This window comes from Lontra canadensis, unplaced genomic scaffold, assembly GCF_010015895.1.
Source record: "Lontra canadensis isolate GAN:19392208 unplaced genomic scaffold, GSC_riverotter_1.0 scaffold9, whole genome shotgun sequence".
NCBI classification, from domain to species: domain Eukaryota; kingdom Metazoa; phylum Chordata; class Mammalia; order Carnivora; family Mustelidae; genus Lontra; species Lontra canadensis.
In genome coordinates this window covers 21,682,107-21,826,285 of record NW_022631003.1, presented here as the reverse complement: position 1 = coordinate 21,826,285, position 144,179 = coordinate 21,682,107, and the positions used below count along the sequence as shown (strand labels likewise).

The following is a 144,179-nucleotide window of genomic DNA, read 5'->3' as shown; positions in this document are numbered from 1 at the left end:
TGTCACCTAGCAAATATATCAGTTCTCCCCAAATTTATCTGTTTATCAAAATGCTACTAAAAATTTTAATTTCATGTAGACATAGACACATTTATTCTAAAATTTATATGGGAAGGGAAAAAGTTCTAGGCCTTTATTTTTCAAAATAATTTTGAAAATTAAAAATAAAGTAGAGGAATCATTTTTCCTAATGTTCAGGCTTTCTACATAGCTGAAATAATTAAGAGAGTATAGTACCAACAGAAGGATACAAAGATCACTAGAATAGAATAGAGAGCCCAGAAACTGACCTACACAAATATGTCCAATTAAATTTTGACAAATGAACAAAAACAATTCAATGCAGGAAAGACTGCTTTTTTAATAAACAGTGCTGGAACAATTGAGTATTCATTGACAAACAAACAAACAAAAAACCTTGACCTCTATCTCACACATTATACAAAAATTAACTTATATAAAATTTAACTTATACATGGATGGGTTATGGACTTAATGTAAAATTATAAAATTTTTAGAAAAGAACATAGGATAAAACATTTGGGACTTAGGACTACTCAAAGTGTTCTTAGACTGGACACCAAAACACAATTCATAAGAGGAAAAAAATTGTTAAGTTGGATCTAATCAAAAGAAAGAAATTTGACCTGCAAAATATCCTGTTAGAAGACCAAAAAAAAAAAAAAATTATAGACTGGAAATATATTTGTTAAATCCCATACTTGACAAAGGCCCTATATTCAGAAGCATATGAAAATATGCTCTACATCACTAGCAAGCAGTGAAATAAACATTAAAACCACAATGAGCTATCACCAGACACCTATTGGAATGGCTACAGTGAAAAATGGTGACAACACCAAATGTTGGTGAAGATGCAAAGAAACTGGATCCCTTAAATTTTGCTGATGTGGCTAGGCAGTGATAAAGCCACTCTGGAAAACCATCTGGCAATTGAGGGGGGGTGGGATTGAACATGAAACTGCCAAAAAGCTCAACAGTTGTCTCCGAGGCATTTATTTCAGAGAAGTTAAAACTTATGTTCACATATAAACCTATGCACAAATTGGTCATAGCAGCTTTATGCATAATAGGAGGAACTAGCAAAATTCCAGTGTCTTCCAACAGCTGAATGGTTAAACAAACTGCATTGCATTTATACCAAACTACTTAGAAATGAAAAGGAATGAACTATACATATATGCAATTTGAATAAATTTCCAGAGAATTATGCTGATTAAAAAAGATCCAATTCCAAAAGGTTCATACTATATGATTACATTTGTATAACATTCTTAAAATGGCCAAACTGTAGAGATAGAAAACAGATCAGTGGTTGCCAGGGGTTAAGAAAGAGGGAGGAGGGAGGTTAATTTCAACAAACCTTTCAACAAAGGTTAATTAAATTTTTAAAAAGAGGTCTTCTGATATGACCTCTGATGCTGAGAAAACGCAACCAATTACCACACTAGGCTTCTCCATCCAAGAATAAGAATTTTCTAAGCCTACTCTTTGAGTACTTCTCTCCCACTCTTGACCTTTGCTGGAGATACTGTGATGCAGACTGTCAGCACTCACCCACGCCCCGTATGATTGTATCACTGGAGTGAAAACCAACTAATTTCCAACTGGCTCTGGGTTTTCTCTACGGGCTGGAACCTGCATGAACCTGGCCTGAAGTGCTGAGGAATCAGTTTCCCCTTTGCACAATCTCTGCAGCCTCCCCAACCCTCATCCCTTGGAGGAGCTAACTATAAAGGACATTTTCTTCATCAACTCCCAGGGAGTTCCCCACTAGAATTAAGATCCAGTAGCAAACAGTGGTAACTGGCTTTGATCATGCATCCTTTATTGGCTGGCTTCCCTTCCTTTTCTTGGTTTCCCACCTTCTGTTTTCTTCTTGAAAACACCACCTCCCAATCAAACTTCTTGCACTTAAATCCTTCTGTTTGGGTCTGTTTCGGAAAAACCCCAAAACCAGGCGCTTCCCTTCACAATTCTAGGAGTGAATATTGGTGGGCTTGAGATGGTCTCCTTTCTCCTCTGGTTTCTGCACTTCTCACTTCTGCACTTACCTGGACCCTGAACGTGTGTGAGATCTGAGGTCCCACTCTTTTCTTCTACTTGCTTTGGATTATGAGCCATGAGTACCATAGCTGTCCAAGCATTCCCGGTCCCAGTACCGTTCTCACTCCTGGATTATTAGCTCCCTGAATTTAGCCAAGACAAAGAACTTCGCTGAGTCTTGTTTTTCTTTTTTTCTTGGATAAATAAGGATAACAGTACTTGCCTTAATGCTGTCACAAATTTGTCATGAGGATAAAATGTGAAAGTAGCTGGGAAAGAATAGAGATAATGAAATGCGAAGTCAGAACATTTGCACCTTTGTTTTTACAGGGAGACTACTCTTTGAAATCCCACTGCCCTGGTGTGACTGCTGGGAAGGAGAGAGGCTCTGAGTCATCCATTTAACCTTCTCCTTCAAGGCTTTCTCTGCCTGCCACCAGCACCAAATGCTTTTGTTAGCATTGTCAGTCTGGTTGAGTTCTATCTTGTTAGGAACATCAAGATATCCAATTCCCTTTTTCACAAATCCTGGTCCAACGTCCTTTCAGGTTCGGCCTGAGCCGGCAAAGGAGTTTCGGTTCTGTAAAAAGCACTTGTCTGTTCAGTTCGTTGTTTTGTGTGAATCTCTAACAAAGCCGTCTGAGTTTTATGCTTTTTTCCCTCCCCACAGTCATAACAAGGATATGTTCTTTTCCCTCTTTTTTTAAATGCAGAGAGATGGGGTTGCCCAAGGCAGAGAATACTTACCAGATACCCATTTTTTTCATGTAGCTTTCCTCCTGCTGTGGCTTTAATGTAGATATGAGGAAGCTAAAGCTCTCATATAATCTGGGTTTTAAATAACTGCAACAGAAGTCTCTCTCACACTCCTTGGCTAATCTAATGTGCTGCAGAGCTTCTGAAATGAAGGAAAACTTAAGGGTCAAGAAATGAGATATGTTTGGTGGGTTCGGTTCTAAGAAGTGAGGCCTTCAAAGCTTTTTCCCAATTCCAAATCCTCTGTTTCTACATTCTCTTAGAATCAGTAGTACCTATAATACCAAGGAGGCTTTTACATTATACTCTTCTTTTATAGTTGCGAGCCTTCAACAAGAGATTTAACCGTGCGAGCCTTCCTCTGAAAAATGGGGCCAGTAATGATGGTACCTACCTCTTTGGCCAAATATTTAGTTCCTAGCTCCTAGTGGGCTTCCGGCAAATGTTCACTGCTCTTATCATTATCAGCATCATCGGTAATATTAATACTCTTTTTTTTCAAAAGTAGCTCTATGATCATTTAGGATTTTTTTTCTTAGAAGATGTGTAGCTGGTGACTAATACTTTTTCTTTCTTTAAATGGCAGATTACCCATTTGCTTCCAATGACATAGAAGTACTGGCTTGCTTGAGACTCTATCCCACTCCATAGAAAGAAAAAATTTTCACTGGTATCCTGAGAATCACCAGTTCTTCCCCTGTAATGCTTGGCATGAACAGTCAATGACCAGGGAAGGTGTCTGCCTGGGTTGCACTAATACCATGTTTACTTTAGTTTCTTAAGGTTTTCGTGCTCACTACCATCAGGTGTGTGAAAAAGCAGACATAGATGGTAAATAAGATCATTACTTGTCTGTTTTCAAGCAACTACTTTTTAAATCTATAACTGACTTTATTTCTTTCGTTAGAGGTAGTTTTAGGTTAATGGAAAAATTGAGCAGAAAGTAAAGAGTTCCCACATACTTGTGTACCATTAAAATAATGAAATAATAAAACAATAGTTATGAGCTACCTACAACTAAGACTCCATATAGCTAAGAAAAGTACATTCTTGGGCACCTGGGTGGCTCAGTTGGTTAAGCAGCTGCCTTCGGCTAGGGTCATGATCCCAAAGTTTCTGGATGGAGTCCCACATCAGGTTCCCAGCTCCACAGGAAGTCTGCTTCTCCCTTTGACCTTCTCCCCTCTCATGTTCTCTCTCTCACTCAAATAAGTAAAGTCTTTAAAAGAAAAAAGGAAAAAAGAAAAGTACATTCTCTTATTAAAAAGTTTTTAAGGGCTTATTCCAGCCAAAGGAAATAGTAAGCAATGGCACAGAAGTGAAAGCAAGGATGATAGAGTCTCAAATTAAAGAGCAAGTTTGCTAAAGGATAGAAACAAAGATACTATAAATAAGAGAAGGTGCTTGAGAAGAGGACCAGGAGAGAACCCAAAAGACCCTGAGAAAGTCCTAAGAATCTAACAACACACGTAAGTCATAAGATTTCCAGTGAAGTAGGGATCATGGAAGTTTGTCCATCCATTTTGTGGATATCCTTAACACAGAAGAAAGCATTCTTCTTATCAGGAATCATTCAGTGATAGGGAATCCACTAATTCTGAGGGTGCCCACGGAACTTTTCTATACATCTCTCCATCAAAAGCTACAATACTCTACTCTCTATACTAATCTGGCGATAGATACATTTATTAAAATCCTAGAATTTGACAGACATCTAGGAAATATCTAATGCCAGTATAGAGCACTTTTTTTTTTTTCCCCTTAAAACCTTGTAACATTCTCCAAGTCACCTTTGCCTTTGTGGTAACTAGCCATTCTATTCCTTGTATCATTAAACCATGGTTTCTTATTAACCACCCTCCAGGAGATGGCTACAGTAATAATGCTCACATAGGTTAAGCTTCCTGGTTTGGGAAAATGAGAAGAGGGAGAAGTATAAAAGAGGAGGGTTAGAATCTGTCCCCACAGACCAAAAACAAAGGAAAAGCAGTCTGGCATCTCAGCTGCTACCTCCTACACTACTAGATTTTACTATAATTAAGCTCTCAGCTTCCAACTCAGTATGACTGTAGTTTCCAGCGGCATTTCAGATATAGGAAGCTTAAAACACATTTCCACATATTTTTATTTATAGCTTGGTTGACAGAAAGTTTGAAAATGAAAATGAAAATTTGAAATGGTGTCTAACTTTCTACATAAAGAGAAGGTGGGGATAATCCCATCACTGTGCATGTATCTATACTTCTCAATTCGGCCACACGTGGTATATTCCAGTAAGAACTGGGTTAATCTCAGCTGACGTTGTTTTTCCTTTTGGCTTGGTACAAAAGTCTAGACTGCCGAGGGCAAACATGTTTAGTTATTTTTACTAGAGTTGAGCAAATAAACACTAAGTATTGCTTAAAACTTGAGCTGATCCTTAATAGAACCTTTTAGGAAGTTCCAAAAGGTGTTGTTTTTTGACCTGGTGTTTGCACTTGTTCTCCTGTCTACTAGCCAATCCTAGTCTTTAAAAAAAAAAAAAAATATATATATATATATATATATATATACACATATATATATACACACACACACACATACATACACACACATATACACATATATATGTATAAATATACATACACACATATATATGTATGTATGTATATATAAATTTTTTTAAGAAAGATTTTACCTGCTCCCCATATAAATGGGATATAAGTGAGGAAAAAGAAATCCATGTTTGTTCTGTGTACAGAGTTACTGAAAATATCTATCTAAATTTTTGCCAGCAAGTATTCCTTCCACTATGGAATACAAAGAGTATGGATGTAGCATGATCTTATTACAAGATTTAAGATTTCCTTTTTGGGAAGACTTATACATGTACATCGAGATTAATAGAAATTCCTTTATATGGTAGATGCTAACAGTTGAATTTTACTCTCCAATCTACTCAGATTTAACTGTCACTCTTGGATGCCCTCCGTAACTGCTCCCGAGCCAGGAGTCTGGGCCTAGGTTATGAAGCATGACCTTGGTTTTTACGAAACTACATGATTCTCCCATCGGATGGATTTGACTCCCTCTACCCCCAGGTCCTCCACAGTTTTGAGTTACATGCTCTCAGCCTCCCAACTTATAGGTGAAGCACAGCTATGCAAAAATAATAATTCTTGACACTTTTGTAGGAAGCACAGTTACAAGACATGTTCTCATGTATTACCTTAACACAACACTGTGAGATAATCAGATCCAGAAACAGAGACACGTTTCAAAGATGAGGAAACTAAGCTTAAAGCCGTGATCTAAAGACTAACAGGTGAGCAGAGTGGAGACCAGATTCTAGGTTTTCTGACTCTCCATTGTGGTTTTTCCCTTCTGGTTATCTGCATAAGCCCCACAGGAGAAGGCATATTGCTCTCAATATTCTGTCCTCCTTTCAGTTGTCTTTCTTTCTGCCCCTCATCCTTGTCTTCTCCTCCTCCAGTCTGCTGTGGTTCTCTGGAAGTTTCCTCTGCCTCATAATAGCCAGTTCACTTTAACTCTGTGTAGCTACTTCCTACAGCTGCCTGAGCTGCTGGTTTCCTGAGCTCCAGAACATCTCATTCTCTCAGTTCTCTGCTAGGCTCTTGGAGTCAAGTCCCATGGAATGAATGAGAGATGAGAGTCCAGTGCAGTGGTTCTCAATCAGGATGATTTTGCCCCACAGGGGAGCTTTAGCAGTGTCTGGAGATATTCTTGTGCCACTGGCTTCTAACTGGTAGACACCAAGTGCTGCTAAACACCCTGCAATACACAGGCCAGCCCCCAAGACAAGGAATTACCTAGCCAAATGTTAATAGTGCCCCAAACACCAAGGTTGCAAAGCCTTGGCTTATAGTGATAACACATCCCATCCCACCATGTCTATTACAAGCATTTACCCAGAAGAACTAGCCAATGCCAAGTCTTTTTATCACCATGGTAGTGGGAGAAGATAACAGGCTTCAGCAGAGGAGGTGGGGTGGTGGAAGGGGACAGTGGTGTTTTCAGTAAGGTCACAGAACTAATAACCTACTTGGGCTGTGTTTACTGATAACTCTTGACACCATAAGGCCAGCTTAAGTTTGCAGGTTTGCTCTGTGACAACATAACAGAAACTTGCCGTGAAGGGAAAGAAGAAAAGCCAATGACCCCGGAGGTCTCTGTCTCAGAGACAATGAAGGTTTGTTATGAGTATGCCCCACACTGAGCCTCCTGCTTCTGAAGGTGGGCTCTTGGCAAATGAGTCCCCAGGAACCATGTGAGATGAGTATGTGATGGGCAATGCCTTGAGCCTTGAGGATTAAAGGACAAAAAAATATCTTTAATGTAGGATCCCATGGTGAGGAACACATTACAGACCAATTACAGAGTTTGAGTGTGAGATCCACATTCTGCCCTTACTGGATCTATCAGAGCCATTGGTCATCTAATTCCATTCCATCTGTAGAATAAGACATTAAAAAAATACATTCATTCTGGGACCCGTGCCATGCACGTTTCTAACCAACAGTGCAAAATTCCATTTCATCTCAAGGACAAAGAACAATTCGCTCTCAGCTACAGCTTCCTTTCGTCCTCCTCTGACGTCAACTTTATTCTTGGTGCCTCCTCTCTAGCCTCACATGGAACTAGCTTAAAGGACAGAGATGTCCTTTGACCCCACTGCCCCTCCACTTTCATGTTCATGACATACATTTACAATATTTGAGTGTGTGATCATCATTTAATTCTAACACATGTTTTGAAAGAACATTTTATTTAAACATTTTACTTTCCAAGTCCGACTCTCTCAATCTCAAGAATTTCTCCCTTCCCATTGAGCCCCTCTTTGTTATCCACTTTCAGGATCCCAGTCTGAAATTTGACACTTTTCTGTGCTCTCTGCTTGACCACTTTCCAGCCTCAGCTGCTGACGTCCTTGATTTGTATCTAATTGCTTCTTTCTGTTTCTTATTGTTTCTTTCTGTATGTAACATTACAGATACCTCTTTTCTTTTCCTTCCATTTGTGCTATAGGATTAGAGCTAGATGATAAAGTAAGTTCTAGTTGCCACTACATGTGGATAACTGCATTTATTTTGAACCTTTCCTCCTAATTAATGGTAACCCTCTAGTTACAGGCTAATTCGTCTACTGAGATAAATGCGCTTGAGCTCTATTAACGTTCCTACTTTCCACAATCAGTTTTGAGAAAAACTACATGCAGGGTGTGTGCTTGTATGTGTGTCACAAAAGAGAAAGTAGGAAATTATTTTTAGACATTTAAAGGTGATAGAAGTTCTTTTTCTTAAATAAGATTCTGTCTGTGGGGCACCTGGGTGGCTCAGCTGGGTAAGGGTCTGACTCTTAATTTTGGCTCATGTCATGACCTCAGGGTCATGAGATCAGTCCCCACATCCAGCTCCACATTCAATGCAAAGTCTGCTTGAGATTCTTTCTCCCTCTGTCCCCCTATCTTAAAAATTAATAAAATAAAAATAAAAATAAATAAGATTCTGTCTGTGACATTGGCTAGTGTAGTGCATAACACATAACATAATTTCCCCTAATTCTTCCATTCAAGATCCAAAGTTCAAGGAGCATGCAAAGAAAAGAGGGAAATTTAGGACTGCATTAGTTTCAGTTCTCTATAGGAGTCTCTTCCGATGGGTGACACTTATTTTTCCTCTGGCAAGGACAAATTTTTGTTTTGCTTAGAAAATCCTTTGCTGTCGGTAGTGGTAGGTATTTCAAAGAAGGAAGAAATGAAGGAAATGGAAAGAACTGTGTGATAGAACATTTTCCTTGAGTTTTTCCCCTCCAGGTAGAAGAATGGGGGGGTCATTTAGGATGAGAAAAATATGTGTTTTTACCTCTTTGAAATAAACACCATGTTATTTTGTCTTCCCACAGAGCCTTGTTAAATTTCTATAACCACTGAGTGTCAGGAAAGTATACTATCTAGCTGTTTTTGTCTTAGAAATCTAATAAAAACACTCTGGGGGTGCCTGGGTGGCTCAGTGGGTTAAAGCCTCTGCCTTCGGCTCAGGTCATGATCCCAGGGTTCTGGGATCCAGCCCCACATCAGGCATTCTGCTCAGCAGGGAGCATGCTTCCCTTCCTCTCTCTGCCTGCCTCTCTGCCTACTTGTGAACTCTGTCAAATAAATAAATAAAATCTTTTTAAAAATACTCTGATAAGAATTTCATGTCACAATACATATTTTTCCCTTTATAATAAATAACTGTTCAGAGAATTAAATGAATCCACTCCATGAAAGACTACATGTGGCTTTAAACCTTTCAATGTGCTGCCCCCTAGTGAGCATTTGTTAAAAAGACAGCTCAGCCTGAACCCTGTCGAGGGCACAAGCAGGGAGACCCCCTGTCAGGGGCCAGATAGCGGGTGGCAGTGGCCAAGGTGGTGGCCTTGTACAGCGGAGATCAGGAGACACCAGAAATCCACCAAGGAGCCTGAGACAGAAGATCAGAGACATGAAATCCAAGGAGCAAAACTGGGTGTTCAATAGCTACTCATCAGAGGCATCTCTGCACTGACATTTTGCCGACTAAGTTAGGCCCAGGCCTCAGCCAGAGAGAGTCCAGTGATGACGTAGGTACTCTCTTGTGCAAACCAGGGACTGATGGGAGAAACTGAGAGGCAAAGAGCAAGAAGTTGGAATCCAGTTGGCGGTAAAATAAACAAACAATCCCCCTGAGATTCACATATGCAGTCATAATCCTGTCTGAAAAAGCTACCTGAGTACTCAAATACTCCAACTGCCCCACCTTACCATTTCCTTGTGAGTGGAATCTTCTCACCTACTTCTAGTCTTCAGACTTGCCCCACCTACACAAAAGAATTATGCAGTAAAGATGGAATTTGTGTCATGTTGAGGAAAGGGTTGGATTTGGGTCCCGGCAGTTAGCCGACCCAACATTGGCATTCTGCCAAACATGAGTGTGGGTAAACTGAACCACAGCTTACAAAGGATGAGGAGTATGGAGGTTTGACCACCCCAATAAATACGAAATCTTTTGTTTCAGCATTCTGTGGTAGACTACAGTCCCTTTCTTGAGTGTAGAATATAGGATTAACTTCTTTAAAAATATACAAAGGTAAAGTACATTTTAGAAGGCATCTTCTTATATATCAGCGCCTTTCCCTTTGACATTATTGTTATTATTATTCAAAACATATGAGCTATTATTTTTGAATAACTACTATGCTTTTTTTTAAAGTTTATTTATTTTTTTAGTAATCTCTAACACCCAACATGTGGCTCAAACTCACGACTCCATCATCAAGAGTCTCCTGCTCTTCCAACTGAGCCAGCCAGGCGCCCCTACTGTGTCTTCCTTTGATCTTAATAATAACTAATCCTGGATGCACATTTAATTGTCCAAGAGATTGCTGCTAAGAGAGTTGCCCATGATTAGGAAACTGGTACATGGCAGTACTGAGAATTAAATGTTTTGTCGGACACTAAAGACATTATGCTCTAGTTGCTTGCTTGCTTACTTTCCAACAATCATTTCCTTCTGAGACATACTTAATTCTGTTGCTCTTTGGAAAAAAATTAGTAAAGTGGATGAATTAATCTGACCAAAACTAAGCCTCCTCTTCTCCTGAGTAACATGGGCACTTGTTACAATGGCTTTGGAGATGACATACGGATGCAACAAGGCCGTTGGACATTTCCAATCGACCATAAAGGGAAACTGAAACTATGATAAAATAGTAGAAGCAGTAATTCTGGGCAGATAAAAACCTTACAATTCCTCTGAAAATAAACCAATATTTATATGGATGAGTAGACCTTCCCTCCTTCCTTCTTTTATTGAACCCATTGTACTGGATTGAATAATGTCCCCCACAATTCACGTCTATCGGGGGCCTCAGAATGTGCCCTTATTTGGAAATAGGGCAATAAAGAGGCATAATTAGTTAAGAGGAGGTCATCCTGGATTAGACTGACCCTTAGATCCAGTGACTGGCGTCTCTGTAAGAGAAGGAGAACAGGCACCTGGGTGGCACAGTTGTTTAAGCATCCATCCCACTCTTGATTCCAGCAGTTCAAGGTCTCAGGGTTGTGAGCTTGAGCCCCTTGGAGCCCTGCACTGTCTCCACTCTGAGTGTGAAGCCTGCTTAAGATTCTCTCTCTCCCTCTCCCTCTGCCCTTCTCCACCAGCTCACACATGCTTGTGCATGCATGCTCTCCGTCTCTCTCTCTCCCTAAAAAAAAAAAAAAAGAGAGAGAGAGAGAGAGAAAGAAAGAAAGCGAGAAGGGAGAAGGAGAGGGAGATTCAGACACGGAGACGTAGAGGAGACATAAGGAACAGAGGCTGGAGAGAGGCAGCTACCCACCAGAAGCTCAGAAGAAAGAAGAAAGTTTTCCTCCCTCGCATCCTTCAGAAGGAGTGTAACCCTGCCAACACCTTGACTTTGGACTTCTGGCTTCCAGGATGAGAGAGAATAAATTTCCCATTTTGTGGCACTTTGCTATGACAGCCTGAGGAAACGAATCCACCCATGGTCACAAATTGGTTTATCCAGGCAGTTATCTCCTTGAACACTTGAAAAAAAAGCATAAAATCTGAAAGAATGAAATAGAAAATAAGGATGTTTCAGTGGCTGTCAAAAGCACAGGAGTGAGACATCCCAAGTGGCTCAAGGACCAATATGGCGACCTAGGAGCTGAAGAGACAGCAGACAAGATGGAGATGATGGGTCAAAAGTATGATATGGAGGTGGGACCACCTGCTGTTCACTTTCACCTAAGAGTTCAGGATGATGACAGTCAGCCCTGCCCATGTCCTAAAAATCATTTAGGAAAATTAGCTTGCTTATTTTATGTAAATAAAGCCAAGTTTCCCAACAAAAACATTGAATGAACTTTGATTGTGGTATGCTCAGCCAAAACATACATTTTTAGATAAATGAGTGATTTTTCAAAATAAATAAACTTCAAAAACTGATATTCACATGAAGGCCTTCCTTAAGTCAACAGGCAATGTACGTTTATATTAGTTCTAGCCAGAAAACTCTTTCAAAACGGTATTTGTACAAACAGTTCTTTGCTTAAGAGTTCATAAAACCCTTAGTGAATACTTTTCAAGGCTCTTTAGAAAAACAAAGTTGGAGTTAAAGTTGATTGCTTTCTCAGAATAAGCAAGCGGGAGTCTTGGATGGAGTGTGGAAATCCCTTCTAGTCCCATTCATTACTAAGGAAAAAACAAAGACTTCATAGTTTAATAAAAGGAGCTTTGTGCCGAGAGTCAGGAGACTCCATTTGAACTACAGCCCAGGCTCTGACATTCATTTACTGTATGACTTGAAGGTAAATATGTCATCTCCTGATATCCCAAGTTCCAACTTAACTTTTTTGCTGTGTAACATTGGACAAGTTATAACAATGCTCCACCTCGGTTTTCTCATCTATTAAATAAGGCTGACATATTCTGGTGGAGTTACATTGAGAATAAAATGAGTTCATATGTGTAAAGCACTAAGAACAATGCCTGACACTGAGTACCTAATATTAGCAACCACAGTATTACACGGCTTCTCGCCCTTCTAAGCCCTAAGCTTCTTGAGACTGGGACTCCCATCTTATTCATCTTGGTACCTCTCAAAATACCTAGGAATATATCTCGCACACAGTAGCTGCTCAATAAATATTTGCTATTTAAACTTCAAGGACAAAGACTATACATTATCTAGCTCATTGGGGTTGAATTCATTAATTCTTTTTTTAACCCAGTTGTCTGGGAAAAGAAAAGAGAGCATCTTTTGGGAAAACATCTGCGAGCAAAGCATTCCTGTGAGAAAATTCCTATCAGGTTGGAAAAATACTTGAACAAATCTTCTTCTGGTGACGGCAGAAGACTTTAGCTCTTCTAGGCACCAGTCTCTGCTCTCTTAGAACAGCCTGGAACATACTCACTGTCTGGAAGAGCCTAGTTTTTCTCTAGATCCCTTTCTCTTCTTTTTACTTTCCCCTTCCCAGCCCATGCCTCAACCCAGCCTCTGTCCCATTCTGCTGGTGACCTCCTACTCCCAGGAGAACTAATAGTAAATTCTTTATTGCTTTGGCTTGTTGCTTTTAGCTCTGGAAATTGCGTGCGTTCGGGCAGTAATTATATTTCATGTGTAAATATTATCTCTAAGAGAAGAGCTAATAGCTTTTTTGTAATGCTATCTGTAATTCTGTAGCTGTTAAATTTATGTGTCAACCAGAATCTTGAAGTAAACAAAGTTTATAAATTGATTCCTGCAGAATGATGTAAGATCTTGCTAGACTCCGCTACGGCTCAGATAAGAACAACTGAATTCGTCAGCTAAGCCAGCAGTGAAATTAAAGTACAACTGAATGTTCTCAGCAGTCTGAGAATTGTTAACAAATTAAAATAAAACCAAACAAGTGAATGTCAGTTGCTTTGTAAAGAAGTCAGGTTACAAGTAAGTTACGCAGCCTGGGAAACAGCCTTTAACCTTCACAGCAAAGAGTTCAAGAAGAATATCAATTACAGGGAGTACTACTGACCTCTGTATAGGGTCAGTAGATGGAAATCCTTCTGGAGAAGAGGTTAATATCCACTCTGGTGTCTTGGCTGTCAGGACAGTGTCATGGTGAGGACAGGATGGTAGCAGGATCCCGTCCTCACACAGTGGGGCTCCTAAGGAAAACTGTGCAGTGGTCTTCTCGACACTAAGAAGTATTAAATGTTAGCAGACATCTGCATACTTTGATAAAATTCACTTTCTCTGGAGAGGTAGCATTATGTAATGATAAATTTGCGTAAGATCTGAGAACAGAACTTGATGGGTTTATATAAAAAACTGAGTTGGGGGACCCCTGAGTGTCTCAGTCAGTTGAATATCTGCCTTGGGCTCAGGTCATAATCTCAGGGTCCTGAGATAGAGTCCTTGTGAGCCAGGGGACCCCAAGAGCACCACCCTCCACGCCCACAGGCCTCCACGCACACCAAGGAGTTGGCTTGCCCCTCTGTCCCTGCCCCCACTCAGGCACACAGGCACCCGCTCTCTCTCTCCCCCTGTCTCTCTCAAATAAATAAATAAATTCTTAAAAAAAAAAAAAAACTGAGTTGGGCAAGCTGTATCAGGTTTTTTGTTTTTTGTTTTTTGTTTTCCATTTGTAAAATGGGTCATTGCTGGGAACATTAACTGAGTTAATACAACTAAAGGACCTGGCGGGCCTTAAAAGACCAAAAAGTGTTTGCCATCACATATTACTATTGTTACTATTTAGAACTATTTTATTTACACTAATGATTAGGATTATTCAATTTTGAATTGTTACATTATTTAGAATTATTATTTAGCTCTCTCTTCACTCTTGCTATCTTAATTTTAGCTCAGGAACTGCCGAGCGGCCGCCACCGATTTTACTGACCCGAAGAGGCATTCTGACAACCTTCTTTCTATGACAGCCCCAGACAAGATGATTCTAAGTAGCCCTGTCAGGAGGGAAAATCTCTTAAAAAAAAAAAAAAAAAAAAAAAAGTAAAGGACCAAAGGAGAGTAAAAACAATTATAGTCCAAACAGAAAGATCATATAGTCGTTGCTCCTTATCCATGATTTTGCTTTCCAGAATTTCAGTTAACTGCGGTCAGTCATGGTGCAGGAAGCAGATGAGCCTCCTTCTGAAGGTCAAGAGTAGCCCAAGGCTGCTCCCACCGCCTCTGTCACTCACCTCACTTCATCTCATCACAGCAGCCCTGGTGTCAGCTCACTGCATCACAAGAATGGTGAGTACAGTAAGACATTTCGAAAGAGGCAGTACCCACATTCACATAATTTTTATCAGTATATTGTTAGACTTGTTCTATTTATTTGTTATTGTTGTTAATTTCTTACTGTGCCTCAGTTATACATGAAGCTCTATCACAGTTGTGTATGTCTAGGAAAAAACCTCGTGTTTCTAAGGTTCCGTACTCTCCACGGTTTTAGGCACCCAGTGGGGGTCTTGGCATGAATTCCCTGAAGATAAGGGGGGCCAAGAGCACAGAACACAGCATTTCAAAGTGGCCTCTTACTACTTCTAAGGGAACCGAGGTCCCTGGGAACCCTCTGTAGTCCTTGGGGGCCCTCTACTGTTGGAAGCAGAATGAATTTAGGTAGTTTTCCTCTCCTCCTCTGAGCTGGGGCTTCTGTTTTCATCTAGATGGATGCTTTTTCCTCAAGACTGGTTTGAGAGGGAATCATAATTCTCCCTGCCCTTTTCCACTTTGTGCTATCTCCCCAAATTAACAAACAACACTTTTTTATCCAATGATTTTATTACTAATTACCGTACAGTTAAAGAACGGTGCTAAGTTTTTTTTTAACAAAAAATAAAATCAGAAGCTACAGAGTTCCCAAAGTTCTTATGGATGTCTGGGATTTTGACTCTGAATGCTTTTCTTGGGTGGAGCACAGACCCCACTGTCCTCCAGTTCTTTCCTAAGTCTTAAAGATGGAATTTACCGAAATATCATCCATTAATAAGAGTTCACCAAATCCTTCTCTTTTTGAAAACTCTTCCAAATAGGAACAAAGAGGTAAGTAAGTTGGATTAATTAAGCTCTTCTCAAGTGAGTGACTTATACTGCAGATGAATCCCAGGCATACATTTCTTCTTTGGGGCTATCTCCATGTTCCTCCACTTCGTACATGGAAAGGTCACTGGGTGGAGCTTATTTATTTCATGAGTCAGTTTCCAGCCTTTACTCCAGTGGTTCTCAAATTTTAGTGTGTATCACAATGGCTTGGAGGGCTTGTTAAAGCCCAGATTACTGATCCCTGTTCTCAGAGTTTCATAGTCAACAGGACTTGGGATAGGGCCTGAGAAGTTGCATTTCCAACCAGCTTCCGGGTGACACTGATTCTTCTGGAAGAACACTAAGAACTTTTGACTTACGGTCCTTCTCTCCTGGTTTTCCTCTTTGGCCGAATGTGGAGTGTTTTTTCATAGAATGAAGTCAGAATCAGAGACATGCCCTGATTATTAAAAAATTATTATATATGTAAACGTATTAAATAATATTATATATAAAAATTTGTTAAATAAATAAATCATGGTAATAAATAAATAAATAAATAAAGAGAAAGGAAGGGCGACTGGGGAGAAATCTGAACAAGACTGTATAGCTCTGTGGTCCATCGGGGTCTGAAGCCAACTTCGACACTCCATTTCCCAGCAATACATTAAAAGTTAAAAATATGCTCTTTGCTAAGCTAGTGTCACTTGGGTTTATGCCACTTGCCACAAAAAACGACACAGCCAATATAATCTCAGTAAAATGCAGTGTCATAGAAATGTCCACTCGAAAACATTTCTCATTGTTCCTGTAGATAATCAGAGAAGTAATTTCTCCCCATCCCCTTAATCAGCTTTGTCACCAACAAATATCCATTAGCAACTTGACGAAGACTCCGTGTTTATTTATGGAGATCCGATGGTGGCTGAAGCAGATGGAAATTCTCCCAGGTGGATACAGGCGCGGAAGGCGAAGTCGAGCATATGTTTGGCAAGCCTAGCATCATCCATCCATTTATTTAATAAATATTTGTTAAACCCCAGTTCCGTGCTCCTCGCAATGCCAAGTGCTGGAATGAAAACAGTGAAAAAGACGTCTTCAGGCCCGTCACTCCTCAAGTTGGGGTGACAGAAACAGTCAGCCACAACAGAGCTGGATCATTGTTCTATGGGCATCCCACGGTACCCTCGGCTCCGGAGTGAACTAACAGGGCCACGGGGCATCACGCATGCGCTCTGTCAGCCACTGCTCTGACTCAAGTTTTGGGCAGTGGTATGATGCCGCGGACACTGTGGAGGCTCATAGATTTTAGTGCTTCAGGGAACAGGCTTTGGGCTTTGGGTAGATTTGCATTTGAGGAACTGCCCCACCATCTAGTAGTCTAGTTGGTGACATTGAACAATTATCTTCTAAGCTTTAGTGTCTCTTATTTATAAATTGGGCTATTCAGTATTGCCTATTTTAGGTCATTTTGCGGTAAGAATTGCACTGCAGCATCAAACATATACCAAATATTCGCTCAATGTTTGCTAAAGAAAATACCCCCAAATTACATAATTTTAGAAGAACAGTAAAGGAGGCTGCCATCTTCTGCTGGAAAACTATTCACAGAGCAAATGTGAAACCTCAAGTTCTAAGGACCGTGATGTTAAAATTAAAGAAGGAATTTTTGAGTGATCAATAGCTTCAGATCTGAAACTCTGAGGGACATCCTTAGACCAATACAGATGCCATACAATTTATTGAAAAATGTAAGAAATGGCATAATATCTGCTTTTGAAATGGAAAAATAATGCAACTAAAAAAAGAAGTCGTGAGAGACGTAAGTCCTCTGTGGTTTTCATTAATAAAACCTAGGGGAAAAGCCCCCATGAGATGACATGCAAAGGCACACTATCTGTGATAGTGAAAGGAGGGAAAATAAAAAGGCACAAAGGCAGATTTTAGACTTAGACTTGACCGAGGACTAGCTCCACCACTTTCTAGTTGTTGGGAATTAAATTCTGGGCTCAAGAATTGTGATAAATTCTGTCATTATAACATTTACAACACAGGTTTGTGGAGAACCAAGAGAGAAAATGTATGAAAAGTGCCTACAGTTACGCTTTGTATCTAAGAGGCACTCGGCAGAGGGAAGCCATAGAAATTGGAGAGAGAGAGAGAGGAATGCTTTATGCCCTCTCCACAGGTCAAGCCATTCTCTCTACTGATGGCTGGAACCTTCCCACTGCAAAAAAAGGTAAACATTTTGCAGAATACAAGGAAGTGCTGTTATTAGCCAAGTCAAGGGGTTGCTGGACCTTAGGTGACAATTCTGAGGCACAGGCCTACTGTGGTTGTAACTGTGAGATGACACAGAATTTCAGCCTCTGTAGAAGGCATTTTCTGTCCCTATGCTGGCCGCCATCCAGGGGTCCTATTGAGCTGTTCGGGAGCTGCTGTGACTCTGACCCAGCAGGAAAGGATGGTTTCCTAGAACTGGCTTCTCAAATTCTATGTACCTGCATCCTTCTAGCCATGAGCTGGCTCTAGCAGGAATGAGCAAGAGGTCTGTGGTGATTAGGCCCTTCTGAAAATCACTCCAATTATTCAATCTGAAAAAAAAAAAAAAAAAAAAAAGAAAAAAGAAAAATTTTTTTCACCGGTCTGGGGTTAGGATTATGAACCCATAGGAATTTCTTCTCCCCTCCTATATCGTGGAAAGATATGATGATGTCAGAATTTATGGACCATTCGTAATTTTTTTAATGGTGTACTTTTTTAAAAAGTTGCTCTTAAGAGTAAAATATATGTTGATCCAACTGAAATATGTTAAAATGGATAAATAGAATGATGGCATTTATATTGTGTACATGCTTCCATGTATTTTATGTAGTTAAATAACCATCATCAGAAAAATATTTTTGAATTTAAACAAATCCTGCAATTATAATTAAATTAAATTTTTTAAAGTTCTGCAAGTTTGTGGTTAATTGTTAGAGCTTTAAAATACAGAGTTTGTCAGGGCACCTGGGTGGCTTGGTTGGTGGTCGACTCCTGATTTGGGCTTGGGTTATGATCTCAGGGTCCTGGGACCAGTTGTGTCAGGCTCTGCACTCAGTGAGGAGTCTGCTGGTCACTCTCCTCCCCTCTCTGTGCCTCAACCACCCTCCCTTTCTCTCAAACAAAGAAAGTCTTTTAAAAAATAAACAAAATATAGAATTTGTAGAAACACATGTAGCTTTAGGATAAATAACATAATCAAGCTCTTTTTTGTCCATTAAAGTCCAGTGTAGGAAACTGGAAAACATACTAATTATTTAACAGACAGAAATAGTATAAAGTAATTATAATCAATTAAGGAATTTCCTAAATAAATGTTAGAGGGTGGAAAGTGCAGAAAGGAGATATTGAGGTAGGGGATACAGAGAAAACTTCCAGAAGTTAGAACCACCGTAGGGAAAGTGCAGTAGAGGGAAGAACACAAGGATAGAGAAGGGGCCCTTGGAGCTCACCAGGCCTCTGCAGAGAAGGCACTGCTGGGCTGGTACTCACAGCTTTGCAGAGGTAGGGGGAGTGTAGAGCGACCTGGAGGAGGGAATGCAGCAGTGACTGCGGCCGAGAGAGCAGCTGCTGCTGGGTGTGCGGTCCACAGGAACAGGAACTTCTCTCCTTCTCTCTCCTTCTGTCTGCCCCAGGGCCTCCTTCTCCAGGCAGCCCAAACCGTGTTTCCTAGACTCTCAGCCCGGCATCACAAAGCTGAGGATAGAAAGCTGGGTTTGGGATAGAGCCTAGCTTCATGAATCAACACAGTATCTTCTTAGCAACCTTTTCATGTAAACCGAGGCAGTGGCAAATCACACCAAGGGCTTCAACGGGCACCTGAAGTTTGCAAACAAAGAACAGCATTGAGGGATGCCTGGTGGCTCAGGCGGTTAAGCGTCTGCCTTCCCCTCAGGTCATGATCTGGGGGTCCTGGGATCAGGTACCGCATTGGGCTCCTTGCTCAGTGGGGACCCTGCTTCTCCCTTTGGCTGCTGCTCCCCGTGCTTGTGCTCTTTCTCCCTCACTAACAAATAAATAAATCAAATCTGTAAAACAACAACAACAACAACAACAAAATAAAAAACATTGCTGTGTCTAGAGTAGGGAAGCCCTTGCTCACGCCATGTTGATCTTTCCGGCCATCCATACACACAAATAATCATCCCATTCACTTCTTCATGTATTTATTCAACAAGAAGTATTTATTTGATGTCCATTTCTAGGCACTTTTCAAGGTTCTGGGATGGTTGTAACAGTGAGTAAGACAGACAGATTCCCTGTCCTGGGGGAGCTCAAGTTCTAACAGGGTAGACGGACAGCAAACAAACACATAACCAGTGGCCATAGTGCTAGGACCATGGGGGAAAGGGGTCTTCAATCCACTTCCTTTTTGTTATGTGAGGAACACATGAAATATTTTATAAAAATAACTCATCACTCCAGTGCCCCTGGATTGGCATGTTACATTAACTTTCTCTCTCTCATAAGCAATCATACCTGCTGTCAGTAGCTCATATGAAGCATTCTGGCTGACAACACTCTCTGATCAAACAACAAGACCTAAGATTTGCTGCCTCCCGGAAGAAGCCAAAGACGCACACGCCAACTCAAGCCCGCACAGTGCGATGGGTGGACGCAGGGACACTCTCTTGGAGGATGTTTTAGTGCCCCACAAATACCCCCCAATGCCTGTCATGATCCTTTCCAAGAGATTTAGTGAAGAGCTCTGGGCACAGCTTATGCAGGAGAATTAACACCCAGAGATGTTTCAGGAACTTTCTTTAAAGCTTTGGTGGCAAATCACCTGTTGGTAGCTTAGTGTACAGTGAGTTGCCTACCTAAAAGTACTGTAAAATGGTTATTCTAGCTCAGTTATATTTTTACTCTGGGCAAAATATTACAGATGCTTTGTTTTGCTTCCTCTAGGCACCATGACTATGAAAATATGGAGAATATTACTCAAATCTGTGTGTACATGTGTATGTGTGTGTGTGTGTGTGTGTGTGTGTGTGTGTGTGTTATGGTAGCTTATGTGAGGAAAAGTAAGATTCCAGTATACAGTTACTGGTCCTTAATTAATTTAAACTCTATAAAACATCTGCTGGTTATATATTCTGTTTATTTTTAAGAATTTTAAGTTTATTTTTGTGAGAGAGAAAGAGAGAGAGCACAAACAAGAGGGAGAGGGAGTGGGAGAAGCAGGCTCCCCATGGAGCAGGGAGCCCAGGGACCTGGGATCATGACCTGAGCTGAAGGCAGACATCTAACTGATTGAGCCACCCAAATGCCCCATATACTAACTATTTAAAATGCTATAAACATGAATTTTATTTCCAGAAGGATTAAAAAACTCTTCTCACCTTATTCCTTCTCACAGCTGACACTAACACCTATATTCTGACTCCTCTTCTGAGAATCTGGTAACACTAGCGCTCGATTTCCTGTGGCCGTTCTTGAAGACAACCTCCAATGCAAGTACTCTGTCCTGGGACACAACCTCATGACCTCTAGTCCCGCTCAACCTGCTGCACCCACTTCCATCACCTACTGGCCTCTGAAGACATTGAGTTTTACAGACTCTATACTCTACTGAATACCTCAGAAGAGATATTAAACATCTTTAAGAACCAAAAAGGTATGGGTAATAAAATGAGGTCCTACAGGCCTCACGCAGTGTTAGGTATTAACCCATTGCTTTCTGACTGTGTAGAGAAGAGGCTAAGGAGCAGGGGTGTGGGGGTCATGTGAGGAGCTCAGGACAGGAGTTACGTACCTGCGTTATGGAAATATCCATGTCTGGAGAAGCCATCCGGTCATACTGACTGAATACCAGATTGAGGTGTACATTCTTTAGCTGAAGGTTCATGAAACTCCTTCATGAGTTTAAGGCAACTATTGAGAGAAGGAAGATACAAAAGGGAAAGAAGACATGGAGTGAAGAAAGAGGTTGAGAGGTCTTTAGGTCATAGAACGGGAAGAAAGGTAGAGAAAAGTATGTGTGTGCGTGTACGTGTATGTTTACCAGAAAACCTGCGGCAAGCCCGTAGAGCTTAGACAGAATATTGTTTCTAAGGGCCTAAGCATCGGGTGTACAAGATGTTAGATCTTCAGAACGTCTGAGATCCTATTTTAAAATGGATAAGGTAGCTTGGTCATTTAAGAGTCAACTCTTGATTTTGCCCAGGTCATGATCTCAGGGTCGTGGGATCGAGCCGTGTGTCACCCTCCAGGCCGGGCATGGAGCCTGCTTGAGATTCTCTCTGTCCCTGCCCCTCTGCCCCTCCCCCACCCAACTCGTTTTCTCTCTCACTCTCTCGAACAAGTAAAAATAATGGAATAAAATAAAATAAACAAAATAAAATAAAATGGATAAGAAAGCCAATGATTCCTTTGTCCCATAGGCCTAAATAATGGAAGAACTAAGGTGACAGGAGCCTCTATCTGATCTCTTTTCCCACTTATCTCTTTCTTTCCAGTGGACTGAGAGGTTTTTTTCTTTTTGTCTTTGTGTGTCCCAGACTTAAGACAGTGGCTGGCACACAACGCCTCCTCCCGGTGCCTTCCAACTTCAAGCTGATTTAGGTGTTCTCTCTTCAGTTCTAGTTTATCTGTCTCATCTGGAAGATCCCCGAGGGAAGACGCTGTGTGTTATTTACTGAACATTGTGCCTAGCGCCTGACTCAGAGTAATACATTTGTTGAATAGAGAAACAGACGAATATCAATCAATAGGTGATCTTGGCAAACAGCTGTGGGGAAAATCTGTAATAGGAAGCATTTATTTGTTCAGAGTATGATGCTGATTTTATGACGTAATCGGGCAGACCTCGATGACCAACTCCCCAAAAGCCATTCCCCGCCCCCTTCATCGTTATGGTCTCTTTGTACAAACCTGGGACTCCTTCTGGCCTCCTTTGCTTAGAGGTAACCATGTCATACAGTTCTGATCTCAAAGCAGGGGTGTGCTGGGGTGGGGACCAGAATAGGTGTTGTACTCTCTGGCTATTTTAGCCTCTTCTCCTATCTCCTTCATCTTCACTTGAACAGGGATGTGATGACTGGTGCTAAAACATCTTGTAGTATGAAAAAAAAAAAGGACCTGGAAACCCAGAGGTACCTTCTATGACATGTTTTAGCAACCGTGACACCTTTGAGCAATTGAATTGTCTCTAGCACCTACACACTTTTGATCTCCTTTCTCATAATTAAAAAAAAAGTGAAGGTTTTTTAAAAAAAGGTTTAAACCAACAGATTTCCTGTTACTTGCAGCTAATCAATAAATCTCAGGTGTTCAAGTTACCCAATTCCAGAATATAGTTTCTCTGATAAGCATGTTGTGGGGATGGGGACTGTAAATGTATTCAGAGTAACTTGGATCTTAAAGAGTAAAGTGTTAGAAACCAACGTATATTTTTCCAGTGTTCTCTACAGTCTTCAGGCGATTTCCCTCCTGGGCACACACTAAGAATTAATCTATCCTGCTGGAAAATTTAAAAAAAAATAGATTTAGACATGTACTTCTCTGTTTTTCTGGAATAGATGCTGAAGTCCCTTATTAAGCTCCTTCCCACTGTAGAGAACGGTGGTTAAACTAGGTGTGATTTCCTTCCCTTTCCTGTTTCCCAGTGGCCTTTGCATCTGTTTGATCAGCAAACAGTAAGTTTCACCCTTTCCAAAATCCACAGTCCCTCTGTATTTTCACGGTAAGAGTGTCTTAGTAGGAAGTGCTTTAATACCTTGTTACAATGTTACAAAACCAATTACAGTGGTGAAAACTTCAATCATTATATTTCTATCCACTAATATCTGTCTTTCAAAAACTAACGAATATTGATCATCTGTTCTTGCCACGCAGCCGCAGCAATCTGAGAGCTCCTAGATCTGAAATAGAATAAGTCAACCACTTTAAGCACGTCTCACTGTGATTCTTGAATAACAAGTTATAATCGTTGAAAGGAGGCTTAGAGAGTCTAACATCTTTGTTTTACAAATGAGGAGACTGAAAGACCTAAAATGAAAGACCTAAAAACCTGTTTCTACGTCTGTGTTCATGCTTCTATTAACTGCATCTATTTATATAAACAGAAAGGGGAAAGGATTGCTTTCCCTGCTGTACCCATCCAGCGCCCAACACAATACCTCGCTTGGACACAAGGAGATGCTTAATTAGTGTTTACTGACTAAAGAAGTGATTCCACACATTCGATTAGGTTTTGCCTCATTCATTAGACCAGAACAGTGTGACCTTCGCTGGGTCCTCCGACTGTGCCTTGATCATTCCCATCTGCCCACCTTCCCTCCGACTGTGGTCCCACTCATGCCTGCTCATCTCCTCGCTCCTCTAGGGAGACGTCCATGCTGTCTCCAGTCTTCACAGCTCTCACTCTGGCTGAAAGAGCGTAAGACAATTGGCTTATTTCATACAATTTGGGACTTAATTATATAATCTCTTTTTTTTTTTGATTCTTGTTTTCCTGGAAAGTTTTGTCCCTGCCATTACCACTTATATTCCTAGAAGGCAGCAACAAACTGCTATATTTTTATGTACCAAAGTGCATATCATGTTTCAGAACACACAGAGGCTCTCAGCCTGTCCTTGGTTTATTAATTGGAAAGAACAGAGACTATTTCCCAATGTTTCTCTGGAAATCCTTACTCAACAAAATAGAGGTGAAATAATTCCTCTGTCATGAAACCAATATCATAAACAAATGCAGGGAAGAGCATTTTATTTTATTGATTTTATTAAAAATCAGAAAGGCACACACTAGCACTAGTGAAATAGAACATTTTAACAGGGGGAATCAGGGACACCTGGATGACTCAGTCAGTTAAACATCTGCCTCCAGCTCAGGTCCGGATCCCAGGGTCCTGGTATCGAGTCCTGCATCAAGATCCCTGCTCAATGGGGAGCCTGCTTCTCCCTCTGCCTGTGCTCCCCCTGCTTATTCTCTTTCTCTCTGATAGATAGATAGATAATAAGAATCAAAGGGAATCAAACTGTTCAAGAACACATGCCTTTATCTCCCGTATCTCCAGAACAGACTGAAATATTTTAGAAACACACACACACACATGAAGTCAAGAAAGCAGCAGGGATAGAAGCAAGAATGACCAATAGATGAGAGCTTTCAAGAAATCCCTAGAAAACAGAACACAGGTGGGAGTTTGCGGAGGGACTAGAGCAAAAAGAAGTCAGACCCTGGAATGAACCTGGGTTGGGGGATACCCTCTGCCACCCTCTGCCAACCAGAATCTCAGTGGGGCTCAGGTTGAGGGATTGGTCAGGAACCTGGAAACAGACAGGTTTACTGAAAATATGAACAGAGAAGCGGTTTGCCGGTTAAATTCTTTTCTCTCCATCTCCCTCACTGCTGACGTCTGCAAGCTGTCTGGGAAGCTAAGACTTCTAGTGTGAAGTCAGCACCCACAGTAAAGTCTCCTTGCTCTGACTTTTGGAGAAAGTGCACCTGAGAGCCCCCTCCACAGCTTCTGGAAAACCCAGGGTCCGCCTTTGTAAACAGAACTCCCTCTCAGAATTTCCACTCAGTGGAGCCGCTGTCTGAGAGCCAATATTGGAAACCAATGTAATGGTAGATGCTTTTACCAATTCCCGTCCTTCATTCTTATATATGAAGAAACAAACTTTAGGTGACCCGATATGTGAGGGGGGAAAAAAGCCCAGCAGCCTAAAGAAAAAAAAGATCAACAACAACAACAACAAAATCACAAAGGGGATAAAACGGAATTCTGGTGTACAAAAAGATTTGAACAGGATGGGAAGAAAAGATTTGAACAGGATGGGAAGAAAAAGGAAGCAGAGACCAGTAAAGAGGTTGAAAATAGGAGAGAAAAACAAACAAAAAACAAAACAACAGCAACAAAACACAATAAAATGATAGGAAAAATGAAAGACAAAACTATCAAAAAATGTAAGCAAAACAATAAGCAGAAATACAATGTGAGAGAGAACAGAAGAGAAATAGAGAAACCGTCTTTTGACTTTGAATCTCAGAGAGAAAGAGAGCAGAGGAAATGGGGGGAAGAAGATTATCAAAGGAACAGCAGGGGACAGAAAATCCTCCAAATTGAGAAAAAACATTTTCAACAGAGAAAGAGTTCTTTCCTGATTGTTGAGTAGACTAAACGAAAAATCCTTGTAAATTTAAGAGCATCAATGATTTAAAAAAAAAAAATCACAAATGTTTCCAGGAAGGAAAACACAAGTCTGATCTGGAATTTGATCTGTTTTCTGGGACAACACAGCTATGCTACAAGCTTGGAAAACAGCCAGTCCAGATGAGCCCAGTAGGTCAGCCATCTGGTAAGGAAGTAGTCAGAGGACTTGGTCCATTATACAAAATAATCATTAAGCTAGTTAAGCTATGAAAGTATGACAAAGACATACAATTTTTTGTCAAAAAAACAAGCAAACAAAAAAGATAATTGGAAAAACAAGAGAGAAATAAACAAAGACTTTACAAGACTTTGAGTAATGCGTGACATTTAGGGGAGAGAGTCCTCTTTCTTTTCCTTTTTCTTTCTTCCTTCCTTTTTTTTTTTTCCCCCTGTGGGCTCCGCACAGAGGGCTGAGCCCAGTGTGGGGCTTGAACTCAGGACTCTGAGATCAAGAGACACCTAACCAGGGGCACATGTGTGGCTCAGTGGGTTAAGCCTCTGCCTTCGGCTTAGGTCTTGATCCCAGGGTCCTGGGATTGAGCCCCACATGGAGCCCCACATGGAGCCCCGCATCAGGCTCTCTGCTCAGCGGGGAGCCTGCTTCCTCCTCTCTCTCTGCCTGCCTCTCGGCATACTTGTAATCTCTGTCTGTCAAATAAATAAATAAAATCTTAAAAAAAAAAAAAAAAGACACCTAACCAGCCAAGCCACCCAGGTGCCCCAAGACTTCTTTTTTGTTGTTGGAAAGATGTTCCACTGAGCAGTCCGGAAACATAGATACTGAACGAATAGAGAAGAAATGTTTATTAAGCATACTACTTGGCCTTACTTTGGGGGAGAAAAAACTATATAGTCATAATTATGCGACTGCTATTGATTAGTCTTGTTTTTAGGGTCAATTAACAGGAAAATATAGAAGGTTTGCGTAGGGCTAGTGAACGGAATGTTCATACTAAAAGTCCTGAGAATGTAAAAGAAAAGTTGTAGCCGACAGAATGTGGAAAAGAGGAAAGAAAGTTGGAGAAAGGGGTGAAGGCACTCATCGTCTCATCTTAAATAAGTAAAGATTCAAGATAATGATGAAAGCTGATAGAAGACATGTCACTCGAACTGTATTGACGAAAGTATAGTGATAATGAACTGAAGATCTAAAAATGTAAGTATTGAACTGAGGGAATGAGACTGCATAGGGAAGTAACCAATGATATAAGTTAGTGTCTCATCTTTTATAGCAAGGACTCTGCAAATATTGTTTAAATAAAGGTATTAGCTTATAATTTAAAGTTTTACTGTTAACCATGAGAAGATAAAAATAATAGAAGCAGGTGAAGAATTACCCTTAGAAAGTGGAGAACAGGGCATGTGGGTGGCTCAGTGTCTTCAGCTCGGGTCATGATTTCAAGGTCCTGGGATTGAGCCCCACATCGGGCTCTCTGCTCAGCGGGGAGCCTGCTTCCCCCTGCCCCTCTGTCTGCCTCTCTGCCTACCTGTGATCTCTCTCTCTCAAATGTCAAATAAATGGATAAATTCTCTTTAAAAAGGCAGGGAGAACAGAAAGGGTATGATGGGCATTTTGCTATTGATAACAAGTTTTTAATTTTATTGACTATGTATTTTCACACAGATCTTATAACAGTAATTTTATAATAAAATAATGTGCAAAGAACCATCCCTCAGCCTCATCCATTTCTGAACCTCATCCTATCTTTATTTACACCCCAGATTTCATCTCTGTCCAACCTGTGCCTTTAACCCGCTCTTACCTCCTCCTGAGCTTGGGCTGAGCACATCGCTGATGTATCAAAATGACTCACCAAAAAATAAGGGTGACCCGTCATTTCATGCTCTGTGCCTCAAGTTGTCCTTTTGTAAGATGAGGGCATGCAGTGAATAATGTAAAGTCTGTTGCACTTTTAACATTTCCTAAGAATATTTGTGCCCATTTATGCATTTGCCGACACTAGACTATGAAGCTAAATATCCACTAGATGGCAGTCTAAGTCCAGTTCTAGAAAGAGTGTGCTTTCTTTTTTAATTCTCTTGCTGGTAGAATTTCCAAAGCACAAACAACTAAGAGCAAGATTTTGAGGAAAGGCTCAATCAGGCCATAAATACCATTCAGAGACAGGCACACTCCCCGCATCACTTCCAGCATCACTAAACCTCTCCCATAGTGTGGAGCTACATTAGGGCAGGTCTTTGACAGCCTGAACGTTAACGTAGTTTTCAAAATAACAATCCCCAAACTGTGTACATCTGGTTTGGACTTCCACTCCCACTGCGGGAAATTCAATCTGCTGCTCACTACTGTAACCTCTCCAGTTACTTCTGAGATCTCTGGCAGGAGTTTCATCAGCCAAACCTCTCAGCACCTTCCCTTCTGCACCCGTCAGCCTTTTCTGCCAGAGAAACAGAATGAGTAGGTTAGAAACATAAGACATTTTTATTAAGAAATTGTTGTATGTGGTTGTGGTGGCTGGCTAGGCAAGCCTGAAATCTTAAGGCGGTCTGGGAACTCTGAAGCAGAAATTGGTGCTGTCGTCCACAGGCCAAACTCTCCTACAGGGAAACATCAGTTCTGCTCTCAAGGCTTGCAACTGACTAGATCAGGCTCACCCAGGTCCTGGTGGATAATCTCCTTTATTTTAATGGATCAAGTGTAGACCTTAATCACAATTACAGAGTTATCTGCCTAGCCTATTAGCTCACGTTTGATTGAATAACTAGGCACGATAGCCTTGCTCGGTCAATACATAAAATGGGCCATCATGCTTTCTTCGCTATTTTCTCTTTCTTTTGCTCAGGCTTTTTGGGGGCAATGCTGACTCCCAAAGATGCAGATGCTGCTGGTGTTGCTCTTGCATAGTGTTTCTAGAACACTCTGAACCACTGAAGGGACAGCCACCGAGGCTTTGAATATCCTCCTGCTCCGTTGTGTTCTCAGTGCTTCTCCCAGATTTCAGGGACACAGTCCCTGACTACAGCCTCTCTTGCCTGGGTTCCAGGACACTGAGTAACCTGGGTGGGAAGAACCCAGGACATAATCTGCTACAAGCACACCACCAGCCACTAGCTCTTTTCTTTGGAGTAAACTTGAACCCCTTGGCTTTCTCTAACATTCTCTTAGGATGGGTGAATAAAGGTCTAATTCTTGGCATGGCATACAAGGCACATGGTCTGACTTCCGCTGTCTCTCCAGTGTCCTGTAGTGTGTTTCTCCTGCATCCTCCCTATACTCCTCTTTTCAACCTCTTTGCTCAATTCCTTGAACTTCCAGACTCACTCCTCCCTGGGCCTTGGAATGTGCTCTACCCTCTGCCTGGTATCTTTCCCCACATCTTTATACCCCATCATCTAGATGATGAGATGTTTCCTTCATATCTCACTTCAGTTGTCATTTCTTCGAGAATGTCTACCCTGCCTGCCTTACCCGGCTATTTCTCCATTAAATACACTTGCAGTTTTACGCAGCACAGATGATCATAAACCTAGCCACAGTTGAAATTGTGTTTTTCTGTATGTCATTTTGTTTATTATATTTCTCCCCAACTAGTGTGTACATGTCACAAAGGCAAGGATCATGTCTGGTTTTGTTCTTTATTATGTCTGCAACACAGATTATACCTGTGCAAGAGTACTTGGCACAAATCGGTGCTCAAAATATTTGAGAAATGATGGGGTGCCTGGATGGCACCGTTGGTTAGACGTCTGACTCTTGATTTTGGCTTAGGTCAGGATCACGGGGTCTTGGGACCAAGCCATGCATCGGGCTCTGTGATCAATGTGGAGTCTGCTTGAGATTCCCTCTCTCCCTCTCTCTCTGTCCCTCCCCTCGCTCAGGCAGGCAGTCTCTCTAAAATAAATAAATAAGTAAATCTTTAAATGAATGGTTAATGAATAAATCATTAGCTTTTGTATCCCTTTCAAGACCTAACAGAGTGTATTAATTTCCTACTGTAAAACTATAACAAGGCAATCAGGGTGGCCATAGCAAAGTACCACAAACAGGATAACTTATTGGGAATCTTTTCTTTCACCATTCTGAAGTCTCACATCTGAAATGAAGGTGCTGGCTAGGCCGTTCTCCCTGCAAAGTCTCCAGGGAAGGATCTTTCCTTGTCTAATCCAGCTTCTGATAGTACCAGGTGTCTCTTGGTTTATGGCAGCCTACCTTCAATCTCCATCTTCGTCTCCACATGGCCATCCTCCCTGTGTGTCAGTGTCTGTGACCAAAATTCCCTTTTCTTATAAGGACAATGGTCATGTTGGGCTATGGACCCACTTTACTTCAATATTATCTCATCTTATTTTGATTACATCTACAAAGACCCTATTTTCAAGTAAGGTCACATTCAGAGATACTGGGAATTAGGACTCTCACTTATCTTTTGGGGGGAATAAAATTCAACCCATAACACACAGTTTTAAAAAATAGTTGATAATGAAAATGTTCATTAAACTTAAGTAAATTTCTCCAGATTTCAAGCAGAAATGTCATCACATCATTGAATATGTTCTTTTTTTTTTAAGGTTTATTTATTTGTTTTAGAGAGAGCAAGAGCACAAGGGGAGGAGAGGTAAAGGGAGAGAACCTCAAGTCAACTCCCCGCTGAGCCCAGAGCCCGTTGTGGGCCTCGATCCCTCAACTCTGAGATCAACACCTGAACTGAAATCAGCAGTCGGTTGCTCAGGCACCTGAGCCACCCAGGTTCCCCACATAACTGAGTATGTTCTAACTGAGGCCATATATAGCTTATTCCCAGAATACCTCCAAACTACCAGGAAACTGGTCATTTATACTTGAATGTTCAATGTAGTTTAAGTCTCTTTTCATCCTGTACAAATAGTAGGTGTAATGAAAAGAACTTTTCAATTTGTCTTTTAACTCCAGCATCTCAATCACAGTTCTGCTATTTTAACCGTGCTAGATTTACTCTCCTAGTGTCATGTGCTACTAACAACGCACGTATTGTGTTGTTATTCTCAGGACTAAAAGGTGGTAATCTAAGTCATCAGATACATAGGAAATGTTATATAAATATCCATTTCTTCTTTCATGTGTATGGCAATTTTCTATTGCCTCATCTGAACACACACACACACACACACACACACACGGGTATTATAGGTACAGTATATGTACATGTGCTTATACAGAGTGTATATAAATATATACATTTGCTCTGTCCATGTTTGCTATGAAGAACATGGGAAAATCCATAATAGGAACTAACCCATCAAGCTAGGAGTTATCAGCTCCCAGGTCTTCACTCAAAACCCACCCTTAGCTTTTCTGTGATTCTAGTGGACGTTATTCACTGTCTCTGGACATCATATGTAAGATGAGACATCCCACTTCAAAGGGCAGATCTGTAGGACTACATAATTAAAAATGAGAATAATTGAGCATCAAGGCAATTGGCCATATCAGACACTTAAGTGGGAGACAAAATTGGCCACCACAATGTTTTCTTAAGAATGTTTGAGAGTATTAGTAAAAATGTTGAGCAATAGATACATAAAGGCCAAAACCAGAAATGTGGTGAATTAACTCCACAATTAATTATACCCAATGCCCTTCTCTCTACCTCAGATGGAATATTAAATAGAGCTAATAATAGAGCCAAAAACAAAAGCTAATGTGCTCTAAAACATTGTGGTCCTTAATAGAAAACAAAATGTTAATTTACTCTACGGAGGTGTTTAAAAAGCATAGATCAATAGAATTCTGCTAAGCCAGTGAAGGATATGCAAGCAAGGTGCTAGTAGATATGCCTTTAATTGAAATTTCTCAAGAAGTTTCTTGATTTTTAGGAAGAGAGAAAGTATATGTAGAAGTTTCAGCTGAATTTACAACATTGATCCTACAGACATCTAGGTCAGCATAGTATTTTGCCATTTTTGCCAAGTGCCCTCTCATTGATACAAGGTGAACGTGAAAGAGACTGCCTTTAGGCTAAGATAGGAATGTTAGGGCCAGAGTATTTTAGTTCATTATTTATTCATTAATTCAACAAATATCTATCGAATGCTTACTGTCTGTCTGACTTCATGCCAGTCACTGAGAACACCGCTGAGAATAATACTTCAAGGTCACTGTTCTCACAGAGTTTACGTGCTAAATTCTGGGGGAAAAGACACTATAGCTGTGGTCTAAAGGATGAGCTGGGGGCAGGGGTGAGAACCAAAGGATTATTTGAAGGTTGTTGTAATAATTCATCCAGAAGATGATGGAAATGAAGAGCTATGGCATATTCACCCAAATTACTACTCTTCCTAACTTCACTTCTCACCCCCTCCATACACATAACATCTCCCAGTACTCGTATAGCTGATGACTCCCTTCGGTGTGATCTCCTATCTTTGTCCCTGTGCTAAGCGATAAGCACCTTAAGAGCAAGAGATTCATAATAATAATAACAAAGACAATAACAATCATACTGTGATCACTGAACATTTACTATGAGCTCGATGCTACACTCTTATCTCTTATGATCTTCAAAAAAACACTCCCATCAAATATCAAATATCCCATCAAAAAAACACTCCCATCAAATGCAATTTTCTCTGCTTTAGAGATGAGAAAATGCATTTGGAGAAGCAACCCATTTATCTCTGTGGTTCCAGAGCTTTGGGTCTGACCCATAATAAGTCTCTAAAATTGTCAAGAAACAGGTTTATTGAATTGATAGAACCAAAGCATACTATTTGCTTCTGTTTCCAGTTCTGATTCCTACCGTCCTTGCTTGCATCTTACAACCTTCCACCATGACATCATTGAGGTCAAAAACATTATCTCAAGTTGAGAGAATTGGAAAATAAAAAGATATATACATATATAGAGAGATATAGATATATAGATATATAGATACAGATATATTCTTTTGGCAAATGTCATCTCATTTTCAAAAAATAACTTAGTCTACTCAAGTTTAGCACTTTTTTTGGTCCAACATTTTGTAAACAGACATAATACCTTTCAAGAAATAATAAAGGAAGTCCTTCATGTGAGAACAAAAAGACACTAAACAACCACACAAAAGCATAAGAAAATATAAAGCTTATTGGTAATATAAATATATAGACAAAGAATATTGTAATATTGTAATGGTGGTATGCTAATCACTTTTTAAAAAAGACTTTATTTAGTTGAGGAGAGAGAGATCACAAGCAGGAGGAGAAGGGTAGAGGGAAAAGCAGACTCCTCACTGAGCCGGGAGCTCCATGTGGACTCGATCCCGGGACCCTGGCATCATGAGGATCATGACCTGAGCCAAAGGCAGATGCTTACTGCTTACGCAACTGAGCCACCCAGGTGCCCTATGTTAACCACCTTCATTCTAGTTTAGAAGTTAAAAGACAAAAGCAGAAAGAAACTATAACTATAAAAATATATTCAAGGATCCATAATATAAAAAGATGTAATTTGTGACATCAATAACATAGAAAAGAAGAGCAAAAGTGTAGAGTATTTGTACGCCATTGAAATTGTTATCAGCTTAAAATGCATTGTTATCATGATAAGATGCGTTATGAAAATAACATACTAACTAGAAAAAAAATTACCTATAGATGATGGGCAGAAGAAAATGAGAAAGGAATCAAAGCATATGACTATGTAAAATCGATGAAATACAAAAGAAGACAGCAAGAGAGGAAGATAGGAGCAAAAAAGATACAAGACAGACAAAAAACATTTAATAAAAAAGCAATAGTAAGTCCTTCCTTATCAATAATAAAAGTGGATTGAATTCTCCAGCCTAAAGACATAGAGTGACTGAATGGGAAAAAAAAATTAAAATATCCTATGTTCATGGATTAGAAAATTTAATATTGTTAAAAGGTATGTAGTATGCAAAGCAACCTATAAATTCAATGCAATCTTTATGAAAATCTCAATAGTCTTTTTGACAGAAATATAAAAAATAACCCCAAATTCATAAAGAATCACAAAAGTCCCCAAATAGCTAAAAGGATCTTGAAAAAGGGCAAAGCTGGAGACCCCAGACTTCCTGATTTGAAAACACATTTCAAAGCCACAATTATCAAAACAGTTTGGTATTGGCATAACCACAGACATATTGATCAATGGAACAGACTAAAATGTAAAAAAGTAAACCCATACATATACAGTCAAATGATCAATAAGGGTGTCATGCTTCACAATGGGGAAAAGACAGTCTCTTCAAAAAACACAAATGAGATTACTTCATACCTGTTAGGATAACCATTAAAAAAAAAAAAATAAACAACCAAGTAAAAAAAAAAAAAAAAAACAGACCCAGAAAAACAGTGTTGGCAAGGTTGTAGAGAAATTGGAAGACTCGTGTACTTTTGTTGGAATGTAAAATGGTCCATCTCCTATGGAAAACCCTATGGCAGTTCCTCAAAAAATAAAAAAAGAAAATGGACCTATCACTGGATCCAGCAATTCCACATCTGGGTATATATCCCAGATATTTGAATCAGGATCTCAAAGAGATATTTGCACCCCCATGTTTATTTGCAGCATTATTCACAATAGCTAGAAGGTAGAAACAAACTAAATGTCCATTGATAGATGAAGAAAACAGAGCAGATACATCCAATGAAATATTATTAGCCATGAAAAAGAAGACAATATTGTCATATGCTACAACATGGATGAAATTTGAGGATATTATGCTAAGTCAAATATGTCGGTCACAGAAAGACAAATAGTGCATGATTCCATTTATATTAAATAGAATTGAGGTTGCCAGGGGCTGGGGAGAATGAGAGGTTGTTAGTTAATAAGTATAGTTTTAGTCATACAAGGTGAGATGTTTCTAGGAAATCTGCTGTACAACATTGTGCTTATAGTTAACAATATTGTACACAAAAATTTAAGAGGGTAAATTTCACGTTTTTTTTTAACCACAATAAACAATAATTCTAAGATAATTTTTAGGAGGGTTCATGTGCAGGATGAGAGTGGAAGGAGCTAGATAAGCTGATTTTTAAATTATAAATGAAAAAATAAATATACAATAATATCCAGAAAATATATGACAGAGAATCATAATGAGACAATGAGTTTTGTCAGATCTTACAACATAGTCTGAAGCTGGTATCTGTTTAAAAATGGACAGATCAGTGTAAAATGACAGAAATAGAGCCACTGTGGTGAACGCAGAGATTCAATAAAGTAGTGGGAACACAGATTATGAAATAAATAAATTCTCTTGGGATATATGGCTCTTTACCTGGGAAAATATTCTCTGCAACAATAACTTTCAAATGAATCCAAGATTTAAAGGAAAGAAGTGAAAGAAAAATTGGGAGAAAATGTAAAAGCTTTTTTTTTTTTTTTCAAATTTGGAATGGGAAAAACCCAAATAAAACAAAAATACACAGAAGTCATTAAAATTTATAAATATGACTACATAAAATCTAAAACATCTACATGATAAAAAATAATATAAATGAACATAAAAAACTAAGAAACCAAATAGGAAAAGAAAATTACTACACATAAAAAACAAATATTTCCTTTCAGACAGATAGAGAGATTGACAGTTAGAGATGAGTATCTTACAGTTCAGTACAAAGATCAAACATCTTATCAGAAAATAGGCAAAGCATATAACAAGACAATTCATAAAGATGTAAAATTGATTTTTTCATAAATGTGGTTTTTAAACATGAAAACCTGCTCAATCTCAGGCAAAATAAAAATTTAGGAATATTATACATAGACAAGAGTGTTAGGAAAAGTGTGTGTATATAGATAGGTAGATGGATAGATAGATATCTATTCAGATAGAGAGATAGATAGATAGATAGATAGATAGATGATAGATAGATTTTATATATATATATATATATATATATAGTACATGAAAATGTACAGACATGGGGCAATCCCCAGCACAAGAAGGTGACCAAGAGGGGCGCTGGGGTGGCTCAGTGTGTTAAAGGCTCTGCCTTTGGCTCAGGTCATGATCTCAGGGTCCTGGGATCGAGCCCCGCATCAGGCTCTCTGCTCAGTGGGGAGCCTGCTTCCCCCTCTCTTCCTGCCTGCCTCCCTGCCTACTTGTGATCTCTGTCTGTCAAATAAATAAAAAACTCTTTAACAAAAAAAAAAGAAGGTGACCAAGCAGGTATGGAACAGTGACTACAGTACGTGATGGTCATGCAAAGGGAAAGATGCATGCACGTAAGATCGTCTCTGGCAGTATTCACACCAGACTAGTAACTAGGGATTGCCTGAGAATGGGCGGGAGACAGAGGGCAGTGGGTACAAATGAGATTTACCTTGTTCCTGTGTATATTCTTTTAATGTTTATCTTAGGCACGAATAAGCATGCACTTAATACACATAAATACCCATGGAGTACAACAACTGAAATAGGTCAGTGAATGGGGACAAATTCAGAACCAGCTCCATGGACTTAGAAGTTTTCCAATAGAAATGGTCTTCCAAGTGTCCATGAGGTGCTCGTTCATTACAGCAGGTGGTAGTATTATACGTGAAAAGAGCTGGGGACTCAGTGCCTTAGGTCTTCTGGCCAGAAAGAGAATGGTTTGTTCATGGTTGAAATGTGCTCAGGTCTATTACTTGGTTTCTAGAATTTTATACTGCAAGGGACCTCGCTTCCTTTGGTATTTAGTCCAATATCTTTGCTCTATTTTCGAACACTGAGCCCAAGATGTCTAGCAGATAGTAGGCAACACAGCTGGGCAGAACTCACCCCTCCTGATTGTCTGGCTGTAGGGGCATGGTGAGACTGATGTGGATTTATGTTCTAAGTTTACGATTCTTATTTTAAACTCCAGTTTCCATCAGTCTGACTCTGCCCTTAAAAAGTAAGAGGAGAGTCAAATAACTCATTTGGAGTTGCAGAAAGCATTATGCTAGTTTATACAAGCACGCAATTTTGGTGGCCTATGCCTTTCCCTCTGGCCTCTTCTAAAATATAAGTCCTTTTCTGTTTCTCTCTTTAAAACAATGCAGGGTTATATTTGCTCATTTGTCATAATATTAGTTGTTGTGTTGATCAGTTTCGAGTGACTGGTTTTCCTCTTGTGCAGAATCTTAGTCTAACTGATTATCTTTCTCTATGTGAGTTTTCCCCTCACTTCTTTAGTTGTTGAGAAAATACTTTCCTTCCTTTCCTCAGTTTATGGTGATTCTTGCTTTTCTCATTGTGCAAAGGGAAAAAATAGAGGCAAACTGCACCGTTCGAGTTGTTTAATAACAGCTGCATTGGTTTATCTGCGGTGAGGCACTCTGGAGGAGGATTTTCTCCTTACACATGATTTTCTGCTCCGATGGTAATGCTCCTAAGCTCTAGAATGAGGGTTGGTGCCTATGTCACCAGCACCACCAACCCCAACTTCTATCCAATAATCTGAACAAATAGAAAAGAGGTGGAGAATGAAGGAAGGACACTGTCTCCCCTCCTGGGACAAAGCTCTCTCCCTCCTCTCGTCCCCCCTACTTCAGTCAAAGGAGGAAGATGAAGACAAGGAGAGACATAGGCTACAGAGGAAGGGTGACCACCACTCAAGACAATGGCAAGAGGTTCACCTACGAGCCATGGTGCCTGTTTGGCCCTACATTTTTTGGAACTGCTTCAGTCTAACACTTACATTCCAAACTCTCTGACATTCTGTGCAATTTGAGAAGCATTTAAACTGCATTAGATCTGAAGTCGTGAGGCATGTCTATTCTGTCAATCCAAGAGTCAGGGCACCCAAATGTTAGTTCTTGTTCTCACATCTATTACATACGTTATGAGGGGCACATGGACCCTATGTCAGCACCCAGACCCACCCATCGGTCTGGGTGGCAACGGGAATTCTCTAATTCCTAATGTTCCCAACGTAGCCTGGGACCACATCTGTGTTTTCAAAGCGACACAACTTTAAAAGAATACCCTGGAGCCCCTCTTGAAAATAAAAGATTTGAGATCTCACCCCTGCAGAACTTTATTCAGAAAATCTAGAATGGAACCAAATTCTGTGTTTTTCCCAAGAAATCCTCAGTGGTTATTATCATCAAGAAAGTGTCAGAACATTTCCACAAATTCTCCAAACCCTTAAGTACTATAACTTCCCCTTTGGATTGTTCTCTTTTGTCTATTGTGTTCTCCTATCTGACATTGCCCTTCCTCTACCTTCCCAGGTTTCACACATACCCAGGCTTATTTCCTAATTCCAACTAACAATCACCGGTGGACAAATGACATCTGCTCTTGCTTACTGTGCCCCGCTGGATAGTCCCCATTTGTCCCTTCGCATCCACTCTCCACCCTTCTCCACCTGATCCCTGCTGTTGGAAGTGAACTGTAGACCACATCAATGGGTTCCTTTGTCTTCTGACTTCCAACTGAGTTTATCCAATGGGAGGCATCAACAGGAGAGTAGAGAATGGGAGAAGAATAACACTGAGTTGTCGATGAGCCTCTTCCTCACCCCCTCCTGATGACTCACAGGATCACTGTGGGTTGATCACTGTGATCACCGTGGCCCTTCTGGGGACCTTTCTTATAGAGAAGACCTACTGGGATTCCAGTCAGGTGTAAGGTTGGAAACGTTGTAGCCCCAACAGTGTGGCTAGTCCCACGTTACTGTCCTACATTTTTAGATACACTTTAACCTTTCCCAAGATTTTTTTAGCTTATTCTTTTTTTTTTTTTTTAAGTAAGCTCTACACCCAATGTGGGGCTTGAACTTAAGACCCCAAAGCCAAGGGTCACATGTTCTACTGACTGAGCCAGTGAGGCACCCCTACCCCAAGCCTTTTTAAATAGTCCCTTTGTTTAAACTTCTTCAGTTACTCTGAGTGTGGCATCTCTGCTACCAGGACTTTGATGGGGACCATGATTTGCCTTTATCTCTTTCCTAGGTGCCATTAAGGGTTTTCTTGTTTCTTATTAGAAATAATAGAAATGGTAGATGTAGAATTAGAAATGGAAAGAATGGGATTCTGGGGTTTGAATGGCTTTCAATTTATCTGTTCCAGTGTACCGCCAAATGCCAGAATACTTTATAAAATATATCTACTTCATCCTGATCATTACAACTTCTCAAATATTTGCTGGCAATGATCATTTTCCCCCTCTAGGCTAAATATTATCCATTCCTTCAACACTTCTTCATGTAGCAGGGTTTCTAGATCTTTCTCCAGCCTAGCCATTGAGTATGTTTCTCTGGGTGCATCTTAAAATGTTTAGAGAAACATTTGCAAAGTAAGCCAAATGTGGACCAGAGTCTCACCTAGCTGGACAAGAACCAGGACCTCCATCACCAAGAGGCATATGGGAATGAAAGAGGGCAGCCCGGGGCCCTGGCTATCAAATGGAACCGTCGCCAGATAGAAAACAGGGACATGGGCAGAGGCTGGAGTCCCTCCTGGAGAGGGAGGCACACATCCAGGCTACACTTCCTGCATGTCACGGTTCCACTCTTGAATTTATACTTTATTTTTTTCTTCTGTACTTTTTCTTTTCTACTAAGGGGTGGGGATGAGGGGACAGAAATGGAACTCTAGTCAGGCCAAGAATTAAAAAAAAAAAAATAGGAGTGCTTTAAATTCCCATGGTCTGGAAGTCCACAGTCTCCTTTCCCCACACTAATCTAGATGCCTTCCTTGGGCTTCTAGTCTTCTGGCTAGATGTCAGTAGGTCATTTGTGCAAAATGGTGTGGAGCCTGTAGCACAAGACATTTTCTTGAGTGTGAGCTCCTTGAATTCTCTTACTTAGACTCTGCAGGCCTCAATACCATGGAATTATCACCACCTCAAACCTCATATTATCTGATTCAGGCAACCTAGAGGATCCAAGGGGAGAAAACTTTGTCCCAAATTACAGAGTAACTTACTGGTCAAGTCAGGATTAGAACCCAGATCTCTTTCCTCTCTATAATCCCGCCTCTCCTTTCAGTTAATTTACTCCATTCTTTCACCACAGATTACAAAACTGAAATGAAGAAATTAATACAGCCGGTACCCAAAGCATCCAAGTCAGACAGAGGCAGGCTTTGAATTGCACAATTGCCTTGAAAGTATTGGGGAAAGATAGCTATGTGCACATTACATTTGACACAACCTCAATGGTGAAGCAACCCATCATTTTCTCTAGAGGATTCAACCACCTGTCCTTTGCATCTAAGTCTAAACTTTCTAGCTTCTAAATCTTTTCAATCAGCTGAGCCATGGCAAGGAGAGGAAGGCTCACATTATCAGATTCCTGAGTTTGAATCTCCAGTCTTCCATCAAACATAAGGCTGTCCAATTTGTACAAGCTGCTTAGGACCTCGGGGATGACCCAGTTCCATAAAATTAAGACCCAGAATGTGCACAATTTACAAAGTTACAAAGCAGAATCAGGGTTTGACTCTTCTCCCACACTCTTTCATAGGCTCTGTGCTTGTTTCCTGGAGGACCGCCCTTCTTTGTTTAATTGACTCTCAGAACAGGGTATCAGATATTTGCATACAGCATTTACTACAACCGCATCATCAGATTCAAGGTCAGTATGTCCTTTATTAAATGAAAAGGGGAAGGGAGTGACATAAATGTTATCTTTAAAAGCTGCTACTAACTACAGGGAATGCCTTCAAATAGATTTGAAGGACTTCACAAATAAACAACATTTAGAGAACTATCAATGAATTCTAAGCAGCTGATAAGAAAAGGTGGTCAAGTTTGAAATGACCGAGCAAGTCAATCTGCATCCACTATTCTGAGCTGAACTATATGGCAGGAGAGGGTCTGACGCTAAGAGAGCTCTTCGCAGCAATTTAGGGGAAATGACTGTGTCAGCGGAAGAAACCACTTCCTAACAGCTGAATTTCAAGACTCTGGCAGATCAATAGGGCAAAAGGAATCAAAACTATAGCAGCTGCTGTTGAGAATGGCAGAACCTCTGGTGCCTCAGATGATCCCAAACTGAGCAAGCTCATGCAGTTCCAAGTGGCTGAACGCCTCCCAGGGACAAATCACCGTGATGTCTGCAAGAGAGGGAAGAAGAGCTTGTAAGCCAGCCTCACTGCCCCCGCCCCCCAGAGCCTCAAGAAGCCTTCTCATGCTCCAGAAGACATCCTTTGGCTGGAGACACCTCAATCCTCTCTCCCATTCGTTGTCTCAGTAACCAGAAAGTTACCTATAATGGCCCTTAGCCCAGAAAGGATTAGACTGACAGCCTAATTAATCCCTTGCACGGTTCTGATGCCCCCCACCCCAGGTAGGTATCTCCATTGGTTTCATTCTGTAGCTCTTTGGAGAGGTGACCCAAGACTTTTGACTGGAGCTAGCCTGAGGGGGTGCAGGTCACCGATCAAACAGGGTCTCCTCAAAGCACAACAACTATGGAAAGAATACAAGTGGAATTCTAGTCAGGCCAAGAGTTAAAATGAGAAATAGAAGCATTTTAAATTCCCATGATCTGGAAATCCAGGGCCTTCTTACTCCCTGCCCATTCAGATGCATTCCTTGGGCTTCTCTGACTCACTCTAGTTCCTTTAGATTTTGAAATGCCTAATATATCCAGTTGCATACTGAGAAGTAATCTCAAAGCATCTACTAATCCAATTTTTTGCTTCAGGCAATAAAATGCTATTATCCCTGAATTATGGAGAAGCTGACTGGAACCCAAAGAGATTAAATACCTACAAAAAAAAAAAATCAGAGTAATAGAGATGGGATTAAAACCAAGCCGAAGATCTCAGATCTCCCCTCAGTATAAAGCTCTTTCTAGTGTTCCAAATACGTTGGCAGAGTTAAGCATATCCTCCAGAGCCCAAAGGAAATTTGCTGGTCTTAAATACGTCTGGCCAAAATACAGAAGCAGTTGATTTAAGAGAATAGCAAATGAGATTTAGAAAATAGCTGGAAAATGTATTTGAGCTCCCAGGAGTGACATTTGACTGTAAAAAGCAAATACACTGAGAATTGCCTGGTAAGGACACTGATTACTAATCACACCATTTATCAAAAGTGTATTGGATGAGTTAAAAATACCTTCACTCAAAAACCTGCACAATGAGGCACATGGGTGGCTCTGTCGGTTAAGCATCTGCCTTCAGCCCAGGTCTTGGGATCAAGTCCCACATCGGGCTCTCTGTTCATTGAGAAGTCTACTTCTCCCTCTCCTCATCGCCCCCCCTTATGCTCTCTCACTTGCTATCTCTCTCAAAAAAATAAATAAATAAATAAATAAAAATCTTTTTTAAAAAAACCCCTCACAGTGGTGTTTATAGCAGAATTATTCATAATTGTGAAAATTTGGAAGCAACAAAAAGTCTATTTTTTAAAAAGATTTTATTTATTTATTCGACAGACAGAGATCAAAAGTAGGCAGAGAGGCAGGCAGAGAGAGAGAGAGAGAAGCAGGCTCCCTGCTGATCAGAGAGCCCGATGCGGGGCTCGATCCCAGGACGCTAAGATCATGACCTGAGCCGAAGGCAGAGGCTTTAACCCACTGAGCTACCCAGGTGCCCCAAAAATATGTCTTTTAATAGGATAAGCAAATTATGATACAGCCATAGAAGGAAATATTATTCTGTGGTTAAAAAAAAAAAAGAACTATCCAGCCATATAGGACATGGAGGAACCTTAAATGAATAAATATTGCTAAGTGAAAGAAGCCAGGCTACAGAATCTATATACTGTATACTTCTAACCATATGACAATCTGGAAAAGGCAAAACTTTTGAGAGTAAAATGATTTGTGGTTGTCAAGAGTTTGTGGAGGGTGGGAGAAGGGATGAGCAGGTAGAACACGGGGGATTTTTAGGGCCTCTATTCTGTATGTACCTGTAGTTATGGATGCACAACACTGTGCATTTGTCAAAACTGGACAACACAAAGAATGAATCCTAATATAAGCTATGAATGCTCACTAATAATAATGCTACCAACACCGGCTCATCATTTACAACAAATGTCCCACACCAATGCAAGACGCTGATAATAGGGGAAGCTACGTACAGGCGTATGCAGGAGCTCTACACTTCCTGCTTAGGGTCTCTGCAAACTCAGAATGGCTCTAAAAAATAAAGTTTAGTATTTTTAAAGGGAAGATCCAGTCATTTTCATTCATTATCCAACAAGTCCAATTATTCTAGCCAACTGAAAAATCTTGGATTGGGTACATTCAGTGTGTAGGCCCTGTTCTGGGTGCCAGAGCATATGTAAAAAGAGGAAGGTGGTTAAGGAGTGCTTTGTCTGGTAGTGTGAAAAAGTTCTCCAGTCTCCTCCCTTGCTTCCAATACCTCACTCTGTGGCCTCCTACTGTCACTTCATTCCTCTTTGTCTCAGATTTCTCTTTTGAAGAAATGATGAAGTTGGGATAGACAAACCCTGAGAATCTTTCTACCATTAAAGTCTACAACTTGATGTCCTCAAGCATTGAGGAAGCATGTAAAGAACAAGAGGATTTAGTATCTTTGGACCTTAGCTTAATTTCTATTAGAGTTTTTGCCTCAGGGTACATGTGTATTTACTGAGGAGATTAAACTAAACCCCACACTTCTATGTCTTCAAGGATCTGCTTGCTGCCTTAGCTATTTCTTGTAATTTTTCACTGCCCTTTGAGGCCTAAAGAATGGATAGTGGTGAAATTCCAAGTGAAAGTCCACAGTCTTGGGAGGCTCACCTGTTCCTAGCCCCTCCATGCCTGGAATGTCATCTCCAAATCTATAGAGAAAAAAAGAAAAATTAGCTGACATCAGAGTGAAAGGATCCTGAAATGTCTCCTACTGACAGCTTCCTGACTAAGGGGGCAGGAAGAGGTTTAAGTTTTAGTCTTTGAGAAATATTTTATTTGCATTGACCTGAGGAAAAGACAAAGTGACTCAGGCTGGTTTCAGTGTGTCTCTGTGGTGACATTTGCCCCTCATAAAAATTTAGCTTAAGACAACTGAGAGCTAACTAGAACTATCCTTGGGGAAATTTAGTCAAGCTCCACTTTTAAAAATAGAAAATAGAATGGAGGCTCCTGGGTGACTCAGTAGGTTGGGTTTCTGCCTTCAGCTCAGGTCATGATCCAAAGTTCTGAGACGGAGCCTCACATCAGGCTGCCTGCTCAGTGGGGAGCCTGCTTCTCCTCCTTCTGCCGCTTTCCCTGCTTGTGCTCTCTTGAGCTCTCTGTCAAATAAATAAATAAATAAAATCTTAGGAAGGAAGGAAGGAAGGAAGGAAGGAAGGAAGGAAGGAAGGAAGGAAGAAATTGGAATGAAAACACAGTATGAAAGACATTAAAATGATTAATTCATCTATTTGGTTAGCTATACAAAAGCATTTATCAAGCATTTACTATGTGCCAGGCATTGTATTAAACATAGAGAATTAAGAAAAAAATGAATTTTCTCTGAGGAACTTCAATCTCAGAGAACAGATGTAAATAAATAAATGTAATGTAAGACAATACAGGTTATCACAGCTGAATGTATGAAATGCAAACATGGAAGTCATGATCACATTTGTCTAAGAGAGTCAGTAATGGCTTCAAAAGAGAAATTAACATATGAATATATGTTAAAGAATAAATTGGATTTTGCCAAGAAGAGAAAGAGAAAAATAAAGAATTGAAGATTTAACATCTGAAGCCATAAAAATAAACTCTGCGTTCTGGAAATGGCCAGTGTTTTAGTATTCCAAATTAAACCATAGGGTGTACTGGTGAAGAGGAGTGGTCAAGAAAAGTCTGGAAGGTCAAGTCAAAGGTTGCTATGACCGTCTCCATTTGTCGTTTTAAATGTCACCACAGACCTGGTGGGTGAGAGAGAAAGCATTCCAGGGCTAAAAACTAAATGATTCCGTAAAAACTCTGGTAGAGAGGAAAATACAGGATGGGGTAGAAATCTTTCTAAGTCTATTTAATATTGGGAGCATTAGTTTCTCAAAACCAAAGCAGGCTTGTGGGGGAAAATAATAGAAAGTCTTCTTTTTCATTTTGTTCTTACCCTTTAACACCTTTCTTAGGAGGCTTGCTCTTGAATTGGCGAGTCTGTCTCTGCTTAAACTTGGGGGGCCCCTTGCGTGGGGTAGTGGGACCCTGGTTTGAAGCTGGAGGAGCCAAAGTAGTGTTGTCGCTCATTCTGATGTCGTTGGGTGTCTGATGGTTCTCTTTCAGGTTCCTTAGATGGTGAAAGGGGAAAAAAAAAAAAAAAGATTCTTCAGGGTACAGGGACCATTGCTTCTTAGACCCTCACTGGAAAAGTCAGAAAAGCTCAGGACTTTGTCTTGACACAAAAGGGAAGAATCAATCATCTTTTAAAGAGATTTTCAAGAAAATATGGTATAAATCAATCACTCAATGTAGTGGAATGCAGACTGACAACAGATAGATTACAAACGAAAAATCTAGATAGATGTGTTGTTTCAATAAATTATCACAAGCTTTCCATGTGAATCTATTATGATAAGTACTTCCCATTCTGTGATCATCATCTGTGAAGACAGGAAAATGGACTGAATGCTATCTATAGTCTTTACAGCACTGATATGTTCTTTAAGTTTTATATATTTTTCCACCCTACTACACAATAACCTGACTCTTAATGTTTATTGCCTCATATTTTATGGGCTTTTTATTTTACAGTACCTTACACTGTTTAAGCCTTGTGTAATCAAGATGCTCCTCTCCTAGTTCTGGGAGATAACAGGGAGAGCTCTGAACCAGGGACACTAACACCCATGTAGTATGAGATACATCCCAGTACACACACACACACGAGAAAATCAATGGAGGATGATTCAGTAGTAGGTTTATGCTTTAACTCCATATTCAGACATGAGGTTCTTTAATCACCCATTTCTCTGAAATATTCAACATTTTCTCCTATCCAAATCATGGACTTATCCAATATAATTTTCACAGACTTTGATTTTAGCCATAGAAACGTACATTGTCATTCTTCAAGTACAAATAGGGATGTATTAACAAGATAAATTTTAAAAGTAAATATGCTAAGCTAAAGGATGACTTTTCTTCTTTCTCTTTTCTATCACAAAAGTTGATCATACTTCTCCTAGGAAGGAAGAGTCTAAAAAACTCCAAAGAACTTCTAAGTACCCCTAATCTCTTACCCTGAGCCAAACACTTACATGCTCTGCTACCTGGAAGATTTATTTATTTATATAATCTATAAATTATAGACTTTATGCTAATATTCTTAGCTTCAACTCTCCCTGACCATCTTTGGCCCATGCTAATCATCTTCCTCTTTCTCCACCACACTGAACATTCCTCAAATTTTATATTGTATGACTTCAAGTTCATCAACTTTTTCTTATTACTTTGAAAATCAGTTTAAATTATTATCCTGGCCTAAGAGACATTTTTTTCCTCATCTTCTTTTCCACAATTACTATTTTCATTTTCTCCTGCTAGTTCTCAACTTTTTCCATAGAAACGCATTAACTAATCTGTGAGTGGGTACCACGGATGCCGAACCTGGCCAGGTTTACTTGCTTATGAAACGGATCTTGTCTTATCTCCCCACTGGAAGGTGCTCCAGTGAGCTTCTTTTTCCATTTTTGTTCATTTCTGTCAAAACCTAGAACAGTGCCTGGCACATAGCAGGTGTGCTGTATATATTTGTCTAATCGTTGAATAAATAAATGGAAACATTGAACTACTACTTTAAACTTTGGGTGATGAGAACCAGAGCCTGTGATTTCTCCACCAAACCATAAAGAAGGCATCAGTTGGTCTTCACTTCACAAAGCTCTCAGTGGCTTTAGGAAATGGGCTGCCTGTTCGCCTGTTCACTGAATCCAGTTTTGTGCTGTGGACCCTCTCTCGCCCTGGTAAACAGGCAAAGTTTGTGTCTCTTCCAAGTGTGGTTGGGACCATGGAAACTACTACTAGGCAACCAAGAGTAGCATTGGTCTCTGAGTTTATACCAGTAGCTGACACATCCCAGCTCTGACAAAGCCACAGAGGAAAACTAGAGAATTTCTCTCCAATCAAGATTTTTGGACTTCTCAATTCTTTCAAAATAGTAAGAAAGCCCAAATTTTCCTTCTCTCATCTGGGGAGTTTACTAGGATTAGGATTACCGTATTTAACAAATAAGAATGCAGGACACCCAGTTAAATTAGAATTTCAGATAAATAAAAATTGGGGTTTTTATTATAAGTATATTCTAAATAGTTCATGGTACATACTTATACAAGAAAAATTACTTGTTATTTATCTGAAATTCTAATTTTACTGGGTGTCTTCTACTTTGATCTAGCAGTTCTATCTAGGATTCCACTGTGTCAGATTCAGAGTCTATAATATGAGGGTTTAAGGTAAACTAATCAGTCATATTACCCTTTGGGGGCAATGCAATGGAAAGACTATGTGTTTTAGATTCAAACAGACATAGTTTCAATTCCCTGCTCCATAAAAACTGTCTATGTGACCTTGGATAAATTGCATAACTTGTCTGGACCTCATTCCATCTATAAAATTAATCAAATATACCTTCTTCTTAGAGCTATGGAGAAAAGTAAAAGGCATAATGTAAATAAGTGTTTGGTGCAAAGTGCTCAAAAAAATAATAACTATGTAATAGACCTTCTAGGAAGCCAGCAAACAAATCTGTGATTGGGACACAGGTTCACCTGCCCTCCCTATACACTTTCTCCTGGGTGAACGGTTGAAGAGCCCTTGTCACATACCAGAGAAATAACTGTCATCAGCACTTGTTGGGTCATCTTCTGTATCCCTCCAACACCCTATTAATTTATGACTGGTCTTGAAATTCTGCCGTAAGCTTGGATTCCCTTGACATCCCCAAAAGCAGCCCCAAAGAACTTAAAAATCACACTTGACTTCCATCTTTCCTTGATTATACTTCCCCTTTTCTCTTGCAAATTTCTTTTGCATATTTATATATGTAATTTTGAAGTCGCAGGCTCAGATGGTGTTCCCATTCCTCTCTAGGTAGGATGCATTATACAAAGGCATTCTCTTCCGAAAGCGTTATAGAACAGTTGCCTCGTTCATCCCTGGATCCTCCTGATCCTCAGGGTTTGCACCATGGGTAAAAACTTTGTATTTATTATGCATTTCATGTATAATATTTCATTTTTTAGTAGATAGGACAATCTAACTCGTACAGTGTTTCTGTCATGGATGTGCCCTCCAGTTCTCCCTGTAAAACCATTTGGGAGGAAGAGAGCAAATATGACCCTTCCCTGCCTTGGAAGTTAATCTTGTCCATGCCGCATATCACCAGAGGCTAAACTTATGCTGGCCATGCTTTCCTAGGAATTAAAAGAGCATCCCCTGGCTAAATAATCCTCCGTCCAGTGTCAGACTTGCTTTCAGCTTTAGGAAGAAGATGTTTCACATTTTTGTCTTCCAAAAGTGTCAAGAAATTCATTCACTCCTTTGTGAGATGGAATGGCTTTCTATTTTTAAAGCAGTGTCAGCCCTTCCCTTTTTGAAGAGTAAAAACTGTTGTTCTGCAGAAGGAAGTGGATTCAGCAGAACAGTACGTCAAAGCACAGTTTTGTAGGGAATCAGGATTAGTGTCAACTTGGATGCAAGACAGCAGAGTTCAGAGTAAGAAGCTATGGAGGATGATCACCCATAAACCCCAGCTAAGGAAGAGCAGTATCAGAAGGTCTGGAGTCAGGATCTCTAATGCTGCTGTCATCACCCCCAGTCTCCCCTTCTCGGCAAAGATATAGGCAAATAGACAATTCTATTGTTGGGGGGCTAAGAGAAGGGGTAAGGAATAGGTGCAGGAGTGGTCTCCCTCCACTGATGGGGTTGGGCCAATAAATATCACCAGGGTCCTGCTGAGGCAGAGAGAATCAAATAATCTGGAGATCCAAGGAAGACCCTAACCAAAGCCATGAAAAGGGAAAAAAAAAAAAAAAAGTCCACAAGTACCTTCATTCGGATCAGAACAAACAAACACTTTGGCCTCAGAGGGAGAAGGCTAAGCCACCCACAGAGCACTGGGGTCATTCTGGCTGCCTCTTGACTCTCTTTCTCCTTATCCTCACACTCTCATGTCCCCCCTCTTGTATTTTGGTCTCTTTCAAGGACACCCTGGGAGTAAAGAACTGTTTGCTCTGTGGTCACTTAGTGCCCCAGATCCCTCCTTTCCCAGAAAACTGGGAGCCACAAAAAAGAAGGAGTCAGTTCGGGGTTCTTTCAAAATGAGTTGAGTAATCAAGTTTTGCAGCAACCTCTCAATAATCAAGTTTCACTTATTAGCTGGCTGCATGACATTATAAGGCAATTTGGATGTATTTCCTTCATGTTTTCTCCCAGTTTCATTCCCAGCCCCAGCCCAGGCCCGCTGGTTCAGTGTGTTTTCTTCCATTTCTTTATTTTAGAGCCAGATCAACCCTCCACCACCCACAAAGCCTTTCAATTAAAACCTACTTAAACACCAGAAGTTGAGAAATACTCACAGAGTTGAATGTTGCTCCCATAAACCGCCCAGTTGCCCTCTTCAAAGCAGATGAATAAAGGATCTATGCCTCCTGATTTATCTCCCTGTAATACCCACATGCCTCGTAATCCCACTGTTAGGAGCTTAGAGCACCAGCCCAGGTACAAAGAAGTTCGAAGAATAAAGGGTGAGACTGGGACAGGCTTAGGAGGTTTCTGACAACTGAAATACTCACAAAACTGACTTGGGCGCTCTCCTGTCAATCAGTAGGTGTTGAAACTACAAATGCACACAACGTGCTGATATCCAGGGGCATATTCTTAGTTTGTGATTCGCAAGCTCTTGTCTTCCTCCATTCCCACCACTGTCCTTGTTGTCTCCCATTCCATCCCGTTCCCTGACACACACACCCCCAGTCATAAGTCAATCCCCACCATACAAGCATCATGTCATAATTCTTATGGGAATCTAGATAACTGGAAAGAGGAAACAAAATCATAGTGGCCCGTGCTGCAGTAGGGACACTGGGATGCTGATTGTGTGAGCAATGACATTGAAAATATACCATATCTCCCCCTAATAAGTTCTGGATATATTTCCTCAGTAAGATAGAACCACAAATCAAAAATGACACAAAATTCACTGGTACTTGACAGAGAAAGAGCCCAACTTATAGCTGATAACTATTAACTGATGGCATTTATTTGAAAATTGATTGCTGAATCTCACATATCAAAGGCTTCAGAGTACAGGGCTCAGGCTACAATTCAATTCATTGGTACCCTTGGCTGCAGTCTTTCAATTACGTTGAGCCACTAGTATTAATTTGTACATCACTTTATATAGACCTTAGTCCATAGGCTGGCATCATGAAGTTCTTTTGAGAAATTTGTCGTAGAGAAATAAAGTGATTTACTCCAGACTGTGTATAAAGTTAGTAGTAGAGCCAGGATCAAGGCCTAAATCTGGAAACACCTTGCATATTCTGCTATCTTTCTATTATAGTATAGCAAAGCAGAATAGACCAAGATGCACATGTTGCTGGTCTCTCTTGTGCCTTGCCAGTGAATTGTAATGTGCCCTCCCTAAATTGTTACTTGTTAAAGAATTGCACTCCATAAGGTTATAGAGGAAGAGGGTCAATTTATCCTTCCCAGGCAAGGATAGATTCTTAACTGACAGCCCCAAGCAGATTACGTGGCAGCTAAAAAGCTTATGGGTTGTTTTTTTTTTTTTTTTAAATGAAAAAATAATAATAACCTTGGTCTTCACCAAAATTAGAGGAATTTTGAAGCAGCAAATGCAGTGCAGAGCCAGTAGAATATTTAGTGTCTGGATGAGTCTTTCCATTCTCACCTCTGGTCTCCATTACAATTCAGACCTCCTCTACTCTTAGAAGGCACATAGATACTGAGATTCTTATCTGTGAAACCCTCACCCATTCTCTATTTCTTTGCTGAAGGACTACGATTCATATAGGCAGTGAAAAGAGCAATAAGCCAAATGTTCTAGAGTGTTGCTACTCAAAGTGTACAAGCGTCCATACCACCCGAGCGTTTGTTAGAAATACAGGACCTTAGGGCCTGCTCCAGACTTACTGAACCAGAAGCTGAATTTTAATAAGGTTTCAAGGTGATTTGTTTGCACAGTACTGTTGTAGACCCATGTGCAGGCTTGATCTCACCACATCTCTGCTATGTGACAAGAGTGCCACCTCCTCCAGTCTCAGTTTCCTCATGTCATATACCATAATGTGCCAAGGTTCTCAATTTTTTCCATCCCAACACACTTGAGAAAGATAAACCACATTGATTAGTAAAAGGATTTCTAACCAGTGATTCTCACTGTTAGAGGAAGGAGGAGGTTGTTGTACCATGACACTTCTTTCCCAGGGAAAGCCAGAAGAATGGAATGTGAGGAATGAGATGTACAACCAAGTATATAGTTGGAAAAACTCTTCTAAAGTGATTTTAGGGGCACCTGGGTGGCTCAGAGGGTTAAGCTTCTGCCTTTGGCTCAGGTCATGATCTCAGGGTTCTGGGATCAAGCCCTACATCAGGCTCTCCGCTCAGCGGGAAGCCTGTTTCCCTCTCTCTCTGTGCCTGCCTCTCTGCCTACTTGTGATCTCTCTCTCTGTCAAATAAATAAATAAATAAAAACTTAAAAAAAATAAAGTGATTCTAATTTAGCTCTCAAGGATTTATGATTAGAAAATCCTCTAATTGCTTTAATGACTTAAAAATTTATTTTCCATCCAGTTTTGGACCAAGATTGAGTAGATGTGTTTCTCCCCATTCCTGTGCTAAGTACAGCTAAAATTCCTAAATACTATATATAGAACAAACATAAGAGTATTTTAAAAGGTCAAGAGAAGAAGAAAGACCAAATAGGGAATTTAGTGCTCTAGGAACAATGTGGCAGTAAATTCCTTGAGCTTTCTTTTAGTTTTGTATATCCTGAACTAGTGGGAAGAGAGGCAGCAACCCAGAAACACAAACAGGAGCAGATTAAAAAGAAAAAAAATTGGGCCCCTGGGTAGCTCAGTGGGTTAAACCTCTGCCTTCAGCTTGGTCATGATCTCAGGGTCCTGGGATTGAGCCCCACATTGGGCTCTCTGCTCAGCAGGGAGCCTGCTTCCCGCCCCGCCGCCTGCCTCTCTGCGTACTTGTGATCTCTGTCTGTCAAATAAATAAATACAATCTTTAAAAAAAAAAAAAAACTCTCAAAAAGCCTACTCTTTCTTGACAAATGACCAGAAAAGATGTAATCTAGTAAGACAGAAAAAAAATTAGACAAAAATCACCCTATGCCATGGGGAAAAATCCAACCTCTTGTTGGGGTAAAAAAGGCCAGTTTCAACCCCATCAGCACAGGTTGAGCATCTAGACTTCCAACCAGGCCCAGCTATAATTAGGTAACCCTACTCCACCCCTACCTAAGTAGTATCAGAGAAGGCCATATAGGGATCTTAGACTTTCAACTCCAACCAGTGCTAATGAGGCACCCTCTTCCTTCTTACCAGAATGGTGTCAGAGGAAGCCAAGTGGGGAATTTTCACCACTATTCAGCAATAACAAGGTACCTAAAGAAGAACAAAATGAACATTTTAGACTAATACAATAACAAACACAAAAATTCAATGAATGGGCTTGACAACAGAAAGAAGAAAAAAAAAAGAATCAGTGAACCTGAAGCTAGAACAGTAGAAATTACCCCATCTGATCAAAAGAGAAAAAATAAATAGAAAAAGAGGAGGAGGAGGCAGAAAAGGAGAAGAAGGAGAAGAAGAAGATGATGATGACGACGACAACAGAACAACAACAGTCACCAGAGACCTTGAAAACTAAAAGATCTAACATTCATGTCATCAGAGTTCCAAGAGAGGAGAAAAGGATGAGGCTAAAATGTACTTGAAAAAATAGGCTAAAAATTTCCTAAATTTGATGAAAGACAAAAGCCTATGGAATCAAGAAGCTATCAAACCCCAATGGGACAAACCCAAAGAAATCTATGCCAAAGCACATCATAATCAAGTGACGAAACTAATGACAAAACAAATTTTGAGAGCAATTAAAAAATATATACATACCACCTTACCTAGAGGTGAAAAAATGGAATGATGGAGGATTTTTCATCAGAAACCATGGGGCCAAAAGAAAGTAGCACAACATTTTTTAAGTCCTGATAAAAATAGAACTGTCACCTCTGTGAATTTATCCTTCAGGAGCAAAGGGAAATGAAGACATCCTAATAAAGAAAGACTAAGACAATCTATCACCAAAAAACCTACACTAAAAGAATGACAAAGGAAATTCTTAAAACAGAAAGGAAATGATAATTTTAAAAAAAAAGGAATTTTTGAACATCTAGAAAGAAAAAACAACGGAAAAAGAGGAAGTGTGGGATACAAGGGGATGTGTGGAAGACAGGAAACTCAACCACATTCGGCCGGGTTTGTGGAGACCTAAACATTGTTCAAGACACTGTGGAATTCTAGAGATCTGGTTAGTTTGCATCTTCAGGGACTGTACCCATTGTTCTCTGTTCCAAGTGGTTGTTCTTTCTGTTTCTCTACTACTCCTGCTGCCACTGAGTCTTAGAGGATTTGAGTAGCCAGGTTAACCACCAAGAAGTACACACTGCCTCTGGGAGACAGAAGAGTTCTACCAACTTACTTAATTGGTAACTTGCTAGCCTCTTCAGGGCTGACTTTTGATCAGTTATCTATCTCTGATCGTACAACCAGGTAGTGGAGTCACATGGCTCTGAACGAGGTGATAGATGATCAAGAAATGCCTGTGGATGACCTTTGGTTGCCCTGGACACTCCAAGATTTCAGAGGCATAAGAAATAAAGCCAGCAGAAACATTGCTGGGAAAAGAAAAAGAATTATTGGTATATGTGATGACATCAATGAATAGGAAGCACATTTTACTAAGTGAAAGAATCCAGAGTTGAAAGTCTCTAATGGTATCTGATTTAATTAATGACATTCCAAAAAGGAAAATCTATGAGGTTGGAGAACTAATCGTTGGTGGCCAGGGATTGAGAGAAGTCGACTGCTTGTAAAGGGACAAGACGAGGGATTTTAAAGGGTGGTGGAATTATTTGGTGTCATGATTGTAGTGGGGGATCTGTAACTCCAAGGATTTTTACTGTATGCAAATTTAAGAACGAAATATCATAAAAATGCTTCTAAAAATTCATAGTTCTATAATCCTTGGTTCTTGATACTTTCTGACAGATGGGAAAGTATTATTAATCACATACAGAGAGTTAAAGGGCAGGCACTAAGTAATTAGAAAGTAATCAAAATTTTAGCTGTCCTATAAGCTCCTTACACAAACACTAATCTCTAATCCTTCTTTAGTGCTTCTTAAAATACCTTTGAGTAGGAAGACACACATCAGAGACACATTTCCTCTACATTCAGATTCTCCTAGACCAGGATTCCCACTCTGATGAATACACAGTGGACCCCAGAGAGGAACCCCCTAAATGTGAAGAAGGAAGGTACAAGGGTCTCCCCCATCTTCTCCTAATATCCAATAATATTTATGCCTTTTCCAGAACATTGTTAATCTTGAAAAAAATAACTTATTAATTAAAAATACAATACTTCCTTTCAGAAAATAGGGAAGTAGGAACAGTACTAAACTCATTTCATTAAGCCAGTTTTACCCTCACAAAATTTTTTAACACTAAAACCAAAGACAATAAAAAGGAAAAATACTGATCAATCTCTCATAAATTTAGATGTAAAAATCCTTTTTTTTAAAGATTTTCTTTATTTATTTGACAGAGACAGCAAGAGAGGGAACACAGGCAGCGGGGAACGGGAGAGGAAGAAACAGGCTTCCCACTGAACAGGCAGCCTGATGCGGGGACCCTGAGGACATGACCTGAGCCAAAGGCAGAGGCTTAACAACTGAGCCACTCAGGTGTCCCTAGATGTAAAAATCCTTATGCTTAATGAAATAATAGCAAATCAAATACAGGAATGTACAAAAATAATAATACACCATGATCAAGTGAGATTAATTCCATGTATGCAAGACTATTTAAAGCCTAATGAACTAACATAATGCACTATATCAACAGCCTAAAGAAGAAAAATCATATAACCATATCAATTGATATAGAAATGCACAGAAAATGCATTTTGCAAAAACCAGTGCCCATTTATGATAACTCTCAGCAAACTAGAAATAAAACTGAACTAAAAAAAATCTTCAAAATAAATCAGCCAACCAAATAAATAAAAAAACCCTACAGTTTACTTCATACTTAATTGTAAAAGACTGAATGCTTTTTCTCTAAGGTCAGGGACAAGCCAAGGATGTGTGCTCTCATCAGTCTTATTCAACACGGTACTGAAAGTTCTGGCCAATGCAATCAGGCATGAAGAAAATAGAAAGCATATAATTTGGAAATGAGAAATGAAGCCACTTCTATTTACAGATGACATGATTATCTACATAAAAAAATACTTAAGGAATCTTCATTTTAAAACTATACTATAACTAATAACTGAGTTCAGCAAGGTTGAAGTATATTAAACTAATACAGAAAAATCAATTGCATTTGTACATAACAATGAATAAATGAAAACTAAAACTTAAAAAGTAACATCATTCACAATTGCTCTAAAGAAAATGAAATACTTAGGTGTAAATCTAACAAAGCATGCACAAGACTTGTATGATTAAAAACTATAAATTCTAATTTTCTAAAAACATTTTATGATTTTATTTATTTATTTGACAGAGAGAGAGATACTTCACAAGTAGGCAGAGAAGCAGGCAGGGAAAGAGGGGGAAGTAGGCTCCCTGCTGAGCAGAGAGCCCAATGCGGGTCTCGATTCCAGGACCCTGGGATCATGACCTGAGCCAAAGGCAGAGGCTTAACCCACTGAGCCACCCAGGTGCCCCTAAAAACATTTTTAAAAGAGAGAGTGAGTAAGCACGAGCAGGGAGAGCAGCAGGCAAAGTAAGAAGCAGGCTCCCCATTGAGCAAGGAGCCTGATGCGGGACTCAATCCCCGAACCCTGGGATCATGACCTGAGCTGAAGGCAGACACTGAACTGACAGCCACCCAGGCGCCCTACAAAATCTAATTTAAAAGAAATCAAAGCAGACCTAAATAGTTGAAAAAACACACCATGCTTATGGATTAGAACACTCAACATAGTAAAGATACCAATTCTCACTAAATTGATCCATATTTATTACAATTCCTATCAAAATTCCAGCAAGGTTTTCTATAGACATAGAAAAGTTTATTCTAAAATGCATGGCCAAAACAAATATTGAAAAAGAAAAAAGTAGGGTGAGAGGGAATCACTCTTCCTAATGTTAAAGCTTACTACATAACTATGGTAGTCAAAACAGTATGGTATGGACTGAGTAATAGACACACAGATCAGTGAAACAAAGTAAGGAACCCAAGTGTAGATCCACAAAATATGCCCAGTTAACTTGTGACAAAGGTGCAAAAGCAATGAACTGAAAGGGGGACAGCCTGTTTGACAAATGGTGCTGGAGAATGAACATCTAAATTCTGGACAAATGAGGCTGAGCATTGACATTTTGTCCATGGACATCAGAAATAAAACAAAACAAAACAAGACAAAAAAAAGTGAATCTTACACCTCACACTTTATGTACATAAATTCCACACCTAACTACCACACATTGAGAAAACTAGCTTAATGTGTATCACAGACTTAAAGGTGCAAATTAAATCTATAAAGATTTAGGGGAAAAAACTAGGAGAAAATCTTCAGGGCCTAAGTTCTTCAGGACTAAGCAAAGATGTCTTAGACTTGCCAGCAAAATTACTTAACAGGGAAATCTGATATATTTGACCTCATCAAAATTAAAACTTTCACTCCGAAAAACCCTGTTAAGAGAATAAAGAGAACAATAATATGCTGGGAGCAAATATTTGCAAATTACACACCCAACAAGGGATTTGCCTCTAGAATATACAAAGAACTCTCAAAACTCAATATTCAAAAGGCAAACATGCCAGTTAGAAAATGGGCCAAAAATACAAATAAACATTTCACTGTAAGAGAATATACAGATGGCAATAAGGACATAAATAGATGTTTTCCATAATCCTCCATTAGGGAAACACAAATTAAAGCCACAATGAGGAAATGAATCAAGTATGGCTCTCCAGGAGGAGAGCATTCCTGTAGAGACAACACCTGCTGAAATGGGAACCTACTTCTCCTGTAAGGATTAGCAGGGGACAGAGAACAAAAGAGAAGGGAGAGGAGTCTGGAGTGGTGCAAGGGGCACCAGTTATCGAATAACATAAAAATTACCTCAAAATTTGGCAGCTCATAAAAGTTAACATCTGTTATATCCCACGGTCTCTGAGGGTCTGTTCAGGAGTAGTGAAGCCAGGTGGTTCCTGGTCCGTCCTTCATGAGGCGACAGCCAGGCTGCTGGGACTGGTGGGAGGGTTCACTTCTTACATAGCTCACTTGCACAGCTGTTAGCAGAAATCCTCATTTCTCACCATGTAGACCACGCTGCATTGTCACTCATACGTCACGTTAGTGTCCCTATGACATGACACCTAGCTTTCCTCAGAACCGCTGATCCAAGAGATCAAGAGAGAAGGCATGATGTGTTTTATAACATAATCTCAGAACTGACATAGCATCACTTCTGCCGTGCTCTATTGGTCCCACAGACCAAGCCTGATACAATCTGATCAGGGTTGATAGCAGGATCATTGGGGCCATCTTAGAGGTTGATTACCATAATAAGCCCACCTGCATACCATGGCAAATGCTTCCATTTTATTGTAGATGGCTAAAAGGTCCCTAGAAGTTTCAGATGGAAGGAATGTTCTGGTCACGAGTGTGCTTCTTACTCTGGTTACTCTGAGGAGAATAAAGCATGAAGCTATTACAAAAGTGGAAAACATTCAGAGCCTGTTCTAAAAGTATCTGAAGGCATGGTGATGGTAGGGCTAGGCTGCTAGCAGAGGAGGAGGTGAGAAATAATCAACAGGTTATATTTGAAAGTAGAGCTTGCATAAGATGGGATTTTCCTAGATGTCAGCAACTTCTCTTTTTATACTTTCTTGGGGTGGTCTCATCCATTTATGTGGTTTAAGACAGTGTTTCTCAAATGTCACAACTTACCTGCAGAGTGTTTTAAAGCAGATTCCTGACTCTGGCCCTAGAGATTCTGATAGCATGGGTCTAGCGCTGTCCTGATAATTTGCATTTCTAACAAATTCCTTTGTGAATTCCATCTGCGGAGCCACAGACCACACTTTGGGAAACCTGGTTGAAACTACTATCCATAACCCGATGAATCAGTAGTTTAGAGTTGAAATTCAGGATTATATATCTTTCTGTCTGTCAAAAATCACCTCCTAGAAATGGCATGATTGTTTTCAAACTCAACATGTCCAAACTCGAGTCATAACCTCCCCTGAGACATCTGTCTTTTCTTTCGTATTTTCCAAATCAGTTGGTGATACCACCACGGATCCTGTCATTCTTGCAGAAATCTGTTAAGTCCTCCCTCCTCCCTGTCCTCATCCTTCACATCCCTCCAATCACCAAGTCATGCCAACTTCACCTGAGTATTTTTTAGAGCTGACCCCCTCTGTCTATCCCTACTATGAATGCTGCTCTAGTTCAGGCCGAACAGTCTGCAAACTGATTTTGTGCCCATCAAACCCATCAACACAGCTACCAGAGTACCCTATAGAGTAAAACACAAAACTCTTCATGTGTCTCCTTTACTTTCAATGGCTCTCCATCGCTGACAGGATCAAAATCAAGTTCCTTATTTGCATAGCATGAGAGGTCGGCTGTGATGAGGACCCTGTGCCTGTCCTGCGCAGACACATTTATCATCCTTATCTAATGTTCACTTTGAAGTCCAGCAACCTCGAGCTGCTCCTTTATAATTCCCTGCACACACCACACCATTGTAGGACGCCATGCCTTCACTTATGCTTTCCCTTTCCTCAAATGCATTCTCCTCCACCTCCAACCCTTCCCATGTCAAGTAGCCAACTGTCTACTCTCCTTTGTAGACTTAGAGTTGGAATCGCTTCCTCCAAGAAGCCTTTCTTGATGTCCTTACTAACTTCTCTTGATACCTCCCATACATTTCTTTTCCTAAGCACACACAAAAAATTTAATTTGTTTATTTCTGTCTTCTTCATTACATTGGTAGCAACATGAGGTCTAGGACTGTGCCTTAAAAGTGGGTTTATCTCTGACCTTGTGCACAGGTCCTGGAATATAGCTGGGTGAGAATTCTTAAGGGCTTGTTGAATTTGGAAATGAACCTTTATGCCAAGACCACGAACCCCGTCAGAGTGTAGTTCAATATGTCATATATATATGTATATATATGTATATATATGTATATATATATGTAAATGTATACATATTTACAGATTATGTAATTATTGTAATTGTAAAACATATGTACTATTACATATTACATATATTTACATATTACATATTACATATATTTACATATATACATATATATGACATATTGAACTACATTTATCATATATATATGATATAGATTCCTTTCTTACATATGACACAGAAAAATTGGTCTCAGTGACTCCTATGGATACATGACTATACTCATATTCCATTCGTTCTTCCCCAAGGCAACATACTAACCAGAAGAAAGAGATGGAATGGGGGTGCAGAATGTAGTCATTTCTATCTTATTTAGACAGATACATATCTACTTGAGAACTTTCCTCAATTTCTTGCATTATTCAGCCAAGTATCATGCTAGCTGCTCCAAGGAATATAAGACAAATAAGACACGGCCCTTTCCTCACACATTTTATATTTGGATGGAGGAATAACTCTACTATTCAGAAAATAATCACATAACACAAAGCAGTGCCTACTAAAGTCCTAAATTATATTGTACAAGTAGCGCACGCTCTAGCTCAGAAAAAAATATAACATGCTTGTCCTGGATCAATGCTGGAAAGAAGAAGAAGGTAGGTGCCTGGGTGGCTCGTTTGGCTAAGCATCTCTTTTTGGCTCAGGACATGATCCCAGGGTCCTGGGATGGAGCCCCGCATCAGGCTCTCTGCTCTGCAAGGAGCCTGCTTCTCCCTCTCACTCTGCTTGCTGCTCTCCCTGCCTGTGCTTGCTCTCTCCCTGTAAAATAAATAAAATCTTAAAAAAGAAGAAGAAGGTAATATTTAAGGTATATATGTATTTGAGATGTGTGTAGGCTGATTGAAAGCACTTAGATGAAAATGACTCGCTCTTAGTCAATTTCATATGTGGTCTGCAGTAATAAGCATCAGAATGTCCTGTGGAATTGATGATGGTGATGATTTTCTCAGCCTCGATCATTTACTGAGTATTGAGCACCCTGCTGGACACTTTCTCATACATCATTTCCAACCCTTCCAGCGATGCTGAAGGTTGATAGGCCTCTTTTACAGATGGGCAAACTGAGGCTCCAAGAAAAAAAACCATGGCCCAGGGATACACTGATGGGAAGACACAGAGCCAGGACATCTGTCTAACTATAGCTCCCCACTCCCCACCCCCAGCCTGCTTTTGGTGCCTGGTGGACACATTTCAGAATGGACAGCTTTCAGGGTGGAAAGTCTTCTCTGAGAATTTGTTGTCTCAACTTGGAGCCTCAAAGAAATACGTCTGTGCGAAAAGGGGAAGTGTTAACAGTCGGCCCCAGTCTTTTCTCATTTTTTGAGGTTCATGGTAAAGGCACCGCCCCATGGAAGAGTTGTCCAGAATTTAACTTTCAGTCGTAGGCTTGTAACAACAAAGAAAAACTGGAAAATATTTCAGAGTTTTGATGATTGTTCCGGAAACTCTCACGTAGGTTTCCAAGTTCTGTTGATTTCATTTGGCAGCACAGGACTAAGGTCCTTGGAGTAAGAGCTTCCTTGCTGCCGTGACAGGCATTGTCCTGCATCTGAAGAAGCTTAAATATGGGGAAGGGAGTCTGGGTACATAACACATCTTTGTCAGCATGGGCTGGAAGCATAGTGTCTCCCCTCATGGGTCTCTTCAAAGAGTCTCTTCGTCTGTTTCCTCCGCTGATAAATACAGGTGCACAGTGAATAGTAATGGAGGAAAAATGAGAAATGGGAATTTCAGGGCGTCCCTGCCTGACTGTGATGTCAGGAAGTACTTTAGGAAAACATGGTAGTTGTCATCCAACTTATGAAAAGCCCATGACTGTATCATTAAGAAGAGACTTTCAATGAGCAATTCTTAATCCTTTCGAGGTCATGGACTCCTTTGCTGGAAGTTATGAATGCTCTCTCCTCCCCCAATAAATACACACATACTGCACACATACCTAGTGATGTTACAGACACTTTCCTTCCAATGTCCGTGCCCAATGCAGTGCATTGAGAAAAATTGTGGAGACACGTTGGGCTTGACAGGAGAAAAAAAAAAAAAGCCTTGTTTGACGAGTGACATCTTCCCTAATAGCATGGGAAATGGGGAGTGGAATGTGGGCTATGAATCTACCATTCCCAATTTTTAAATCCTCTTTGTTCTAAATAATTTATTTTTACCTATGTTATTTTTTCATTGTCCCCCCTAGAACATAACTGCCACAAGAGAGCAGAGAGTTTTGTAGTCTACTGCTGTTTCGCTGGCGCCTAGAACAGTAGCTGAAAAAATAAAGGTGCTCCACGAATGTTATTGAGAGAAGAAATGCATCCCCTCTTGGGAGCACCAGGTTACAAAATTTACTCTCTCCCATGTGAATTAGTGTTTGCTTTGATTTAAAATATGGCCAGATGCATTCAAAGGCTATCTTCTATCTTAGCATTTTAGGAAGTTTACAAACGAAGTCTGTATTGGGTTTTCAGGACTTTTGCTAAATTTAATTATATACTGTTTTCTTTTTTTTTTATCTGCCTAGATTCATCTCTTTTCTCCCACCAAATAACCATCCTCTCGGCTGTTTCAGTTCCCATGACTAAAGATGTATTTGGTGGCATCAGTTTACGAAATAAAGGGAACAAGACGCAGCACATTCAAATGACAGCAAAATAAATGTTAGTTTCTCCAACTATATTTGCTTAGTCAGCTCTACACATATCGAAACAATGTAAATACGAAATATGGACGTGCTCATATAAATAAGCTTTTTTTTTTATTGACAGCAGCTATGGAGTATATGAAATCAATGTGGCTGCACTACTTAAGAACTGCTTGTTCCTTTAAAGGGTTTAAATATGGCACCTGCAACTTGTTCCCATTTAAATGACTTCACAAACCATTTCCCTAAATAGGGTACGAAGTCGGTTTTCGTACTTGTTAAATTACCACAAATTCTGTGTTACAAGACTGAATTAATGAAGTCTTAAGCTATTTTGTACTCCTCATTCCTAGGTTTAATCGAAAACAGTGCTTTACTTCTTTTTTAATTAAAAAAGTAGTGAAAACTACAAGTAACATTTGATTGTGCTGCAGTGCAAAGCTACATTTTGAAATTATAACCAACAAAACTCCAAAAAACCTGTTTCAGGGCCAAGTATATGCAGTTAACATTTATAATTCCTTGGAGCTCTGCATTGGCTGCCAGCAAACTTTCAAGATATCTGGCCGATAAGAAAGCTGGCAGAGACCACACAGGAACAGAAGTCAGTGATACGAAGTAAAGCTCATGCGAATTTACTGCTGCTGGTTTTCGGCTACTTGCCTCAGTTAAGCTATGCACTGCAACGACTTAATTTGTTTCAACATATCTGCACAATGATCCTCAGTGCTCAGAGGCTATGGCCTCGATGCCCTTGCACAAGCACTCACGCATATTCACGTTCACACTCACACGGGCAGTCATGCTCACACCTGTGCAATTACTTGACAAGAACACTGTTCAGTTGACTGATCAAGAGATACGCAGTGCAAAGGAACAGGATTTGAGACAGCCCAGGGTTTCCTCTTCTAGTAGGTTTAAAACATTTTTTTTCCTCACTAACTTCCTTCCTGTTCTAACTGCCAGAACTCAGAAGTCAGAGTGAGAGACAGAGGCACCCCAGAGAGCCGTGAGCCACTGAATGTAAGTTGAAATACCTCGGGGTGGGGGAGGCTATAGGTGGGCACAGGCAAATGCAGGCAATCTCTCAACCAGGCGACGACCCTCTCCAATTTATTTTTTTAGATTATCTTTGAAACCGATAAGAAAGTACTAAGGAGGCGGTAAGAGCAGTTTGCAGAGAAGGGGAAGTCAGAGCAGGGAATCTTAGCAATGACTCAGGGGAGAGAGCTCAGCGAAGGAGGGGAGGGCGCGCCCTGCAGCAGCTCGGTTGATGAGATCCTGAGTGTGTGGGAAAAGGGCCATGAGTGTAACTCCTGAGGAGTGCCCGGAGGGGTTTCCTACAAGGTAGGGGTGGGCATCCAGCCAAGTTCAGAAGCAAAAAGACTGTGGACCCAAACTGGTGTGGAACATGCTAGTAGATGAAGGGTTGCTGCTGGGGTGGAGATATGTGGTTTCCTGTTTTTAAGTAGATGTAAAGAGACTGATTGAAAGGAAAAAAGATAAAGACTCAAAGCTGTCAAACATTAAACTGTTTTCCCCTAAAGAATTTTTCTGGTGATATAAGAGAAATGCATAATGAAAGCCTTCCTTTGAGTACTACGGGATTTAACAATCAAAGGGAAGGTAATGGTAGAACATGTTGTTATTTACTCCTTTGTCACAGTGGAATCAATTTCTATCACTAACAAAAACCACGTATTAAATTCCTACAGTCAGGGGCACCTGAGTGGCTCAGTCAGTTAAGCATCTGCCTTTGGCTTGGGTCATGATCCCCGGGTCCTGGGATCGAGTCCCGAGCCTGCTTCTCCCTCTGCCTGCTGCTCCCCTTGCTTGTGCTTTTTCTCTCGTTCTGTCTCTGTCTCTCCCTCTCTGGCAAATAAATAAATATCTTAAATATAAATAATAATCTATGTATGTAAATTCCTGCAGTCAGATGGGCAGAAAGTTCATTCCTGTTATTGCTAAAAAAAAAAAAAAAAATCTTTACATCCAAGAGGACTAAAAGCAGAGAAGGCACCAAATAATTTATTAAGAGATAGGTTCTACAAAAATCCAATTAGCCCGGCTAGGATATCTAAACCGCCAGCCTTCAAAATGTCAAGGACTGAATTTGGCGACCATTAGAAGTGCCTTAGGCATGATCTGAAATTCTTCCCTTTAGAGGCGGCCCCAGTCTGCATGTTTTATGAACCTGGTCTGTTATTACACTCTAGACTTAGTTATGGTTACTTGTGGCCTGGGTCTGATTAACCCATGGCTGTTCTTCCGTGCACGGTCCAGGAAGGCAGACTGCTCTCCCAGAGAGATCCGCCCCATAGTCACCCTTTCACATGGAAACCAAGAGTCACCAAAATCTGCATTAGTGTGTTGGAGCCTCCCTGCAGGAATGCTCAAGCAAGGGAAATCCAGAGTTCGGTGCCCAGGCAGACATCGCAGATCTTTGCCATCGCTTTGTTTTGTTAAGTGTTCAAGAAAACGTCCCTCCCAAATCCAAATGTGACACAAGCATAGTAATAAGATCATCTTACTCTTTTGTGAGATGGGCAGAGAGTTCTGAGAGAAGAGTTCCTTCTCCATTCAGGATGCTCAGACCTGGCACGTGTGGAATCGCCGTGCTCCAGCTGAACCAAAGCTGATGGACACATTCCGGCACATTCCAGGGATGGGGGTTTAGTCCTTGCTTGTTTTGGAGAGCATGAATTTGTCCCTAGGGAAGTAGGCTGGGAGCACCATGGAGGTTCTGTTGTCAGTGGAAGGTCACCACAGCGAAGTCATTCTGACGGGAAGATCAGCCCAGGCCAATTTATGGGAGCACAATATAGTACAAATTTCAGCTAGCAGCCCAGGGACTAGAACAAAGCAGATAAAGAAAAAGAACTGACATCCATTGAGTACCTTCTCTATGTCAAGCCTGGTGGTAGAAACTTTCCAATTTGAATCCTGAGAGGACAGTAAGGCTCAGAAGTGTTCAATTATTTGACTAAAGTCACCAAAAAAAAAAAAAAAAGAACCAACAACTACAATGCCTTAGAAGGACATTTTAAGAAATGTCCCGGGGGGCGGATTTTCTCTAATGCCACATTCTGGGCGTCCTTATTCATAGGCAGTGTTATGCTGTCCAGGGCCCTGGATGAGAGGCCATGCCCAGGGGTGGCTCTCATGTTCAGTCTACTACTTCAACGTTTATCCCTTTAGTAAGCACTTCCCCAATCGCTCTGGGCCATGTCACACTCTGGTGTCCACAGCCAGAGCTGGTTCAAATTCACCTGAGCTTTCTTCTCAGCACCCGTGGTTATAGATGGTGTCTTTACCCCTTTTCATGCTGAATTTAAAATTTCTGTGACTGTCTCAAGTTATGGCAGTCTAGTCTTTTGCTTAATAATGGCGTCCTTGCTGCAGTTTTCATCGAGGATTATTTAAAATAAGTATTTGTGAAAATACCCAGCATGGTTAATTTCACAGGGCAGACACCCAGCAAGGTTGAATGGGGCCACCGAGTTCTCTCTCCTTTTGCATAGAAATCTGGGTTAGAAGAGTATACTGTGAGTGTGCCGGGAAGAAAGAATGTCTCGTTGCTCCCACCCAGGGAAATGTTGAAGAATTCTGCTTCTAGTCATGTGTATCGTTCTCTGGATTGATTTTAATGTCTATTTTATCTAACAAGACACCATCCTCTCAGGCACTGAGTTGGTTCTCCTCACTCAGCTTTGCTCTTTCAGATGGTCTTCACAGAGCTAACAGGGTAGAGAGCAGCCCTGAGGAGCCCAGGAGGCACCAACCCTCCATGTTGCTAAGGAACACTGAGAAACCACAGAGGACTCCAGAACCAAGACAGCTTCTGGTGTCCCAAGGGATCAACTTGGAGTCCCCAGATAAGCCCAGTCACCAGGCAGGCAGCAAAACAGACCCAAATCCTTGACTGGCTCTGACATGCCGGCCATCCTTCAGGGATGGTCCAGCTCTCCATGGCCCGCTATCTAGAGCTGCAGCCCCAGGTTTAGCGAAAGTGGGACGTATCCTTGTCAGCAGGGAGAGGACATGACAGGGTGACAGAGAATTCTAATGCTTGCATCAGCACTTCTCTGATGGAAATCCCCCTACTTCTGGTACTTCCATATTTTGCTGTCCCTTTGTTATCTCCACGTCTTCTCTCTCATATTCATGACCTGTGCATCTAGAAGCATCACCTAGCAACTTTGGAACATGAGATCGGTCTCCACATAATTTTGCTCCAGAGCCAAAGAATATTCTCTCCATTGGCTGCACCTGTTGTCTTTTGTCATTTCTCGTCATTCACGGAGTCAACTCTGGCTTCAATTAGGAAAGGGAGCAATAAATAGAATCTAAAATTAAGTTGTTCATGAGGAAGCTTTTTAAAGAAACATAATAGTGATATTCCCATTTTAAGCTTGATTCAGTTAATAAACAGTTCTCGCAATTCCCAGAACTTCTTGTGTCTTCTGTACTCCTCAAAGAAACAAAATCTATTTTTAAGATGGAAGGAGTGGACATTGTCAACACTGCAGCACCAAGGGAAAGCATTCGGTGCCCAGGGAGCCAGTTACCTCACTTCACAGAAGCTGTGCAACAGGACAGACCATCCCACAGGGCAGGGAGCAGAGGAAGAGAATGGGTAGTTTAGTGAACATCTGCTACTGGCCAGGATCGTCTGAGAACTTTTCATGTGTTTCCTCCAACTCTTCAACCCCATGAAGAGAGATCATTATTTCCATACTACTGGTGGAAAATCTGGGGCTTGGCGAGGCTGATCATTTGCTTAGTTAGGTCCTATAATAAGGCAAAGCAGAACCACATTGTGAATCTCTGGCCCGCCAGACTCCAAGTCCAGATCCTAGTAGGCCTTGAAAATCACCTTTCTTTGAAGTAGCCAGGTAATCTGTTTCATCTAAACTCAAGAGTTTCACCTGTTCTTGCCCTCTGCTTCTTTGGAACTGCATCACTGAACCAGACGAGGGTGCTCTATCCTGAGATTGGTGCATATTCTTAAGTTCGGTATCTTGAACATTTCACTGGATTTGCAAGCAAAACCACCATTGTGTGCTATGGCATAGTCATGCCACGAGTAACTTGTCCTAATTTAATGTGGCATTTTAATTGAGCCTGAGAGGATTAAGTTCCTATCTCAGCACACCTCCTGCTTACACTGCCTGCCTGCCTAGCAAACAGGAGGGTGTGAGGGGTTCACTGTGAAAATTCATCTGTGGAGGCATCCATGAAGCAGGAGATAAAGATAATGAGTAGTAAGCACACACACACACACACACACACACACACGCAACCAGTATGTACTTTGGGTCTTGATGGAGTGCACACTAACCTTGTTCAACACATAATTCTTGAGTCTCCATTTCACTTTTACTGTGTCAAAAAACCAATGTCAAAATGACCTCCAAGCAAACAAAATACCTCTGCTCTTTGTGGAACGGTGGGTGAGCTGCAGAGGAAGGTGAGAAAAGGCCAGCTAGAATGTTCTGCACAGATGAACTGGGTTCTCCCCAACCCCACCTCCACTTCCTCTTTTCTTTTCTCATTTCAGAGGCTTCTTTAAATAAAGGAGCATTCGAGTCATTGAATTAGGAAGAGGCCTCAGAGGTCCTTCTAAGGCAATGATTTCATTTTGCAGAGGACAAAACTGGAGCGCAGAGAGGTTCAGGGACTTGTACAAGAGTACACGGGACAGAGTGGCCCTGAAACCCTCTCTATGTGATGCCTCCCTGCCTCGCTAAAGCCTGCAGAGTCTTGCAAAGAAGCACATTTCCTACTGCCTGTGCACCCTCAGGATAGATTCCCAAGATGACTAATGGGTTCTATAATTTCATTTTTACTTCTTACTTAAGACAGCTGGAGCAACAGAGCATAGCACCTGCAAGCCAGACAAGATGGCGGAGATGGCAATTCTGCCCCTTACATAGGTCTTCTTCCGCAAGCTTCTCATCTGAGCTTCAGTTTACTAACCTGTAGAAGAGCATATGACCATGCCCGCCCCCGAGGCTGTAGTGAGGAGTGATGAGCTAGTCCTCAGGACAGCATTTAGCGTTATGTATGATAACTATTATAATTATCATCATCAATAACATCTTTGGATGATACTCGAAGGTAGTTGTGGAATTTCTATAAAATGCCCATTCTCCCTTTCCTAGGCATATCCCACTGTAAAATGAGGGGATAAAGAGAGAAGACTGATATGTATGGTCAGTATATACATAGTTTACATGTATATTTATATATTCACATGTATAACACACACATAATTTGGGAAATCATTATCAAACTCCGTAAGCCATGATGGCTGAGGCATTGGCAGAATCCATGGTTCCTCAGAGATGAACTGTGAAATTAAAAATGCTGTTTCTTTTGGGACTTCAGACAAATTTGAGATAATGAAACAGAGATTGGGTAATTCTCTTCTGTACACAAGTGAAATAAGGTAATCAAATGTGTGCAACTCAGCTGACGCATGTCCGCAGGGCAGAACGAATCTACAGATGGAGAACTTAGAAAGGGAAAGCACCTAGAGGTGGTCTGCTCCAACCCCCAAACTTCAAGAGAAGGAGAATAAGCACCACAGTGGGTAAACCAGTTGCTCAGGGTGTGACAGCTGACTAGTAGCCAAGCCAGAATCAACACCTGTGCATGGTGAGAACTAGTTCAATGAAGAGATAATTATCCAAAATCAGGTAGATTGACCTCAGAACACTTTCCCTCAAGAGCTGTGCCCTATGCACCTTTGCTCCTCTGCCAGGCTGGGTGTTCATATTCTCTCAGATACAGATGTTACCTGATATCTCCTGCTTTTTCATATCCAGCATTTGGGGTTTGATAGACATGATCCTTGGCTGGAAGCTAGTTTGGGTCACTGATGCCGCCAGGCCTCCAAAAGAAGAAAGCTTCCACTGTAACAGTCAACTCTCTGCTTCATGTTTCCAAGAAGTCACAGTTTCAAGGTCATGTTTCTAATCTTGGACTCTAGTAAAGTCTATGAGCCTCTGGATTGCATGTAGCATCTCATGGGCATATTCTTTTTTTCCTTTTATGAGGATTGTGACTTTCACCAGATCTTTAAAAAGACGTGTAATTTCCAAAAAGATTAAGAATCATCAGTCAAACCATGGTGGTTGTCCATCCCACAGCTCCTTCTCCACTTTGGAGAGTAACTTAAATACCAGTAAGTGGTAAGGCAGTGAGCCTTATAAAGAGTAGGTCTCACCAAATATTGTGCTTTAAAGAAGCTTTCCTTGAGAATTGCTTTTCCGGTTCCTTATTTGTTGTATTACTATGTTTTCATCTTTTTCTAATCTGCTTTCCAGATTGAGCTGGTTTGGGGTCATTTGGCTTCATATCATTTTTTCATATGCTATATATTTAAATCAAATTATTTTAATGTGGTCCTGAATTTCCTTCTCTTTACTGCAACAATTTTATATAGAATCTCACGTTATCTTCTGCTTTTACCTGTCTTTTAAATAAACTTACATTTCATTTGTATGAACCAATTATTATATATCTGTTTCTAATGAATCAAGGAAATTTAGAATTGACAGAAGTCTCAGAATTACTAATAAGCATATCAAGATCTAGATGACTGAGAAATTGACTTGCCAATGATCCCACAGATGTTGTTGAATCCTTAGATCATGTCTTTGTCTTTTTCTCTCCCTTTTTCTCCCTCTCTCTCTCTCACTATCCTTTCAAAATTGAAATTTCAGGGTACAGAATAACAATTTCCTGCAGGTTATGGAAATCACCTTGAACTAAGTAATGGGTGGGTGTGATGTTATCTTCTGATGGTCAGACTTCAAGCAGATGACTTGTTAGAACCAAGCGATATATTCCAGAGAGTCCTAAGAGGGTCAACACATCCTCATGTATAAATAGGTTTCCTGATGATCTGTTCACACGTATTTTTTGAAGATTTTATTTATTTATTTGAGAGAGAAGTGGGAGGAGGAAGAGAGCAGGAGGGAGAGAGACAAGAAGATTCTGCACTGAGCGTGGAGCCAGATGTAAGGCTCCATCCCAGGATCCTGACATCATAATCTGAGCCAAAACCAAGAGTCAGACACTTAACTGACTGAGTCACTCAGGCATCCCTGTCCACATGTATGTTGTGTGATGTCCACTCTGGGTATCTGGTCAGATTCCTGGGTGTCACCAAAGGAGAACCTCTCTCTTCTGACTAATCTCATCTGGCTGCTCTTCATCTGCCCCTTAATGATTGTCCTCAAGCTACCCACAACCCACTGCATTCTTCATTATTTCTTCATTATTTTTCCAACCAGTTCATTCACTTTCCCTGAGTGTTGTTTGGAATATGAGTTGAGCTGGTCATGATGTTTATTATGCTGTTCTTGAGAGGCTCAGTTATGAATGGTGTTGAGTTTTCTGCTGAGACAAGAGTTGCCATAGGAACAAACCTGCATGCTTCCTTCCTGCACAGGAAGTGGACCTGGGCATTGCAATGCTATTTGCAGACTTGATCAAGCTCATGGTGTTTGGCTTGTTATTTTGTTAGAAGAGGATTGATGAGCCAAGAGATATCATTTCTTTTTACTCTCTGTTTTTTCCTTCTTTTTCTGTTAAAATTGTTTTTGTTTGACTTTACTTCCAAATTATTTTTCTTTCTGATGCCAGTGATGGAGACTTTGAAACTCAAAACCACAGCTGATTTTGGCCAGAGATAGCTTCACCCCCTGGGGGACTTGACAGAGGTTTGCAGAGTCACTGAAGATGAGATGTGCTAGATATTGTCTAGAGTTGTGCCACTTAGGAACAATGTAGTCTTTAACCAAAGGCAGGGAGGACACTCTTGAGGGAGGACTACAGGAAATCAGGAAATTATCTCCTTGTCCAAATACCTCCCATGTTTCCCCAAATAGCTCCATTGCTACAAGCCACAGTCCTGAAATTCTTTCAGTAGAGACTTCTTCCTCTTTATTAAGACACTGCAATTCATCCAGATATGAAAATTTGGGCATTTCTCTTAACCTCTGAGTTTCAGTTTTCTCGATGATTCCATAATGGGTTGGAATATCGCACCTCTATGGTTTCTTTCTGCTCTGAAAATCTCTGACTATACATGGCCTAAAATGAGTAATTTTTAAACCCATTATTCAGTCACTAACAATTAAGTGTGAATCATTTTATTAGAATCTCCCCTCAAGATTTTAAGATATAGCAAGTAAATGTAGATAATGAGAGAAGAAGACAGACTCCAGGGTATGCCAGGGTGAGGACTTAGAGCATAAAATCACTAGTCTTCTGGCAGGGAGAGGGAGATACCAAAAGGGAAGGGGACCAGAAAAGGGAGATCAGTGATAGATAAAAGTAGAATAAAGACAGGTTAACCCTTCCCATTTTGTCTGAAGGAATTTAAAGAGTCTTTTGTTATTTTTATGTCATTTCAAAGGAACAGAAGATCTTTAGATACAGAGACAAATAAGCCAAACCATGAGGGTTTATAAAATGCCTAAACTATTCAGTTATGGGAGATTCAAGAGAAGCACAGAACCTAGTGCCTGCTGCCCTCAGGGAGTTATTAGCAGTGTTGGATGGGAACCGTTCAGACACCTCAGGCAGGTGTCATGGCAGTCTACAGCATTGCATGACTTACCTTTGAAGTATCTCAGGAGTTTAGGGGAAAGATTCAATTAATGGGAGGAAGCCATCCATTTCTTTGGTTACATGTGTTTTGAAATCATCACAACAGGGATGGTACAATGCTAAGAACTTGGACACTAGAGTAATGGCTGGATTTAGAGGAGTGTAGTTATTCCTATAATTGTTGGAACTGGGGCTATCTGTTCATTATTTGGGACTGTTTGTGTTATGTTGTTTCATTCGTACATTATTCATAAATGAGCTATTTCTTTCTGATCCATTTATTCAGTGAATAAGAGATAATTGGCCACAGTTTGGAGAAATTCAGGAAGGTCAGAGAAAAGACTAACGGCATTATATGCTTATTGCATGAAAAATAAAGAGATTAAACTAGGAAAAAATATCCTGGAAAATCACTGATGATTACAGAAGCCCATTATGGCCAGGATGGTGCTACCAGCAGCCCCACAAACCTTTTTCATATCCACTGACTTTTGGCTAATGGACTATCGTCCTCCCTCTCTCTCTCTCTCTGAAATAGATCAAAATGACTGAAAAGGATGCAGAAACACACCTGGAGGAGGATGTCGATGAGCTGGACAGCAAGCTCAATTACAAGCCTCCACCTCAGAAGTCCCTGAAAGAACTACAGGAGATGGACAAAGATGACGAAAGTCTAATCAAGTATAAGAAAACACTCCTGGGGGACGGCCCTGTGGTGGCAGGTGTGTGGAGAGGCATGGGGGGCAGGTGGAAGGCATACATTTCAGCAACTCAGGAGCAGGTGCAGAAGAAAGACTACCCAGTGGTTGCCAGGGATAAGTAAGTGAGGCACAATCTCTATATGCTGCGTAAAGTTACAGACCATAGGATGAAGACTTTTTTGGAGATACAGCACAAGTCAGCATGGCAATAGGCAAAAATTATATATGGGGATGATTTAGAAAGAACCCCAGATTCCCACTTAGAATTGTATTCTCTCCATGCTCTCACATTTTCTCTCCTTCTTCTTTCTCTTCCTCACTCCTCCCTTGCCTATGCATTCATCTCTTCCACAGACACAACAACAGAATAAGATAGAGGGGCAGTGCTCATCGAGCAGAGGAACTTGACCATAGCCACCCAGGAAATGTTTGCTGTTGATAACAAGGCGGACCTCCGAGTCCCGGAAGCAGAACTAGCACCACTCTAATGTATAAGGCCGTCGAGACCAGCATGGGGAACCTGCCACTTCCCTTTCTATTTCCACTCCAGACAGAGATACCACTTTTCTTCTTATGTTCCCGCTCTCCCACTTAAAATGTCCACATACACTGTACACACGTGTCTCTTCCCTAGGCTTACATTCTTTTTTGAATCCTGCAGACCCAACAGCCCCCAATGTCACGGTCACCCGGCTTACCCTGGTTTGTGAGAGTGCCCCAGGACCCATCACCATGGACCTCACTGGTAAGTGGACACAACTGTTCTGTTCCAAGGGGCCTAGTGATATCATGGGGAAAACTTAGTCTCTGCCCCTCTCTTGGCAAAAGGAAGCACAGTAAGGGGAATCCCAGATACAAAAATGCTGAGACCAGTTCACAAATCATTGCTCTCAGGGTACACAGTTTTTACGACATGTGATGAAAAGCCCACTCTCTGTCTTTAACTGAAGATGGTGCAGTCATAAGTAGTAGGTCTATTTACTTGTATCAACATATTTACCTCTGATTTTTATCTCCATGCAGCAACAGGGTAGTTATTATTCATGTAAAATGACTTGATGGAAATATTACAAAGCAAGTTGTATACTTCTGAAATGTAATATTTATACATTTTAAACATCAGAGAATATTGATCTTATAGCAACTAGAGAAATTCCATGAAGGCAAGAAGCCATCTAAAAATCTTTTAATTAGTGCTGGGAATTCTACTATTAAATACATACTAGTTTAAAGCTCTGATTCTTGTAGAAGGGACTTCCCTCACTAAAAATGTACAAATTAAGATGTTATTTCCTGGGGCGCCTGGGTGGCTCAGTCGGTTAAGCGTTTGCCTTCATCTCAGGTCATGATCCCGGAGTCCTGGGATTGAGCCCTGCGTGGGGCTCCCTGCTTCCCGGGAGCCTGCTTCTCCCTCCCTTCCACTCCCTCTGTTTGTACTCTCTCTCTCTGCTCCCCCCACAAAATTTATTTCCTTTCCCCTTATTGTGACAATGGTCAAGTCCTTTCCTGACACTTGAATATTGAGGAGATAGAGCTGAGAAGGTGGGTATTATAGGGGAAATCTGCATCTGAGAGGAATGAGGAAAAGGGTCGCAGAGTCAAGAGGTTAGAGGCATCCAAGGCAGCTCTTCAGGGGAAAAAAAAATGATTCCTGGATTCAAAAGGTGGACTCATGAGACAGAGCAAATGTGACTCCAGAAGGGTAGGCTCAGCAGCTAGGTGATTCCCCTCTCATGGGGCACATCCACTCTTTACCTTATATGGCTTTATTTGTCTGAAGGAGGAAATCAGAGGCTGAGAAGACACACTTCCCCTTCAACTGAAATTATTACAGCAGACACAAATTCACCTACCCCCACATTCTAACATCTCTCTAGGAGAATACCTCTCTCTCTCTCTTTCTCTCACCAGGACTCAGGCCTCTTCCTGTGTGAAATTGTGTAACGCTAGCAGGTACAACTGTTAATTTGTGAGATGAGGTCTGAATTAGCGCTCAGGAAATCTAAGGGCCTGACCACACTGCAGGGAAAACTCAGTCTCCTTCACTTTCCTACCATCAGGATGCCCAAATTTGGTTTTCTGTCACCAAGAAGTTCCTGAGGTGAATCCCAGCATAAACACACACACACACACACACACACACACACATAATACACATATAGTTTGTGTAGAAAATATATAGTATATAAGTGTATAATATATACATATATTATGTACATATACACACATATATAGTGTGTATATGTACATAAATATACATTATATATACATATAATAAACCTATAATTATATACAAAATATATATTATATACATATAATATATGTACATACTATATACATAGTGTGTGCATGTTATATAAATACACACAGAATATATGTGTATATAATACACATAATATATAGTGTATATAAAAATATATGGTATATTATATACATACTATATACACATAGTGTATGTGTAGATATATAGATATAGATATAGATATAGATATAGATATAGATATAGTTCACACACATATATACGGCATGAAGCACATGCACAGAGCTATATAAAACACACACACATGCACAGACACACACACATATACATTCACCCCAGAGTGTCAGATGATACAGGATCACACTGGGAGAAGAACAGAGAGTGATTACGTCTCTAACCAGAATACAAGAATTAGAGTCATATCCTGGTGGATGGAGCTACTGTTAGCAGAAAAGCCTAAAGCTTTTATCACTTAAGAGACTTTCCTTAAGAAAAATAATATGAGATTACATATGCAAATGTAAAGTACAAAAGTGAATATATATTTAGAATGGTAAAAGGGAGCCAAAACAGGTAAATTTTTTAAAGCTAGGAAATGCCACAAACATCACCAGATCTACAAGAACAAATAGCTAGTGCTCTTACATAATATTTTTCTTATTTATTGAGGGGTAGGGACACATTATTTAATCATCTTTTTGTTTGGCCATATATGTCATATCATTTTCAACAGAGAAAATAGAAAGGTAATTCAGATTTTCCTCTGATTAAATGGATGGCTGATTAAAATTTGTTTTTATTATTGACAATTTGAAAAGACATTGTCAGGGTGGCTGGTTGAGCATGCACCCCTCAGACATGATTTCAGTCATGATTTCAAGCCCATGCTGGGCATGGAAACTACCTTAAAAAAAAAAAAGACATTGTCATGCATAACTCGTTGCTAATAATACCTTGTATATTTTAGGGCTGTCATCAAATCTGGGGGAGAAAGTGCTATCCCAGTTTTTTTCATATATACCTGTAAGATTTCAGGCATTGCAAGTGCGTGTGTGTGTGCGTCTGTGTGTATGTGTGCGTGTGTGTGTGTGTGTGTGTGTGTGTGTGTGTGTGTGTGTGTGTAAACTCTGATATTCTTTGAATTAAGGGCCATGTGGACCACGTTATTCTGACAGGCGCAGCAAACAGCTCTGGAGTTTAAAGTCCCATCATCTCCTTGTGTTTCTCCTGAGGAGAATAAACTCTTTCTAAATCTACTTCTACAGGAGATCTTGAAGCTCTCAAAAAAGAAACTTTTGTGCTAAAGGAGGGTGTTGAGTACAGAGTCAAAATTCACTTCAAAGTAAGTATCTTGCCACGTATGTTTTTATAAAGTCTGCATTCTTCCTATAATCAGAGAAAGAAAAAATCAAATGTCTTGCATTATCATGTTGTCACAGTTTTTGTTTCTTTTTTTTCCTCTGGATCTGGACAGTCCTCTCCCCAACTCTGAGCTCTATCTTTTGAGGCCCACCCCTGCTTCATGACTTTTCCCTACCAGGACCCTCTCCTGAACTCCCCGTTGATCACTTAGCCAACAGAAACCCTCTTTCTACGAACTCTGAAAGCTCCCAACCATAAGCACGCCTTGCTTTATTTTGTACCATTTTTGCCATTTCTTCCTGGTACCACCCAAGTACCCTGAGAAAGGGGAAGATTATATTCTCTTCTTTCCAACATTTTACACAAAACTTTGTAAGTGATATTTTGTGAATATGTATTGAGAAATTAACACAGGAATGAATCGATTAATAGTAAGAAATAGAACAATTAGAGCCTCAGTTCTAACTGCTCAGTGAGGATATACATCCAGAGAGTGTGGGCCGTGGTAAATAACGGGGAATTACAAATATAGTTTTGGAAAGAGCAAGACTAAACAGGAGATAAATTGACATATAATGAATACACACATACCCCAGTGAACGGCCAAAAGCAAAAAGAAAAATAATCTTAGCTGAAACCAAGTAAGTCAGAAATGTACTGTTTGCTCTTAATTGCCTGTATTTGCCTTGGTTGCCCTTCTCGGCCATATCCTTCAGGGCGCTTCAGGGCCACCAAGGAAGACCCCATCTGCCCTCTGTGTCTGAACACTGGGCTCTTCTTTGCCCCTGGTGCAGGGTTGATTGAGGATCTAGGAACAATTACTATATATCACACATAAATATGCCTCAAAATAATTTCATTCTGAAAATTTTTATTGATGCCTACTCTGTAATACATACTGAGCTATGCTTCACTTGCTTGTTTTCTATATATTTATTATTGAAGCACCTGAGAGTTTGATATTGCATCCAAATATGCCTAGAATTATATGCAAGGCACTGTACCCAAATAAGCTTAGAATGCATTACGCATTAGCTGAATTTTTAATTATGAATGCTACTACCTTAATTTATCATTTTGGTAAGCCGGTTTGTACCAAATGAAACAGAAGAGGTAAATTTTGATGGGAATAAGATCAGAAGGAAATGTCTGGGGCATGGGCTTCAGCTCTGGGTGGGAAGGCCGAAGAGAATGTAGTGGTCGGTATTACATATCAGGGTGATGGAGGAGGGGCACAGAAAGGGGTTTTCAAGTCCCATCTGCTGCAGAGGCTTAGCATTTTCTCACACAAGAGAAGAACCACTCTCTCTGTGTAACGCACACAAAGTTTAACCAACCTGTCCCAGCATGGAGCTACCATTAGCAGAAACGCCAACCCAAAACTGGAAATAACTGAGAAGCAATTTAAATCTTTAGTGACATCTGTTAAAAAACACCCAAGAAGGTTTGTTTTAATAACCACAGGAACACATCCTAAAATCCTCTTGCATCATCTCTCTCTTAACTGTGCTCCATGTTCTTCTCTTTCTCCGCCCCCCTCCTCCAAAAACTTCATGGTTCTCTCCAAAACCTGGCCTGGGATGTTCACCTTTTCCTTCTGCCTCCCAAGGAAATGTAGTATCTTTGACTTCCACAGGCTTTTTCCTCCTGGGATGAGGGGAAGCAATGGGGAGAGACTTGCAGATGGAAGAAGAGAATATTCATATTTTTCTCTTACCCATCTCAAATACATCTATATTAAATGAACCCTCAGGGCACCTGGGTGGCTCAATAGGTTAAGTATCCAACTCTTGATTTCAGCTCAGATCAGGATCTCAGTGTCCTGAGATCAAGCCCCATGTCAGATTCCAGGCTGGGCATGGAGCCTGCTTAAGATTCTCTCCCTCTGATACCACCTTACACCAGTTAGAATGGCAAAAATTGACAAGGCAAGAAACAACAAGTGTTGAAGAGGTGGAGAAAAGGGAAACCTCTTACACTGTTGATGGGAATGCAAGGCGGTACAGCCACTTTGGAAAACAGTGTGGAGGTTCCTCGAAAAGTTAAAAATAGAACTCCCCTATGACCCAGTGATTGCCCTACTAGGTATTTACCCCAAAGATACTGATGTAGTGAAAAGAAGGGCCACATGGATCCCAATGTTCATAACAGCAATGTTCACAATAGCCAAACTGTGGAAAGAGACAAGATGCCCTTCAACAGACAAATGGATAAAGTTGTGGTCCATATGCATTTGGAATATTACTCAGCCATCACAAAGGATGAATACCCAACTTTTGTATCAACATGGATGGGCCTGGAGGAGATTATGCTGAGTGAAATAAGTCAAGCAGAGAAAGTCAATTGTCATATGGTTTCACTTATTTGTGGAACATAAGGAATAGCATGGAGGTCATCAGGAGAAGGAAGGAAAAAATGAAGGGGGGGAATCAGAGGGGGAGATGAATCATGAGAGACTGTGGAGTCCGGGAAACAAACTGAGGGTTTTAGAAGGGAGGCGGGTGAGGGGATGGGTATTAAGGAGGGTATGGATTGCACAGAGCACTGGGTGTTACACACAAACAATGAATCATAGAACAATACATCAAAAACTAATGATGGACTGTATGGTGACCAACATAACATAATTTAAAAAAAAAAAAAGATTCTTTCCCTCTCCCTCTGCCCCTCCCAATTCTATAAATAAATAAATAAATAAATAAACCCTTCTATGCAACAGCAGAAAAACAGCAGACTCTGATTTGAAGTCCTTATCTCTGAGTAGCAATCACCATTCCCGTTTTTCAGACTTTTTGCTACCAGACCACATCACCCATGAGGCCCAAAGGAAGAGCTTAGAGACTTCTAGAAAAATGCATTCACTTTTTTCTATAGGCATGAGCCACACCTGGCAGATGCAAGAGGATTTTAGGATGTGTTCTGACACCCAAAAAGTTTGGGTGTCATTTTTAGCACCATTTCTTCAATGAAGCTATTTTCATTCTGCTTTTGAAAGATTCATACCATAGATTCTATGGAGTGACAGTCTCAAACCTAAGCTGGCCGTGCTCACTGCTGTGCCGCTTTATCGCCAACACAACGAAATATAGCACTGATAAATCGGTTTAATTACTCTGTCCAAGACAAAAAGGCAGCCATAATTACCATGGGAAGAAATTATTTAAAGATGCTTTCATTCTTCATCGTGGCGAACAATTCACCAGGCTCCCCCTACCTACTGACACAATGTCCACTTTGTTTGTATAAACACGAGCACTGTATAAAATTAATGGACAACCAGTTCATTCCTAGGTACAATGAATCATGGAAAAACAAAGTGCTTTGGCTGTGTATATTTTCATCCTGCTTTAGTGACCTTTCTTTGAAAGGCTTGGGGAAGTGGTGACATCTCAGAAAACATCTGTAAAGAACAGCCATCCAAAATGCTTGCCAGATACAAGCGGATTTCACCCATTATTTATTTGCAGGGAGGATGTTTCTGTGGGGCAGAAACTCTTCATCTTTAGACTCCAATCTCAGCAACATTAGGGGCACAACCCTCCTCTAGACATGATTTTCCATTACAGCTTTGCTCCTTGTTGTTTGTTTTTCATGCTAGGTGGATCATTTCTGAGGTTAGGGCTTTTGGGCACTCACAGAACATTTTCCATTGGTACCTTTGTAGCTTTTCCTAAGACAAGGACGGTGTTCTGGCCAGTAGTATTGGGAAGGGGAGGCTCAAGACCATTCTTTGGACCTTTAGAGGAAGGAGAATTGTAATGAAGAATATCGAGACTGTTTTATTTAAGCACCCCCTCTCCCCCAAGCAAACAGCACAGTATTCGATGATTAAATCGTCGATTTAATCGTTGGTTGGCAATGTTGACTCTTGGGAGCTCCTCTCTCCAATCTCTGTTTCGCTGTCCACACTAAATGATAATAGTAACACTTACTCTGAACTAAATCTTAACCTTCTTTCATCCTCAAAGAAGACTCAGCTAGATAGGATAAGCATGAAAGAAAAGGGAGAAATGAGAGACCGTTTTTAATCTGAATTGCTTGGATCCTTCCCACCTACAGGTGAACAGGGATATTGTGTCGGGTCTGAAATATGTTCAGCATACCTACCGGACTGGGGTGAAAGGTAAGGGACCCACACTTCACACTGTCCCAAACTCTGTCCCCCACTGATACTTAAACTTCTTCTTTTTAACAATTTTAGTCACAGACTCATTTAAGAACCTGACAAAAAGCTTTGGATTCTCCCCCTAGGAAACAGCACACATATACTTCTGTCTAGACACTAATGGCAAGTCCTACATTCAGAGATCTAGTTTAGACTGGGTCAACCACTAACCTTTAGCCTTAGGCCTCTGTGATTTAATATTCACAAAGGGGAAGAGTAACCAAGATAAATTTGGATAAAAATGGAGTCTATTAAAAAAACTCTCAAAAGTTAAAAAAAAAAAAGTAGTCCAGAGGTATAAACCTAAGGGTCAGCAAAACCCAAGACTGGAAGTTTCTATGGTTCTATACAGTGGTGTGTGTGTTTTTTGGGAATAAGAGTTGGAAGTAGCATGTGGGCAGGTGTGGAGTGAGGATGGGGGAACAAGGAGCTTTTAATTTTTTTAATTTTTAATTTTTTTAAATTTTTAAATTTTTAAAACATGAAACAGAATTCTTTCTAGAATTAAGAAGAGCTATGACAGAGACATAACACAGCATTATCTGGTCTTCAGTTGCCCTTGACAAGTTGTACCTAAACTGTATGTGCCTTGGGGAACTGCCTTCAGTTTCCTTCTGACGCTACGGGCAGGGTGAAATGAAACTTGGAAAGGTGATGGAAGTACTGATACATTCCCTTTGACCTTGAGGGCTCTCTTCTTCCAGGGGTGGGAAACAGTAAGGCATAGGTCAGTTCCCCCAAATTAATAAACAAAGGGTTTGAGGGGATATTGTTGGACAAATCTGCATGACTTGGGCAACCACTCAATTACTCAAATCCCACAGAAGGTTGTTGACCTGTAAGATCCTAACCTGTCTTTCCAGGACCAAGTCTCATTGAAAAAACAGTTCAGTTTCCTGTTTTCCTTTGGGTATAGAGATTATGTTGCCTCACTTAGTCAAGAGGATAATGATATGTCTGTAGCTGTTCCTCCAAACTTATTCACAATATTTAACAGCCAACTACACATTGCCTGCCTGTCTCTCCTCCTGCCTACCTTTAGTTATACTTTCTAATGCCCTCTGTTTCTTAATATATGTCCCAGTTATTCACCTATTAATAACTTTGGTTGGTTATTTTCAACATTTGTCCCAGTTTTTCACCTTTTTTTAAACCAAATTATCGATTTTCCCTTTCTATGCAATTCTTCCACCCATGATTTCTGTTCATTCTGATCACCAGCTGTTACCTCACCTCCCCAATGGATATGTTCATAGAATGATAGTTTATAGATAGGAAGTCCTTAACGTTCATTATATAGAGAAAGAAACAGAGGCCCAGAAATGTCATATTGATGTAAGTGGTTGCAGAGATGAGACCAGAACTCAGGTCTCAATTAATGAGGGATTTTTTAATAGGATTTTTATTTATTTAACAGAGAGAGAGAGGAAACAAAAGCAGGGGGAGTGGGAGAGAGAGAAGTAGACTTCCTGCTGAGCTGGGAGCCCAACATGGACCTGGATCCCAGAACCCTGGGATCATGACCTGAGCGAAAGACAAAAGCCTAACGACTGAGCCACCCAGGTGCTCATAATGAGGAATTTTTTAATGGTATAACCTGCTATAGCTCCATAAAAGAAGAGTCTTGATCCCCATAGACTTAAGGTGCTAATTTCCCAACTTTCCTGATAGCAACAGCTGTGAGGCTTCCTAAAAGCACTGATTCTTGGAGCACCTGTTGGCCCAGTTGGTGAAGCTCCTGCTTTTAGCTCACGTCATGATCCCTGGGGTCTTGGGATGGAGCCCCTGTATTGGGCTCCCTGCTCAGTGAGGAGTCTGCATCTCCCTCTCCCCCTGACCCTCCCATTGCTTGTGCTCTTTCTTGCTCACACTCTTTCTCTCTCAAATAAATAAATAAAATCATAAATAAATAAGTAACAAAATAAAATAAAAACACTGATTCTTGACACTGCCCATAGCAGATTACTGATCCATAGTTTCTGAGAGCGAAACTGTATTATTAAAAGGCACGCCAATAAAATACACACACACATGTGTGTGTGTATATATATACATACATATATATGTATATGTATGTATATATATATATATATCTTTTAAAGCTGAAAAAAAAAAAAAGATGCCCAGGTAAATCTGTTGTTTAGCCTGGTCTGGAAACTATGGCTTTTGGTTTTGGTCACTGCAGGCTGTGCTCCAAATTTTCCAGTTTTCTGTGTTTGCTTTTCCTCTGTCAGACGCTTACCCTAATGAACTTGTCTTTCTTCCTAGTGGACAAAGCAACATTTATGGTTGGCAGCTACGGGCCTCGGCCAGAGGAGTATGAGTTCCTGACTCCAACTGAGGAGGCTCCCAAGGGCATGCTGGCCCGAGGCACTTACCACAATAAGTCCTTCTTCACCGACGATGACAAGCACGACCACCTCACCTGGGAGTGGAACCTGTCCATTAAGAAGGAGTGGACAGAATGAGCACATCCACCCATCCGTTTCCCTACCTCGCCATCCAGAAGTACCCTCTCAGTCACGTTCACCACCCTGGCCCTCCTCCCTGTTCATAGCTGGATCCCTTCCCCAATACGCCCCACATTCTATTACCAACAGATCTTATCCTGCAATGTCTCTCAAAGTGTTCCCTAGCACAAGAAGCTTAAAACCCAGGCTTTAACCCCACCCATTCCTTCTGGGCCCCCATTAAGCCAGTTCTTCAAAATTCTTCATTTCAATACCTAGTCATTTAATATTTCCTTCTACGTTTCCCATGGGAGCAGCTAGAGGCCAGGAAATAGGCAAATCATCATTAACAGTCCTTTTGCCTTGGGTTACAGTAGCTCATTCCCACCCCTGGATTCTTCTGTGGTCGCTGCTGGCTCAATGAAGGTCCCTAATCACGTTCCCCACCAGTGGAGGTTCTTCTTTTCTGGGAGACTGTAAACAGCACAAGAGAGTAAATAAAACAATTATATGATCTGACTGAGACCCTCATTTCCCTGCTTTCTTCCTTCGAACAAATATGATAACTAAATTGTTTACCTTTGTGAGTTTCCTCAGAGGGCATGTGGGCTGGACACAGGAGAAAAGGTATTTACATCACTGGAAACAGTTTGGTCTCCCTGTTCCAGTGCGATGAGCAGCGGATATTCAGAATATGAGTAGTAGAAATCTTGAGTTATTTCACCTTGTAATAGTTCAACATGGAACTTTCTCCCGAGCTTGAGACCTCTGTAACCCAAGGCCTATGGAAATCCCATCTTGGATATCCAAGGGCACCTGTGGTCCAAATCAGACACCACCTCTTTCCTGCTTATGATTTTTCAGCGTAATCCCATCACCTAAAGAATAAAGATCCTATACTTATTATATAATGCCCCTTACAATCTGGCCTAAATTCAATTACTAATAATTCTCTCACACATTACGTTTTCATCTCCGTGTTTGGCTCTTTACACAAAACTCTCAGTCCACCTTTGTTGTCTGACAACAGCCTATTTATATGCTTACACATCCGCTGTAGGAAGAAAACCTTCACTAAACCCCACCACTGTCCTAAATGCCCTTAAGTCTGTATTCTCATAGTATCCTATGGGTTTCTCAATTTTTCAGTCACGTCTTGTTTTATATTTAAATGATCCACTTGTCCATCTCTCACACTAACAGTCTAAGCTGGGAAAGGCTGGATTGGATCATACTTACCTTTGTATCTCAATGCCTGTAAACATTTCCTTTTTTTTTTTAAATCCATATGAACAGACTCCACTTTCTTCTGGTTGGTTATGTTCTGAGGTCCTGTCACAGAACTTGGTTTTTTATCTCAAAAGTTGAAGGTTCCCATAGAGCCAGCTGCACAGTTCCCAGAACACTAACAACACCACAGCCAATTACCAGGAGTGGGCTGCCCTGAGCTGGTCTCCCAAAAGACAAAGTCCAGGGCTTGGAGAAGGAGCAGGTAAAGAACAATGGAAGCTGACCAACCCAGACTCCTATTTCTATTATTTCTTTTCACATGGCGACTGTCCCCAGAAGTTGCTGCAGAAGTTCAGGAATCATCAGGTAAAAGAAAAAGCACTTGGGTGACCATATGGTGAAAATGTTGTTAGGGGAAGGGAAGGGAACATGGGAGTGCCCTGGGTACTTTTGCTCCAAACAAAGAACATTTCTATGAAATGGAAAATGGATAAAGACCTGTGTTGCCCAGTGGAGAAAAAAGAAATCTAGAGTTGTCCTTCAGAGAGAAACCATAAGGTGGGGTCACCCTCCATATGTTAGTAAAACAATAAGGCTTTGGGATAATGGTAGTGTCCCTAGAAACCGTCATCTCTTTGGCCTTGGTATAGAGAGAAAAAGTAGAGATGCCCTCAGCATTTAGAACTCCTCCTCTCCCACAACTTCTGCTTCTCTCTCTCTTCCCTCTATAGATGGTTCTGCTGCTTCTCAGAAACCCGTGTCACTCACAGATGTCCCAGCAACCATGGAATTCATTGCTGCTGCTGAGGTGGCCATCATTGGTTTCTTCCAGGTTTGTCCAGATACCCTGTTTCTGTTCCCATAAAGAACCAGGAGCTTCCTGGCCCAGAGCAGCCATAACAGTCACCTGCTGGCCAAATGATCCTGCACTAGAAGTCAAGGGGTACAGAGTCTGTACCTCTCAATCGAGACCTCTCAATTTCAAGACATTCCCCGCCTCTGAATTATGTCTTTCTCATACTTGCTTCAGGAGTTCTGAGGCTCCTCATTATAGGAGTGCTCTGAATCTTAAATCCTGTCTCGGGACTGCTGAGGCAGGAATCAGAGTAAATCCAGCTTCTATCATCAGGCTACACAGCAGCCAATGGTTAATCTCTGTCTAAAACCTTACCAAATAGGGAGTCCCTCATTCTTCTATCTCTCCGTTTGTTCTGAAATGTTGAGAAAGGATGACCTTTTGAATATTGAAGGCGTTAGCCGCCATCTTCCAGATTGGCTGCCTGGCTAATGAAAGCAGCCATACATGAAAGGGCATCACTCCGGTATTTTTATCTTGCTTTGAAGGTAACATCTGGTTATTCTCATTGATCAAGCCCCTGCTCTTATTGCAGACCTTCTTATCCATTTCCATTAATTAGTTACAACGCGCCATCACCCTGGCAATTCTGGGTACATGGCCAGAAATGGCTGCAATGACATGCAGGTGGGGAGGAAGGCGGGGAGCCCATTTCTTAGCAATGAGAAATTGGAGCTGGAGACCGCAACAGCCACCCTCGGGAAGGCAATGAAAGTGGGAGTGGAGGAATTTGCAATAACTTAAGCAGCCACCAGATGCCGTTGGTCATTTGATCCATGAGTAATTCCATGCTAAGGAGAATTAAAAGATTAGCACTTGTTCATAGCCTCGAATGAACTCCATACACCATCTCCAAGGAGCAAGATACCAACTCCCTCTGCTTGACCCCAGAGGCAAGGCTAGTCAGTGTCTTTTCTTTTTTGCACTTCCCCTCCTTAAGGCCAGAAAGATGTCAGGAAAGGATATTCTCCCTCCTGTTCATTGCCTGGAGCTGCTCTGGGCAAAGGTCCTCTGACAGCAGGGAAAATGATGCCAGCTTGTCATGGAAGGGCTGGAATCCTTACTCAGATGTGGCTTCCCTGCTCCCTCCTGCAGGCCTTTCTAGAGTTGGAACAACACAGGAACAGTATCTTCATGGGCACTATCTCAGGCTTAATGCAGGGAAAGATGACCATTCTTCCACATCCCACACAAACCTTTGTTAATAAAACTTATAGGCTTCCATTTTAATTTCCTTTATGCTTTTTTTTCCCCCTTTTTGGCCTTTGACAGCACCTATTTCTTATTTTTGCATTTCTTCTTTCCTCCACAAATTGTTTCCAAAACTTTTGCCTCCTCGGGTGGTCAATGACAATGTAGGAAAACTCTGCAGGCCTGTATGATTTGTGAGCCCCTCTCTGCTAATAAACTACAAGCTTTATGATAAGGTCAGACAGGAGTTGCAGGCTGAGCTACAGTTTTGTAGCTACCTATTAGCCCACTCAGCCTGGGAAATTCAACAATCCCACTGTGAATTGAGCCTGCAGTCTTGGAGGTAAGTGCTGTTTCACCTGATACAAAATCAAGTCTATGATTTTTTTTTTTTTATAAGAGTGAGCACATTTATTCTCTATTTCTCTCCTCTCCAACATAATCCCTGTGGGTTGTTTTTTTTTTTTTCTTCTTGTTCTTAGGATTTAGAAATACCAGCAGTGTCCCTATTCCATAGTATGGTGCAAAACTTCCAAGACGTGTCCTTTGGAATCAGCACCGATTCTGAAGTTCTGGCCCACTACAACATCACCGGGAACACCATTTCCCTCTTTCGCATGGTAAGTTGGGTGGGCTGCTGGAGGCTTCTTCCTGTTTTTCCTTAGGTTATGGATTCATGAACTTGTGAGCCTAGAAAGGGCTCTTTGCCTTTAACACTAATGACGGTGCCAGGGACCAAGGAGTCAGGGACAACAATGACAAAAATGGCGGCTCCACTGAAGTTTCCCAAACACGTGCTGTCATGAAGTGGAAGGAGGACTAGACTGATTGTCAAGGGGTAGGATTACAACATGGTTTTGTCACTGACCAGCCAAGTGACTTGCACAAGTCACTTGACATTTTTTAGCTTCAATTCCTTCATCTGTAAAATAAAAGAGTTTGACCGTGTCACCTCTAAGGTCATCTTGAGATCCAAAATTTTATATTTTTATATCCTTGGGAGTTCACATACATTTACCAAACATGTATTGAACAACCACTGTGCCCTCTGCAAGATACTGAAAATAAAACATGTTAAATATGTTCTCTGTTCTCATAGGTCTTAAAATATAGTTGAGAATGTAAACATAGTTTACAAGTATCTACAATGCAAAGTCGTTAAAAGGATAAATGAAATGTAGGGATTCTGGCAAAAAAAAAAAATGATGAAGGAGAAAACTGAACTGGGATTTAAAGGAAAGATAAAATTTGGACAAAATAGAGGAGAATTCGTGTCCAAGGTGGGAAAAACATCAAACTTAGCAAACAGTGATCAAGCCAGTTTGACTGGATCTCAAGGTAAGTGTTTAGAGAAAATAAATATAAGAAGTTTGATTGAAACCATATTATGGAGAAATGTGAATACCAGGTTAGTGGGTTTACATTTAACTTGGTTGGCACTGTAAAGCCTTTAAAGCCTTTAGATCCAGGAGTAACATGAACAGGAATGTGTTTTAGCAAGGTGATTCTGGCAGTGATAGCTAGGATGGATTGTTAAGCAAAAACACAAGAGTAGAGAGGACTTTTGTTAGGCTGACAAAATCAACCATGTACTAAAGGTTGGAGCAGAGGGGGTCTGCAGTAGAGTGGGGACAAAAGAAAGTGAAGAAGAGGAGGACCTGGGTGGCTTAGTTGGTTAAGCTCCTGCCTTAGGCTCAGGTCATGATCTCGGGTTCCTGGGATCAAGTCCCACATCAGGCTTCCTGCTCAGTGGGAAATCAGCTTCTCCCTCCCCCTCTGTCCCTACTCCTTCCCCTCCTCCTTCTCTTCCCTTTGCTCCCTCCTCCTTCCTCTTCTTCCTCCTCCCTCCTGCTCATAAATGCACAAGCAAGCTCACATACTCTCTCTCTCTCAATTAAATAAATAATTTTTTTATTTTATTTATATTTATTTAATTTATAAAAATGAAATAAAATTAAATAAATAAATAAAATAATTTTTTAAAAATTTAAAAAAAGAAAGAAAAAAAAAAGAAGAAGAAGGCTGGTCCTTCTAATGGTTAAACATGAAATTTCTGGATAGGAGGCAAAGTTTAAAGCCAGGGTATGTAGGAATAGTGAGGGCATATACAAATATAGGGCTTTAGTTAGTTGTAAAATGTGTATTATTGGTGGAATATTAAGATAAAGATGTATAGAATCTATTGGAAATGCAAAATTGGGACAAAAGATAAAGTTATCAAGATCTCTGTACAGTCCTTTCCCTTCTAGCTTCCATCCTATATATTTCAATTCTCATCCAAATCTCTTTTAAATGTATTTTATATTCAGTGCCTCCAATTTTCTTCAAGCTCTTAAATACCCTGCTAACTGATCTATGCCCCACACTCCATTAAAACTGCTTTATTCCAGGTCAGCATGGCTTCTATATTTCCAAACCCAATGAACACTTTAAGTCTTATCTAGGTAAACGTCTCTGCCATATTTGACATTGTTGACTCTCTAACATTCTTTCTTTCCTTAACTCTTAGGAGCCTACTTCTGGTCTTCTTCTTTTCTTAGTCTCCTTGAGACCTCTGCCTCCATGTACACTGCTTCCTGACCCCAGTGCTCTCCCCAGTCTGGATTATAGAATTCGTGTTCCATAGAAGCCCGAACTATTTTGTTTACTACTTCAATGACAGAACCTTAAAAAAGTGTCGGTCATGCAACAGGTGACCATTGTTTGTTGAGTGAATCAATGAATGAATGAATGTATTTCCTTAGGTAATACAGTTCTTTTTGTTTGACTATTATGTGTCTGCTGAGGATCTGAAATGTTTTATCTCTAGCCTGGGACCTCTCTCATGATTCAAATGCTTGCTGTATATAACTATTTGGGATATTTTCTTTCAGCGTTACAGCCCTAACATGTTCAAAACTGAATTTATTATCTGCACCTGCTGAGTTACGCTCTTTCCTTTAAAATACTTTTATTGAATGGCTACATTCATTTGGTTTAATTTTTGCCAGTTGTACTCAAATCTAATTGAAACTATATTCCCCTTCACTCTTTCTACTTCATTCCTCTTTAGGCTCCTAGCATCTTTGGCATAAACCATTTCAATAGCTTCTTAATTATCTCCCTTTGCTACTTCGTATCCAATTTCTAGATTGGTATCACAATGATGTATATAAAATGCAAAGTGGACTGCAACACTCCCTTCCTAAAAACTCTTCAATATTCTCCATTTCTTACAGAATAAAGCCAAGACATTTAATGGTACATATAGTCTTTTATGACCTGGTCACTACCTGCTTCTCTAGTCCCTTTTCTAGCACATTACCATGGTAGGTTTTACCCTACCAGAGTGTGATGATACAATTCCATGACTTCACACCGGCCCCTGCGTAGCATGCCACCACCCTGAATGCCACCACCCCAGTCACTTAGCTTCCAGCGGCGAACTCCTCAGATCCCGGTGAGTCAGCTGAGGCATTGCATCCTTCACAAAGCCTCTGTGGAATCTTCAAATCAGCCTACCTGTGCCTCTATACTTCCGTATCTCTATTTACATTTTCCACTTTATAGCGCATGTTACGTTTCTCCGTGTCTGTCTCACCTAACAGTGACATTAGACCATGAGCTATCCAAGGGCAGGGACCATGACTTACTCACATTCATACTCCAAAGCTCCACAATATGCCTCTGGTCATAAAGACACTCAGAAGGCTTGAGAAACTGACTCACCTCCCAAAGTCCATCTGAGTCCCTAATCCTTTGCCCACCTGGACGGTAGCTGCAGGTTGTTCTTTCCACCATTGTGAAATAGGATTAAACCAAGCTCTTTCATGAAAAGCTTTGGTAAGGCAGGTAAGGAAGGTAGGACTAATGCCTTTCATGTGACCGCTGAACCCCTGGAAGTAAACCTTCCATAGGAAAGTCCACAAGTTCTTCTTTTCCCAGTTTGTTGTTTATAAATCTCACAAAGGCCTGATATAAAAGTCTTAGTACTAAAAAAATTTTTTAAATTAAAAAATTTAAATGAATAAATAAAGAAGTCTTCATGCTACCAAGATACACAAGTGGGGAAGAGAAACCAGTGTGGTTGCTTCCAATGTCTCTACCGGCTTTTCGATCTCTAATGGGTGCATTAGCCTGGCTTTCAGTGTATTCTTTATAAAGGCCTGTTGATGACTTCCCAGGGCTGTTACAGGTCTTTAGCAACAGTTTTTTGTTTACCACTAGTGTCAGACCTACTCTGAATGAACTCCTGGGAACCCCGTGAATGAAATCATTGATGTACCATACCAAAACCAAACACACTGGCTCCTGCCCTACTCACTTGGCTTAGTCTAGGAGAAATTCAACCTATGCCATGTCAGCTTTTAGATAAACATATCTTTCTCAGTTTACACTTTCAAAACTTTAGTCCGTATTCTAACAGAATTATTATTTAGGAGTTTCGGATGACTTTTTCTTTTTCTTTTCTTTTTTTCAAGGAACGTCAACCAAAACTATTTTTTTTAATTGAGAAATGTGAGCCTGTTGTGAGTATCTTCATCTTAAATGTACAGTCCCTTCTGTATGTTTTGTTTCTTTGTTTTTAAAAAAATTTTTTTAAGATTTTATTTATTTATTTGACAGACAGAGATCACAAGTAGGCAGAGCAGCAGGCAGAGAGGGAGGGGGGAAGCAGATTCCCTGCTGAGCAGAGAGCTCGATGCGGGGCTCTATCCCAGGACCCTGGGATCATGACCTGAGCAGAAGGCAGAGGCTTTAACCCACTGAGTCACCCAGGCTCCCTGTTACTTTGTTTTTAGTGCCTAACTTATGATAGCACTGTGCTAGGTGTTTTTCAGTGTTCTACCATTTAATTCTCAGAAGAATCCGATGAAATAATAATTATTATTCCTGCATTATCAGTAAAGACACTAAAGATCCGTATTCTGTATTCTCACAACTATGGAATAAACCGACGTCTGATTCATACCCAGCTTTGCTGTCTCCAAAACATGCCATTTCTATGATACTGTAGTGACTTTCTGAAGTACTTAAGCCTGACAAAAATCTTTCTTTTTACTCCTAGATTCTATCAGGCTCATTCTCCAGCCTATTTATTTAAACCTTCTCCTAAACCATTTCTCTATACCCCCTGGAACTACTTAAACCCTAGGATTATTTCTCAGGATTTAATCTGGACATTACATATTTTGGCAAAGAAGTCTCAGGATGTAGACAGAGAATTTTCTTTTTTTTTTAAGATTTTATTTATTTATTTGACAGACAGAGATCACAGTAGGCAGAGAGGCAGGCAGAGAGAGAGGGAGAAGCAGGCTCCCTGCTGAGCAGAGAGCCTGATGTGGGGCTCTATCCCAGGACCCTGGCAGAGGCTTTAACCCACTGAGGCACCCAGGTGCCCTGAGAATTTTCAATTGTAAGAACATATTTAGAGATAAGCTGGAATCACAATAAGTGGAAAAACAGTAAGACTGTAATGAGTTGACATGACTGGATGCTTTGAACTGTTAGAGCTGGGGCACCTGCGTGGCTCAGTGGGTTGAGCCTCTGCCTTCGGCTCAGGTCGTGATCTGAGAGTCCTGGGATTGAGCCCCACATCAGGCTCTCTGCTTGGTGGGGATCCTGCTTCCCCCTCTCTCTCTGCCTGCCTCTCTGCCTACCTGTAATCCCTCTCTGTCAAATAAATAAATAAAATCTTTAAAAAAATAAAAGAAAGAAAGAAATGTTAGAGCAATACGAAGCCAGCAAATGCTATATTGGTGGAACACATCACCCTCCAGAAATAGTGCGGGCCGACTTTATAAATGGGATCAGAAAGAATTTAAGTCAGTGAAACAATAATAAGTTGTGTATGACGACCTGTTTGGTGTGTATGACAGCTTGTGTTTTGTGAGTGTGACTGCAGGCAGACCCTCTACCCTGACAGTACCCTCATTGTTGCCTTAATGGAGATGTAATCCTGGGCTGAATAAACCATGAGCCTGTTCTAAAATGGAATCTCAGATATTATTTGAATGTTTATCCTGCTTTGGGTTTCCTCAATCACCTCTATTTTAAGAAATATAATTAGCCTAACTTTGACCCAGTGGGATAGTAATGGAAACACAGTGAAGGCATTCTTCCATTCCTTGGACAGTTATGTGCTGGATTCCTATTATAAGAAATGCACCTTGCCAAACAAAGAGAATCAAAAGGAACTAGTGCATAAAAATAAGCTAATAAATGTAAGAAGTGAGATCTATCAAATTATTAAGTATTTTTTCTCAAGTATATGTATTACCAAATATATGGTGAGCTAAGCAGTTTGTAAAAAAAACAAACCCAGGAACAGGAGGGTATTTGTCTCACAAATGATTTCTCAGTGCTATTCAAGACATTTAATATTATAACTGTGGTGTAAACTAAGATGACTTTAATACATTTTATGAAAAACTGGGTTCTTAATTAGAGAAATACATAGGAATTCAGAGGAATATTGCTGAAGTACCAATGAACAGGAAAAACTAATCTGTTGTAATGATACAGTGTCTAAAACATTTAAAATAGCCCACTTCAAATACTCTTGGGAAGACTCAAAATTATATTTTAAGGTGGCAACCCCTCTGGTATACTTTTTCTGTTTTTCTTCTAGTGCCTCTTTTCTTGGGGAGAGAAAGAATATGATATCTCAAGTAAAATTCTTTCCAAAAACTGGATAAATATGTAAAAAAAAATATTTCCCCAGCTCTTGGTTTCAGGGTCGGATTTTCTGTCCAGTGCATTATACAAATAATTCCCTTTACAGAAGGGAGATTTCCTGTTCAAATGTTGTTTCCAGGAACCCTACACATGAATGTTCCAGAGTTTATTAGTTTAAGACATGGTGAACTAATCCGCCATGTTTCGTTACAAGAAGCTCTACAAACTGGAGAGAATTCAGAAGACTGGTTTTTATTAAAACTCTTTGCTACTTAGAGAATGTTATCACCCCTTAACATCCTTGGCCTCCAATATACCGCATTCCTGAAGTCCAGAAACACCTGGAGCAGCGGGCACTTCCTGTTCTCCCTGTTCTGGGAAATGGTGAGGGACTGCCTGGAAAAGAGCAGAGAGGGAGGGGCTCCTGGCCACAGCACAGCTTGGTTAGCTGAGACGCAGCCACTAGGCCTGCAAGTTCCTAGACAAATAATCAGGAAATATTTAGACACATGAAATATTAAAAAGGCTCCGGCTGGGATTATAATAATGATGATTTTGATGTTTGCAATTAGCAAAACCTGAAGTGTGAAGGAGACATGCCAGCTGGCAAAGCAGCAGCAAAGAGACTGCTCATTCTCTTTCTCTCCTGACTCTTACTGACTTGAAGAGGAGGATGGGAGGGGAGGGGTTGGGCAAAGACCCCACAAGAAGACTTCCCTTATTTACTATTTCTGCCCCAAGCTTTCTACTCAGAACTTTGTGAATATTAAAACAATTAAATATACAAAGGGAGTTCACATTTTTTTAAGATTTTATTTATTTGGCAGAGAGAGAGAGAGAGAGAGATCACAAGTAGGCAAGCAGAGAGAGAGGGGGAAGCAGGCTCCCTGCTAAGCAGAGAGCCCAATGCTGGGCTCTATCCCAGGACCCTGAGATGATGACCTGAGCCCAAGGCAGAGGCTTAACCCACTGAGCCATCCAGGCACCCCAGGAGTTCACATTTTAAAATATCCCATGATTTTGATGATTTTTTTTAAAAATCCTTATTTTGAAATACATTTTTTTGCCCTCAACATTTATTTGTTTTATAACTTTGAGTTGAGAAGAACAGTCATAAAGTAATTACTCTTCTTTAAGATTTTATTTATTTATTTGGGAGAGAGTGAGAGAAAGAGAGTATGAGCAGGGTGAGGGGCAGAGGAAGAGGGAGAAGCAGACTCCCCGCTGAGCAGGGAGCCTGATGGGGGACTCCATCTCTGAATCTGGGACAATGACCCGACCCAAAGGCAGAGGCTTAACTGACAGGTGCCCCAAAATAAAGTGATAAAATTGCTATTTGAGTGGGGTTGCCTGGGTAGCTCAGTTGGTTAAATGACCGCCTTCAGCTCCAGTCATGATCCCAGAATCCCGATCAGTCCCGCATAGGACTCCCAGCTTCTTGGGGAGTCTGCTTCTCCCTTTAACCTTCTCCCCTCTCAAATAATTCATTTATAAACGTATTTGAAGAGAATGACTGGGTATATCAAGAATTAATATTGTTAACCATAGAGTGCACTGGGCTTCTTAAAGGCGCATATTGCTTTTAACTAACCTGGTGCGAGACCACCTTGAACAAAAGAAGAGAAAAATAGGCGATGGGAATCATCTTGGGAATGACAATAATGAACAATATCAGATTCCTACAATTTAGTGACTTCAATTTATCTATGCCTGAATTCCCTCCTGCATAAACTATAATGAGACTTACCTCTGACTTTGCTGGGTAGACTGGGAGAAAGTATCTTGGGGCTAAAAGGATGGTTCTAAGGGAAGATCAGATTGGGTAGGACCTATACTAGATAGCAGATCTAAGGGAAAGGGGTTGAGATGTCCAAGTGTTGGTGGCCCAGTGATCTCAAACTATTTTAGGCAACAGAACCATTCAGGAGCTAACATTTGTAGGCATAGTTGCTATGGGTGATAAAAACATTATCTTGTGCCTTTATGGGCCTGAGTCGTTTGGAGGAGGGGAATGGAAAACTCTGGAACAATGATGGACAATATGAAGTCCTATGTTTTAATATATCTGAATATAGCGGAAAGGTAGCTCTAAAATGCAAATATGGGATAATGGACTAGGTAACTAGGTACCCTTCCACCAAAAACAATTTATTTTAAAAGCCAGGCAAGCGGAAAAGGAGGGCAGGTGGGTTTGGAGAACTAGCAAAAGAGAGAGAAATGTCTAGAGTAAGATTTAGAAAAGATGAAAACCCAAAAAGAAAGTCCTGCATTGGGACTGTTTTTTGTCTGGGGGGCTTTTCCTACAAATTCTTGAAGCAATCAAGAGGCTAAGACATTTATTAATTTTTTGAGATCTTCAAAGAGCCAGAAAAGTAAATAGTGAAATCCAGAGCCCAGAAATGAAGTAGGAGGTAGATTTGGTAAAACACCCTTTGCCTCACTTTGGACCCTTAGAGAGCAGTACCCTAAGGACAAGGATGTACCATAAGTAAATCAGCTCTTGCAAGGTCTGCAATGGATTTAAATCATCTCAGTCCTTGAAATTGGATTAAGATGACCATATATGAATATATAAATTATAAATACCCATTCATACATGCATATATGCAGACACACATATACCTCTACACATACATAATTATACATGTATCATACATACAATCTACCCTTAGCCATGCCATAATATAATTGCTGAAAGTCAAAGAGAAAAATTTGAAATCAGAGAAGAAATTGCCCTGAGAGTAATCTCAAAGGGTAATACTAAATTTCACAGATAACTTCTCAGTGGAAAGAAAGGAATGCTACATATAAAGAATTATATCTTGCAAAAACTGAAAGAAAGTAACTGTCAACTTAGAATTCTACCTCCAGCAAAAATAGCCTTCAAAAATAAAGGTGGAATGATGATATTTTAAGCAACCAAACTGAAAAACTATGCCACCCAACAGATCTTACTCATACTAAAAGTCATTCTCTGGGCAGAGGGCAAAACATCCCCGATGGAAGCTCAAAAGTGCAGAAAGAAGTGACGAGAAACTGAAATATAAGAATGTGCATGAGTGCAAATATATACTGACTATATAACAATAATAATAACATCTTGTGAGATTTAGAATTAAAATTTGCAATAATAATCACCAGTAAGTCTTCAGTGTGGAATCAGGGAATGGAGTTGGAAGGAGGAAACCTGTATTAGAATGTTCTAATGTCTGCACTGCCCAAAAGGAGACAAAATTACCAGTTAAAGTTAGATTTGGATACCTAAAAAACGCATGTTGTGTACTGTATGCTGGTGAACCTCGAGAGTGACTGTGGCATGTGTAACTTCTAAACCAACAGAGGAAAAGAAGGAATAATATAAAGTGCTCAATCAATTCAAAGTAGTCCAGAAATGAAAGAAAGTGGGATTTGGAACAGGCAGAACCAATAGGAAATGCTGATGGAATTAGATGTATGAGTGATTATATAAATATAATGCAATCAAAAGGCAAAGAAGACTGGATTAAAAAATACAACTCTGCACTTTTTACAAAGGACAGATCATTTTTAAACACAGGAACACATTTAAAATATCTAGGTTAGCTTAAAAATAAAGGGATAAACCCTATGATCCAGTAATCACACTACTAGGTATTTACACAATAGATGCAAAAGTACAGACTCAAAGGGGTACATGCACCTCAGTGCCTGTAGCAACATTATCAACAATAGCCAAACTATGGAGTGAGCCCAAGTGTCCATGGACTGATAAATGGATAAAGAAGAGGTGATATATATATATAGATATAGATATAGATATCTATATCTATATATATATATCACAATGTGCTATTACTCAGTCATCAAAAAGACTGAAATCTTGCCATTTGCAATGATGTGGTTGGAGCCAAAGTGTATTATACTAAGTGAAATAAGTCAGTCAGAGAAAGACAATACCATATAATTTCACTCATATGTGGAATGTAAGAAACAAGACAGATGAACATATGGGAAGGGGAGGAAGAGAGAGAAAGAGAGAGAGGGAGAGAGAGAAACAAACCACATGAGACTTTTAATGATAGAGAACAAACTGAGGGTTGATGGAGGGACGTAGGTGGGAGATGGGCTAAATGGATGATAGGGATTAAGAATGGCATTTGTGATGAGCCCTGGGGTATTAAATGTAAGTGATGAATCACTAAATTCTACTTCTGATATCCAATATTACACCATATATTGACTAACTAGAATTTAAATAAAAATTTTTAAAAAAATAAATTCCTACCCAAATAAAAAAAAAGAAAGTGAAAGAATAGAGCTATCCCATACAAATACTTCCAAAAGAAAGCTGATTTAACATATTAATGTCAGACAAAGTAGTCTTTTAGGCAACAAGAGATAAAGAACGATGTTTTATAAATAAACATATATTTCAGTTTGGCCAGAAGATGTAACAATTCTAAATTTGCATTCATCTAATACATGGCCTGAGAATATGTAAGCAGAAACTGACAGAATTATTTTTTCAAAATGGTTAAATTCACAATCAAAATGGGAGATTTTAATACTACTCTCTTGATAGAATAAACTAGCTAAACATATCAGTAAGAATACAGAAAATTCGAATTACAAAATTAACCAAGTGAGCTGCTAGTATATACAGAATAGTGTATTTGAAAGCTGCAGAATATACATAATTTTAAGGACATGTAAACATATAAAGAAGTTGACAAATGATATAAATAAAATGTAGAAATTAATAACAAGATTAAATTAAGAAACATACTTCTAAATAGCCAATAGTTTAGAGAAGTAAGAACAGGAATTGAAAAACATTTTGGACTGAATGATAAGAAATCTACACATAAAATTAATGGATGCATTTATAGCCCTGTAAGGGGGAAATGTGTAGATTTTAATGTATAGTTTAGAAAAGGAAGATGATAAAAATCAAGGCTCTAAGCATCCATTTTATAGTGAGAAAAATGAGTTCCAGGTGGATTTCCTATCCATTGTGAAAGATAAAATAGTAATGTTTCTAGGAGGTAATATAAGAGAATATATTCATTACCCTGGTGTAGCCTAAGATTTTTAAATAAAACAAAACAAAAACACTCACCAGCTATAAGGGAAGTGATTGATAGCTTCAACTACATTGAAACCACCTTCTGTTTCTGAGCAATAACATAAATTCCCAGTGAGGAAAGATAATGCGATATAGAAGCAACAAAGGGCCTGTATATAAAATATATTTTTTAAAAAATCTTCAAACCAGCAAGAAAAAGAGAGACACTCAATAGAAAAATAGGCAAGTGATTTGTATAGACACTTCATAAAAGAGAATATACAAGTGGTTACCCAGGGAAATACAATTAAAACCACAATAAGAGACACCCGGGTGGCTCAGTCAGTTAAGTGTCTGCTTTTGGCTCAGGTCATGATCCCAAGGGTCCTGGGATCGAGCCCCAAATTGGGCTGCGTGCTCAGCCAGGAGTCTGCTTCTCCCTCTGTTTCTGCCCCTTCTCCCCACTTATGCTCTCTCTCTCTTGCTTGCTCTCTCTCTCTCAAATAAATAAATAAAATCTTTAAAAAACACACACACAATAAGACACCACCCCATACTGACCAAAATGAATACAATTAGAAAAGCTGATTATAGCAAATGTTGGCAAGGTTGTGGGGCCATGGGAGCTTTCAAGCAATACAGGTGCAAGCATAAATCATTATCTACTTGAGAAAACTGTTTGGCATTTTTGGCTAGTTGAAAATACGAATGCCAGGGGCGCCTGGGTGGCTCAGTGGGTTAAAGCCTCTGCCTTCGGCTTGGGTCATGATCCCAGGGTTCTGGGATCGAGCCCCGCATCGGGCTCTCTGCTCTGCGGGGAGCCTGCTTCCTCCTCTCTCTCTCTGCCTTCTTCTCTGCCTACTTGTGATCTCTGTCTGTCAAATAAATAAATAAAATCTTTAAAAAAAAATACGAATGCCCTCTAATCAAAAATCCCAGTCCAAGGTGTATGGTCAACAGATATTTACCATGAACAAGAGTGTTCACTGAAGCATTATTTCAATAATCAGAAACTGAAAACAGCCTAAATATCCATCAGTAGTAAATGAATAAATAAATATTGCATATTTATACAATGGAACATTAAATAGTAAGGAAAATGAATGAATTTCAGATGCATGCAGACACACGGGTGACTCCTAAACAAAATGTTAAATAAAGAAATGAGGTACACATACCAAAAACACACTGTTTGTTTCCACTTACATAAACCTTAATAAAGAAAACTGAACCATGGGATCAAAAGATGCATCTTTAAGTGGTAAAGCTATAAGGGGAGGATTGAAAATGGTCCCCATAAAAGTCAAGAAATGGTCATGTTTGGCAAAAAAAAGAGAGAGAGAGAGAGCAGATTATGGTTTAGAAGGGAAGACAGAGGGCCTCAGGGATTCTGGCAATATTCTATTTCTTTACCCAAGTGGTGGTCCCACATTGTTTGCCCTATAATGATTTTTACAACCTGATTTTTTTATATTTTCCATTTTGTGTTTTTTTCTATATGTGTGTATTATTTCATATTAAAAGGATACATGCATACATACCTCTATGCATACATACATAAAATCTGATTATGCAAGTGGATCTTCTTGCCTTCCGGTTAGACTTTAATCTACCTACCTCAGCTTCAAGGCCGCAAGTTTACCCCAGCCTACCCCACTAACCTTCTCTCTCTCCTACTCACACTTCACATCTACTGTTACAGTCACAGCAAACTAACTGCAGCTTCTAGAACATGGCAGCTCGCATCTTTCTGCCTTTTGCAAATACTGTTTTTTAATTTACAATTCCCTTCCCATCCTCACTCACCTGACTTTTCAAGAGTTGCTTCTTCCTAGAAGTTTTCTTCTCTTCCTGTAGTTGACATATGGGCCTGCAATTCCCCTGTGATGACATTTCTGTTCACTTCTTTGATTCCCACAGGACAGTGTTCTTTGAAAGCAGAGAATATTTCGTATGTACCTTTATGTCTTTTGAGCCTTAGTCAGTGCCTGACGTGTGGTAGATGGTCCAGAAATATTTACCAACGAATGAATAAAAACAACAGTGACAATTTTATCCTTTCTGTGTTACCCAGGTGGATAACAAAAAACTGGATTTAGAGAGCAAAGACATTGAAAGCATTGATGCCACCAAATTAAGCCGTTTCATTGAGATCAACAGCCTCCACTTGGTGACAGAGTACAACCCTGTGGTAAGCAATAGCACTTGTCTCCAGACCCTTAAGTTCCTGTGTCAGAGAGGGTACTTGTCTCCATAGTAGAGATCCCTTCCTCCAGGAGTTCTAATCCTTTGACCAGTAACTGCCATTATTGTCGTTTATGTTGCTATCCTTACTACTACCCTTTATGCTTGACAGAGTTGTCCTTATTCAAAAAAGAAAGAAATGGGGTTAAAAAAAAAACTTTAATACCCATCAGGGGATGCCTGGATGCCTCACTTGGTTGGATATCTGGGTCTTGGTTTCCACTGAGATTGTGATCTCATGGGTTATGGAATTGAGCCCCCCACATCTTGCTCTGAGTTCAGCATGGAGTCTGCTTGGGATTCTCTCTCCCTCCCACATGTGCTTTCTCTCTCTCTCTCTCTCTCTCTCTCAAATAGGCAAATAAGTCTTTTGGAAGGAAGGAAGGAAGGAAAGAAGGAAGGAAGGAAGAAAGGAAGGAAGGGAGGACGGACCCTTAAATACCCATCAGATGACTAGTAAGAAAGAGAGCCAGAATGCAAAGTCAAGATGACGGATTCAAAAACTTCTGAGTTTTCTGCCTGGGAGGGCTCACTAAAGGCAACTCATCCAAGCAATCCTCTAGACCACACTTTTCAACAAAATCGCAATCTCTGCTGAAGGTCCACGTTTTTCCAAAAACATTCAAGACCAATACGTTGGTAAAATACAATGAAAGTAAATTAATAGACAAAATATTAAAAAATAAGGCCCACTGATCACATATTTGGATGTCACAGCAATGTAACATTCTATAAAAACTTTTAAAACCTTCCCCTACCTGCTAGTGGACCAGTAACTGACAGCTCCCTCCCTGGTACCTCCTGCACAGGCCTAGACCCTCCCCGCAGTTGGCTTTCTCTCTAGGTTTGTCTTCTTCCGGTGTTGCGCGCTTCATGCAAACCGGGCGAAGGTGAGGATCCACCTGTTCTGATCATCTTCTGCTCTTCTAACGCTCTACAGCCTCTACAGGTACCTTCTATGCCCGGTCTTTTACATTCCCTGAGGCAGATAGTAAAGTGATAGAATATTAATTTCCACTGACTTCCTCAGTTCAGAAATGCTGTACGTTCTCTACTAACACGACTTGAGAATGCACATCTTGAGTTTTAGAACTCCCAAAGCCATTTCACACCCATCTTCTCATTTAATCTTCACGTTGCCATTTTGAGGTGGGAGAGAGAAAGCGATTATGCCCGTTTTATAGAGGAGCACATTTAAGATCCAAGTGACGTGTCTGGGATCCCATAGTAAGCAGGAAAGGCACTGTGGAAGGCAGGAAGTTTAGCTGACACATTAGTTTCTATTGTCTATTTCCATTTTCCAGAAGAAGAAAACGGGGTTCAGAAAAGTGGCCTAACCTCCTCAGGGCCGTATGACTAGCTCTTCAAACTTCAGACACAGCCCTTTGCACCTGTCCCTGCTTTTTTTTATGACTCGTTTGTCTGACTGAATCCTGTGGTTTTTCCTTTGCCCCACACAGCCTTCAATAGTAAACACCCCTTTTCCTGTTGACTAAATTCCTGTCCACCTCCCACACCACATTTGTCTTCATGGAGTGGTGACTCCATTTCCACTTTTGCTAAGATTCTAAACACATGCACCCCAGGAGTGTTGGCAGCAATAATCAAACTGTCATTTGTCTCCTAGACTGTCATCTTTCTCATGATTATGTCTGTAGAGGTCAGAGTTCCTGGGTTTCTGGCCCCAGGGTCCTGGAGTTCTGCACACAAATGAAGGTAGGGGCGAGGACTGGCCTTCCTGAGCTCTTAGGACTGGGCTGTCTTGTCTCTTACAAAATACTGACACTGTTTTTAAAATCCACATTAGTAGTGAAGGCAAATCACATCAAGAAGAAATTAGGTAAGAATTTCTTTAGGGAAGCAAGTCCAACTTTTACTGTGACTTTTTCATTTCCCAAAAATGATATTTTTCTCATTTGGATACCTGCCCCCACTACTATAGCTATTTCTTACCGGCTGATGATGCAGAGGTTTGCACAGTGACAACGACGGGGCAGAATTCATGACTGTGTATTAAGCTGGCTCTATGCTATTTTTTTAAAGATTATTTATAAATTTGGTTGGAGGGGGTGGGGCAGGGGCAGAGAGAGAGAGAGAGAAAGAGTCTTAAGCAGACACTGCACTAAGCATGGAGCCCAATGCAGGGCTTGATCTCACAATCCTGAGATCACAATGTGAGTTAAAACAAAGAGTCAAAAACTCAACTGACTGAGTCCCCCAGGTACCCCCACCCCCAGCTGTATACTTTGAATGCATACACTCAATACTTGGTTTCAGGGTGAAAAATTAGACTGTGTCTATTAAGATTAAATTACTCACTTCTGATTAAAAATTCAATTTAACTTAATTTAAAAATTTAAAATTAAAAAAAATTTTTAATTAAATTAAATTAAATTAAAATTAAATGTCTTCTGCTAAGACAGCTGTACCTTTTGACTCCTTAGCTTTGATTTCTTGAATTCCCAAAAATATCCTCCATCTTTGCCATGGGAGGACAGATGCATACCTTACATTTTAGTAGCAGGACTTAGTAAAACAAGAGATGGCTGTTTAACATCCAGTCTCCCAAATTTAAAATCTAAGAACTGGCTTTGAACTCCAGGAGAAACTTTTGGGAAAGAACTCATTGAACTCTCCTTGCCTACAGGTTGGTCAGTAGAGCTGGATCACTACAGAGCAGCGTGTAGCTTCCAGAAGCCTACCTAGCTGCTGCCTTTCCCATCATTCTGGAACTCTGCCTTGACAGTTCATTAATCTTCTGCACTCTCCCTCTTCCCGTACACATGCCAGTTTTACAGCAGCACTTTCTGCATTTAGGAGGGAGAAGTGGGGAGGGATGGGATTTGTTTAAAACAGAGACACATGGAACAAGCCAGTGCCATTGTTTCACACTCTCTCCTCTCCTCATCCTGGCGCACAGCTGTCCTGCTCCCCTTCATCACCAACAACTTCACTGGAAATCACCCTTTCTCATCAGCAAATAAAGGGCCAATGCTTCCAGTCTCCTGAAAGGCTAATCTTTTTGCCAAGGTTTGAGGTAGACGGCTTCCAGCGGAGTCGGTTTAGATGGGGTGTTGCAGTGAGCTATATGCATAAGGCATATCCTGATGGTCAAGAGCCTGGACTCTGGAGCCAGACTGCCTGGTGTGACTCCCAGTCTGCCACTTATGTGACTGGGAGAGATTGTGCCTCAATTTCCTCATTGATAAACCTGAAACTTTGAGGATTCCATTAGTTATATATAAAGACCCAGAAACAGTGCCCAGCACTTGATAAGCATTCAAAGGTGTATGTGACTGCTCTTGGAACAGGAAGAGGGACTGATAAAAGTAACCAAAGTGTGACATGGTGTATTCATTGTCCATTGATATATAACAGATTGCCTCCAATGTATCAGCTTAGAACGTAAAAATTGATTCTCTCCCACAGTTTCCGTTGGTTAGCAATTTGGGAGTGGCTAGGTTAGGGGCTTCTGATCTCGAGGCTCCTGTCATCCTGGGTCAGAGAGGCAGTCATCTGCAGGTTTGACAGGAGCTAAGCTATCTGCTTCTGGAGGCTGGTAAGTTAGAGCTGGCTGTCAGTGGGAGGTCTTAGCATTGTGCTGTCTGGGTCTCTTCGCAAGACTGCTTGATTTCTCACACTGGGACTGGCTTTCCCCAGAGTGAGTTACAGAAGAGAGAATAAGCAGAATAAGGCGGAAGCCCCTATATCACATATGACTTAACCTTGGAAGTCACGCTCCATCGTTTCTGCAATATCCCTATGGTTATTCCGCTCAGCCTTATCCAGCGTGAGGAGTAGGGAGCTACACAGTGGCATGAGAGCCAGAGGCTGAGACCTTCTGATGGCCAAGTTGGAGGCCAGTTACCATTTGTGTTATGGGTGGACAGCTCTCATTCATATTTCTGCCTACTTATTTACTGGGTTGCTACTAATGTGTGTTTTTTTTTCTCTTTGTCTCTTTCATTCTACTATAATACACCTCAATTTGCCAGACAGCAATTGGTCTATTTAATAGCATGATCCAGATTCATCTTCTACTGATGATGAACAAGGCCTCCCCAGAGTATGAAGAAAGTCTGCACAGATACCAGAAGGCAGCCAAGCTCTTCCAGGGAAAGGTAAGTCTGAGATGGGAGATACCCTTCTAAGTACTCAGTACCAGGACAGAGGACACTGAAAAGGGGGAGATGGGTCCAGGGAGATTAGGTAAATGAGGAAAGTGAGTATTCTTAAGAGATAACAAAGTAAGAATGGGGACATAAAGAATCACACTACTCTGATGTAAAATTAAGGGTCTATTTTATACTTTTAAAGACCTATATAACCATATTTTCCCTTGGTGGGAAGTCTACATTTTTTTCCTGCATTGAGAAGTGGAGAGAAAAATAGAGATCCATAGAGGCTGAAAATAAAAATCCCCTATTGGTCACAATGTATTTATTCTTTGCCACAACCTCTTAAAGTTTTAGACTCAGGACTTATTTCTCATGTAAAGCACCTATCACGTACCCAGTGTCTACTAGATATCAAATAAATATTTAGTTCTGCTCCTTCTCTACCTTGTGCAGCTCTATTTGGTATCACTGAAATAATAAATCTTCAACCGCCTCAAAGCCACTTCATTAAACTGGAACTTTTCAATGTTGACAAGTGTCTGGTAGTAACATAAGCTGGCTTTCAGGTGACTGTTTCTCTAACACTGGAAGTTTTCAGTGTTTCTGAATGTAAATGATCCTCTAACAACATTCTAAAGGTTTCTATTTTGGGTAGAAGGTTTGATTTAATTATGTTAAATAGTTGACATTTACCAGGCATTTATCAAATGCTAAAAACTGTGCTGGACATATTAAATGGATCCTCTCCTTTAATTTCCCCCAACAAAAGCCTGTTTTGCCAGTGAGAATACTGAGTCTCAGAGAGGCTGAGTAACGTGCTAAAGTCACATAGCTAGAGAGTCCCAGAAGTGAAATTTAAAATGTATTATCTGCTTCTAACCATTAGTCTATACTTGCATATTTAGCTAATCACTAAAGCTGTTTCCAATTCTGTGTTCTTAAAATTAAATAAACCTGATCAAAGGGATAAAACACCAAAGCAGAGAAACTCATTAAAGAAGAAGAAACTCGTTAAATTATAGGGCACAGACCACACGTTCAGTCAGTGTAAACAGCAACAATTATGAGGTGTCTCTTTCTCCTCTGGACCTCAGATAGATTTTTTTTCCCCCTTTCAAACCTCTCCAACTGCAGATTCTTTTTATTCTGGTGGACAGTGGTGTGAAGGCCAATGGGAAGGTGATCAAATTTTTCAAACTAAAGGAGTCTCAACTGCCAGCTTTGGCAATTTACCAGACTCTGGATGAGGAGTGGGATACACTGGCCATTACAGAACTTTCTGTGGAGCGTGTGCAAAATTTTTGTGATGGATTCCTCAAAGGGAAACGGCTGGTAAGTGGAGACTTCAGGTACAGCAAGCTGAGTTTTCCTCTCTGTGTCCTCTTATTTCCTGTTAAGTGTAAAAAGTCCTTGAGCTTTACTGGTTTTGATTAAGAACAACAGTACATGGGGATATATGGCGGAGAGGATCGGGATGCTTGCCAGGGTAGAGTCATGAGAACAGAGCTACACATGCGTCTTTAAAAACATCTCGCATATTTGAAGGAGCTAAATTTGGGGTTTTACCATTCTGTTGACATTATTAATGGGAAACAACCCAAATTCCTATAATACTAGAGTTCATGAGATAAAAATTAAGGATGGATTTAGGACTTCCAGGAGTCATTAAATAGCTCAGTTTGCTAATCTTGGAGCTCAAAACCAAGTGTGGGTTCCAAATCTAAGTAACAGTGTCATCATGTTTTTCAGAGAGAAAATCATGCATCAGAAGAAAAGACTCCAAAGATGGAACTCTGATCTCTCCCTGATACTTCTGCATACTACCAAGTATTTACATGAAATTAAAAAAAGGCAACTCGAACCTCAGAGACACGAAACGACAGGATCGCCAAGCCTTATACACACACATATGCACCCACACACAGCTCTCTGGTTTTTTTTTTTTCCTTAAAATCTCATTTATCTCCTTATCCTTTCTTTTAAATTGTCTACACTCTCTCACTACCCATCCAGTCTTCTTCTACGCATTCACACTGTGTAGTCCCATACGCCGCAGCACACACCACTGAATGGCACCTTTAACAGAACTCCTGTGATACCTCTTTGAAGGGGAGACATTTCTGGAGAAGGTTTTTCTGATTTGTCGCTTTCTATTGAATCTGCACACTGCACAGGTCTTACACGCACCATAGATTCTGTCCTTTTATGGTTAGTAACGGGTAGAAAACTCTCTTCCTAAGCACATGTCCCTTTCTAACTCAGGGCCAGGAACAAAAGGACGGTTTTAAACACCTTTCTGGAATTGTCTTTTTGCCAGAGTCAAATGATGTTTCCAAGTCTCCAAACTCAGCAGAAACAGGCTATGTAAAAAAAAATCCTATGCTTGTTTAGCGTTCCCAACTCCCATGTAAATCAACGATCTCCCAGTAAATAAAAAGCAATAATGTTATAGGAGAAGACTGGCATCTCTTTGTAGGCTGAACCTTTGGTAAATACCCAGCTGCCCAATAAGTAGTAGGTACCTCCCCCTTTGGTGCCCACTGTTTAGTGTCTGGCCACAAGCCACTAATGTGTTATTATTGTTAACTCCGTGGGTGGGATGGGAGGTGGGTAGAGACCATCCTGCGTGAGGATTGGTATAAATGTGGCGAAAGAACTGGGAATCAACTTAGGTCAAATGTTGGGGACTAGGTAAGGAGGGGGCCACTTGGTGCTGGGGCCGGCTGGGGCTAAGGCTGGATTATTGCAGGTGGGGTGTGCAGGGCAGCCTATGTGAAGGAGAGGGAGAGTCTGGCCAGCGTCTCTGGCCCCCAGGCTATTACTGTCAACACACAGACACTACATTGTTCCCAGGAGGCCCTTGGCTCCGAAGGAAAGAGCCTAAGTGCTGAAGATCTGAAAAAAAAACAGTGTATACCTAAGGATTGGTCCAAGGGACGAACAGGGAGTGAAAGACTTAGTTGTTTCTTTCTGCGGGAAAAACTCCACAGCCTCTGAGCTGGGAGTGGGCAGCTGGCAGAGGCTGTAAAGCAGGAGTGCATGGCATACCTCTCAGCAACATGAGACTGGTGCTCTGTGGGGAGGCCATCCAGCCCATCCTCTGGGCTGCAGGAAACCACCCAGTCTCTCACTGGAGGTTACAAAATAGTCCTAGGGTAGGCACATCCCAGAAGCCTCACTTTGATCCTGAGAACCAGTACTCTTGACATTTACAGTCAGGAAATTCTTCCTGATACCCAGCGGAGGTCCTCTGGCCACACAGACTCGTTTCTTCTCACCTGTTGCCCATGGAAATTGGTAACAGCGGCCAATCACCGCCATCTCCAAGTGACACCTCCAATGCTTGCTGGTTGCCCTTGACCTCCTGATCCGTCTTCTTTTCTCCATACCGCCAGCCCAGCTCGGCAGCCAGCTTATTTCCAAGTCACTTGATTAACTTTCTTATTTTTCTCTCTTCCCTCTTTCTCAACTTTCCTTTTTCCTTCTTATTTTTTTGTTTAAAATGGAGGATTCTAAACCACTATAGGAATTTAGTAAATGTTAAAAGACAGATTCCCAGGAGCTATATTTTGTTCCACATTGGGTTGATTTGTCAAATATTTTCTTTAAAGTATTTCCCCCAATAACCATAGTCAACACTGACCATGTCTTTATAGGGCATTTTGCTGCTTGATGACATGTGATAGCAACTTTATTACATACTGCCTTTTTTGTTTGTTTATTTTTATCTTTACTGTATTGAATTGAATTGTTCCTTCAGTCTGTGGGTCCCCAAAACTACAGGTAAGTTTTCCCTGTCTTCTTCACAGCTAATCTGTTCTTTGTAACTCTGATGACTCATGACCAAAGAATGGAATTCTTACAGAAAGAAGAGATTTCTAAAGTTTCTCATTCATTCACTGAATATCAGATTTAGGATTGTAAAGTGCTTCAATTTCTAGATCTTCTCTATCTTCGAGAAATATCTTTCCTAAGATTCTACCTTCATTTCTCCAAGGCCATGTTATTGTTGAAATACCTAGGTATATCTTAACTACTTTTCACTATGGACTCATTTTTTTTTAAAGATTTTATTTATTTATTTGACAGAGATCACAAGTAGGCAGAGTGGCAGGCACAGAGAGAGAGGAAAGGAAGCAGACTCCCTACTGAGCAGAGAGACCAATGCAGGGCTCGATCCCAGGACCCTGGGACCATGACCTGAACTGAAGGCAGAGGCTTTAACACATTGAGCCACCCAGGCACCCCTGGACTCATTTTTTAAAGTATGAAGAAATTACCATACTTTAAAGTGTGAAGGAAGCCATGATGTTCTACAACAGAACTTTGTAAAAGATACTAAAGGATTTGGAAGACTTTGATAGAAGGCATAGAAACAGGGCACGATTCAGAGAAATCACAGGAAAATTGATGTTTGAGTCTCATCTCTTCCGTATGTGGTTTTGTGACCTTGGAAAACACTGTCTTTGAATTTCAGTTCATTGAGGATAATAAAATGACAGGATTTTTTTAAGATCCAAAGTTGATAATACATATGAAATAAAGTCTGTCATTACCTTTATTTTTTTAACTTAATACTACACTGCCTTCTATGGGTAGTAGCTATTTCTACTAGCTACTAGTATCAGAATATCAGAACTTCTAGAAAAAGAGAGGCTTCCCTCAGTAGAGGCCTCACACTTGGGATTAGAGAAGTATTTGATACAACCATTTTAATGTTTAATTAATTTATTTAAATTTAACTAATATTTATTTAATAAATAAGTTTACTTATTTAGTAATGATATAACTAATTTAATTTAATTAGGTTTTATTATTACTCATACATGGTGAGGCAACAGATCAGGAGGCAATTGACATTGAAAAGAGAGTTTGTTACAGTTTCCAAGAGGAAAGATCGTGTCATATTTTGGGGAACCACCAGGATTTGTCAGGAGGCAGAAGGAGCAAAGGGAAAATATAAATGAGAGCCTTTATTGTGCTTTCTGTGGGAAGGAACAGGCAAGACCAGGTAAGCAGGCTTAAGATTGGCTGCTTTGAATAATATCAGCAGGCTCTGGGGCAGAGGAGCTGTTCTTAGTTGCCTGGACCCTGGCCCTGGGGTGTTTAGAGCAGGTGCATAGTGGCTCAGAATGTGAAAGCCCAGTGAGAACTTAGTTAAAGAAGGTTTTGGGGATATGAGCTCTGGCTTGGTTGGAATTGGCCAGCCTTAGGAGGAGAAATCTCTCCAGGGTCTACAAGGCCCCAGATGTCAAGGCATCAGAAACACAAGTTAACAAACACCCATCTGTCAGGGGACTCCTCTCCCAACTCACCTATTTTGGTCCTGCTACAAAGGAAGGCATGCTGTTTTCTTCAGGCTCCTGTTAATTCACGTTTTCCTTGGGTGGGTGGAGGCTAGGTGGGTACTAAGTGGTATATTATGAGGGAACAGTTTATTGATTCGTATTCTCATCCATTTATTTAAATACTTACTAATCAATTATAAGTGTGCCAAACAAGATTGCCTCCTAAATGAGCAAAGTTAGCCTTGGATGAAGATGCTGTAGAAGGGGGCATTTCAGTTACCATCAGACTGACCGTGACCCACAACAGAACAGGGAAACAACAGAACAGGGAAAGCTGGATGAAGAAGAGAGTCACTGTGGAGAGGGATGGACAGGATGCTGGAAACAAACCACAGAGGTCTCAGAGTTAGGGGAAGAGTAGCCACAGGGAAAATAGTTGACTGCAAAGGGAAAGAGGCTCATCATGGACAAACTATTTCACAATGACTTTGGAACCAGCCCTATTTATTTTACCTTTCTGAAAATATCTGGTTTTCTAAGCAAAGAAAAATAAAACAGGGAGTGGGATGTATCAGAACCATGCCCCTAATTACAGCACTTTTACATTTCGAGAGAAGAGAAAAAAGTGGAAGTAAAAACCTCTTTTTAGTTTGAACCTTTGGAGAACAGGTATTCTAGAAATCAAAAAACAAACGAATTTTAAAGTCCTACTCATATAAGTTTGAAAGAGAGTGCCCCTCTTTCAAATTATTTCCACAAGAGGCCAGTGTGTCCTTCTTTTCTTTCCATTCTGTCATTGCTCCCATGGGTTTGACAATGAAATGTCTGAATTACATTGGGAGTAAAGGTAAGGAGGGGAGAGTGAGGACAAGGGGTTAGGTTACTTCTACAGGTTATGAAAAGTGTAAAATCCAGACATTAATGCTTCATTGTCCAGATAGTTTCACTAGTCTTTTTTTTAATTGAAGAATAATTGATATACAATAATATTGTTTCAGTCTCAGGCATACAACATCATGATTTGATATTTATATACATTATAAAATGGTGACCACAATAATTCTACATATCATCTGTCACCATACAGAGTTATTACAATATTATTAACTATATTCCCTATGTTGTACCTTACATCCCATGTCTTATTCATTTTCTAACTGGAAGATTATGCCTCGTAATCCCCTTCACCTATCTTGTCCATCCTTCCCATCTACTCCATCTTTTAGATTTAGAGAAATGAAATTGGATGGTATTTGTTTCTCTCTGCCTGACATATTTCACTTACCCAATACCCATTAAGTCTATCCATGCTATTGTAAGTTGCAAGATTTCATTCTTTTTTAATGTCTGAGTAATATTCTATTATATATACCATGTTTTCTTTACCCATTCATCTATCCATGGACAACTGAGCTGCTTCCATATCTTGGCTTCTGCAAATAACATTGCAGTGAATATAGGGGTGCATATGTCTTTTCAAATAAGCGCTCTTATTTTCTTCAGATTAATACCTAGAAGTAGAATAGCTAGATTGTAGGGTAACTCTATTTTTAATTTTCTGAGGAACCACCATACTATTTTCCATAGTGGCTACACCAACTTACATTCCCAACAATGCACGAAGGTCCCCTTTTCTCCACATCCTCCCCAACACTTGTTATTTTGATTGCACTCAGTCTTAATAGCAGGATTCAATTTCTACATTAGGCCCACTGGTCTTAATAAGGGAACATGGTGTTAGCCTAGGCTTGAGGAAGAAAAAATAGACAAGATATGACATAATTCTAACCGTGGTGAAGTAAGAATTTTAAAATTCACAAACATGTTGTGTCAGAGGTTATGTTTCCCAGGAAGAAGACTCTGAGACTAAATTTCCTTGTGGGAAGTTTATTGGAGAGTACTCTTGGGACTGTGGGGAAATGAAGAAAGTAGGATTGGGAGGAAATGTTGGGCTATGACATAGTCACAACGAAGGTTTAGATTACCCCATAGGGATATTTAGTGCTGAGGTGTCCTTGCTTGGAGTTGTCTCAGATTGGAGAATGGGGACCAGGCTTTTTTACCCTTATCCTGTTATCTCTCCTTCCTGCTCCTTCCTCCCTCTGGCACATCAACATTCTTGCTAATAATTACTACCCTGCGGTCCATCCTTTATAACTTTACTACCAATTCATGGTCTCTGTCTCTACTTCTTGCTCCATCTTCACCTCATCTGAGAAAGTTGCTCCAGGTCACCACATGGGGCAGAGGTTGAAGCAGTTTGAGTTATGCATCAGGGCTGCGCAAAAGATTATGGTCAGGGAAGGAAGTATGGAAGGAAGTGGTATCAATTGAACAGTGTATTAACATCGTGGCCCTGTCCTGAAGTCTCTACACTACATCAAGATCAGGAGACTCTCACTGATCCCAAAGGGCATTCAACCACACTTGGGCAAACATGCTACAGAATGAGTAACTCTCATTCCACCACACTTGGGCAAACATGCCACAGAATGAAGATAGGAAATAATTACTTGTGCTCTAACTCCTTGGACCTGCAGCCTCTCTTGGATTGACTCATTCTGGTCACTCCACATGCTCTTTTCCTTCAACGCCACAAACGATATGCCAGGGCTGGAGAAGGGAAGAGAGGGGAGGACTTCCAGGGTCAACAAGTGGAAATATTGGGTGTTCACAGCAGGCAGGTAGTTTGTGGGAAGGTATTTACATGATTGTGAAACTATGGCAAACATAAGAATGGTAATGTTGATTTGTAGGATGTGGGTGAAGGGTCAACGAGCCACTGCTTTCTTGGGGCCAGTTGGTGTTTAGGAAAGACTGGTAGCCAGTGAGGTTAAGGCTGGATATAATTATGGAAGCCAGACCAAGTGTTAAAATGGCAGTTTACTAAGGGCTACAGTTTTAGAACTGTCATCAGCTTATGACCTTCTAGTTCTCCTTCTACCTTCTCATTTTCCAATTTGCTAAATTATAGAATATTCAAGTCCACCAGGGTTCCCTGAAGGAGAAAATTCACCATTTTCCAATCTGTGTGAGTTTAATTATATCTTCGTGTCTTAGCATAATGATTTCTGGAAAGCTCAAGTCACAGAACACAAATTCCACATGGCTCTCAAATGTTTGGTTTTAAGCACAGTGTTTTCAAGTTCCAAGAAGAGATAGAAATTTCAAGAATAAATTTAAAAGGACCTTGTCATGAGATAACTAATGAATGAAGGAGGAAAGCTGTGATAACCATCAAGCATGATCTTAAAAAGGAAGCATTGGGAAGAGGCCATATATTAGTTACAGTTCTTAGTCACCAAACAGAATACAACCCAAACCACAGCAAAGGCTGTTTTGTTTGCAGAGCTAATATTAATTTCTCATGCACCTCTATGAATTCTTGGCCATGTTTCTGTAAAGGACACATCCCTTAAATAAACGGATTCCAAAAAATCCATCAAGATTAAAGCCTTCATTTTTTCCCCTTAAGAGAGGGCAAGCATCTAAGATTGGAGCAAAGTGGCCATCATTGTAGGAAAGAGAAGAAATGTCAAGGGAATGGGAAATCTAAGGAAAAATCCATTTCTCCAAGCAACTGTCTCTTCCATCAGTGCTCTGCTCTGCACTTCAGAGACTGTTACAAGGTTTCATTTATTTAAGACATCTAGTCTTTTAGAATGTGTCATAGGAAAATGTCCATGAGAGAAGTCCAGCATGGTATACAGTTCATCCCCAAATGCCCGATGAAAGGATTTGCCTCTTTAGACAGGGAGAGTTAAATTTTAAAGTAATGGGACCCCCCCCAAAAAAAAGTGGCATATGGGTTCCAAATGCCACACATCTCTTCAAAATTAGCCCAATGTGTTGAAGAAAATTAACTAGAAGCATTTTCTGTAAAAATGAACACAGAAACACAGATACCTCCCAGTGTTTATGTATCATACAACTTCTCTAAATCAAACTAATGGAGGAATGGGAGGAGAATGTGGCCCTACTCTTAGGAAAACTGAAACAGTTCCGACTTCTCCATTAAATTTAGCATGTCCCCTTGGGAATGTCCCTGTGTCTCATTTTTCCCTTTCCCATCATTTTCCCTCACTTTCCCATTCCATTAACATGTGAAGTGGAGTTAATTTTAACTTTCTATCTCCTTGCAAATAGAGAGCAAAGATAGCATGAAGTGAGGAAGGGGGAAGCATTCTGATTTGTAAAAATACACACTGACTCTGGCCTGGACCCAGAAACTCTTCTGAGCAAGCGCACTCCAACCCCTCCATGCACACCTGCGTGGGATGCTGAAGCACCACTAAGGACAGACCCACAGGGCTGAGGAGAGGGGAGGAAGCTGGACAACCGCCCACACAGTCTATCCATTAATACAGTCAACTCTGGATTTCTGCTCACACGCGTGCCAGCTGAACTGTCTCCACATTCATCTTCCCAACACAGAAGAGCCAAAATGGAATCTCCTCGTTTGCAGGAACCATCCAGTAGTGTAGCGACGCACTGTTCTAATCTAATGCTATTCAAGGGTGGGAGGCCATCTGACGCCTCAGAGTCTCCGTGTCCTCCATCACAAAAAAAACATGATGAAGAAAATGGCCATAAAATTTCTTTTCAACTCCAGTACTTGGGGTTTTGAAAATTGGAGGAAAAGAAGGGCAGAACTGACCAGTTCATGTCCTGGGCGCCAGGCCAGACATTCTACCTCGCCATTGTCTCCTCATAATGAAAATAACTTTGGTTCAGTTAAGGCCAATGCAGCCTCAATCTCCCACTGGTTTGAAAATCAGTCACTAGACTCAACTCAAAATCAGCTGATTCTATTTCTGTCTAACTTTCGGTGCCAAAGCTCAACCCCCAGTTTGTTTGGTTTTAATAAATTTATTCTGTTGTTGCGGACATTGTGTAAAATGGAAAAAAAAAAAGTCTAGACTGGTTTGAGTTCAGGAAGTTAGGGGAGGGTCTCTTTATTAAAAATAAACATCCTCTTTCTTGTTTCTTTTTCACTCTTTCCTCACAAATCTGCTCCCAAAGCTTTTGGAATCCAGGCTCCACTGCGTGATTATTGCCCCAGATCCCTGAAGAACCCCTGACCGGTTCATGAATAAGAGCTTCAAGAGCACAAGAAGGTCTTAAGGGAAGTTAACAGTAATAAAATTTGGACAGGACAAAAAATTAATTAACTAAACACTGGTAGGATCTTTTATCTTCCTTTTATAAAAGCTGGCACATTAATCCCAGTGAGTGAGACCCATTTTTATCTTCATCTCCCACTCTATGTTTTTGGCACTCACTAGCCTTCTAGCTTTAACTAAGGATGCTGGTCTTTATCATTTCCTGTCCCAGATTCTATCGTGAGATCCAGGATTGGGTTCAGTCCCTTCTTTTCCACCTTTTAGGGGTTTTCCTTTCCTTGTGATTCTGTCTCTTCCTTTTCTCCCCATGAATTTTGTGAAGTGTTATTAAAATAAAAGGGTTTATGATTAGTGAGGTTCACAAGTGACTTGCAAAAGACATCATACTAATAATTATTTCTTTTAAAAAAAAACAAAGATTTTATTTATTTGTCAGGGAGAGAGAAAGAGAGAGTGGCGGGCAGAGGGAGAAACAGGCTGTCCAGTGAGCAAGGAGCCCAACATGGGACTCGACCCCAGGACCCTGGGATCATGACCTGAGCTGAAGGCAGACACCTAACTGACTAAGCCACCCAGGAGTCCCACTAATAATTATTTCTAGTTCTTCAGCAAACATTTGGAAGGGCCTTGTAGAAGGTGATATATCCTGGTCATTAAGCACACAGGCTCTGGGGCCAGACAGTGTGATTCTACCATGTATTAACCGTGTGTTTACGAGTTTCCTGATTCCTCTGTGTCTCAGTTCCCACAGTTCAAAATGGGAATGATAACAGACTAACATCATAGGTTTATTGTGAAGAGCAAATGAAATAGCACATGTTGAGGACTTGGAACACCACTTGGCACAGAGCAAGCATCAATTCTAATCCCTGAGGAATACCGCAAGTGGTCAGACACACACTTCACAAGCTTTCTTTGCTTTTCCTCCCCACCCCTTCCTAGTTTGTACAAAGGTACTAGGTATTCATTCTACATAGTATATCCACTGCACCATCCCTCGTTGGCAGCTCCTCGTTAGTCACCTAGGGCCACACTCAGATGGGTCTTTCTGGAGGTCCCCTTGGGCCTAAGGGCTCCCCGAGTACATGATACAGGGGTATACCAACTAATACAGCAGTGATCATATTATTGCCACTATTATTGACATACATGTCTAACTTTCTTTTAAAAACATATAGCATAGGTACACCTGGGTGGCACAAGTCAGTTAAGGGCCAGACTCGTGGTTTCAGCTCAGCTCATGGTCTCAAGTTGTAGGATGGAGCCCTGAGTCAGTCTCCACATCCAGCATGGGGTCTGCTTGAGATTCTTTCTCCTTCTCCCTCTACCCCTCCTGCTTGTGCTCTCTTTCTCAAATAAAAAGAAAAAAATAAATAAGCATATAGCACACAGGAGAAGTCATTACAAAGTTTAGCTATCTCTTGGATTCATCCAAAAACCTGTTGTCAATCATTTCTTTCCACCACATCTATGCTAATCTGAAAATACATGAGCATGTGACAGTGACCAGTCAGAAAGAGACTGCCCAGAGTTTGTCTTTTTAGTGTAGAAAACTAAGTTGCCTCCAAGAATAAATTTGCTGGAACGTGCTGATTTTCTTCTGTTAGAAAATCTCTCTCTCTCTCCCTATATATATATATATATTTCCTCCACCCCCTATCCTTCTGAGGAAGACTATACAAATTAGCCCCTGCTGGACAAGTTAACTTTTTGGAATTTAGCTATTTACCTAAGAGCTTTTGGAAAATTATACATATAAATTAGACATTTTACTGATGGAAAATTAAATCAGGGAGGTGGGAGAAAGTGTTGAGTATGATATAAGAAAACTTTTTTTTTTTAAGTAAATGTGGACAAGAAAAAGGAAAAAGAATAAGCAAAGGCAAAAAAAAAAAAAAGAAAAAAAGAAAAAAAAAAAGAAAAAAGAAAAGAAAAAGAAAAATGAAAACCAAAAAAGAAAAATGACATTGGAGGTTTTCCCATGCGAAATGAAGAGGCACAAAATGTGATCCTCTAGATGATTTCTATCATCTATCTATCTATCTATCTATCTATCTATCATTTTTTTCTCTCTCTCTCTTGTTCCTGTGTCTACTGGCTTGATAGATGGCCACAGAAGCCCTAGGAGATGGGTCACATAAACTCTGTAACCAACAATTCAGGTTAACCAATTCAACAGATATTCAAAGGCAGTCTAGAATAATGGAAAACTCAAATCTGAATTTTGGTCTCAGCTCCAGCGTTTACTCGTTCTTTGACGAGGTTAGCCTTTCCAAACCCAGAACGGGGATAACATACATACCTGGGAGGGTTTTTATGAAAATTAGAAATAATATAGGTGAAGTATCTCAAAATAACAAGTATTATTGTTGTTGTTGTTGTTATTATTATTATTACTAAGTAATCTCTATACCCAATGTGGGACTCAAACCCACGACTGCAAGATCAAGAGTCTCATGCTCAAAAAAAGAGAAAAAAAGAAAGAAAGTGTCACATGTTGTACAAACTGAGCCAGTCACACATCCCTATTATCATTATTATTACAAAGTATATAAAGCAATATAAGTAAAACATGATTCTTACTCTCAGAAAGGTTTATAAGCAATAAAACCAGAAAAAAATTTCAGAAAAACTTTCTGAAAATGTTGAGGAAATGAGGGCAAAATGCTTAAAGACACATAAAAGGTTGCAAAATTTACCCCCCAAAACAAACATACTGCAATGACTTGGCATTTTTATTGGGAAATGGATTTTTGCCTGGTTATTCTCAGGCTAATTAAATACTATATCAGTGATCACACGCCACATAGGACTTGGACTGGTCCAAAGGAAACAGACAAGATTTAGATAGACAGAGGGAGAGGAAAGCATTCTAAAAGACAGGAGTAGTGTGCAGCAAAGGGACACAGGTGTCTGAGATGATCCTGAGCCCTCAAACACAGCCCAGCCACCGTGGGAGAAAATTTACCACCCTTGATTTATTCAGAGTTCCATTCTGGAACTTTTCTTTTATTCTCATATCCTTGCCCAAGGCTCAGAGACCTACAGCTGATCTCTTGACTGGTTGCTGCATTTTCCATGTAGAGCCCGGAACTCTACCCTGGGACACATTTAACATTGTTCCTCCGGTTCTATCCCATGCCTTCCCTTTCCTTGATAGTAACTTAAACTTGACCAATAAATAGCAAATTTTTCTGGTCTATCCAGATGATTACTCAGCCTGATCCCACGAGGATATTACAGCCGGGATTCATGCCGACTATTTGGTCCCCAGAGAGGGAATGGAAAAAGACACGGAAAATACAAGATATTTACAAATTAATTTGACTGAGGCAAAGCATTTAGGAAGAAGAGTGGGTAAAAACGTTGTCAAAATCTTTTACAGAATTATAGAGTTCTTTCCACACTGCTTCTCTCATAAAACACTTCCTATTTGCCAAATTATATTAGCTGAGAAGGCCCATGGCCCACCAAAGGCTAAGTGACAGACTGAAACTTTGGGTCTTAGGTTACGCCAGGTCACTTGAACTGTGTAGCCAAAGTCAACCTCTCCAGAGAGGGAAGGGCTTTCTCTTGTCTTCTTACAGAGGAGTATTTATGGTCATAGTCATGTTTTTTCTTACAACAAACCCAATAATAAGCCATCATTAAAAAAATGATTTAGCAATATTTTAGTGTGACTTGTTCAAACAACAAATATGTATCGAACACCTACTCTGAGCAAATCATTCCGATGTACTAGTGTCTTTAAACCCTCTCTGTGTAACTCTATTTGTTGATATTGTACAATATATTTATTGTTTGGTTTTATTACTATAACCTGTGAAGGAGATAGGAAATAGTAAGCAAAAGGATTTGACAGTATTTATCTCCTTCATTCATTCCTGGGTAACAAGCACCTTGTTTTGTGGAGGAGAGCAGCTGGGAACACATTTAGGGAGAGATATATTTTTCACTTATTTTGAAAAATAAATGTGTTTCGTTTATATGGGCTAATGACTCCCAAATTTGCATTTGCAGATCAGATACTGAACACCAATTGCATGCTTTACATTTCTATCTAGAGATCACAAAAACATCTCAACTCATTTTCATTTCACTTTAAGACTGTGAACTGCTTTAGATCAGCAACCCTGTATAATCCAGAAACAAAGGACCCAGTGCTTTTGTGCCACACTTTACCTCTACGTTTACTGGTTCAACATTACCTTCTAAGCAACTTTATATCCCTCCTCCTTTCCTTCTTTTTAATATCATCTTAGATAAAGCTACCATCACCCAGCACTGGGCTACAACAATGGGCCCCCAAACTGTTCTTCCTACATTACCTCTTGCCCCTTTTCAATCTATTCCCTATTTGGCAGCCAGAGTCATGTTTTTGAAACAATATTTTATTATGTCTCCCTCCTCCTTCTTAAAGTTCTTCAGTGGTTTTCAATTAGTTTTAAAACTTAAAAATTTTAGGGGGCCCTTAGATGGCACAGTGGGATAAATGTCTAACTCTTGGTTTTGGCTCAGGTTGTGATCTCAGGGTCATGGAATCGAGCCCCATATCAGGCTCTGTTTTCCTCAAGGTGCCTGCTTGAGATTCTTTCTCCCTCTCCCTCTGCCTCTCCCCATCATGTACTCTCTCTCAAATAAATAAATAAATCTTTAAAACAAATTTTTAAAATGTTGGATCTTTGGTATTTTCACATAGTCCTGCCTAATTCCCAAGTCTTGTGGTTTTATTTTTCAGTTTTATTGAGGTATGATTGACAAATAAAAATTTTATATATTTGGGTTGTACAATGTGTTTTTAACTTGTCCAAGATGATGACTTAAATGTACATTGTGAAATGATTACCATAGTCAATTAACATATCTATAACCTCACATAGCTACCTTTGTGTGTGTGTGTGCAGTGAGAACACTTGAGATCTTGTGTCTTTGAACACACAAAGCCTCATTCTACCTTACAATGTATACAGTGACTGTACCTCAGTTTTTCTCCTCCTGTTTTTACTACCCCCTTTATAAATTTAACTCTTATTTATACCTCAAATTGCAGACCAAACATTCTCCTTCAAGCAATTTTTTCCTAACCTCCTAAATCAAGTCTGGATCCGTTGTCACATACTTTCCTAATTGAAGTATTTTTCCTTCATCATATTTATTAAAGTTTATAATTATGCATTTCCTGATTATCTGGTTCAACAAGACTACATGTCCCACAGGGTAGGGACATAGCCCCACACTGCAATAAGCATGTGTTAGGAGTTTCTCATTAGTATAGCCCCACACTGCAATAAGCATGTGTTAGGAGTAGATGGGGTGAGCTAACCCAAAGGAACATTCAAATATAAAGAAGTGAGCTGCAGATCATGCTGTAAATAGGTGTAGACCCTCAAAGTAATCCTATAATCCTTCCACCTCTTCTTAGCATTTACCACTAGCTCCTATGAAATTATTTACTTACTTTTTATTAGTTCACTGTTTGTTCCCTCTGCTACCGAGACCTACACATAGTATCAACTTGATGAATACATGGTTTGAAAAATGAATGAAAGTGAATGTCACATTAAAATGAAAAAAAAAATGCATGAATCAATTCAAAAGAAATAACTCATGCCATAAAAATGAGTTTGTGCCCCAGGGAAGAAGGAAATTATGTCTATAATTAGAAGTCAGTATAAATGTGTGAGGGTGGTCAGTGTCTAAGAGTAACATGTATGACTGAGAGTGGGAACGAACACCAAGAGAGGTAGCCATGGAGAGAACAGCAGGGGTGGTCACATGATTACAGTCATCAAATGCATCTCTGTAAACCTCTGTTTATGGGTTTTTTGTTTGTTTATGTATGTATTTATTTATTTATTTAAGAGAGAAATAGAGAGAATGAGTGGGAGGTGGGGGATGGGGCAGAGGGAGAAGTCTTCCTGAAGCAGACTCCTTGCTGAGCCGGGAACCCCTTGCAGGGCTCACCTCCAGGCTCAGTCCCAGGATCCTGAGACTATGACCTGAGCTAAAATCAAGAGTTAGCCACTCAGCCCCCTGAACCACCCAGGTGCCCCTGTCATTGCTATTTTAATAAGGGGTAAAACTAACAATGAGCAGACAGAATAAGAAGCTGATAAATCTTGTATTCACCCCATGTAACCTCTTCCATGAAGAATGAGGCTTAAATATTTGTTCTACCCGCTTTATATATTCTAAGCAGCTGAAATCATGAAACCCCCACTATGGCAGACCTATGAACTAGGAGAAAGTTTGAGGTCGTTATTCTAGGCTTGGTTGAGTTTTGGGGGTTTTCAGAGGCTAGAAAAATGAGAAGTACAGACTGACCAAGGTGACTCATGCCAATGAGTCATTTATTCTTTCCATTGAGAAGTGTTCAAAACAAAGCAAAACACCTTCCTTGTTCTGGAATCCGAAGTAGGAAGTGTAGTGTCTGTGCCCTGGCGCAGGCTGAACCTGGCTAACTCCTGAGGAGGTTCTACTGTCTCAAAATGCAGGAATGCCTACATTTTTGCTACTGTTACATTTGAGTGACTAACTGAGCCATTTTACGTTCTGGGTTGTTTTGAGAACTGTAGCAGGTACATCTTTGTATCAAAAGGAGCCAGCATCTAGCACCGTGTATAGCACACAGTTAATATGCAATAAATGCTGTTGGATAAATGAGTTAATAAAGGGCCAGAAAGAAATTCATCCAGCAGCACAGAGAGATTACATGAGTGATTGTTGGTGTCTGTGTATTAAAAAAAAAAAAAAAGTCTCCCATGAGAAATCAAAAAGTTAGGCTTACTCTGAAGATGGGTTTGAATTCTAAATATATACCAACTTTGTATTCAAGAACTCTCAAGTTGATAAATTAGCACAAAATTCTGCCCCCTTGGGCACTTGCATAAAAAGCAGAACAATTCTGGACAATTTAATGACATGGTTGTTTAGGATTCCCACAAATAGCAGCCTAACTAAGATAACTCATTATCCAGAGACACAAAATATATGAGGGAACTCATCAATGTAAAAATCAAGAAGAGAAAATTAGTGAATAGGAGAAAATATTTTAGCAAACTACTCAGAATTCGGTATGAAAGAGTATTAGGACACATGGAGGATAAAATGAGAAGGTCCAACACAAATTAGTAAAAGCTAAAGAAAGAGGTGTTAAAGAAAGCGTGGCAGAGGCAATATTTGAAGAAATACTGTCTTTAAAAATGCATAAATGGAAGAAAGACATGAATTCATCACATTACAGAAGCACAGTCCTGAGCCATGTAAATAGAAACCTAGCCACAGTTACCCATACCCTAGCAAAACATGGAACACCAAAGAACTACGAGAAAAATCTCAAAATCACTAAAGAGAGAAGGCAACTGTTAGACTGACCTCAGATTTTACAACAATGTCAGAAGAAGCCAGAAGATAATGGAAAAACATTTTTAAAGTACTAAGGAAAGCAAATTTCAAACTAAAATTTTTATTTCTAAGTAAACTATCACTTCAGAGGAAGGACAAAATAAATATATTTTTAGATTGATTTTATTTATTTATTTATTTGTAAATGGGGCGGGGTTGGGGGGAGCAGAGAAAAAGGAACAAGCAGGCTCCACACGGGGCTCCAACTTATGACCCCAAGATCATGACCTGAGTTGAAATCAAGAGTCAACCACTTAAGCAACTGAGCCATCCAGGTGCCCCAAAATAAATATATTTTTAAACAAACACTGTAACTTGTTAGTAATGGATTTACTTCAGAAAACTGTACAAAGAGAAGAAACTAAAAGCAAGGAGTTTTGTAAACAAGTGTGTAAGTCAAAACAAACAATAACTGCATAACACTTTAATGGTAACAGTGACTAATGGTGAAATAACTTAATAATCAAGGAAAGTAGAGTAATTTAATAAGGCCAACATTAGAAAATCTATTATTGTAACTCACCATACTGAGAGATTAATGGAGAGAAAAACAGTGATATTGCAACAGATGGAAAAACATTATATATAATTTAACACCCCCTTGGTTTTAAAAATAATAACTCTTAGAAGATTAAGATTAAAAGAGAATATTTTTCTCCTGATAAAGGATACTCATTTAAAAATCTATAAATATATCACATTATAATCAAGGGCAACACAAGAATCATCTCCTTTCAAGTTAAGAACAGGGTAAGGATACCTGCTGTCTACCTTATTCCTACCAATGCAATAAAACAAACAAAAAATATAAAATATATTTTTGAAAAGAATACACAAAAACAGCATTATCGATATTTACTGTTTATATATTTTCCTACACAGAAAATTAAAGGAATCTATAGAAAATTTTTTTTCAATCAATATGGGAGTTCTATATGATTACCATGTTATAAACTACAGGTTTTTAAAAATCCTCAGTGTTCTTAAATACACCAGTAGAGATTATATATAAATGTAATTTTTTAAATGCCACCCACAAAAACACTAAAAGTCATAATAAATCAAAAGATATGCAAGATCTTTGCATAAAAAATGTAAAATGTTGATGATAAATATAAAGCAACTAAAGAGATTTTAAAACATGTCATGGTCATGGGTGGAGAGATTCAATTTTCTAAAGATGTCATTTCTTCCCAAATTCCTCAATGAATATAAATGTAATTCCAAGAAAAAAACCCAAGAAGATTTTAAATAAAATTTGGCAAGCTAATCAAAAAATCATAGAAGCCAAAAGCCAAGCATAGCCAAAATAATTTTAAGCAAAGGGAAAAACTTAGTCTTCCAGATAGCAAAATACTAGTTGTCTTGGGAAATTAGATTTGCTATGGCTAGGAAAAACAACTATCGAACAGAATACAGAAACTAGAAACAGTTCCTCTTTAATGGGAGCTTAAGAACATTGCAAATCAATGAAGAAAAGATGACCTATTACATAAAAGGAACCAGAACAAAAATATTTCTGATGGATTAAAGATCTAAATATGCCTCCATCAGAAAGGATGAATACCCAACTTTTGTATCAACATGGACAGGACTGGAGGAGATTATGCTGAGTGAAATAAGTCAAGCAGAGACAGTCAATTATCCTATTGTTTCACTTATTTGTGGAGCATAAGGAATAACACAGAGGACATGGGGAGATGGAGAGAAGTGAGTTGGGGGAAATTGAAGGGGGAGACAAACCATGAGAGACTGTGGACTCTGAGAAACAAACTGAGAGTTTTGGAGGGGAGAGGGGTGGGGGTTTGGGTGAGCCTGGTTGTGGGTGTATTAAGGAGGGCACTTTTGCATGGACCACTGGATGTGATGCATAAACAATGAATTATGAATCAATAAAAAATTAAATTATATTTTTAAAAAGATCTAAATGTGAAAAATTAAAAGTGGAATTTTTGAGAGATTATCGTTATGACATCTCAAAATTTACAACTGGAATTTGTATTGGGATTGCATTGAGTTTATAGGTTAAGTTCAGGAAAATTGATATGTTTATGGTGGGAAATCCTCCTATCCACGGGCATGGAAGTTACACCCATCCATTTAGATTATCTTCCAATCGCTCTTGCTGGAGTCTTAGAGTTTTCTTCACAGAGAGTCTATGTGTTCTTAGTTAACTCAAAGATATGCAACAGTTCTTGTTGGCATTGTGAAATGTATCCTATTTTCATTATTTTTTTCAGTTATTGCTGATGTAAAGAAATGGTACTTTCTCAACTGATCTTTTATAGGCAAGTTTGCTAAGCTCTCACTGATTCTAACAGTCTGTTGGATGGATGATTATTTTTGTATTTTTTAGATAATATTGTCTCAAAACAAGGTTCTTTATCTTTCTCTTCCCTTTCAGTCCTTGTTTTACTTCTTTTCTCTCTGTATAACCCTGGTCAGGCCTTCCAGTCCTATGATAAATAATAGTAATAACAGTAAAAAAGTTTTACTTAGTTTTAAAGGAAATGCATTTTATATTTTTTAAGATTTTATTCATTTATTTGACAGACAGAGATCACAAGTAGGCAGAGAGGCAGGCAGAGAGAGAGGCAGATAGAGAAGCAGAAGCAGTCTCCCTGCTGAGCAGAGAGCCCGATGCGGGGCTCCATCCCAGGATCCTGGGATCATGACCTGAGCCAAAGGCAGAGGCCCTAACCCACTGAGTCAACCAGGCGCCCCCAAGGAAATGCATTTTAACTTTCTCCATTAAGAAGAAAGTTTGCTGTGAGTTTTTGGCATATGACTTTTACCAATTTAAGGAATTTCCTATCTCTCTCTAATTTGGATATATGTATATATATTTAGATGTAAAATTTATATTATATTTGTATTTCTAAATATATAAATACAAAACTAATGCATAAAATACATATAAAATTAAAAGATATACATCACCAGTGGCTTTTTCTCCATCTATTGAGACAATGACACGGTTTTTGTCTTTTGATCTATTATTATGATGAATAACACTGATATATTTTCTAATGTTAAAAATGCTTGCTTGTACTTGCATTTGTAAGTACAAACCTACTTGATCAGTATGTAGACTTTGTAATATTTTTCAGACTATGTTAACTACTATTTTATTTAGGATTCTAGTATCCACATTCATAAAAATAGGCCTGATAATGTTTTCTTCAGTAGTTTTTATCCAGTTTTACAACTTACAATAGTTCACTCCTCTCATAAAATGAGCTACATATTTTTAACATTTTTAACAACTTATATAAGATAGAAACTACTTTTCAAAGGATTTGTATGTCTGAACTAGAAAGCCATCTGCACAGGGGGTATTTTGGAGGAGAGGTATTTTGTTGCCATTTTTATTTCTTTGACGTTTAATGATCTGTTCAAATTTTCTACTTCTTTTGCCAGTTTTGGGTTTACTACTTTTTTTTTTTAAGATTATTTATTTATTTATTTGACAGAGAGAATAAGCAGAGGGAGCAGGAGAGGGAGAAGCAGGCTCACCACTGAGCAAAGAGCCCGATGCGGGGCTCGATGCGGGGCTCGATCCCAGGACCCTGAGATCATGACCTGAGCTGAAGGCAAAGGCTTAACCCACTGAGCCACCCGGGCACCCCTGGGTTTACTACTTTTGCTTTTGCAGAGATATTTCTCTTATTTATTTATCTTTTGAATAGTAAGTTTGTATACATATCTACTACATTACATTTTGTTATGTGTTTCACCGATTTTTTTATTGTATCTTTATTACTTTGTTCCTTCTTTTTTTTGGTTGTTTCTCTTGTTCTTTTTCCAGCTTGGGTTGCATGCTTAGCTCACTTGTTTTCAACTTTCCTTTTTTTCTGATTAATGTATAAATAATGTGTTAATTATTAATTATTTTCCTCTCAGTACTACTTTGATCACCTCTTACAAATTTTGATATGTAGTGCTCTCCTTATTATTCAGATCTAAGCATTGCTTTATGTCCTTTAATCCTTTATTTCATTTCCCCCCTAAGGATTATTTGATAATGTATTTTTGATTTCTAAATATTTTGCTGTTTTTTTAGCTAACATTTTTTACCTTAAATTCTAATTTTATTGGATCATAATCAGAAAATGCAGCCTATCTATAATATCAGTACTTTGACTAAAGCTTCCTTTGTGTCATAAGATATAATATTGAAATGAAATATAACATGATAAGGAAAAATAATTTCCACAGAACATAATTTAAGTGATGCCTGGGTGCCTCATTTGGTTAAGTGTCTGCCTTTGGCTCAGGTCAAGATCCCAAGGTCCTGGGATGGAGTCCCAACTGGGCTCCTTGCTCAGCAGGGAGCCTGCTTCTCCCTCCTCCTGCTTGTGTCTCTCCTCCCTCCCTCTCTCTCTCTCTCAGACAAATACATTAATAAAATCTTTTTTTAGAAGAAACATAATTTAAAGCTTAGTTTACTACGTGTCGTGACCTACGTACATTTATTTAGAGAATCACTGCAATGTCTCCATATCTTTTCCTTGCTTGATCTTTTCTTTCAGGATACTTAAAATGCCTTAGGGTCCTTCAACTGTCCTGTGTTTGGGTATTTAATCTTAATGCCATATGGAAATCATTCCTACAAGCAAGCCTTGCGAAATCTACTCATGACAACCTATGTTGTTGCTTTGTTTGAGGCAACAGAGAAACATGTTGGGAAGAACAATGAGTCTGCTTTTTTACTTAATCTTTGAGCCTTTGCAGAAAAAAATGCAGCCAGATGAACTCTGTCCAGCCTTGGAAGCTGTCAGTCCAGGTATAGAGCACAATATGAAGACCAAATGTGGGGCCTGAGAAATCCAAGTTAAAGTTGCCAGACTGGCTAGGGTTGAAAGCCATCAGATTCCAGGAACATTTTTACTTTTGCAGCATTGTCCATTTTTTTCTGGCACAAAAAATATTAAATATTTTAAAAACTGCTTTTCTGGAAAGTAAATAGCCTAGAGAACAGCCAACATCTGTAACTCAGTTTCTTCTTGTCCCCAAGAATCTTTGGCCTCAAAACACAAATCCCCACAAATCCTCCAGCCCTGGCTTGCTGACCTTGTGAGAAAGTTCATAGGTCATAATCATCTGAAAATGGGAAGAAAGTGCTGAAATTCATTCCAATAAATATAGCACAGCTTCTGGGAAAGGGAAAATGATACAGAAGTGCCTTCCTTTCCAAAAGTGCCTTCCTTTCAGCTATCCAGTAAAAATGATCAGTGAATACAAAACATTTGCGTTATCGAGGTAGAGGAGAAGCTTTTAGATAGCCTAACTCTCCCTCTTTTCCAAATTAACTTTCTGTATATTAACTATAGATAGGTAAGTTATCTTTTTCTTTTTCAAGCTAAAAATTGTGCTTTGTTTTAAGGTATTTGGCATAGATGAGAGACTTGTTTTGGAGAACCAGGAAAAAGGAAAATGGAGAAAGGAAAGAAATGACATACTTTTCAATAAATGTTATCCACTTCTAATTTAGGGAAAAGGGTATTTAACTAATTAACTAATCAATTCTGCCCTTTGACAATCTTTCACATATTCTTGATTTCTTTCCATCAAACTTCTTATACCCATAATTGGCAAGATTCTGGTGCTGTAACATGGAGTCAAGTTTCTTTTTCTGATTTCATGTTGCAAGTACCAGCATACTCCAACAGATCAATGTGTAAAAATTTTGAAGGAAAAGCACATAAGGGCAGAGCTTACATTTCACACACAACAAGGGTACATTGTTTATTTTATTCTTCCATAGGAACTTTTGCTTTTCAAGGGACTTCTCTTGAAGAAAGAATGTACTTTTTCATGTATTTATGCTGTAATTTAATTTTACAATGTTATTATCTGGAAACCCTTCAAGAATACTGCTATTTCATAAAGATGATAATCAACTAATTCAATTGTTGTGTTGTTACATAACACAAAGGTAAAAAAAACAGGAGTGAAATCACATTTGCCCTTTTTTTAGCATATTGTATAATTATTTAATGTTTTAAATTATATAGATTTCTTGTCTTCACAAGAATTAAATTTATATTTTAAAGGGCAGCGATATTCCAAGTATGTGTTATGAGACTGATAGAGTGAATTGTTAAGGGCAACTTGATTGAGTTCTTGTGGTTTTCAAGCACTGTACTAGGTTTGCAGGTAAGATGACAAGTACAGAACTAGCATTACAAAGATGAACAAGACACAAACCCTGACTTCCCTTGAGAAGCTTAAAATTCAGTGTAGAACACAATCATGTAAATAGACAATTTCAGTATTCTGTAATCAAATCAGATAAGATTTATGAAAGGATGTCATAAGGTTACTGTGAGAACATACAAGAGATATTCAACTCAATGCATGAATTCAGCAAGAGAATTCTTTCTTCTTTTGGAAAGATTTCAGTTTTCTAGAAATGATAGTTTCCTAGATAACCAGGTACAGTCTGGTAGATGAATGGGTCTGGAGACCAGTGATTGTACCCTCAACAGCTGGGGAGAGGGTAAGTAGCAAGATGGAGAGCAGGAATGTCTTTAACTCAAAAAGGAAGATACATAGGACGCCTGGGTGGCTCAGTGGGTTAAGCCTCTGCCTTCGGCTCAGGTCATGATTTCAGGGTCCTGGGATCGAGCCCCTCATCAGGCTCTCTGCTCAGCAGGGAGCCTGCTTCCCCCCTCTCTCTGCCTGCCTCTCTGCCTACTTGTAATCTGTCAAATAAATAAAAATAAAATCTTTAAAAAAAAAGAAAAAAGGAAGATGTGTAGTAATAAAGAGATAAAAGTTTCCTGTAGTAAAAAAGAAATAAAGAAGATACGTAGTAATAAAGAAATAAGGAAGTGTTTAAGGAAAGAAAAAGAGCCCAGGTGGAAGCTAACTTAAGTAGCTTGACTTGACTCATTAAGTCAGTGGTTTTTGAGATTAGCTTCAAAAGATGCCCAATTTTGCTAGAGACAGAGACAGAAAAGCAAAAAAAAAAAAAAAAAAAAAAAGAGAGAGAGAGAGTAAACAATAAAATGAGCATAGGTATGATAGCTAACGTTGAGGGACATCTCAGGAACAGGTTGCTTCATTTGGCTAGAGTATTGGTTACACGCAGGGAAATAGTGAAGGAAAAGAATGGAAAAGACAACCAGGAGGAGAGGAAAGAAAACAAACATTTAATGACCAACTAGTATATCACAGACACTGAGTATTTTACAAGCATTATCTCATTAAATCTTCACGACAGTTTATGGAACAACTGTCATCCCTCACATGCTACAGCAAGGAAATGACTTGCTCAGAGTCACATAGCTAGTTTGAAATAATAATAATAATAGTTACTTTCATGGTATATTTACTATATGCCAGCACTATACCAGCTAGATGTTCACATGCATTATTTCATTTAATCCCCATTACAGCTGTATAAGCTACTTTCCATGATTACCTCCATTTTTTTTTTAAGATAAAGAAAACGAGAATTAGGGAAATGAGAGAAATCCCTAAGTGTTGGAGCAGAATTCACATCCTGCCCCATCAACTCCAAAGCCCATACTCTTGTCCACTGTTTTATGTCACCAGACAGAACTGGGGACCCATGCGATAGGAGTATTGGCTTCCTTTGAGCAGTGGGCAGCCACTGCTCTATGCTTTAAGATGACTAAGATCCAGAGGCCAACCTCAGACACCTTGAAATCTGGAGGAAGTGCAAGGCAAGTAAGTGTTCACACTGAATTCTCATCATCACTAAGCCCACACCCCAGCTCCTACCCATTTCACCTGCCTTTCTACTGCTCTCCGGAAAACAGAACAAAAAACTTCATTCCATCTTGTTGTTTTGTTTTGTTTTTTCAGTTAATCTCCTTTTCCTTGGGCTCGCATTCTTAACACCCACTCATTTTCTCTTACCCAAAGCCAGAGGAAGAACGTAGGTGAAAAGTCCATTCATTCCCTCAACAAAATAAAAGTCTCTTTCCAAATTCCGGACAGGAAATAAATAATCTAGGCTTATGAGAAAGACAGGAAACACAGAGAATGATAAATTGGAAGAAACAGAGTCGAGGTGAGGCCACCAAGATTCAGATAAGCTCTGGTTGTAGGACTACTTCGGTGAACGCCCCCGGCAGGCAGGGCTGAATTGGATTTCCGCTGGTTGTCCCAACCCACATTTCACGCACTGTTTTCCATAACGATGCTATCAGGGAGAAATCGTATGTGAAAACAATCTCTCATTTCGCAGCCAGTTCACTTTTTAGCTTGATCAACAAGGGCATGTTCTGCACTGTACTCTCCCTCATATTAATCTCCACGTTTTTCCTTTGTGTCCTCTCTAAATATCCTTCTTCGGAATGTCATCCTATTTCCAGGGTTGGCAAGGACTAGGTGATGAAACAAAGGAGAGAAATTGCAGAATTACACAACTTTTCCATGAGATTTTTGTCTCACTGACCAACCCCTGGCCGGGGAAAAAAAGAAATCTTTTTTGTCCCAAAGATTTCAAAGCATATCCACATCTAATGCAAAGGTAGGAAGATATTGGACTACACTGGGAAATAGCAGCTGACAGGGCCTCTGGCAGGCAGTGATTTATGTGAATGGAACTTCTGCAAGACATCTAGCTAGCGGTTTTCAGACCAAGGGGTTGACATCCAAACACGAGTCAGCTTGGGAAACATCACCAGCGAAGTAGCACGAAGAACAGAGTGTTCTGTTCAAACACCGAAATATAGAATCATTTCTATCCTGTTTATTTACTTCAAGGATGAAATAATCTGGAAGCACAAAATTACACCAGTCTATTCCAACTCATGCTGGAAAAGAGATTTAAAGTATCCGTTCAAAAGTCACATAGGCATTACGTGGCTGTGTCAGAATTAAACTGCTCCACCATCTCCCAATTTGGTTCCCATCAGCGCCCTTGCTGATTCAGCCACGCCCACTTTTGCATTCACGCCTCTACTTTGACCATCTTTAGGGGTCTATTCCTTGGCTCCTGGGGAAGATCGTAACACTAAAGCAATGGTGTTCAACCAATTTTTTTGAAATCACATTTATTAAATGTGTGTACACCACGGCATTGCGCTCCAGCCATTACTCAAGGAACTCTACATTTATTGTCTTCTTTTCTTTTCTTTTCTTTTTTTTCACTTACTGTCTTATTTAATCCATCCAACAGTCCTGTGAGTCAGGTTTTATAAACCTTCATTGTGTCACTGAGAAATGTGAGGCTCAGGAATTTTAACTTGTCAAATGTCACACAAGGAGGTAAGAGATAGAACCAGAATTCAAATCCAGGCCTTTTTTTTTTTTTTTTTTTAGTTTTACTGAGGTATAATTGACAAATAAAAATTGTATCTATTTGAGATGTGATGACTTGATATGCAAACACATTGTGAAATGATTACCATGATCAAGTTAACATATCCATCACCTCCTGTAGTTATCTTTTTTTAATGTAGTAACACTAAAGCTGATTAGCAACTTGAACTTGAATTAGTTCAAGTATATAATACAGTATTGTTAACGATACTTACCATGCTACACAATAAGTAAATTTCAAAACTTTTTTATCTCATAACGTATCTTGTTTATCTCATAACTTTATTTGACCAACATCTCCCCATTTCCTACCCCTGGCCCTTGGCAATTACCATTCCATTCTCTGTTCCTGTGAGTTCAACTTTTTTAGGTTCCACATATAAGTGAGATCATACAGTATATGTCTTTCCTGCTTCTGACCTATTTCATTTATTATAATGTCCTCCAACTTCATTCACATTGTCTCAAATGGTTGTTATGGCTGAATAATGTTCCGTTATGTATCTACCATATCATCTTTATCCATTTATCTGTCAACAGACACTTAGACTGTTTCCATGGGCTTCCTTATTCCAAAAAGCATATCCCTCAACCAGAAGAGCTATTCACTTCCTACGGAGCCTTTTTTTTTTTTTCAATGTTCCAAGATTCATTGTTTATGCACCACACCCAGTGCTCCATGCAATACATGCCCTCCTCAATACCCACCACCAGGCTCACCCAACCCTCCACCTCCCCTCCCCTCCAAAACCCTCAGTTTGTTTCTTAGAGTCCACAGTGTCTCATGGTTCATCTCCCCCTCCAATTTCCCCAAATTCACTTTTCCTTTCTTTCTCCTAATGTCCTCCATGTTATTCCTTGTGCTCCACAAGTAAGTGAAACCATATGATAATTGACTCTCTTTCTGTAGAATCCTTTCTAGTTTATGTGATTGTTTTTCATCTGAGAGGGGTACCAAAAGTATGGAGGAAGTAAGAAAATGGAATAAGGGTGTGAAATGCTCACACATACCCAATCTGTCGTTTGTTTTGTTTGACAGGCCGACGGAGGAGCAGGTGAAATGTGCTAAAGTACAAAGGAATTCGGCGGGTTTGATTCATGCAACTCGCCACTAGATTCTCTTCCAGTCAATATGTTACTTAAAGTTAAAATCACTTTAAAAATTGTTTAAATCCTCATTTAAATGAAGTACCTTCAGATTATACAGGATCCATCCAGATATCTATCTATAACTGAAGGATGTCAAAGAGCCTATTTCATTTCTCATGTCAAATTTAAAAGTTGTCAACTATTTTTTAGTTTCTCTTAATAACTAATGTCATTGTTGTTATGCTTACTAAATTTCTATTACATCATTTGCTGTCCTTTACAGCTCTTGTCCTATCTTCCTCCAAAATAACTTCTTACAACTTCCAACTGTGTTCCCAAATTCCTGTATACCATGATGGATGAGCAAAGCTGTCATGTCTTGACAAATGTTAACTATACTCCGCTTCTCCTTCCACCTCACTCATGCAGACATCAGCTCGTTCCTTCTACCTTCGAGTCTCCTGTTCTATGAGTCACCAATATCTTCTTCAACTCCTATAAATGATTCGAGTCCCTTGCTTGCTGTTATACACTTCCTGAACATAGGAAGGGATATTTTCTATTGGTGAGTTGGAATAATGAGAGGCAAATACAAGGACGTGGCGAGTGTGGGATGACAGCAGAAGAGATCAGAAAGGGCTCCTACCCCTCCTCAGAAAGGACACCCGTCATGGTGCTGTGAGAGAAACTCCCCAGACTTCACCTTCACACCTCATTCAGAAGCAGCAGAGAGAGTCTAATGAGTAAATGGCCAACCTTTCCTAACTTCATGCCCAGCCAAGGCAGGAGACACAGAACCTATTCTCTGTTTTGTTTTGAATTGAAGGAGCAGGCTGAACATTGAGTCTAGATTCCAGTTTTGCTTGCGGTCTAACTAACTGTAGAAATGAACTTTTAGACACTGAAGAGACAGTATTCTTATACCAGACTACAGTTGGTGTCCGCTGACAGCACACATGGTGATTTCTAAAGTAAGTTGAAAGGCTTTAGAAAGCAACATATTTGAATGGGAGCTTCTTTGGACAGGTGATTTGGTGTGCAGAGTACTGGATAAACAAACAAATGGGGGACTTGTGTTCGGATACCAAATTCATCCCTTTCTCTGGTTTTATAAATCATTTAACTATCTGGGTGTAAGTGACAAAAGGAAACTCCTTAATTTCTATTCTCCTATTTTATCATTAAAGCAATTGGCATTTAAAATATGTGTATCTTTTTATAATTTTATCTTTATCTCTGAAATTTTACATTCAGCAATCCCTGGGGACACAATCACAGAATTCTTTAAGCAGGTGTCAAAACCTTGGGGACTAGTGTGTGGTTATATCAAGTGATTCAAGTTGTGTAACCCAGTGTTTCTGTGAAATCAAACAGCCTTTAGCCATTTAGTTACTATGTGAACTTGGAAAAAATACATAACCTCTTTGAGCCCTAATTTTCTCATATATACCATGTGGGTAATTATACTCAGTTTGTAGGATTATTATGAGAATTAAGTAACATAATGAATAAAAAGTGTTTATAATAGTACCTATATGATACATGCTAATATTACTTGGATCGTTGTATAATTGTTATTTCACATCCACTATGTTATTTGAAACTTGAAGCTTTTAATGGAAAAGAAAGGGGTAGAGGAGATGATCTATATGAGAAGGGGAAAAAAATGAGGCAGCTATTCCCAACCAGAAGACCACTTTATTTACTATCCAGGCTTTTCTGCCTTTCCCCAGACATTTCTGCCTAGGATTTCCTAGATGTCCCTCCCATATCTGAGTTTCACAAGCATTTATTTTCACTTAGTTCATTTGAGACAAATTAAGAAAGATCTCAGGGATTCAGTGCTTGGGAAGCTATGTCAGTTAAGGAATCTGAGATGTAGGGGCATCTGGGTGGCTCAATTGGTTAAGCATCTGCCTTTAGCTCAGGTCATGATCCAGGGGTCCTGGGATTAAATCCCACCCACATCAGTCTTCTTGCTCAGCGGGGAGCCTGCCTCTCCCTCTGCCTGCCACTCCCCCTGCTTGTGCACTTTCTGTCAAATAAATAAATAAAATTTTAAAAAGAAAGTAATCTGAGATGTAAAATCCACTCAAGGGGCTTCCCTTAAAAAAACAGAACTAAAAGGTTAGCACTGTCCTAGGAAGCTGGCTAAGTTTTTGTCTCTTGTTTCACTGCCCTTTGTTGTCCTAGAAAGAGATTTTTGTTTTTTTGTTTGTTTTTTGTTTTTGTTTTTTTTAAAGATTTTATTTATTTATTTGACAGACAGAGATCACAAAGAGGCAGAGAGGCAGGCAGAGAGACAGGAAGGGAAGCAGGCTCCCTGCTTCACAGAGAGCCCAATGTGTGGCTCGATCCCAAGACCCTGGGATCATGACCTGAGCCGAAGGCAGAGGCTTTAACCCACTGAGCCACCCAGACGCCCGAGATTTTTGTTTTTATTTTCTGGGCTGTTACTTCCTAATTCTTCTTCTCCCCTTTGCCTTTTTCTTTAATGGCAAGACTGAGGGTTTTACTGCTGCCAGGAAAATAATACTGTGAAGTCATAAAACCAATATTCTGTAAATAAAGCGGAATCTCATGGAACAGAAAAAAAAAAAAAAAAGTCTGACTGGAGCCAGGAAAATTCCTCAAGGAGACAAAATACCTCGTAGTCTGAAAAAGAAAGAACAGATAAGCAAGGACAGACAGAGGAAGTAGAATTGTGGGAAATACGTTACAATGCCAAGGTCTGCCAACCTTCCTTCTCCTCCCTTCTTTCCTGGAACTGAGAATTTATCTGACCTTATCATCAGTGTTTTCTGCAATGTTTTTCAAATAAAGATGCTCCTCGGTATCTATAAAAAGTCAGTCCAATGAGAAAGCATATCATGTAGACCTCTCTAGGGCCAGTTGGCTGCCTAAAAAACACTTGTAAAGAAGAGGAACCACTAATTAAATCTGTGATCTAAGATCGCACTTGATCCATGAGAGTAGGATCCCTATCTGTGGTTTTCTCCATTCTGTTTCCAGTTTAGAGTCGGCACATAGAAGATGCTTGATACATTTGTAAAATGGATTGATGGTTGGATGGATGAAAGAATGACTAAAGCATGAGGCTACTTCTGGCCCTGGAGGACATGCTCATGCTTCTCTTTCCTCCTGAGGGCAGGTGGAAGAGGAGATCCTGTGTGGCTCCGTGGCTCCTGTTGCCTGGGTTATAGCATCTCCCATGGGAGATCCCTGTACATTCTGAAAACACTGCCAGTCATGTCTTTTCTCTTCAGTCCCTTTGTTGTCACTCCTAGGAGTATCTGTAAATAGTCTCTCCACTAAAGAACACTCCTCTTTAGTTAGGGGAAAATATATGTATATGTCTTTTTCAAAATTATCTAAAATCCAAATATAAGTTGGAGCTTCATGTGGTCTAATCTTTACAAGATATTTTAATTTAGAAAATACAAATTAGGGGCACCTGGGTGGCTCCATTCATTGTTAAGCATCCACTTCTTGATTTCTGCTCAGGTCATGATCTCAGGGTCGTGACATCAAGCCTGGCCTCAAGCTCTGTGATGGGTGCGGAGCCTGTTTGAGATGCTCTCTCCCTCTCCCTTTGTCCCTCCCCCTCCCCCACACAAGTGCATGCAAGCTCTCTCTCAAAAAAAAAAAAAAAAAAAAAGCTGCCAGCATTAATTAAAAACAATTTTAATATTTCCTGGCACTTCTCAATCTTTTACAATCTCAAACAAGCATATTCATAACCAAAGCATCTTATTTGTCTTTTCCCATGTCTCACTTTCCATGTCTCACATCTTACAGCAGCCTCAAAGCTTTTCTCTCTACAACTTCATCTCTACCCAAAACCTTCCCCATCCAGCAAACCAAATCTATAAGGCTTTTCTCATTTCTCTCCTTACACTTTTTTCTACCTCCATTTTTTTCTCTGTCTCTTTTTTCCAAGGAATCAATCTCAACCCTTTCTTATTAATACAAAGCCCCCATCAAGTTAGTCGGATCCTCTTCATAAACACCCGTGATGGGAGTTACCACAAAAATATCTTTGAGACAGGGAGTGGTATGGGGAAAAAAGAAAAAGAAGGGCTTGGAGTTTTCACACACATTATTAATTTTTATAAATTATGTAAAAATGGTATTTGTCATAGGAGAACCCATAAATAAATGGAAAACAGTGGAAGGGGAAGATGAGTGGTGAAAGTGAGGCAGTTTCCAACAGAAAGTGTTAGCCTTGCAAAAGGCAAGATGATAAGGAAACATGCTTAAAAGTTTAGGAAAGGGGCACATGCGTGGCTCCGTCATTTAAGCGTCTGCCTTCAGCTCAGGTCATGATCCCCATGTCATCTGACTTCCTGCTCAGCAGGGAATCTGCTTCTCTCTCTGCCTCTGCCTGTCACTCCCCTACCCTGCTACTGCTGTCTCTGCCTCTCTCTATATATATCTCAAATAAAGAAAATATTTTTAAATAAACAAATAAAACTTTAGGAAAGCCAGTGGAAGCAGTGATGAAAACAACTTGTGAAGAAAGGTGGAGCTTACGTTGGAAAGAGAAGTGTAAGATTTTCATGCTTGGATTCAGAGAGTATAAGAATAAACAACGGTAATGTCAGACGGCAGACACAGCATAGCTGCCATTTGAACCTGGGAGTGGAGGAGGCATACAGAATCTGGCCAGAAAAGACCAAGCTAATGTACATCTCAAAGCGCATATTTGTAGCTGGAAAAGAGAGACTTCTCTAATTCCGGAGATGGGCGGGGCGGGGGGGTGGGGTGGGTGGAGTATCCTACTCATTTTAGGGATGAGACACTGAAACCAAACTTGCTTCATCTCCTATAAATTGGGGGTTAGTAACTGAGTTGAGTGGATACAAAATGCTACATGAACAAGCCACAGTTATCCTTTTTTTCCCAAAACAAGCGATGTAGTAAATGTTGTAAGGGCAGTGTAGTAAACTGTCTTTTGCAAATATAATGATTTGGATGATTTATCTTGGAAAAAGGGCACTGAAGCCAATCCCGAGACCAAGTTTGTAATTTAAAGAGAGAGACAACCACCAATCTTGTGACTAGAAATCACAATGGATGAATTTATGAGGGTTGAACATATGTTGTCTTCTCTTTGAGGTCCTCCTTAAGGTTTTATCACAAAGAATCTACCTCTTAATGTGAAAAAATCTGGGGGGAAATGCTGAATTTTATTGGTCCTTCACAACTCGTGATTCCTGTAGAGTACAAGGATTCCAACCTATTTCCTTTAACAGGGAATCCTTTAGTATTTATAAAAGCTCTTCAGAAGGTGGAGGCTGGGAGGGAAAGTGCATCCCCAAAAAACAAAAAGAATGAGGCATGTAGCTTCCCCTGGTTGTCCAGTACTGCTCTTTGAAATAAATTATTGAAAACTATACCGACCACTCCCATGCCAACCCTTTTGCTGTTCCAGCCAAGTGACAGGTCCTGTAGCTCCAGCTCACCTACAATCTGCTTCTCTGAGACTCAAATCTATCTTCCAACAGAACTCTTGGGTAACAGATAGCCGAGACACATCTTAATAGAAAAGGTTTTCTGATTGTCCAAGAAGAAAAAAAAAACTCTGTCTACAACATAACCAGAGGCACCATATTACAATCCTCCTCCTGCAAGAAAAGACATAGCATTTCTGCCACTGAAGGTATAATGGCATAATGGAAGCATATGTTTGTGAAAATCTATGTTGGAAGACACATGACAGCTAAAGCACAAAATGAATATAGTAAGTTGCTATTATTTACCTCCTTAGGGACGTGTCTTGTTTGTCTCTAGATCTCCCACAGCACCTAGCACAGTTCCTTGCCTCTCATGTGTCACTTGCTAAGAGCATATTGGATTAGATCATTATCAGGACAATGTCTTCAGAAAATGAGAGGTGGGCACCCTCTTGTCTTTGCTGCCCTTTAGATGAGTGGTATCCAGCCTAAGAGAGCCGTGAGGCACAGGATTGGACTCAAGACACAAAACTGGATGGACAAGTTACGATGGAGCCAGTTGAGGAAACACAACTCACGGCATCACTGGGCATCTCTGCCCTGCTGAGCACTAACAAAAATGCAAAAGTTGTCTATCACCAGGCACATGTGCGATTGGTCTAGGATTGATAGTTCAACCCTACTGGGAAAATAAGTTTACATTAGAACCAGTTTATGAAGGAAAGTCCTTTGCTCTCAGAACCTTTCATCCATCCATCAGGGGAGCCAGCAGAACACTACAGCTCTGTCTGCACCCCAGACATGCAGTCAGGGCCAGGAGAGTGGATCGGAGAAGGAATTAGAAAGGCAAACACGTGTTTGTGGCAACTCCCTTCTCCGTGGACCTTTGCCCAGGTCTGGCCCCAAAATCAGGGCGGCCACAATGTCCGTAGCAAGGCAGCGTCCTGCTGTAGCACAGTCTGGCCAAGGACTGAGGGAAAACTGCCCACCCAGAGCAGATAATATCTGGAAGGAATGAGGATTTGGGAAAAGTCCCAGTGCTAGTTTAGGGCCAACCAGTCTCCACCTTCTCTGGCCCCCTCCCACTGGTTCCTCCCCTTTCAGCTGCTCTAGTTCTTATAAAAACTCCACAGCCTTTCACTAACAGCCTGCAGAAGCTCTCTTCTGTCTACTGCTGCACAAGCCAGTGAGACCAACCCACGGGACACAGAGAGACCATGAAGAGCCTACTCCTTCTCTCCATCCTGGCTGCCTTGGCCGTGGCAGCTCTGTGCTATGGTGAGAAAACTTTCTTCTGCCACTTTTCTGGTTTTTCTTTTCTGCCTCTGATTTCAATTTATTTTATTTTTCCCCTTCCCTCTTCCTCTTCTTCCCCCTTTCTCTAATAGAATCTTAAAGTACCATCAATCTAACATTTCCTAAGCCCTATGGACACTGATTTGTCCCATCAAATCTTCTTTACATCTGAAATTTCCAGACTTAACAAGCATGTCCTGTCTATGGTAAGTCACTATACACCTAGAAATTTTGCTGTTTCAGAAAGATATCAAATTCCCAGCCGCCAAGCTCTCATTTTTAGGGATGTTTATTTATACTTTGATAACAGTTGGTTAAACGTATTAGTTAAATCACTCACCTTTAAGAAAACCAGTTATCGCATGAAATGTTAAGTTTAGCCTTATGCAGGGATAGAACAATCTCATGAACTTCCTACATTTGTTCAGTGAATTAATTTAAAAACGGAGTTCTACATTTAAAGAATCTCAGAGAAAAATGGGTGTATAACTCCAATTGTCAAAAGATAAATTCCATCTGGTTTCTCTATGCTGCTAACTATACCTGTGTCTGTTCCAAAACTTATGAAAGAGAATCTGAAGTAAGATTATTTTCAATCCATCTTATGCTTCAATTTCTGGATATTTAGATGTCCTTGAACCTCAATTATATTAACAACCACTTGTACTTTTCTTCTGACTCTTGAAATTATTCACATGGTTTCTGTATCAGAGGACTTGATCTCTTCATCTCCTCTTTGGTTTTTCAAATAAAATCACTTGCTTACAAATATAAACCCCTTATTGCCAAATTTACTTACTGGGCACAGAAAAGTGGTAGAAAGAAGAAAACTTCTGCTTTGGCATCAGCTCAGCTTTTCCTCTGAACTGGCTTCAGCCCAGTGGGAGATGTCACCTGGAACCAGTGGTTTCTGTGACTGCCAAGTTCACACAGGTTCTTAAGAGGCTTTCAGAACCTCTTAGAAACCTATCTTGGTAGATCCTGGTTGACCATATCCCCCACACTGCCTGGAGGACCTGGGCTATTTTCTGGACCCCTTTGTCCTTCTCAACCCTGCTCTTGGACAGGTTCCAAATGAATCAGAGAAGAAGCCTCTCTGGAAATCTGTGTGTAGCACATAAATCAGCTTATTTCACTAGCCAGAAGACCTCACAGCCCTTGGGAACTTATAGCCAAGACTGTAACCGCTGGCTCCTTCCTCTTCAGAAAAAACTGAAGTGTAGAGATCTCTACACCAAGGACAGAGCTAGAGAAACAACTCCTCAATCCTAAATGCCTGAAATTTGTAATAATCACACTGCTTACTATATTCTTCACATCTTTTTGACTCTTTTCTCTCCTTCCGTCCTTCAATTTAGACCATTGTCATGTGTGATAAATAATAATCAATGGAAACTTTTTTTAAATTCCAGAATCTCATGAAAGCATGGAATCCTATGAAATTAGTAAGTGAACATTTGACTTCCTTATTTAAATCTCATATTTTAATGAATCTCTCTTCCTATTCTTTTTTTTTAAAGATTTTATTTATTTGACAGACAGAGATCACAAGTAGGCAGAGAGGCAGGCAGAGAGAGAGGGGGAAGCGGGCTCCCTGCTGTGAGCAGAGAGCCCGATGCGGGGCTGGATCCCAGGACCCTGGGATCATGACCTGAGCTGAAGGCAGAGGCTTTAACCCACTGAGCCACCCAGGCGCCCCTCTTCCTATTCTTAAGTAGACAAAATGATAATATATGGAGGTCATATAGGGAAGGGAAAGAGGGCCTCTTTTGGAAAACTAAATTTAAGAATCTAACAACTATAAAAATCACCAGATGCACAATGGTTTAGGCTTGAAATAGTGTGATATGGCCTTGAAACTGCATTCAGCAGAGTTGAAAGCATTTGGAAATTTTAAGCTGGCACCACATCAGCCACACGGATGGAAAACAAGGAGTAATGACAAATGGTGAAGTATGGCGAAGTATGGAATTAGAGGCCTAGTCAGCTGAGAAACCACAGTTGTCAGCACTATGTTGAATGCCATTGAGTATCGAGACTTACAAAGACTGAGTACAGGAAGAAGGAATATATCACCCTCGTTTCCAGTTTGTTCATTATTTTCATAATATTTACACTGCCCATTTCTAGTGATCTAAAATTATGCTTCAGGACAGAGAGAATTTCTCCTCACAGGAATTAAAAACACTCTGACTAGGAATACCAAATTGAGAAAGGCAAAGCAATTGCCCAAAGGTGAAATAAACAAATAAAAATAACTGTGGCCTATGTAACAAACCTCTAAAAAAATATACTGATTTCTTTTGATTAGGTAGTTTATAAAATCTGCTTTACCTTTCCCTCTGAGTTTCATAAGATAGCTAGTTACATGAAATGTATGAGTTCATGAGTTTTCAAATGTATTTATGTCAGGGAATATTCATGGAAATATCTCCAACTACTGCTTCTCTGAAACTGAAATTATTTCTTTTTTCTTTGAAGATCCCTTCATTAACAGGAGAAATGCTAATACTTTTATGTCCCAGCAACAGAGATGGAGAGCTAAAGCCCAAGAGAGGTGAGTAACAAAACTTGATGAGAGGAGGTAATTTTACCCAATGTAGCCACCCTGATCTGAATGGAATGAGAAACATTCCATTTTTTTAATCATGTGTATCATTTCTAATTGTATCCCCAAATCAAAGAATTAAAAACAGTGTATAGAAAATAACGGAATTTCAAGAAGACTAATTTGTGAAAGACCCAGAAAGCTGAGAGAGGGAGAAGGGAAAAGGAGGACAGAAAGAAAATTTCTGTTTTCACTTAAAAACAAAACAAAACAAAACAAAACAAAAACTCTGTTCCACCTTTCCCCCTATTAAGTATCTCTAATATTGGGGGAATGAATGGGATCTCTCTCCTATATTTTCTTATTCTTTCTTCCCCCTCTTTAACCTTTCTTCCCCCCTCCCCACTCTATGCTTCTCATTTTGGGCCTCTTTATCCCCCACCACCAACATTCTAGGATCAGAGAACGCACCAAGCCTGCCTATGAGATCAATCGGGAAGCGTGTGATGACTTCAAGCTTTGCGAACGCTTTGCCCTGGTTTATGGATACGACGCTGCCTACAATCACTATTTCCGGCGGCGCCGAGGAAGCAAATGAGATTAGAAAAAGTCTCTTTCTTTCCAGAGCCTGGTGTCTGGTTTTGTATTCCTTTGCAGTAGCATCATCGAACTACATAAACACATAAGAATTGCTTACTTCTTAAATGTTCTTGTCTGGCTGCTGCTCTCCTTCCTGATCCCAGGCTGATACACAGTGTAAGTGCAATGTTGTGAAAGGTCAAGAGGGAGTTAAGATGTGTGATTATTATGTAATAAACTGTTGGTTGGATACTTTCATTTTGTGAGTCTGATTTCTTCTGGAAAAAAAAGTGCTAAGATATTTAAACCATGATCCATCTAACCCAGAATAGGAAATTCTGTTAATCATATTCTAGTGCTCATTAAAAACATATCTACATAGCAAGAATGAAACTTAGAAGACATTCAGCCATAATTTGTCTAGACTCTACCTTGGGATCGGTGAATGCCTCCTGTTATATGTTTTCTAGGGTTTTCAAACCTCATAGGTGATTAATCATATGATTTTCCTGCTCCCAAACTTTAAATGGCCCTAATTCCCTCGTGTGGATTCCAAGCTTTATCCTGGCTCATCACTCTCATCATAATGTCTTGAGAGTTATCATTTCCTAAGATGTCACAGTTTTAACTCACTTGGGCCAAGAATATGTCACTTTCACAATCACCAGAGATTTTTTAAACAATTCAGTCCTGGAATTTGGGAACCAGACAAAATGCTATCATTCCCTCAAGCTTGGTTTGCCAATGAAGAAATGAGGCTCCAGAGTCTCCTGCTTGGTAGTTCAAGACAGAGCCCAGGACTTCTCAATCCCACTTTAGACTTTGCTCTTCCTGCCATGAGAACCCATCCATGTCCAACTTTTACATCCATTCCTTTTGGTAGGCCCACTGCCTCCATCTCCTTAGTGGATAATCTTTCTAATCCTTCAAAATTCAACTCAAAACTCAAGTACTTTATGAAATCAGTAATGATTAAATCCACCCACCTCCTATCACACTACTCAAACCAGTGTCTAATCCTTCAACAATGTATGTAGAGTCAAGTACAATAATATTATTCAATTCATATTTTGATTAAAGTTTCTTTTTATGCATATCTCCTTGGCTAACATTAAGGGAAGAAACTGAAATTTCTTTTCTCCTCTATAGGCTTAGTAATATGTTCTGTTCACAAGGGTTTTCAATGAAAGATGAATAAAAACAGATTGACTAGTCATGCAAGGGAGTGATCACCCAATTTTGAAACTGTTACATTCATACAATAATGTGTGTTATATAATTTAAACCATCATCATAATAATATGATGATGAGCATTTTAGCATTTTCTAAGCTATTTTGCATGTGATAATTCATTGGGTCTTACAACAACCTAGAAGATGGGTAATATTTATTAGATGGTAAATTGAGATTCAGAGAAGTAACTTCCTAAAGACATTGTAGTAAATGCAGTGGTGTGTTACTCAGTCTGAGATATTATTCCCCTGACCACCAGATACATTGGCAGCTGATGGTTCCCAGCTGAGAACTTGAGCGCAATTCTCTACAGATCTCTAGAGTTCTCCCTTGTGTGCATTTCTCTCCTCTCTGGTACTCTTCTTTGTGATCACCAGCCACCTCTCTGGACTCCCAGCTCTGTCTCCTCAGTTTAGGAAAGCCAAGAGGCTCTGCTGAGTTCTACTGTTTGTTCTATGGCTGAAAACTTTCCAAGAAGCTGGGGCAATTATCAAACTCATCCTCATTTACATCAGTGTTGAGAATTACAGAAGAAGGCAAAAATAGAGGGTAAGGGGAACAAAAATTGAAAACAAATGGTAAGATGATAGATTTAAACCTACCACAGAAATCTCATTATATGTAAATGGCTTAAATAGCCCAGTTATTTTCTTGCTTTTACATACGTTAAGATCTTATTGGATGTTTTTGCTTTTGCTTTAAACAGTCAGTTATTTTTTAAAATGTTTAGATAATACAAAAAAAGAAATCTCATGTATTTACTCATGTAGTTTCCATTTTCACAGCTCCTCCTTCTTCTGTATGCATCCAGATTTCCACCTAGTCTCATTTTCCTTCTGCCCGAAGGACTTCCTTTAACATTATTTGTAATTCTGGTCTGCTGGATTCTTTCAATTTTGAAATTTTGCCTTCATATTTGAAATATGTCTTCACTCCATAGCAAATCCTATGTTGCCAGGCTTTTTTAATTATTTTAAGATGTTCCACTGTCTATGGTTTTCATTGTTCCTGCTATAAATCTGTTGTCATTCTTACCTTTATTCTTTTGTATCTTATACTGTGTCTTCTATGTCTTGCAGCTTCTGAGGTTTTTCTCTTTACCATTGGTTTTAGCCAAAGTGATTATGATGTACCTTTGTGTGGTTTTCCTCATTTTTCTTGTCCATGAGGTTTATTGAGCTTCTTGGATTGCATTAAATTTAGAAAAGATCATTATTTCTTATCATTATTCATTATATTTTATTCATTATCATTATTTCTTCAAATATTTTCCTTCCTTCACTCCTTTGTCTCCTTTGGAGACTGCACCTAAGTGCATTTTAAGTTGTTCCACAAAAGAAAATAGTTTATTTTAATGTGTCTACAAGTTTGTCAACTTCAATAACATCTAATTTACTGTTAATCCTATCCAGTCCATTTTTCATTTCAGACATTACAGTTTTCACCTATAGAAGTTTGATTTGGGTGTTTTTA

General features: G+C 39.9%; 4 protein-coding genes and 1 long non-coding RNA gene across 10 annotated transcripts; 3 read left to right on the top strand and 2 right to left on the bottom strand.

Moving 5' to 3' along the window:
- Window positions 1–40,041: 40,041 nt before the first annotated feature.
- Window positions 40,042–64,299, bottom strand: PDE6H (phosphodiesterase 6H). Of its 5 annotated transcripts, XM_032855066.1 has the most exons (5): window positions 56,765–56,815; window positions 51,950–52,012; window positions 44,488–44,661; window positions 43,179–43,219; window positions 40,042–40,533 (listed from the first exon to the last, which is right to left on the bottom strand). In XM_032855066.1, exons 3-5 carry the CDS (start codon window positions 44,619–44,621, stop codon window positions 40,457–40,459), a joined length of 252 nt encoding a protein of 83 aa, XP_032710957.1. In that variant the 5' UTR covers window positions 44,622–44,661; window positions 51,950–52,012; window positions 56,765–56,815; the 3' UTR covers window positions 40,042–40,456. The 5 variants fall into 5 exon arrangements, with proteins under 5 accessions (XP_032710957.1, XP_032710959.1, XP_032710955.1 ...); XM_032855068.1 differs by lacking the exons at window positions 51,950–52,012; window positions 56,765–56,815 and adding an exon at window positions 64,019–64,299; XM_032855064.1 differs by lacking the exon at window positions 51,950–52,012 and having other exon boundaries at window positions 56,765–56,843.
- Window positions 62,385–82,574, top strand: ARHGDIB (Rho GDP dissociation inhibitor beta). The gene is made up of 6 exons (XM_032855063.1): window positions 62,385–62,510; window positions 71,650–71,833; window positions 72,474–72,557; window positions 75,338–75,414; window positions 79,494–79,557; window positions 81,868–82,574. The coding sequence occupies exons 2-6, from the start codon at window positions 71,656–71,658 to the stop codon at window positions 82,065–82,067; spliced, it is 603 nt and encodes a 200-aa protein (XP_032710954.1). The 5' UTR covers window positions 62,385–62,510; window positions 71,650–71,655; the 3' UTR covers window positions 82,068–82,574.
- Window positions 77,010–100,071, bottom strand: LOC116866252. Of its 2 annotated transcripts, none has more exons than XR_004382362.1 (3): window positions 100,030–100,071; window positions 98,834–98,956; window positions 77,010–77,081 (listed from the first exon to the last, which is right to left on the bottom strand). It is a non-coding gene; the product is annotated as an uncharacterized LOC116866252 (long non-coding RNA). The 2 variants fall into 2 exon arrangements; XR_004382363.1 differs by lacking the exon at window positions 77,010–77,081 and adding an exon at window positions 92,238–92,379.
- Window positions 83,336–105,316, top strand: ERP27 (endoplasmic reticulum protein 27). The gene is made up of 7 exons (XM_032855062.1): window positions 83,336–83,645; window positions 84,011–84,111; window positions 85,809–85,946; window positions 99,102–99,218; window positions 103,267–103,392; window positions 104,524–104,721; window positions 105,139–105,316. The coding sequence occupies exons 1-7, from the start codon at window positions 83,552–83,554 to the stop codon at window positions 105,184–105,186; spliced, it is 822 nt and encodes a 273-aa protein (XP_032710953.1). The 5' UTR covers window positions 83,336–83,551; the 3' UTR covers window positions 105,187–105,316.
- Window positions 105,317–138,176: 32,860 nt separating this feature from the next.
- Window positions 138,177–141,730, top strand: MGP (matrix Gla protein). The gene is made up of 4 exons (XM_032855061.1): window positions 138,177–138,327; window positions 139,758–139,790; window positions 140,827–140,902; window positions 141,350–141,730. The coding sequence occupies exons 1-4, from the start codon at window positions 138,267–138,269 to the stop codon at window positions 141,489–141,491; spliced, it is 312 nt and encodes a 103-aa protein (XP_032710952.1). The 5' UTR covers window positions 138,177–138,266; the 3' UTR covers window positions 141,492–141,730.
- Window positions 141,731–144,179: the final 2,449 nt, after the last annotated feature.

Coding starts and splice junctions, on each gene's coding strand:
- ERP27 (XM_032855062.1), top strand. CDS start 83,552: ATGGAAGCTGACCAACCCAGACTCCTATTTCTATTATTTCTTTTCACA. Junction 99,219..103,266: donor TGACAGAGTACAACCCTGTG/GTAAGCAATAGC, acceptor TCAATTTGCCAG/ACAGCAATTGGTCTATTTAA. Junction 104,722..105,138: donor TCCTCAAAGGGAAACGGCTG/GTAAGTGGAGAC, acceptor CATGTTTTTCAG/AGAGAAAATCATGCATCAGA.
- MGP (XM_032855061.1), top strand. CDS start 138,267: ATGAAGAGCCTACTCCTTCTCTCCATCCTGGCTGCCTTGGCCGTGGCA. Junction 138,328..139,757: donor CGTGGCAGCTCTGTGCTATG/GTGAGAAAACTT, acceptor TTTAAATTCCAG/AATCTCATGAAAGCATGGAA. Junction 139,791..140,826: donor CATGGAATCCTATGAAATTA/GTAAGTGAACAT, acceptor TTTTCTTTGAAG/ATCCCTTCATTAACAGGAGA.
- PDE6H (XM_032855064.1), bottom strand. CDS start 56,796: ATGTTAACTTTTATGAGCTGCCAAATTTTGAG. Junction 44,662..56,764: donor ATGAGCTGCCAAATTTTGAG/GTAATTTTTATG, acceptor TCACCATCTAAG/GAACCTGAAAGAGAACCATC. Junction 40,534..43,178: donor CATGGAGGGGCTAGGAACAG/GTGAGCCTCCCA, acceptor CCTCTCTTGCAG/ACATCACGGTGATTTGTCCC.
- ARHGDIB (XM_032855063.1), top strand. CDS start 71,656: ATGACTGAAAAGGATGCAGAAACACACCTGGAGGAGGATGTCGATGAG. Junction 72,558..75,337: donor CATCACCATGGACCTCACTG/GTAAGTGGACAC, acceptor CTACTTCTACAG/GAGATCTTGAAGCTCTCAAA. Junction 79,558..81,867: donor CTACCGGACTGGGGTGAAAG/GTAAGGGACCCA, acceptor CTTTCTTCCTAG/TGGACAAAGCAACATTTATG.